The sequence below is a fragment of the Aphelocoma coerulescens genome, assembly GCF_041296385.1.
Source record: "Aphelocoma coerulescens isolate FSJ_1873_10779 chromosome Z unlocalized genomic scaffold, UR_Acoe_1.0 ChrZ, whole genome shotgun sequence".
Taxonomy (NCBI): Eukaryota; Metazoa; Chordata; class Aves; order Passeriformes; family Corvidae; genus Aphelocoma; species Aphelocoma coerulescens.
The window spans coordinates 68,477,881-68,620,776 of record NW_027184085.1 but is presented as its reverse complement, the minus strand read 5'-3'; the positions used below and the strand labels follow the sequence as shown (position 1 = coordinate 68,620,776).

General features: G+C 42.6%; 4 protein-coding genes across 8 annotated transcripts in view; 2 read left to right on the top strand and 2 right to left on the bottom strand.

Moving 5' to 3' along the window:
• The first annotated feature begins 9,403 nt into the window (after positions 1–9,403).
• Positions 9,404–19,133, top strand: CZH5orf63 (chromosome Z C5orf63 homolog). Of its 2 annotated transcripts, XM_069001774.1 has the most exons (5): positions 9,409–9,463; positions 11,129–11,259; positions 13,925–14,045; positions 16,734–16,790; positions 17,561–19,133. In XM_069001774.1, exons 3-5 carry the CDS (start codon positions 13,926–13,928, stop codon positions 17,738–17,740), a joined length of 357 nt encoding a protein of 118 aa, XP_068857875.1. In that variant the 5' UTR covers positions 9,409–9,463; positions 11,129–11,259; position 13,925; the 3' UTR covers positions 17,741–19,133. The 2 variants fall into 2 exon arrangements, with proteins under 2 accessions (XP_068857874.1, XP_068857875.1); XM_069001773.1 differs by lacking the exon at positions 11,129–11,259 and having other exon boundaries at positions 9,404–9,463; positions 17,561–19,132.
• Positions 19,134–23,252: 4,119 nt separating this feature from the next.
• On the top strand, positions 23,253–81,792 carry MARCHF3 (membrane associated ring-CH-type finger 3). 3 transcript variants are annotated; one of them, XM_069001192.1, is made up of 6 exons: positions 23,253–23,410; positions 24,644–24,787; positions 60,860–61,073; positions 62,106–62,313; positions 74,317–74,526; positions 78,115–81,792. In XM_069001192.1, exons 3-6 carry the CDS (start codon positions 60,883–60,885, stop codon positions 78,271–78,273), a joined length of 768 nt encoding a protein of 255 aa, XP_068857293.1. In that variant the 5' UTR covers positions 23,253–23,410; positions 24,644–24,787; positions 60,860–60,882; the 3' UTR covers positions 78,274–81,792. The 3 variants fall into 3 exon arrangements, with proteins under 3 accessions (XP_068857293.1, XP_068857294.1, XP_068857292.1); XM_069001193.1 differs by lacking the exons at positions 23,253–23,410; positions 24,644–24,787 and adding an exon at positions 56,342–56,360; XM_069001191.1 differs by lacking the exons at positions 23,253–23,410; positions 24,644–24,787 and having other exon boundaries at positions 60,845–61,073.
• Positions 81,793–84,774: 2,982 nt separating this feature from the next.
• LMNB1 (lamin B1) lies at positions 84,775–106,770 on the bottom strand. Of its 2 annotated transcripts, none has more exons than XM_069001664.1 (11): positions 106,305–106,770; positions 97,457–97,613; positions 96,512–96,637; positions 95,340–95,510; positions 93,864–93,989; positions 91,136–91,356; positions 89,683–89,908; positions 87,673–87,777; positions 87,159–87,278; positions 86,339–86,452; positions 84,775–85,505 (listed from the first exon to the last, which is right to left on the bottom strand). In XM_069001664.1, exons 1-11 carry the CDS (start codon positions 106,646–106,648, stop codon positions 85,464–85,466), a joined length of 1,752 nt encoding a protein of 583 aa, XP_068857765.1. In that variant the 5' UTR covers positions 106,649–106,770; the 3' UTR covers positions 84,775–85,463. The 2 variants fall into 2 exon arrangements, with proteins under 2 accessions (XP_068857765.1, XP_068857766.1); XM_069001665.1 differs by lacking the exon at positions 106,305–106,770 and adding an exon at positions 98,580–99,274.
• Positions 106,771–134,718: 27,948 nt separating this feature from the next.
• Positions 134,719–142,896, bottom strand: part of PHAX (phosphorylated adaptor for RNA export) — a 10,873-nt gene continuing 2,695 nt past the window's right edge. The window contains exons 2-5 of the mRNA XM_069001731.1: positions 142,421–142,896; positions 141,016–141,136; positions 139,160–139,243; positions 134,719–138,089 (exon numbers count right to left, since the gene is read on the bottom strand). The exon at positions 142,421–142,896 is cut by the window's right edge and continues 144 nt beyond it. Of these exons, the coding sequence (XP_068857832.1) occupies positions 137,820–138,089; positions 139,160–139,243; positions 141,016–141,136; positions 142,421–142,896 (951 nt within the window). The 3' untranslated portion in view covers positions 134,719–137,819. The remainder of the gene's footprint in view (positions 138,090–139,159; positions 139,244–141,015; positions 141,137–142,420) is intronic.

The window sequence follows — 142,896 nt, the reverse complement described above, 5'->3', positions numbered from 1 at the left end:
GTTCTGGTGTTATGCACAGACTTCTTAATTTAAATTCTGCCTCATTCCTGAGCTGCAAATGCCTTCTGGCAGCCTTGTCCTTCTGTACCTGGGGCGAATATGAGGTTAAGTAGTAAATGGCTCTTCCCAGTGTTGCTTCAAGAAAAACTGGTCTGCACTGATTGAGTAATTCCATACTGGAATGGCCTTGGCAGAGATTAGCTCTCCTTGATCAATACAAATGATTTATTTAATTCCTTTTTAACCAAAGCTGCAAGTACCTTGTTAAGGAAATTTTAATGCTTTGCACTTGCTTCTTGTAGTAACCCCAAAGTGATGAAGTGCTTCCTCATCTGTATACTGATTTTGTAATAGCTTGCAGTGATAATTTTCAAGAATAACAGGTTCTCCTAGTTTTTAATAGCTACCTCACTGAGGAGAATGTAATTACTTTTCCATAAACTGCTGTAAAAACATGAGAAATAGAAGGCTGACCTACTTCAGCTCACCACAGTACCTAAAATTTTTGGACTTATTAATTTCTGTTTACACTTCTCATCTCAGTTCTTGGCTAAGAACTGGAACCTACCTCCCATACCTCTTACTGATGTTCTAAAATAGGAATGGAAACCAGTCCTCAAGGCAATTAGGCTAAATAAAAATAATTTTAAAAAACCATTTTAAGTAACTTTACTATGGGTAGAATGCTGCTGTATTTACTTCCAATATAACTGCTAGGAAGAAGTCACAGATTGCAACAGAGTGAGACTAGCTGGGCTAAAATATACCAAAACTACCTAGGTAGTATTTGGTATTAAAAACTTAAGGGGGGGGTGTGGGTGGGAAACACTAGAATAAGAATTGAAGCATGAACAGATAAAGTTATTTTAATCTTGCACTTACTCTTATATAAATATGTAATTATCTTCTTTATAAACCTTCCACTTATCTGCGCAATTAATCATAAATATCATTAAGAGGGATTGTATTTGGTTGTGTTCAGTAACAATCAGTATTTCTAGTATCATTCCATGAAGTTCTGCAGAATTACCCACCCCTGCAAAACTATTAGGCAGATGTTAGAGCACAACTACTAAAAATAATGAAAGTAACAATAACAAGTCATTATAGATTCCAGGGGTACCCCAAATACCATATGTCTCTCACTTCAGTTTAATTTTGTTCTTCACTTTAAGGAAAGACATTACTACAGAATTACTAACACTGCACTTTGTCATCATCAGCATCAATCCAGATTTGTTACCTCATCTGCTGTTTCATTTATTTGAACAGTAATGTTGTACTGACCAAGTACTTAGGCACTATCCTTAGCACCCAACTCTGAAATAAAAATCTGTAAAGCAGCATGAACTTTTCCTGTCCACACTAAGCACTGTTTTCTCAAAATGCCAGTTTTCTACTGGTTAGCAGGAAGACAGTAAAAAATAGGACTGTAGTTCTCCACCTTTTGCCCAAAACTGCACCCAAAGTAATAAGTTCTGCATGTCTGAGAGATGAACAAATTGCATAAATCAGGGAAAGAAAATAGTTTTATACAAGGAATCCTTAGTGAAGCTCCTTTTCCATGTAGGCTGACTCACCAAATTCCTGTTTACACAGCCCCACTGAAGCCAAATTAAGAGTTCTGCGTTTTCTTTTACACCTTCCTCCTTGTACTGCTCAGATAAAAGTTAGCTCGTCCTTTGCATGGCAGTACTAACCCAGAGTTCACTAATTATTCTTGTCTACTAAGGTATCTTTTTACCTTGTTCAGAACAACAGTTTCAATATCTCTCTGTTTCTCTCACCAAAAAAATAAATACATGCATCACACAATACTGACACAAAACGTCGAAACATAACGGCAAAAAGCCTCTGCAGGTGTTCTCAAAAATCAATTTTGTTGAATATCTACTGTGTTATTTAGATGCCTGGGCACCATGCAGTCACATTCCAGATATGCTTCATGAACAAGAGCTTTTCTTGAAGCTGCCTGACAGCAGGATCCTTTTCTTTACTCGAATATGAAACAACAGTGGGAGTAGGAGAAAACTGCAGAAAATCAGGTCAGTATATATAGTAAAGAGTAAAGGCACCAGCTGAATACCTGTTACATGTCCCATTAGTTTCTGAAATACTGAAAATACCTGTCTCCAACACAATTAGAAAGTAGTTGAAAGTCTTTCTAATGAGCTGAAGCATTGCAGACAAGAATCTTAAATGCGCAAATAAATAGTAAAAAAAAAATTTATTTATTTATGAATAAATAAGTAAATAAATAACATAAATAAATGCTTTGGAGATGTTGTATGACAAGATCTAGGTAGATCAGTGAAAGAGAGGTATGAGTTTAAGGGTTTGCCCAGTTATCAGCCTGACAAGACACACTGTGATGATATTCCACAGTGACAGAATAAAGCAAGAGGGAGAGCCCAGAGGGAGGCAAATGATGTGTTAGTCCTGCAGAAGTGAAAACTAAACAAGCTGGAGAAAAAAAGAGAAGAAGAAGAAGAAAAAAGTGCTTAACTAGCTACATTTTTATTTGGGCAGTAGAGATGCCTAGAATAAAGAATTTTCAGCTTGCGCCAGTAGCGGAACCTGTGTTGAGGATTCATTCACTAACAGAGAAAATGCTGAGAAAAAAAGAGGTGAATATTGTGGAACCCTCCTTCCTTTACCTGTTTTCAATCCAGTAATCCACAGACACCTGCACAAACAGAGGGCTGATCAGGAGATGGAGGAGTCATTAGAAAAACAATAATTTTTTTCTCCTTTATGCCTACTGAAAGCCACACAGTCTTGTTAAATGCTACTTCTGGATTAAAAATTGACTTTTGGATAGAAGGAACAAAATGAGTGCCTGCTGTTTTTTTAAATTGTGGGCGCTCCCATGTAACCTTTCCAGTTAAGTATTGAATCTCCAGTGAAGTACTGAATGAAGACACAGAAATACGCTGAAATTAAGACAAACAGGAAGAACAGAGGGGGTGAGTAGGATGATCTAGGTGCATTGATTAGGAATAAAATGAAGGGTTCATATTTTACAGCACCTGTGCACAAGTTGCAACGGAATTGCTTGAATTGGAAACGCTGCTGAAATAAAATTGACACCCCTTTCTGGCTATTTATTTTATGTAGCTTTCAGAGCAGTCGATAAAGTCTGATGAGACACTTCCTATCATTGTTCTCTTGTGACTTTTCTGCCATGGGATCATAATTATAGCAACACCCAAGGCAGGAGTTACCTCCACACATTTTTGGTAACACAAGGTTTTACACAGAAAGTCAGAGCTCTCATCTGTGGAAAAAAAATCATGGTAACATCATATTGTGCTAGTTCACATTTTGGGCAGAAAAACAACCCAGGTAAAGGCCTAGCAACAAATGATGAAGACGTTTTTCCTTGAGTTTAGGTACTAGTTATTTAAGAAAAGAACAGTAAATCCACAAGGAAGTAGTTCCCCATGCTTTGGAAAAGTTTCCTTCAGGGGAGAGATTCTGTATGAATTTCGAGGCTGCACCCATTTGCCTTTGTTCATCTTCCGTCTTACTGATAAAAGAAAGATTTTATCATAAAAACCACTTGTCACATCCCTAGACCTGGCATCCCCTTCTGCAGCTGAACCACCGTGAGCGTTTTGCTGTATCAGGGTTAAATGCACCTTTCAGTTGTAACTTTGAAATAATTTTATAATGGATTTTAAATCAACACAAAACACAGCACTGCTGCCGTTATAAACTTAACAGAGCACAAAACACTTACCAAAAAAAGTCCATGGCATTAAAGGCAATGTGTTATAACATACATTATGCTTGTAGTCAGTCAGTTGTTTACTGGGGAGCAAATGGGGAAACAGCAGAAAGAAACAAAATATCCCAGAAAAAAAAGTCGTGTGAATAGAATTTGTGTACCATAGGGTGATTTTAATCAGGTAGTTAGGTTTAAAACAGTTGTAACTTCAAATGTAAACGCACAGGTTTTTTATCCTGGTGGATTTCAAAATACATAGTTTTGACACTCTAACACTTCTTATTAGCTTTTTTAACAAAGGGGCAGAACATGACTTGTGTTTCACCATAAAGTAATCAATTGGGAATGACAGCAGAAATCAACTTTTGCATGATAGTAACAATATTTTGCATTAATTTGAAAGAAGTGTTAAGAGCGTAAGGTATTAGAAGATCCATTTCCTCTAGAAACAAATATTATGGAGAGAAAATAAAAGAAACACATTTTATATTAGTTATAAATATAAATATAAATATAAATATTTAAATATATATATAAATATAAATATATAAATATAAATATAAGTTATAAATAAGTTACTTCATTACTTAACGCATTGCAGAGTACATCATTAGCCTGAAAAAGAAATTACTTGTTCGTTATTTGAAGGCCATAGCAGAGCCTCACACTCAAGGTTTTCCATCATTTTCTTTCAAACTGCAAATGTTTTTTCAAGTGATGAAACTTGCAAAATGTTACAAGGAGAGGCTCTTTTTGCCTTGAGAGACAAAGCCATGTAAAGCACAGGGAGATATTTCTAAGTACAAGGTATGAACGTACAGGAGTAAAATGAAATTTCTGCTGTTTATGTTATAATGCCAAACAAATGCTGTTTGTTCACGTGTCACTTATGTGCAGTCCAAGACACAGTAAGAACATGATGGGAAAATTTTGGTTAACAAAGTGACTGCTGCCACCCTCACATAATTTACAAGGACCAAAATTATACACATTATTTCACTGTCCCGTTATTCTTCGGCTATATAATCTCAAAGATGAGGGGAGTAGGGCATTTGCTGACGCCATCTACCAGACCAGCCTTAATTTGCTTGAAAATAAGTGCATATCCTAGATCCCATAAAAGCTTCCATCTCCCTCAAGTACTCTCCACTGAGCTGAAATTTATATAATGTAAATTTGATTCTTAACAAAGCTGCTAAACACAACTCTTTCTTGGCACTCAGAGCAAACATACCAGGAATGGCCTGACCCAAAGGTTTTTAAAGGGAAGAGAAAGAATAGCAGTGATTTCCAATGGGCTCTGGCTTAGCCTGGAGCCCAGTGCTCTCTTGGTGCTCAGTAAATTAATGTTTGGACACCATGTGTCACCACGGCAATGTTGCAATAGAAAAGATGAGATACAAAAATAAATTCAGAGTGCTGCCCAAATCGCTGTTACACAATGTGTCATTTATGTGTCACCATGTTTCATGTTCAGATGATCCTTGGGCTAGCAGACAGTGGAAGTTCATGGGCAGGCAGTCCCTTCCCTTCTGTAGCTCCTTCAGGCAAATGAAAATGCTCTTCCACTGGCATTCATCATTTAAGGAGCATATTGTGGTCTTTTTTAAAGCATATTCCTCAAGGTGCTTTTCCTCAGGCTAAGATCTCTAAAAGCTGTTTTTTGCACAGCAAAAATTTGGTCTCATGTTAGAATCAAATTCTCTAATATATTTTTCTGACATTCCTCCACTCTTTATTGAAGTTACTGAGTATGTGATGCTGTGATTTTTTTTTTTTGATTTGTCACCTTTTCTGTACTCAAGTCACTTGAGCAATAAGAATTTCACTTTTCACCCATACAAAATGATTACTTTCCCCAGGCAGCCTGTTCCAAAGCTTGATCATCCTTTCAGTGAAGAGTTTTTTCCTAATATCCAAACCTAATGCCCTAAACCTCCCCTGGCCCAGCCTGAGGCCGTTCCCTCTCCTCCTGTCCCTGTTCCCTGGGAGCAGAGCCCGACCCCCCCGGCTGCCCCCTCCTGTCAGGGACTTGTGCAGAGCCACAAGGTCCCCCCTGAGCCTCCTTTGCTCCAGCCTCAGCCCCTTTCCCAGCTCCCTCAGCCGCTCCTGGGGCTCCAGACCCTTCCCCAGCTCCGTTCCCTTCTCTGGACTTGCTCCAGCTCCTCAGTGTTCTCCTTGGAGTGAGGTGCTCAAAACTGGCCCCAGGATTTGAGGTGTGGAATAACTTTAAGCTAAAAAAGGGTAGATTTAAAGCAGTTATTAGGAAGAACTGTTCCCTGTGAGGGTGGGGAGGCCCTGGCACAGGGTGCCCAGAGAAGCTGTGGCTGCCCCTGGACCCCTGGAAGTGTCCAAGGCCAGGTTGGACAGGGTTCAGCCTGGGATAGTGGAAGGTGTCCCTGCCCATGGCAGGGGGTGGCACTGGATGATCTTGGATAACCCTTCCAACCCAAACAATCCTATGATTTGGTGATTCTAAGTCAAAATAATATAGGAAAATAAAACAGAAGTGTGGAGGAGAACCTAATTAAATGTAATCCATCAGAGCACAAGGTTTTCTTAGTTCAGATTTTGAAACAATGTCCACACTTTATTTAAGAAATATATTAAAAAAAAAAAAAGAAGACTTGTGCATTGTAGTGTGGCACCTATGCAGCAAATTTAACCATTGAGTCATAAATGCCCTTGAAATTTCAAGAAATGCTATGTGCCATAATGAAAATTAGTGTGGAGTTGCACTTCTTTCAGATCTCAGAACACATTTTTAAATATCAAACTTCACAGCAATCCATGTCATTCCTAAGCACAGCAATAGTGAAACATGCTCCAAGTAGTAATTCTGTGTGCATCTGTCACTATGAAGATTAAGAAGATTCTTGTCATAAATACTGGATTAAAACCAAAGCTAATTTTGTGCTGAGATATCTACAGTAGTGTATCAAAAACCTGCCAAAACAAAACTGGTTAATTGCAAAGCAGATGTTTGTATCATAAAGAAACCTCTTTCTTTTTTTCCTTCTTTTTCAACTTTTTTTTCTTTACGTACATATACCACATTATAAACAACCTGACCTGAGGGGGAAACCAGTTCACACCAGGTACACCTGGATGCACAACAAATAAACACGTGTGGCAGTGCAAGTAAATTCTGAATTGCCAGGCCCAGTCAGTGATTTGGCTAATTGAACTGTGTTAGGCAACATGACAATCCTACTGAACAGGGAAGGAACACAGCTGGATCACTTCTTGACTTTCAGCAGCAATTCTGTTTAAATAAACTGATCAGTCTGAGGAGCTGTGTGCCTGTCTCCTCCAGGTTCCTCTGGGAATTTCAGACACATGTCCCAGAAAAGGCTAGACTTGCTTTGGGAGTGAGAGGGATAAAGTTAATCTGAGATGTCAAGAGCATGCTGATCTCTTCACTTAAGCCTGCTTCCCAAGCTGCCTCTGCCCTCTCTCTGAATGTCTTCCTCCCACCCTCTCTCAGAAAGTAAAAGCCAGGTGAGAGCCAGCTCAGCAATTCCCTTGTGTGAGGCTTGTCAGGGCTGTCCTGTACCAGTGCCAAACGCCAAAGCCTGACACTGGATTTTCTGATGTTGGGCAAACGTGAGCAGCCAGGGTCAGCCTGCCAGCATTACATCTCTGTTCCAGGGATCAAGACAATGGCTGAAAAGGAGCCACTAGGATCCAGGGCTGACTGTCCCTGATGTTAATTTAAATGCTAGTTAATTACAAGTGTCACACTAGTGGGGTAGGATTGCTCTCCTGGAGAGCCTTCCCCCTACGTGCTGTTGTGCTTCTCAAAGCACAGATGAAGAAGGAAAGCTGACTTGAGCATGTACCCAAAATACTTGTCTCCCACTCTCGGCCTAGGGACAAGTACTACAGGAAAACCAAAATCCTGACAGAAATACAGCCACTAAAAGAACATAAGCCTGCAGCTTTGGTTGCCCAGCAGCGAGCACTTGCTATTTTTTGTTTAAAACTTCTCTGGAGAAAGGAAAATGAACACACCTAACAGCTGAAACACCTCAGAGTAGTCAAACGGAGCACCAAGAGCATCCTCTTGGCCTTGGAGACATTTATATGCACCAGTAAGATCCCATCTCAGTCATCTCTAGACTGAACAAGCCCAGCTCTTTCCCTGTGTGCTTTCATTGTTGTGACCCTTTTGTGCTCTCATGATACCCTCCAAAAAGGTTGATTTTTCCCATTATCTCTAGAGGTATTCCTTCGTCCACCTGAGTGCATGCCCGAAATCCATGTTGAAGGAGGATGGAGGAGAAGATTTTGAGGCTGCTGCCCACTTTCTGGTACATAATGGAGGGCATGGAGTGAGGGAAGTGGGGTAGCTGCCAGCCAGCCAGGATTGTGCTCTGGTGGGGAAACTGGAGCAATGCTGCTGCTGGCTATGGGAAGCCTGAGGGGAAAAGCAAGATGTGAGAATGGAAAAGGGGCCATATGGAGGCGAAGGCAGCACCTTTCGGGGACAAACATCCTTGTTCTACAACACAACAAAGAAAAGACAGCATCAGCACAGGAGTGGGTGTGAAGAGATCAGCCAAAGGTTGATCTGCAGGGGATATGAGACCACCAAGACTCTGGAAGTCCCCAGTATCCTGGCCATCCCATCAGCTGGACTGACTCTTTCCCTCCCTCCCTTTCTTTCTCCCTCCCTCTTACTTTTTCTTTCTTTTGTTTTCTCTCTTCTTCCTTTGTATTCCTTCCTTCCTTCCTTCCTTCCTTCCTTCCTTCCTTCCTTCCTTCCTTCCTTCCTTCCTTCCTTCCTTCCTTCCTTCCTTCCTTCCTTCCTTCCTTCCTTCCTTCCTTCCTTCCTTCCTTCCTTCCTTCCTTCCTTCCTTCCTTCCTTCCTTCCTATTCCTTCCTTCCTTCCTTCCTTCCTTCCTTCCTTCCTTCCTTCCTTCCTTCCTTCCTTCCTTCCTTCCTTCCTTCCTTCCTTCCTTCCTTCCTATTCCTTCCTTCCTTCCTTCCTTCCTATTCCTTCCTTCCTTCCTTCCTTCCTTCCTTCCTTCCTTCCTTCCTTCCTTCCTTCCTTCCTTCCTTCCTTCCTTCCTTCCTTCCTTCCTTCCTTCCTATTCCTTCCTTCCTTCCTTCCTTCCTATTCCTTCCTTCCTTCCTTCCTTCCTTCCTTCCTTCCTTCCTTCCTTCCTTCCTTCCCTCCTTCCTTCCTTCCCTCCTTCCTTCCTTCCTTCCTTCCTTCCTTCCTTCCTTCCTTCCTTCCTTCCTTCCTTCCTTCCTTCCTTCCTTCCTTCCTTCCTTCCTTCCTTCCTTCCTTCCCTCCCTCCCTTTTTTCTCCCCATCTTTAATCTCCCTTTTTTTTTCCTCTCTCCCCTTTCACCCTCCCCCTTCATCCAAACCCCACCTCCATACACTCCTAGCATGAGGTGGTAGCTCAGGGTCTAACACACCGAGTACCGAGCCGAGTCTGTCATTTACTAATAAAACTTTGTGTTGATATTATTGTTATTATTGTTGGGTTGTTTTGTGATTGATAATAGTAATAGTAGTAATAATAATAATAATAATAATAATAGTAACAATAACAACAATAATAATAATTTTACTGTCTCTTGCGGACCTTGGCCGCCCCCTTCGCCCCCGGGAGCGCTTCCCGAGCCCGTGTCGCTTCCTTCCCGTGCCCGTCACGTCACAGCCGGCGCTGCCGGGCGCGGCCCCGCCCGCGGACCGCGCGTTCCGGCGGAGCTCCCGCAGGTGGGTGCGGGACCGGGACCCCGACACCGAGCGGCTGCCCGGGGCTGCGGCTCCTCGGGGTTTGACTCCTCGGGATGCTGCTCCCCCGGGATGCGGCTCCCCCCGGGATGCGGCTCCCCAGGGATGCGGCTCCCCCCGGGATGCGGCTCCGCGGCCGCTCCGGAGCGCGGTACCCGGGCTCCTTAATCCTGCGGAGGGTGTTGTTACAGGTTGGGAAGTATCGGCAGCAGCGGGGGATAATGAGGAGGCCTCTGGATACACTGTACCCTGTTGGGCTCGCCGGAGGTGCTTGGGTCATTTAGCTCAAAAGTTTCCGGGTGGAAGTGTTTATAACTCTTATTAAACTATTGTATTATATCTATTATATATTGTTATATATTTATATGTATTTTTAATATATATACACACATATAAATATTTTATACGTACATATTATTATTTTTTATATATATGTATAACCTATATTATTATATATTTTATATATAATTATACGTATATGTAGGTATATATGTATAATATATACAGACATATATGTATATATATGTGTATGTGTATATATATGTGCATGCATATGTGTGCGTATATATAATGTACATATATAATATATATAAATAATCTATGTTTATATATTAATATGTTAATATATGTTAATTTATGTGTATATGTGTATGTATGAGTATATATATATATATTTGTACAGGTGTGTACATATGAATACACCTGTATATATATATATATATATGTATGTAGATACATAAAATATTCACATGTATATGTATAATAATATATAATACTAATATAAAATAGGCATGTTACACATATACATAATATATGTGCATAATATAACAATGCACAGTATCATATACATAATATATAAAACATGGTATGCAGTATCATTAATATAATTACCAATACAATGCAGCAAAGCAATACGACATATTAATGATGTATTGATACCACCTTCTATTGGTTCTATTTAAATATTAAAATTAATGATGCCAGAAATGTTGTAATATTTTAATATTATTGGTATATTTGTAATATGATGTTTTATGATGTAATGTGTAACATCTAAGATACTAATATAATTTTGTGATATATATGATTACATATAAAATATTACATGCTGTGTTATATAATATATATGACATATATATTATACTCTATCATGCTATTATTAGTATTATCTTTTAAACTCCATTACAAACTTCACCTTATGGTAGCAGTCTGTTGTTCTGTGCAAGTTCTGTATAGTTATTCAGAGCAGGCCATCCATATAGTACACAGAATAGGCCATTGCAGCAACCTGTTGGATGTAATTTAAATTATCTGAAATTTGGAGTGTGGCCCTGGAGCAGAATCTGGGATGCAGACACTCCTGGACGGATTACTGAACAAAATGTGTTGCTCATTGGGATGAAGTGATTCTTCCATCCTTGCTGGGGTGGAATGCAGTGTGCTTGTGCCTTTTGTCCCGGGTTGCTGTATTTTTGGAGGAGGAAATGAATGGAAATGTGCACTGATGGATGCATAACATCACCCCACAGATGCAGCTGGTATTGCTGATGATATCTTTGAATTTTGAGTTGTTGCAAGAACCTGATTCTCCCTGGAGGACTTCTAGAGTTGCGTGCATGGGCAAAAAGATTTTCTTGTATTTTGCAGACCTCTTCTGAACGTCTGGTGGGGTAAAAGCTCTGGGGGGGTCTCCACAGCTGCAGGATTTGCTGTCCCCACTCACGTGGGCTCCTTGGTCCGTGGCTGTGGCACCTATTTTCCCATTCAGCATTTCCTTGGTAGGTAATAAAAGCAGACTGCCAGAAAATTTAGTTTCCTTGATGGCCATAGCTGGTTCTGAGTGAAGAGCAACAGGAGACTGGTGTTTTAAATGCCATCAACGTGCATTCTGATATTTGCACCTACTTGCTCCCCCCATTCTCTTTCACCTGTTACTTAAAAGGTAAATACTTGGAAAAAAACCCACCATCCACGCTTGTCTTTCCTTGATTGATGCAGAGATTAAGTTTATACAGATAATTATCTAAATAATGGATGGTTTTAGTGTCACAGCTTGCTTTTCCAGCAGATCAGGATTTATTGGGTGATGGAAATTCTATTAACAGGAATTGAGTCCAACTTGGCTTTGCAAAAGAGAGCTTGGGCCACGTCCAGACTCAAAAGAATCGTTTGTTAAACCTGTAGCATTGTGGTGTAGAGAAGGTAAATTCTCAAGTTTGCAAGCATCCTTCTTTGCATTTATGTGTTCATAATTTTCCTCAAGCAAATCTTTATAATTGGGGGTAGTCTAGAGAGATCCAGAATAATCGTAAGGGAAGTTTTATGTATTTTAGTGTCTTTGGCATTGTTATACTTAGGTGAATAAATAGACAGGACTCTGTTTTCTTTAGGTTATTTGTAAAAGCATCCAGCCTGTCTTATTGCTAGCCCTAGAAACAGCAGATTCTTTCTTCAGTAGCGTGCTGGTCAGTGAAGATTTGCTGCAGAATTCCAAAGGTAGAATTGCTTCTAATTATGTAAAACTGGCAAGGAAGTTAAGGCACTGCTGACTGATTTCTTTTTGTGGGGTTTCAAAGCTTAGGTACAGATATTGTTTTATTCATTCCCCTTCAGCTGATGTTTTGGTAATTGTCCTCAGGAGAGAAGAGCATGGAGGGCTAAAAGAGGGGTTATATAGCACTGAACTGGTGCTGTTTTATGCACATATGTGTGTGAAGGGAGAATGTGAATTATGGAAAGCTGGGCTTTTTTCATTCTGCTATCCACAAAACAATTTGAGAGCATCTTCCTCATTTGGAAGGCTTGCTAGGCTGGCAACAAAAGCATTCCTAAAAAACTTGTCAGAAAGCAGACATTTTTGTTTGATCCCATTTTTATCTTGCGTGTGAACAGGCCGACATGCTGCAAATACTTCATGCCAAAACTGCATCCGTTCTGGACTTCTATTTATTGCGGATTTAAAAATTTCCCCCATCTGACTGAGGCTCTTCCTGCCATCCAGATCTGCATTTTTCCAAAAGGATCAAGCTTGTTCTTACATATAACATGTGAAATCCCAGACAGTTCCATTTCCACCTGGCTAAGTGAAACGAATGCAGCAGCTGCCAAGGACTGTGACCTTTGGCACTGTGTGCTGTGCCAGTCACTGCTCAGTGACAGGAAGTTTATTGCTCTGCCCCTGCAGCTGACTCTTACTAATAACTGCTGTCTTTTGGCTGTGCAGGAAGATTGGTGGAGCAGTGCCCTGTCACCCATTTTATTTTTTCTTGTTTTCTTGGCTGAGAAATACAGCATTAGAGTCCACTGCAGTGTTCTTCCGTAGTGGTTTTGCTGGACAAACTGTCCTCTTTAAAATAAGCTTTGTGATATTAGTACTGAGAGATCCAGTGAAGCAAAAGAGCACTGGGATCTTTTTTACTGAACATCCTAAACTGTGCTTAGAGGTTGCAGCGTGGTCCTGCTCACCTCTTAAGCTGTTTGAAACTGTGACATCACATTGTGTGTTTAGCTTTAGATAATAGAGCTACAGGTAAGTCAGGCCTGGAACTGGGCAGAAGCAGTTTGGCTTTGGGTAAAAAGGGATTCAGTTTTGTTTGATTTTGCCAGTGTAAATTCTGATATCAAGTGTCATGTCTGCTGAGAATCACCATGCAGACTCCCTTTGGCTTCTGGGTATTTTTTGGCCGTCAGTCCTAAAATGCCTTGTAAAGGTCACATTAAGACAAAAGTTTGGAGGAGGCAGTGTTGTTAGGAATGTTATTATGAACAGGTGACTTCAAGGCTCTAACATGGCACCCTTCAATAACACTTAACTTATTTAAACTCTCTCAAAGGAATCACAAATCCTTCAATCAATCTGCTGCTGCAGGAAGGACTCAGGGCAGTGTGAATGCTTTTAATATTACCAAGTTAAACTGTCTTGGCTGGAGCTTTGTACTCACTGCAGAACGCATTATATTAACATTCTGATTAGGTACAGATTAGTTTTTTGATGGAATAATTTGGGTAAGTAGACTACGTCAAACACAGCAGCAAGATTACAGAGGTTCAAAGCACAGCACTTTGCATTTTTAAGTATGTAATTCCAGCTGGCATCTGTGGAGCTGGAACAGCGTAATGCACTTCTGTCAGCATTTGTGTTGGGGAATTTAAAAGAGGCATTTCAACAAGAAAACATAGGTGTTTTGTTGTTTTTTGGTGTTGTTTGTTTTTTTTTTTAATGGAACTGCTGGTTTTTGAGCTGCACAGTGTTTCTGGCCTGCCACATAGTAAACCATCGCCCTGATGAATGTGTTGATACCGTGAGCATAAAAACCCTGGGAGAATGTTTTGATTGTGCGTATTTTAGAGCCGCGACAGAAGCATCGCATTTACCCTGACATTAAATTTCATGAGCTATAACTTGGCACAGAGCAACTCAGCGTTTTATTCTTGCCTGAACAGGATGATGGTGCTCTGTTTCCTGAGCAGAGCCCTGCCACGAGCCAGGCATTCACCCAGCCCTCTGGGGAGACAGCTCTGCTCAGCCGGCGCAAATAAGCCAGTGTTGACTTTATTCACCAAGGTAAGAACTGTTTACACAATAAAGCTGGGCAAGGCTGTGTGTTTATCAGCTTTGATACACAGGAATCACAGATTAAATGGCTTGTCCTTGCCTTTTTTTCCCCCCATTCAAAGTAGTATTGGGTGTTTTACTTCGTGGCTTTCTGCACACCAGGCTTTGCAGCACAGTCCTGCTCTCATTGTAGCAAGCAAGAGTTAGCAACCAACAAAGATTTCAGAACCCTTTTGCCTCAGTGGCTCTATGGTTCATTTACTGGTTGAAGATTTGGTCCAGCTGCCAGTGTTTCACCCTGAAAATGGAGAAAAGAGATGAATTGTTATACATAATCTGCCAAGCACAAGCATCAGCAGTCAAAGCAAGCTCTTCAAAGTGCCTATGTTTAATTTCAGCACTACCTGTGAGACTGTAAAACGTATCCAAGTAGTGTTGGGAGCACGTGAGGGAAGAGTAGATTTTGTTTTACCCTCTTCTTGCTTTATTGGCGACAGACAAAAGCGCAGGAAGGATTCCTAGGCATATTCAGAAAACAGAGGAGATGAGCAGGAAGGGTCACTTACGGACTGCCACATTCCATGAATTGTTTTCGATTATTACCTGCCTAGTTCTGCAGTTTTATAGAGGGTGGTACAAGGTGGGTTGTGCTGCATTTATGTGGTTGCTGCAGCCCTCAAGAGGAGAGTAACTACAAATACAAAGCACTGAGAGTGCTGACATCTGTGTGGTGGTTTTAAATAAAATTAAAATAATTTCCTCCTGCTGCCCTGAATGAATGTTTGTTCATTCCATCACTAACCCTACAGGAGTGTTTAAACTGTGTGAAAAATGAATAGGTTAAAAATAATAGGTCAACATCCATTTAATGGTCATAACTATAAAGTTGCAGCTTTCTCTCCCCCTGCCCAGTTCAGCCTCAACTCATTCATAATTCAAATGCAGTAAGGTAGGGAATAATGCTCTTACCTTTGGGTTAATAATCGGAAAAAAAAGCTTTTTGTGTCCTAAAATTCCTAGCTAGTAAGGCACTGTGTGAAATAAAATTTTCTAATGGCAGATTTCCAGCAGTTCTCTAACATGGCCTTTTGTTGAAGGTGGCTTTAGCTCTGAATGTTTACTGTTAACTTTAAATGTTCACTGGCAATTGCAAAGCAAAGTGCAAACTATAAAAAAAGCTTAATCCACACTGTTAGCTTATGCTAATTAACCCTTTTTTTGCTTCCCCCTTATTTTTAATGAAGAGAAAAGAGGAGGAAAAAGCAGAAGGGAGCTATGACTTCTGCAGCACACTGATAGAAACTATCAAACAGGTTTCCCCTTGCAGTCCCCTTTTATGACTACCCCAGCATTTGTGCAACAACCACTTATATAAATGTACTTTTGAAAAAGATTTCACTGTTAAAATAATTCACTTTTGGTTTTAGACCAGTACCATCTAGTGCCTGAGCTTGCCATGAGAGTAAAAACATATTTTTTTTCCTAAAAGTTAGCCTACTTTGTCAAAAGCATTTATGTGACTGGTTTGTTAGAAAGCTGTCCACAGGCCTAGGGGAACCAAGTGTGTCCTCTTTTGACTGGCAGGAGCCTGGTGTGTTACAAAGCTGATGTGCAGGATTCTGGCTCATTCCTTTCAGTCACCACTATACCCTCCAAAAGCAACCAGAACCATTAAGAACACAGAATTTTAGTATCCTGCATAGGTTTTCAGAGCACAAGGACTTGTCTGTGCCGCGGGAAAGGCAATTTAGATGAGATCTGAATAAAAGTGGGGTGTTTAATCCTAAGTAATCCAATGCAGCAAATAAAAAGTAGCTGTTTCATGTTAGCTTCACGTTTAAACAAGCCCTAGGAAGACTTTTCCGTGGGAGAAAGAGGAGAAGGTCTTTTCCAGCTGTGGGCAGAGGGACAGAGCCATCATGTTCACCTCCATGTATGTGAATTATAGCCAAATTCTGCTGTTGCAAACACTGGAGCAGCATGCCTTCGTGAGTGTTGCTTCTTCAGTTACAGACTGAATGATCAGCAGAACTCAGATGTTCAACTGCAGTGGAAAATGAGGGAGTTTTCAAAAGTGTGAGGGTTTTTTTGACCCTGTCACGGGTCAAAACACTGCAGCTGTTTGCCAGTTCTCCCTGCTGGAGGTTACTCTCCTTCCAGCTCTGCAGTTTGGAGGATCCTGCCTAATTTCTTCCAGGTGAAGCCACACGGGTTTATCTTAAATTGCCTTCTTTTCCCCTTTGAACTGAGCCAAGTGTCTTGATCTGAGACAGGCTGGAAGTTACTTGTGTGACTCTCTCATTCCTCCTCTGGCTGCAATGGTACCTGAAGATGTCTTCATTTGGTGACAACAGTGCTTTGAATATTCGTGGCTGACCAAAGCAAGGGGTCTCTGCAGGACCCTTCAGATCATTCCCTTGGATCAGCTTTTAGAAGACTGTTCATTTCCTCCGTGGGAAATGGGATAGCGAATGAAAAATAATTAAATTCAGTGGCTGGGTAGTTTGTTTTGTTTTTTTCACCCACACTGCACTGATAAGTAAAGGTTCAGAAAGCCCTAGGACAGGGTGCTTGGTACAGGGGAGGGAACCTGGATTTGCAGTAATGGGTGCTCCTGTCTGTGTGTATTATTTTACAGTACATACAGCTTCTGTGGTTTACTGCATGCTTTAACCTACTGTGAACGTTTTCCTTTAGAAACCGTGCCCTCTGTGTGATGAAGCAAAAGAAGTTCTTGAGCCATACAAAAGAAGGGTAATGTATGGCAATTCTGTATATGTTTTCTATATGGAAAAAAAAAGTTAATCAGGATTCTTGCTTTGTAAAAAGAAAATTGCTTGGGTGTATTTGCATCTGTTATTCTTTCATGGGTGACCTCTTCAAGATGATTTCAGCACTGATTTACATAAAACTCATTATCCAAAAGCATTTTGTGACAATGCTACTCAAATAAGTATTGGCAAACTAAACCAATATACAACATGTTGCAGTAGTTCTTGGAAACTCTCCTTTCATAAATACTGTTGCCTTGTCTGAAGGAGGAGTTTGCAACTCTCACGAGGCAAGTAATGATAGAATTTGAGAAGGATGTTACGAAGTGGGGCTTCAAGTATTTGAACCATGTGTGACTGCAATTTTTGCCGTTCTTCAACCAGATCTCTCCGTTGAAGGATGAAACTTTTAATGGAAGCATTAAGAGCTGTTGCACTCTGCTGCCTGACAGGCAGCTGTTTTGTTCCCAGCTGCATGTTTGTTGAGATTGCTGCTCACAGGAGAGTGGTTCCGCACAGTGGAACAAGAATATCCTGGGCTAGGGAGAGATTCCTTTGTGGAGAGGCAGCCAAGAGTTGTGGCTACATGTATTTTGTACTCAAAAAAACAGGCACTTATGTACAACACAAAGAATAAACCCAAAAGCTTCAAGAAAACAGCCTTGCATTTCTGAGGAAAACACTGATCAGAAGACAAGCAGGTATTGCTTTTCAGTGTCCAGCAGGAACTGACATATTTCTTTTCTGTCACAGTTTATTCTGCAGGAGGTGGATATTACCCTTCCAGAGAACTCAGCGTGGTATGAAAAATACAAATATGACATACCTGTTTTTCACTTAAATGGGAAGTTCCTCATGAAGCATCGAGTCGACACTCAGAAGTTTGAGGACCGACTTGGGAAGGTGGAGCTGCAAAGTGATGGAAACCAGTGAAGAAAATGCAGCTGCTCTGGTGCAGATCTGAAAGGTGAAAAGAACCATATTCATGATCTGGCCTTAAATTTCTTAGATCATATGGTATCAGAGTCCGAAAAACTTGAGTGACTTGTGTTCTGCTTTGTAATAATCACCCAGCCCAGCTGCAGCAGGAGCCACCTTTTCTGTACCACTCATTTCCTGCTCTCGTGGGCTGTTTTTTCATTGACAGAATAAAAGCTGCTCCATAACAGCAGACAAAGTAAATTCTGTTTGTATGCAGTTGGGCATGGCCAGGTTTTGGAAGTGGGGGGTGGTACAGGGCTGGTTCCTGTGAGAAGATTCTGGAAGCTTCCCTGGTGTCCAGCAGAGCCAATGCTGCCGACTCCAGGATGGACCCTCTGGCCACATCCGAGCCCATCAGTGATGCTGGTGGTGCCTCTGGGATAACAGATTGAAGGAGATGGGCAAAAAACCTGCAGAACACCACTGCAGCCGAAGAGAAGAGTGAGAATATGTGAACTAAACAGCTCTGCAGACACCAACGCCAGAAAAGGAGCAGGAGGAGCTGCTCCAGCTGCTGGAGCTGAGGTTCCCCTGCAGCCTGTGGGAAACCCCTGGCGAGGCAGCTATGCCCCTGCAACCCTTGGAAGTTAACAGGGCAGCAGAGATCCCCCTGCAGCACTTGCAGGACCCCATGACAGAGCAGGTGGATGTGCCTGAAAGAGGCTCTGACCTGGTGGGAAGCTTGCACTGGAGCAGGTTGCCTGGCAGGACCTGTGACCCTGTGGGGCACCCATGCTGGAACAGCTTGCTCCTGAAGGACTGCTCCCTGTGGAGAGGGACCCAAGCTTGTGAAGAACTGCAGCCTGTGAGAAGGACTCTGGAGAAGTTAGTGGAGGACTTTCTCCCACGGGAGGGACCCCACGCTGCAGCGGGGGAAGAGCACAAGGAGGACAGAGAGAATGTTTAATAAAATGACCACAAAGCCCACTCTCCATCTCCCTGAACCACAGAGCAGAAGGAGGAGGAGAAAACTGAGGGCGAAGTTAAGCCTGGGAAGAGGGGATGGGTGGGACATAGGTCTTTTTAAGATTTCATTTCCTTTCTCCTTATCCTACTCTGATTTCCTTGGTAATAAACTAATTTCCCTAAGTCAAGTTCTGTTTTGCCTGTGCCAGTGATCAGTGAGTGATCTCTCTCTGTTCTCATCTCAACCAATGAGCCTTTTGTTGTATTTTCTCTCCCCTGCACAGCTGGTGAGGGTGACTGATAGAGTGACTTTGGTGGGTGTGTGGCATCCTGCCAGGATCAGTGTTTAAAAGATGATTAGCACGTGTAGACTGTAGGTATGAATGAGACTTCCTTGAAGAAGTCTAGGAGTCTATCCTAAATGATAATTTGTAATGGAAAATAGGGCATTTACTGTTAAGGACACTTGATTAAAGACCACACACTCTCACTGGAGTTGTATCTATAGAATGATCATCACAGTTTGATCCAGTTATTGCTAACACCTAACACTGAAAAGTTCATTTTTCACATTTCAGTTCTGTCTGCAGCACAGCTGCAAATCTGTTTATCATGTGGCAAGAATGCCATTTTATCAAGGATTACTGCAGTTGCATTAGAGCAATGTAGGCATGTGAAGGGGACAAAATGGCCAAGTTAGACATATTTTCAGGAAGAAGAGAATGACAGATTTAGGAAAAGTCAACTATTTTAACTTAAATAATCTGTAATAGACTGGAGAAAGTTGGTGGTGTTTTTGATCTACTTAACAGATTCTTTAACAAAGAAACAAATCCCTGCTGCATTTCTGTTCTTACCATGGTGATATTCAGTCTTTTCTAATCAGTAGGGCTTTAAGCAGGTTCACTTCACAGATGTGGCTTCACAGAGGAAAGAATCCAGACACAATGCCCAGCTGGAACAGCAAACTGAAATACAGTAGGATTCGTTACAGACTCTAAGTTTTGGAGTATAATTTTAATGAGAAGTCAGCTGATCTGCTGTGGTGAAAATGGGCTGTTCCTTCATGGCCTCATCTGCAGTGTCTTTAGCACTTGACACATCATTTGCAATACAGTTTTGTTGTATTCCCCAAGATGAAAAATTTCTGGGGAGCGGGGAGTAAGACATTAAAACTTTTTTCCAGCTTGGTAGCTTAAATCAACTCGGCTTGGGGTCTGAAACTATCCAAGATTTCCCGGGAGGGAGACCTGTGCCGTTTTTATTGCAGAGAACTTGAGGTAAGTTCAGCCAGATCATCGATCCACAGTGTTTTTCATCACCATTAGCAGAAGAACAGGGCTCTAGAGACCAAAACTTCTGTACTTTCTGCAGTTCACACTGCTACAGCCAAACTTCTAACTGTGCCACAGGTTACTGTTAAATAAAAGGTCTGAACTACCTCTGTATCAGCAAGTGCCACTCGCTTTTCTTCTGTGATTTGAGATGGTTTCAGAGGGCCCAGGTTTTTCCCTCACTGAGGTTTTGCAATAAGAGAGCTGCATAGTGTACTTGTCAACCATAGCTCAAGTGCTCTTCTAAAATGTAACAGCATTATCTCAAAGATAGGGAGAACAGAGGTCATGTGGATTCACCCTGTTTCCCAAAATACAGAGCTGGCAGAGACTGGCAGAGCTGTCAGAGCATTTTGCCTTTGTTTTATTTTAGTAAGGCCTGTTTTGGGAAGAAAAAAAAAAAAAAAAAGGAAGCTAAAACCAAACTTCTTAATCATTTTAGAGTTGATGAATCTCTTGTTCCTTTTTCTGTCAGACCGTGGAGGTTTTCTTCTGTAACCAGTGCCAGATAAGTTTTTTCCCCATTTATTTTGTAAAGTGAATGATAACACGATTTCCATAATAGCTTTTGTCTATTGCATGGCTTTTGTGATTGAGATGGAGCTTTTCCATCAGGGCTGTGCTGCCAAAACCTTCCAGTGGCTTTGCTGTTTTACGCTTTTAAGGGAGGGGAAGCTCTCTCTTCATCAGTTTGGACACAGGGATAGGAGGTGGGAATGTGTCAGTAGGGAGTGTTGGTGGCACAGGCTCTCCTTCATCTTCCAAAAGCAAGAAAGGATGCATCATATATAAATTAGAGGAGGGTTTTTTCTTCTTTTTGAATATAAGAAATGCAGCAGTCTCCCAGCACATGCATCTCTCTAATCAAATGTGCTAAAGTACAGCACAGATATTAAAATGAGAAGGCATATGTCCCTGCTGAATATATATATTTATGGAGCAATATGCAACTTCGTGAAAACTGGCAATTTACTCTTTTGACAGTGGGTATTGGCAGGAGTGCAAAACCTTGTAATGCACTATCCCTGTAATGTAAAAAAATCTTGAATACAAGATGGGTTTATTTCCTATTTCTGGCCAATTAAAAAGCACGTACACAATGTCCCATCTTCTTCCAGTAACCATAAAAAACAAGTACCCGCCAGGCTTACTTGCTTATATGTTCTGCTTCTCTGACTCTTTCTTTGTGTTGTCAAACTGTACACAAGACACACAAGAAAATGTCTCATTTCTTTAAGAACAGCACTCCAGGCACAGCAGTGTCTTCCTGCCCAAACTGGCCTGCAATACACAATCTCAGATTCAGCTGTAATCACATGGCCATCTGGATTAACCAGACATGGAAGTAAACAAAGCCCCATGTGCAAGTGTTTACAAGATCATATTTGGTTTGGTTTTTTGTTTGTTTTTTTTTTTTTTAATTTCAGTGGCAGTGTCACTTTCTAGGCAGTTTTGCTTTATACTCTACCAATATCTCTTATATCTACCAATACCAATCTCTCTTCCATCATGCCCTGCTGGCAAGAAAGCTCCATCCCATTCTTGTGAAGCTGCTTTGCCTTGTATATCCAAACCTGAGTTTTTGAAAGTCAGGGCTGGAGCTGTGAGAACAGAACAGTTTCCATGTGGGGAACCCCACCTGAATGATGATTTGAGCTGCTTTGGCAAAAAAAAAAAAAAAAAAAAAAAAAAATCCTGGTAAGGACAACAAAACTATTCTCTGCCCTCTATCCTCAACTCTTGTAGCATTTGAGATCAAGTCAGAACTTGGTTTGGATCTTCCAGAGATAAACTGCACATGATCAGGCTGTCCAAAGGCTAAAATGAGTTCCCACAGGAGACAAATACTCTCAGCTGTCTGTCTTGTCCATGGAATGAACTGCAGGGACTGAGGGCACTCCAGACCTTCCTCATTTTCCCTCAGTGCTGCCTTCTGGGACACATATGGTTGATTGCAAGAACAAAAACTAAATTCCTCCCAGTCATACACAGACCTCACTGAAATCAGACACAACTGCACACACTCACTTCCTTTCTCCCATTCCTGAGTCCTTCCCAGGGATATTTAACCCAGGGTCCAGTTCAACAAGGTGATCTGGCTGCATTTTTTTCTTGTTGGTTTTGCTTTTGGTGTTTTTGTTGTTGTTGTATTTTGTTTTGATTTGGGTTTTTTCCTTAGCTATGACATTCCCTGAACATTCCCTGAAGATCTGCTCCCAGAAAGGTGGCACCTATCTCTCCATACAGTGGAGAAAAGCATAGTGAATCAAACCACATTGATACACATTGGTTTGATTTATACACTAGACACTGGTTTAAGCTTCTTCTCCAGGAGGTGAGACACCCATTCCAACAAGATCTCCAAGGTGCCCAGGAGCTGTGGCTGCAGATCTGTTTGCAAGGCTGGGACCCAAGTGACTTCATTGATGTTCCCACTGCAGTGAACACTACATTTCTCCTTAATTTACCTCACCTGCCTCCTGCTAAGGTGTGCTGGGTGACTTGGACAACCCCTGCCGGGCTGTCCCTTTTAATTTTAGTTGCAGGTAGCTCCTGTGTGCTGTTTTCATTTCCACCTGGAAGTGCAGCTGTGTCACCAGGGGTGAACCTCCAGGTGCACATACAGGTGGGCTTTTTTTTGCTTCACTGGCAGGAAAGCAAACCAAGGACAACCCCTCCCTGTTCCTGTGGGCTGCAAGTAAAATTTTAGTACATCCCAGTGATTTAAGTGCGGTTGTATTCAGGGAACGCAGCAATTTCACGAAATCCCATCCCAGCCCTGCAGCATTCCTTATTTTCGAACAAAGCAAGCACGACAGAGGCAGTGAAACGGAGAACTGTGGCTAGGCAAGGAAAAATACTAGCCCTCAGGTTTATCTATCGCTATCTTTGGAACTTGGAGCTGTCATTTTCCATGCAGCTCCAGCTGACTCTCAGCAACTCGGACGTTTTCATTGGCATCAGCACGGGAGCTCCGGAGGTGCAGCTTTCCCCCCGCCGTCTCGGACTATCGAGAAAGGGCTGCTTAGAGGTTTTTTAACTCCCGTGTGACCAGAAAATGATGAATCCCTTGGTTTCTCGCAGCGCTCCGGCCGCCGGGGCTCGCAGGGAGCTGTCGCTACCCGGGCGCTCCTTTGTGTCGCTGCTGCTCCGCGGGTACCGCCAGGGGAGGAGGAGGAGGAGGAGGAGGAGGAGGAGGAGGAGGAGGAGGTGGAGAAGAAGGAGGGGTTGATGGCAGCGAGGTCCTGTGGCGACAGCCGAACCGAAGGCACGGTTCGTGTGTCGCTCGGGGTCTTGGCGGCTGCTGCTCGTGGGCTCTTGGCTGTTTGAGGCTGCTTCGTCCGCGTTTTTGGAAGGACGGCTGAGGGTCCAGGTGGAGGCAGTAAGTGTAACTGGACACATGGAAATGAAAATGCGTGACTCTGGGGGGGAGGGAGGCTTGCGTTTTCTGTACGGGAATAAATTCCCGCTTCTTTCTTCTTGTTATTCTTCTTCTTCCTGATATTGTTGTCTTCGTCGTTTTCCAGTAGCACAGGTGAGGGTTGGATTTAACTCTTTCCTTAGAGAAAATGACGTGAAGCCATTTAAAGAGTAATAATGTCCAGCGAGAAGCGATCTAGCTGAAGGCTCTTTCAGGCAGAATTACCTTCGGGACTTTGGAATCGGGGAGGAAAGAAATACAGCCTCTTTCTGTTCCAGAGGCTGTGACAAACTAGCCATTTCTGGGATTCAGCCTAGGAATTCTGTATCCTTTAGCCTTTTAAAAAAAAAAAAAAAATCTTTTTCCTTTTAATTTCCGGGGGTCATATGGCTCTTTGCAGATGTAAAGGTTTATGAAACTACTCAGTAATGTACTTGCACATGTCAGAGGAGTTTAACTTTCAATGCAAAGCAATTGTTTAAACTTAAATATAACCCTGTGTTGCACCCTCTTGGGCTGCTGATGGTTCATGCAGGATGTTTACCAAGTAGTATCTCAACCCTAGACCGTACAGGGCAATCCAGCCATTCCGAAGTCATCAAACCAGTGAAAGCAGGGTATATTCATCCATTAGAGATGACTTGTTTTGGCAAGGGTGCTTACAGCCCGTCCAAGGTCCGTTGAAATAAACAGGAAAACTCTCACAATGACTCATGTCCGTGGGCTTTGGACCAGTGCACGGTGTTGGAAAGGTGCTTTGCCAAGTGGGACTCTGTAGGTAACCCTCCTGCAGCCCCCTTGGCTTGTAAAGGGAGTGGGATGAGGTGGAGAGTGGTGTCAGACAACAACTTGTGGGTCTGTGGTTTGCTTTACCTAAATACATTTGCTAACTGTGTGTGTGTTCCTTAGGGTTTTACATGTCATTGATCTTTAATTAATTGCTAATGGCTTAGTCTGGTGCTGTTTGCAAGGCTGATGAGGCAAACTGCAGCCTGTCTCTCTGCAATAATTATTATTGTGATGGCATCTCGGGCTGTGCAGTGTCTGCTCTGAAACTTCCAGGGGGTAGGGTGCTTGTGTGTGAGGGTTACAGGCACCAGACTCACCTGGGAACACACAGATCAGCTGGCTGCCAGGTCTCCCGGTCAGAAGGGACCTTGTCTAATATTTGTTCTGATCTCTCGCTCATCACAGGCCACAGGATTTCACAAATTCTGCATCAAGCCCACGACTTCTGTGAGGTCTCCACTTGCCCTTATGGACAGGCTCCATCCATGGCAGGGGTTCAAGCATATTTGAGCCACTGCCTAGTGGCTCGCAGGCCTGAGCTCTAAGAGGGTGAGTAATATCTTCCATTTAAAATGCCTGTAATTAGGCTGAGAGCTGTTTGGATCTATCAAAATATGGTTTTGCAAATAATGCCTATTAAAACAAATCAAGATAATTGTAGCTGTTGTGGCATTTGTGTTAGCAGAGCCACTTTCTCTTTGCATGAATTAGTAGAGACTCTTCTTCTCTGCAGTAGATACAAAGTCCTTCAGGGATGTCTGATGTCTGTAGTAGCAGAAACTTAACCTACATTTGCAAACACATCTGCCTAGTGTGTTCTTTGCAATTCTCCAGGGTCTCTTGATGCAAATTTTAGGGGGGCTGTTTCTGAAAGTTGTTCTGAGTGGATTCATCCTCAGATCAGCATTGATCAAATATTACCCTAAAGATGACTCTAGCTAGCTGGAGCAGGCCCAGAAGAGCCATTGTGGGCCTCCTTCCCTTAAAATAAAACAGGTTATAGACCAATGAAAAGTACCTGAGAGCATCACAAAAGTGGGCACAGCAGATTTCTGCTGCCAGGAGGGTGTCCTGCTTTCCTTATGGAAGCTGGCAGGAAGAAATGCTGCTGCTGCTTAGACCCTCAGTCTGAAAGGGAGGGAAATTATTTGTGACACAGTGCAGGAGGGCCTGTCACAAAATCCAAGTGCTGAAAACCACCAAAGTGATAATAAGAATGCTTATCAAGGAGTTCTTGCTTTGCTCCCGTGTCATCCTCGCTGTGTCAGTCCCCTTGGCGCTGTGCTGTAGATATTTTTTGGTATCCTTACTATGATACATCCCTCCACACAGCACAGAATCTCGTATCTTTCTTTCCTGTGATTGCTGAGCCTGTTTTCACAGCAATACAAAGCAACAGGAAGGGAAAAAGAGTGTCTGGTATCTCTCTCACTCTGCTCTCAGTTAAGCTTTGTGCAAGGCAATGTAGACCAGAATTAATTACTAAATCTAATTATACTTTGTGTCTTGGAGATATTGATGATATTTTCAATTTCAAATTTATGCATCTGCAGCTTCTTTTTTTTCCTTTTCCTTCACTGCAGCAACAAAGCCAGCAAAGCTCTTAAACACGTGCCTATTTTAAGCCTGCCAGCAGTCCCTTTGACTTAATTCGGCTGAGTGGCCCAGGGCAATTGTTTAATATAAAATTCTCTCTGTCCTGATGGCAGTCAAAGTCATTGTGGTTTTGTCAGGGTTTAGAGGGAAGAGGAGGGAGGCAAAAGAGAAGAAGTTGTTTATTTCTGAAGCCTGGCATGACTTGGCCAAGCTCTTTTAGGTAAACTCTCAAAATGGGGATTCTTGTATGTTAAAAATACTGGTGTCTCAGTACTTGCTTTCACCCTGAAAAAACTCCCTTTTTTATGTGATATTCATTCCAAACAGTGTTAGAAGGCCTTGTTCATTCCCACAACACTTAATTACAATGAAACCACTGTTAGATCTGCCTCAGACATGCCTGTTTGTAACCTGGAATATGTCCACACCCGGGCACTTTAGCATCCTTCCAGACTTCCTTATCTTAACCTTTTTTCCTTCCTTAAGCTCTTGCACTTTGCTGGTTTTTTACCCATTTTGCCAGTATTTACCTCACATTTTTTCCTTCCTTGATAGCCTTCCCCTGCTAAAATGTAGCTGGCAGAACCAATGTATTTGCCAACTTCATCACTCTGCTTTTGTGTTTTCCTCTTCTCTCTTCAGTGTCAGCCTGAACACTCTGAGCAGCTTGGGACAAGGATTTTGGCCACCCTTTTTTGTTTGTCCCCATGCTTGGACATCAGCATGCACTGCTGTAGTGATCACAGTGATACTTCTCTGATTGTGTCTCAGAGAGATGTGCCAGTGGAAAACTCCTTGTTTGGTCTCCACGAGGACCAGTTTGGGGGATAATTCAGCACCCAAAGCTGGACCACTGTGAGTGACCAGTGGAAAGGAGGGAACAAGGATCAGCACCATGGTTAAAGGGAATGTAGCCCTGACACTGATGAAATTTGACTAATATGGGGCAACCATGGCCCATTTGGCTTGCTGAATATCACCTCATAAATTCCTGATCCTGGGACCTTCCTCGGCTCTTGAACTGAAATCTGCACCTTCCCATCCTTATTTTTTTTAGTATATGGATGTTGTAATGAATTCCCATCTAGCAACAGTGCATTTGTTATGCTCTGTTCTGAAAAATTATGATTACTAGCATGTTTATTTCCTAACAACCAGCTTCCTCTTGTAGCTGTCACTCAGTTTGATTTGCTTATACCACAGATTAGCAATGTCAGACTTATTCCTGCTGGTGAAACCCAGTGCTTGACATCCTGGTATCTCAAAATACACAGAAAGGATGAGGGGGCTATTTATAAAGCAGCTTGTAGCCAAAAAAGCTCGTACCCAGTGTGAACTGACAAAGAAAACAAGGCATACTTGAAAGAAGTGATGGCAAAAGAGTCCACCTGTCTTTAAATTCAGTATTAAATTGAAATTATGAACGAATCTGTCCCTGATATTACCATGTGGTAATATGCATGAATATCTGTTAGTCCTTTGTCTCATTTGAAATGCTCTTCTGTTTTTTCATAAATTAATATTTGGTCCCCAGCACTGAAGCTGCTGGCTTAAGGAATCTGCATTAAATTTTAAGATTGCTTCCATCAATTTTAGCAATCTCCCCTTATTTAATGTATTATGTGAACAGTTTTAAAATGCCATTGCCTAAGAATTTCTGAAATACCCTTGAGCAGGTGTATTGCAAGCTGATTTCGCCTCATTTTGGAGGTTTGGGAGAGCGGGGTTTTGGGCAGCAGGGGCAGGGGAGGTGCAGAGTTGTTACTCATTTGCAGAGAAATAGTCCTTTCTCAGCTCACTCACAGGTCAAAGCTAGCAAAAAACACCAGAGAATTTCAGTGGGCTTTGCTAGATGAATAATCAGTATAACTCCAGCCAGTCTTCAGAAAGTAGATTTTCATTCCACCAGGTGTTTAAAAGAAGGAGGGAGATTTCTAAATTTGAATACCTGTGATTTAAAAGTATTCACGTTTAACACAGTATTTTAGTCCTAGTGATTATTCAAAATGAAGTTTTATATTTTCCTTTTGCTTTCTGGAGCTGTAAGTGAGTTTTACCTTGTATTTCTGCCCCTTTTTGGATTGAATTCTGCTGTCTGCACCTCAGTGACTGTGTAAGGAAATTTTCTCTCATGCAGACACGACCAATGTAAACTCTAAGAGCAATTTCTGGACAGTTTTGAACACTATGCCCATAATACTTTTTATCAGAAACACATAAGAATTGCAATTCTGCTATCTCTGTGAGGATAATATTAGCAGAGTTCTCATCATCTTTGCACTGTCCTTATTGGAGCTTTAGCTTTGTGTTAAGAGCTCTTCTGGAGGCATTCCATAAAATTAAATGGAGATTAAAACTAATTGGTTTCCATGTAAGCCACTGTAAAAAACTTGAATAATAAGTTGAGGAAATTGTCTTTTTGAAAGGATTTTTTTTTCTCCCATTGAAACATTTTATCACAAAGGAGTTATTTTCCTCTCCCACCCTATATAACTTTTACTAGTGGCAAAGAATCATTCACTGTAAGTTTCAAAAGAAAACTGTAAACAATGGAAATAAGAATCAAAGTAGTTATTGAGCATCATTTATATCCCCAAAGTTTCAGTGATGCAAAAGCCAATTACAGGAGCACTTCCAGTATCTAATTTATTATATTTTGGTGATATTAGTCATGGTGAGTTTCTGGCTAGAAGGATGAAAAATGCAGTTTTCATATGTGATATCTGATATTTAAGCTTTGAAAATCCCACAAAAAAAATTGAGTGAGGAGGTGATTCAGTGGTGTAACATGGGACAGGAAATCTCACAGCTTTTAGAAGCCAAACCAGTGCATTTTGTGACCTTGGCCATTGTCCATTGGTGCTTATCTGAAAGCCTGTCTGGGCTGGATTCCTCTGCTTAGGAACAACCTTAGGAAGAACTTTTTCTTTAGTCATTCCCCTTTGTCTGCAGAGAGATTATTTCCATAGTGAGGAAAATTAGGAGTGCTGTAGGTTTTTCTGCTGCTGACCAAGTCTTTGCAGCAAGGTCTTCACTGGGCCTTCACTGGTTTTTGAGTCTTCTCATCTCCACCTCTGCTTCCTTGTGGAGTATCTGAGTCTTAGTATTCTTATCTGAAAATGCATTTGGAAGGGATTAGCTGAGGCATGGGAGTCAAGGCACTTTTGAAATGCATAGCATTATAATCTGAAATAATTCAGTGCCCCTGTTAGGAATGGTTTTTAATTTAATCTACTCGTAATGAACAGTGAGAAATATGATGCCAAGGGGAAAAATACTTACATGTCATCAGGTAAAACTTAGGTAGCTACTTAAATTCCTAGGCTTCCGGACATTTTATTTTACTTGGTTGATCTTAACTGTTAGGTGTCTGTTGCCCAGTCCAAATATTTGTCTTGTGTTTAAATTGAGCCTGATTACTTTTAAGTAATTTGCCGGTGCTCTGTTTCCTCACTGTTTAATCAGTGAATCTGATGACTATTCAGATTTTTTTTCTCTAAGATATATGAATGTTTTAAATGGAAATCCTTGCTGGAAGGTGTTTGTATATTTAATATCAATAAAGGATTACAAACTGGCCTGTGAGCCAGAAGGGGAGAGGCAGAGATGCTTTCTCAGATCTGTGAGATCCTCAACATTCTGTAGGACAACCTTCAAGATCTTTTAGGAAGAGGAAAAAGAAGCAGGCTCAATTCATTCTTGAAAATTGCAGTTATCAAAGAAGAAAAAAAGAGGAAAAAATAAACCTGATATTAATTAAAGCAGAACTTCGAAGGAAAACAATAATCTTTTCTGCATCCCAGCTGCTTACAGGAGTACATTTGCTAGTGCCAGACTGGTTACAGATAGGAACCATCCTCTCATGCTAATTTAGGTGGTTGAATAGCTGCCCAAAAGCCTGGGGTTATTTAGATAAAAGTAGGTAGAGTTATGCAGCGATGACTGAATTTGAATCTGTTCTGAGAGAGACTCATCCTTCACTCACTGAATGTCCTGAGCAGAAATAACCCAAGCTTACAAATACAGGGTACACCATGCAGGTGACTGCTGCAGCAACCTTCAGGAACTACTGGGCTCATGTTTTCACATAGAATTCTCTGGGTTAAACACTTTTAACTTTGAGCAATACACTTTAAACCAGTCTCTCAAGCCCTTTGGAAAAGAGCATTCAGGGGGACATTTTTCTTCTCAGGGATCTTCCAGTGCCATGCAGGGCTTTAGTAAAGTTTCAGATCCATAATCTTCACTGTGTTATAGATCTGATCATGGGGTCTGTAGGCATGACCTGGAATCCCCTCCCTTTCCAAGCTACAATTTGTGTTCTGACTGTTGGAGGGAGTTTGAGGTCTGACTCTACAGTGTTCAAAATCATCCTGAGAGAGGCTGCTGTAAACACACCTGTGGCTGGCCAACCAGCCTTGCCTATTTGCGCTGGGTCTGGCTGGAGTGGAGGTGATTTCCTTTAGTGTAGAAGCCCATAAGTTGCTGAGGTTTTGTTTTGTGGCTGGACTGGTGTTGTTGAGGTTTTTGCTCTCTGTGCCTCCCCTGCCTCCTGCCCCCACAGTGAGTAGGTTGTAGGTTTTTGGGGGATGACCTGTGCTGGCCAAAGGGTTTTCCACAGCACATGGTGTCATGCCCAGCAATAAAACCTTGGGTAGGGGAAGGGGGAGAGTGGGTGTTGTCCTACAACTGGCATAAAGCTTTCATTGACTGTGATATTTATTAGGAACAGTAAACACAAATAAATATATACTGTTGTGAAGCTGTTACAGCCCAGGCAGTCTGAAGCTTTTTAGAATTGGTAATTTATAGAAAGCTAGTACAGGAGAAGAGTTGTACCATATTTCACTCCTGCACTGGGATTTTATCCTGCATTTTAACTTTTACCCAGTGGTCAGGTTATGGCACCATGTGGTGGCTGCCAGTCTCCACTGGGACCATCTCCATCACTCCTTTTACTTCTCTCTGAAGCCCCTGTTCCAGATTAGCTTCATGTTTCACCTGTTAAACTGGTGAGTCCTGTCCACACGGCTGAGGATCACCCTGGAACATGGGGACAAAACAAATCCTTGTTTTTCTTTGCTGTGACTGCCGCCACTAAACACAAACTGAAACCTGTTTTTGTTCTCTTAAGCGAGGTAATGGGTAGTAAGCAGTGAATTTGAATGCTGCCCTACAAGCAATTGACTGTAGATTGCTCTAACCTTGTTTTTCCCACTGGGCACAGCAGTCCTTGACACTGATTTGCCACCTTCTCTTTGGATGCCTCCATGGAACCGAATTTAAATCCTCTTCAAAGTCCCACATAACTTTGCCTGCTTGATGCCTCTCTTCTGCAGTGTGTTGTATCCACTTGTATCATCTCTCTGACCATTCAGGCCTGTCTCATTCCATCCTTTGACCGAGTCTCTCGTAATCATCTCTGTTTTCATTTGTTTTGCCAAATGTGGGAAGCTGTTCATTACATTGTCCTCAGAAAGTTTTTGCTGGTGCAGTGGAGAGGGACAGGATGACCTTTGCAGGTCCTTTCCAACCTCAGCCTTGCTGTGATTCCACTTGGAAGAGCTATCCTCGACCCCTTGTTCAGTAGTTTTCAGCATTAGCTGTGCATAATTAGAGCTGACTGTCCATTTTAGTTAAGCACCAGTCCCACCTCATCGATAATTACTCTAGCACTATAGAAGGCGAATTATCTCGTTGTGAGCACCATTTGCCTAAATGAGTTGTCATATTTCCCTCTAATTTACACCCTGTTGCTTTATTGTATTGGATCATAAATGCCCCTAGGCTGAGGAGTTAACTTATTATTCCTATCTGGAAAATATTTCATATATTAGCACAACCATTAAGAAACAAGAAGCAGATCATCTCTGGCTCTCATGCCACTATCACCACGTAGCTGTGGCCTTCCAGAGGAGTATTGCTGCAAGTTTGCAACACGTGGTGTCCATGTGTTCACGTGCTGGCAGATTCTGGAAAGCCAAAATGAAAGCTCAGCCCTAATCGAGGCTGAAGGGCTGCACCTGCACTGTCCCCCATCCTCTTGTCACCCAACAAACTGCCTCAGACCACGGGGGCATTTTGAGACTCTGACTTCATGTGTTGCCAAGAGGATTTCCAGAGCTATCAAAGGCTGATATGCACTTTTGCAGGTGGTGGTTCCCTCTTGCTCTCTGGATATTGGAAAAAATTTTGAGGTAACGGAGGACATGGTTTGGGAAGTGTGTCTTCATATGAAGGTGTGTGTCCTACTTTAAAGTTTTGGATAGTAAAAATGGCGGGGTCTCATTTAACCTGAAAAGAAAGAGGAATTATTTATTTATCTCTGAACTGCTGATTAGTCCTTGTAATACTCAAGATGTTTAAGCAGCAACACAGAACAATAGAAGCATAACAGTGCTTAGAAATACAGAATTCAAAGCTGTGCTGTTGACTCCCCAGGAGCCTGTGTTCAATATCTGTACTTCAGAAGGATGAGGATACTTGAAGTTTGTTCACTGAGGGGGTTTATAAACTCGTGGTGTCTACAAGTGATCAGTTGTAATGTGAATATTCTCTATTCTGTGTGTATTCTGTAGAATATATATAGTAACCTGTAAATGTGAACACAGCTTTTCTTTTAAAATCTATTTTCCTTCCTTTCTGAATGTAACAAGTAATATTAAAACCAATTCTGCCCTGGTGCTGCTTGTGACTAAATTAATTTTTTAAGGGAATCCTTATGAATAAAATCTTAGTACTGGTGTTAGGACTGAACACATTTCTTAGTCGCAGGCATAACGCTAAAGAAAACTTGAATTATCCTTGGCTCCAGTTTGAGCAATGAATCCCAGACAACTTCTAGAGCTTCGCCTTTACCAGAGTGCAATCAGTGTTGCCAAGGAGAGTTCAAGGGTTCTCTGGGCATTTGTAAATAGGGCAGAGGAGAGAACTCTTTCGTCTTACCTGGGCAGTGTGCAGTGGAGACATATGTGAGAAATCTGCAAGAATTTCAGCAAAAAACCCCTTTCAGCAGCATCCTTGCATCTGTGTAAGGAACAGTTTAAGCCCGGAGTTACAGATACGTTGGATTTACAGACACAGCAGCCACAAGCTGCAATGCAAACAGACCTGTGTGTCCTACCTCATTAGAAAACAGCAGTTCTGTGTGTTGTGTGGGCCAGTTGGTCTATTAAGCAAAAGCTGAAACCCCTCCCTTTTCTCATCTTTTAGTTTCTCTGCTTCATGCTGGAGCAGCCAGCAGAGAGTCTACCACCAGAGAAAACGTGGGGGTTCAAAGCAGGAGACAAAAATCTTGAACAGAAATAGTCTTCCAGAAAATGGTAAATTAGTGCAGAAAGAGATCCTGTGAACAAACTGCCCTCTTCTTTAAGCAAAAGTTAAATTCTGCCTCGCTCTGATCTTCCCCACGATGTGTTGTGGCTGTATAAATATTTTGTGGGAATCAACAGAAGGTTGGTGTTTCTCCCCTGGATCGTGTTAAATATTTACATTCTCAACCTCTCTCCTCGCTCAGCAAGGACAAACAAATTTAGCAGGACTGAATGTAAGTCTTTGCAAATCTCTTTCTACTACACAGAGATATTTTTCCTTTCCTATCCTCTCTCAGTTCTGAAACTGCAGCTTCCTTGTAGAAAAGAGCTTTGGGTAGTTTCTGATGTTTTCTGGCGTTTTTAATGTCTGAATGAATCTGGGTGTCCATGGGGTCACATTGCCCTTCTCAGAATGAAAATCTGTCAGTTTTCAGGTGAAACCAACAGTTTCATTCCAAAAGGAATTTTAGGGAGCATGTATGGACAGACTGGAATGGGAAGTGGAGTTTAAGCTTAGCAGCAGTGAACATGAACTGTGCTCAGTGCAAGCTCAGCTTGAAAACAAGGCTCTGTCCAGAGATGCTTTGGATTGTGAGACATTTGTTTCACAACCGACCTTAATGTGCTCACTTTTGGTTAAGTTGCTCAGGGCACAGCTCAGGGTATGTGATGCTCTGAAAAAGTGAGGAAAAATTGTCCTACAGAGCCCTGCTATTCCATAAACTAACTAAATTTTACACTTCATTTGTACTGAATATTGCTGCTGTGGCAGCGTGGCCTCTGGAGAGAGCAAATTCAGCCTAGCAGTTAAAAAGGGAAATTTGCCAGCCTATTCCAGCCACTGAAAGTGGGAGAAAGCCAGGCAGTACTTCCTTCCACCTCTGTTTTATTGTCTGTAGAATGAATATGACTACCTGAAAGTGATAGTTTGATATTTTAATACTGGTACACCTTGCTAGAAAGATGTAGAAAGCTTTGCATGCTGCCCATAACTTCAGTAAACTGACAGAAGCAGAATTGTTTATCTGTGATGGTCGAAGGACCAGATTCCTTCAGGATATCTTCTGAAGCAGTACCAGGTATGCTGTCTTACTTCAGGTAGCCTGCCTGACATCTGTTTGTAGATTATTACCCCTTTCAGCAGTGGTGATCAATCACTGGGTTTTCCTTAATGGTAGGGAATGAGTGATAGCCAGAGGCAACAGTGATTTGTCTTTCCTTTGCTTTGCATTTCACTTCCCTGTGCTGAAGAAGTCGCACAGCTCATTCTGCTTCAAGGTTGGCTCAGTCTTCTAGACAAAATGATTGTGACCAAAGCTTCACTTCAGAAAGGGCTTTGAAGAGGTCATTAAAAAGGACAGAATAGCATTCCTTGATTTTTAAACTTTGCCAATCCTCAGTTAATTTTTGTGGTTTTACAAATGTATTCCCCCTTCCAGAAAAAGCTTTGAATTTTGTTTTTTGGTTGGGGTTTCTTTTCGCCTGAATTTTGTTTCGTATTTTGAAATTGATGAGTTACTGCTGGCTGATTACAATTTCCCTCTGCCTTGATTTGTTACCTTTCTCTACTTCATCCCCTTGCCTCATCCTTCTCTCTTATCCTTGGGGGTCTCTCCACCCACACCCCTCAGGGCTTTTTGGCAATAGCAGCTACCAGCAGCTCTCAGTTCTAACTCCTGTAATTCATTTTGGTTACCCACGTTCTAGGACAAAAGGCCCTTTGCATTGCACTTTTCATGCTGACAATGACGTTTTTCAGGTGATCATGGCACTCACCCATAAAGTCAACAGAAAGTATGGAAAGTAACAAGAGGCAGAAGCTGTGTAGCAGCACACAAGGGCTGTTAAATGATACAAGGAAGAAAAAACACATAATGGAGGAACTTATCATTTATCTCAGTGGATTAGCTGAAGTGAGACAAAGTCTTTGAAGGCTGAGGGAATTCTGGCAGTGAATATCCCAGGTGGCTGAGGCTGAAGGTCTATCCCTTTAGGAAGTCAAGGTGCTCACAAAAGGTGTTGCTGTGTCTTGTGGGTTTGACGTGCACACTCTGTGAGGACAGACTGGCAAGGTGGAAACCTCATCTGGGACATTTCAAGGCTTTCTGACCAAACATTTTTTGCAGTATATGCTAGTGCCTCATCCTATCAGAAACAGTGCTGTAAGCAGAATCTATTTCATTACCCACTGGGGGAAATAATTGCCTTCTATAGCTGTCTGCCTCTGATAAAATCCAGTTATTGGACCTGTGAACCTTTCCAGACGGAGCAGTAGGAAGATGAAACACAACATCTGATGTGGTCCTGGAACTGGGCTACCAGTCCCCTGAGACTGGTATTCCATGTGTAAAACTCCAGCCACCTGCAGCAGGTCTGCTCTATTAAATCCACTACCCCACTGCACAGAGCAAATGGTTTATTATTTAGAATGTTTTCAGGGGCGGTATTTTCCCACTGTCTTTTGGACACAGATCAGTAGAAAGATGACTTTTTAGCAGTGAACCGAATCCTGGATTTCAGTCTTTATGTGCCCTTTGTCTTGTGTCACTGTGGTGATGCAAACTCCAGTACAGAGGGCACGAGGGCAGAGTCCTCTGCTCTCACAGTCTCCTGCCCAAGCAGGTGTGACCAGAAGAATTTTGGCTCCTACTTTCCTCTGATGCAGCTTGGCTTATGGTCACTCAGCACAAATTGTTGGAGTATTTTGCTGACTCCCCAAAGGGAGCTTAGAATACTCTTGTGTCTCGAATTGCTGAAAGTTGTTCTCAGGAACAAGAGTAATATCCACAAATCCTATGCTTTAGGATAACCAGGAGCATGTATGGGGTGGTGGTTGCTTACACCTGATTGTGGATCTGTGCCTGGAAGTTTAATCCTGTTATTTTTGAAAGACATTTTTATATCACAATAAAGATTCTCGGAGTGTTGTGCAACAGTATAGGGGTGTTTAAAAGTGTGCATGAGGACGTTGCGCTGTTGCCAACAGCATTTCCTGGGCAAGAATAACTTTTTTCTTCCCCAGTGTGTTATGCTTTATAGCTTGGTTCACTTTATAAGGGCTCCTGGCAGGTCTTTAAACTCTGGGATCTATCCAGAAGAAGCAGCCAAAGTAAAGCTGTGCCAAACCACAGCTACTGTGCTGTTGATTTGTTCATTTTTATTACAGGCACAAATTGCAGTATTTAGCAAGCAGTCATTCCCTGACATTTGCAGCAGTGGCTGAGTTTCTCAATGCCTATTATTAAATAAAAATAATAATAGCAATAAATAGTCATAAAAAAGTAATGAAAAGCATAAAGCAAGTCTTGGAACTTTGTACGATAAATAACTTAGATGTGATCTGAAGCAGAATCTACTCTGAATTTAGGGTTTTTTTCTGCTTTTGTAGAGAAAGAGAATTTCGATTTGTTTTTAATTTTTTTTTTTTTTTTACTGGTCTCCTTTCAAAACCTCGTATGTCTTGTGTTTGGGAAGAATCAGTAGCCCAGTTTCCTCCCAGTATTCTAGGACCACACCAGAAACTGTGAATGTACACATATATATACACACACAAATATTTATATTTAAGCCAGACATTAAAATACTTTAAGCCGATTTACAGGATGTCTCCAGAGTATTGAAAAAGCATGGGAATATTCATGATTTCCCATGATGACATGATTCTTATTCAGCTTTCTCTGGGGATAGGGGGGAGGGGGTGGGGGAAGCAGCTGGATGGGAGACAGCAGCAGCTTTTTAATACATGCTACCAAAAAAAAAATGTAGGATTCTCATTGCATGGAGACACAATGCTTAAAGGAGAAAAAGAAATGCATTTTGTGTCTCCTCAGGTTCCCTGATTGTAAATATTTTGACTAGACCTTTGGGGTGTGGATGTGGTACTTCTTTTCAACCTCCTCTTGTGTTTTTTCTTCTCACTTGAGGGTTCATTGAAATATACAAAAATTGGAGTAAGAAATTGGTCAGGCTCTGCTTGCAAGAACAGGGAAGAGTCTTTTATAGAGCTCTCTGTGCCCTTTATTTCTTATTAGAAGCTAGTCAGATTTAACAAACCCACACCCAGTGTTTTAAATCTTTCATCACTTACTTGTTTCATCTCTTGCTTTCAAATATTACAGTCAAAATAGAGGGGGTTTTTTAGTGTGATGAGGTTTCCTGCTTCAGAATCAGAGAAGTCAAATCTCTTATATTTCTAAAAGCAGAGAGAAATCCTTTCAGGGTGATAAAGCTGGGTCGTTATGTGAAAAGGGAGACTGAGTGCACCAACACATATCCCTGTCATTTGTGCATCTTTTTAATGGGCAAAAATCCATATTGGCAGCCTTGTGCGTCAGCCCTAAGCCTGTGTAATTTCAATCTTGCCTAAACTCTGCTTTCCTTGGAAGAATTACCATTTGTCATCACTCTGAAAAGGGACAGAATCTTCCAGTCTTGTTAAAGCTCGTTTGACTTTCCCAAGTAGTTTTTGGAACAGGAAAGCAGAGGCTGTGTGTGTGTGTGTGTCTGTGCAGGGGTGTAACTCAACTTTCTGACGCACAAATATTTGTCAGAATGCTCTCTGTGTTTGCAGAGGCTGCTCTTCTTGTGTGAGAAGGTCAGGCAGCCTCTGAGCCCAGCTCGTCCCTCCCCAACACCTCTGTAAGGCATTAACTCTGCAAGAATGAGTGAAGAACTAATTCAGGAGAATAAATGACGATTTAGAGGAGCTGCAGGTTGGCTGGGAACACCAAATGGCACCATCAGCCTGACAAGAGGCCAGTCCTTCTCCTGCCTATCTCTCCAGCTAATTGTGCCCTCCCAGGACAAGGGCAGCGTGGAGCTACCACCAAGATGAAACAAGATCAGCAGAAGATGCAGAAACTGCAAGTTTCTGTCTGGTTTTTAATCTTTCATGAGGAAAATTGTTAAAAGCAGCCTGGAAAAGGGCAGCGTGGTGGGGACCTGTCCTCCCCCTTCTGTGGCAACCAGAGGGTTGAAATGATCTCTCTTGCAATTGTCACAACATCAGAGGTTTAGTTTTTCCTAGGAAGTGTTTCTTCCTAGCTGGAGGCTTATGTGAAAGAGATTTCTACAGAATAAAGCATGGATACAGTGAAAATCCAATGTCTTGCTCTTTTCCCAGAGGGTGAGAAAGAGACTTAGCTTTACAAACATTTGCAAATCTCTGTTTTCTCATTAGTTGAGTCAATTGAGCCACTGATTTCAGGCCTTCTGTGTATGTCTTGTACAGGAGGAGAGAGGAGCTGGGTGAAGAGGGGAAGAGAAGTTTCCCATAAAAAGAGAATTATAGCAAAGGGAAACAAAGCTTGAGCCTGAGATGCAGGAGTCGAAGGGAAAAGAGAGTACAAAAGCTGTGTATATCTGAAAGGAAAAGATTAAACACACTGAATTCCACCGAGGAAAAGGCACTGAAAACTCAAACAAAATTTGAAGGAAAAAAAAAAAAAAGCCAGGAGAAGGAGTAAGAAATTCTAAGGTCACAGTATAAATTGCTTATCTCTTTCTGATTTCAAGCAATAAGTGATTTCATCCACATGCTTCCAAAGAAGCCTCTAAACCTGAAATTCTTTCGCAGATTTTTGCCTGTTAAATGAAGAGCAGGGAAGATGCTGGCAGGAATGGCAGCAGGGACTATTCCAGCTGCCTCTGAGCTAATTTTGCAAGCACACTGGAACAGGAGTCGTGGGTCCACAAGTCACTCATTAGCCCCAGTGCCTGCTAGTCCTGAGTATTTTATTGTTGACAACGCTTGTGGTTGGTTTTAAGTCCTTTCCCCTTACCAGTTGCTGGTCTGTCAAAATCAGGGAAGAAAAAGCTGTGCCTGCTTGGCACACCCAAAAATAAAACCACAAATCTTTTTTTAACTTTACAGCTAGGACTTTTCTCTCCTTTTTAGAGAAGGGGGAAGAAAAGAGTGACACAGATGAGGATTATAGCTTGTATTATGGAGCAATCTTCTCATAAGCATGTATAACATCCAGTTCACTTGTCATCTGAACATTTTTTTTTGATTAAATACCCATCTCAGAGAAAGTCATTGCTACTTGCTGATGAGTAGCTTTTGCAATGCTTGGCATCAGGTAGGAAATTGCTAAGTGTGCTGTACCTGCTGTAGTCCTCAAGACAGGCTATGGCAAGTAAAAATTTCTGTCTAAATTACAAATTAAAAATAATATGGAAATTAAAAACCTACTCCTAGGAAAAAATTTTGTCCAACAGCAGTAACCACTCACTGTTTTGTGGGGTTTGTTTGGGTTTGTTTTGTTAAGTGACCTGGCAAAGTGTGTTTTTCTGGTTAAATTCCCTCACCATTCACCACATCCTGTGTGTTTAAAAACATGATTCTCTGCTATTGGGGGATATGCTGAGATGCAACTACAGGCGAGTTCCATGCACCAGGAAGTCTCTCTGTCTCTCTGTTCGCTGGAATGCATCTTATGTGCCCTCAGTTAGAATAATAATATTAATAAAAATGATAATAACAAGAACAACAACTAAATAACTTTAAATTTCTTTTAGTTTTGTAGCTTGGAGCTGACATGCAGCCCATTGTGTGACATGCACAGTTCTTGGCATGAGAGATCCCTTGCTTGTAACAGGCTGTGAGGCTTTCGGGGTGAATTATGGACAAGGAATAAACAGAAAGCAGAGAGGACCAGCTGTCATTTGCTCTTGGACTGTCTAGCATGGCTTGTTCTGTTGGGATGGTGTGACATGAGCAGCTTGGGTGTCATCATTTGGGTATGGTGTGAACTTGTCCAAAATACCCAGTGGTAGAAGGGCTTTTTTTTTTTTCTTCATTATTCTCTTTCTTATTAGGAAGAAAATAACCCAGTTCTGCAGACAGTGCTGTCAAAGATGCACTTATTCTCCAGGACAGAGGATGCTGCATTTGTCTTTGGCCTTTTTATAGCACTCTTTCTGGCCATGCAGTTTTCTTAATGGAGTCGCGTGTCTGATCCTTTTAGCTGAGAGAAACATTTCAGCATTAGTGACTAAGGAGGAGATGAGGCTCTGTGTGTGCCAGTGAGGACCTTAGGAATGCTGTGGGAGGCAGCTGTAAATTCTCAGGTGGTTGTGGCTCTGCTGAAAGGATGAGAAGTCTGTAGGGATGAAAAAGGAAAACAAAATTTTAAAGCGTTTAATGAAATAGAGCAAGGTTGCAGCCAACCTGTGCTCCTTTTGCCATATATGTGGGTTCTTATTTGAATTATTTATTTTTAAGTGAAAACACAAAATAAGCATCGAAAAAAGAGTATAGAAGAACTCAGTTCCATCAGTTCTGTCCTTCTGTGGTCACCTTTTAACCATTTTTAGCTGTCAACACATCTGTGAGCTAGAAGTGGTAGAAAAAGATTATATAGCGGTCAGGTCTTTCAAAACCCTGAGTTATTTAGAAGAGTGATGCATTTCACAATGAGTTAGTTTCTCTCCAGTTGAATACCCAGGTGGGAATAAGTTTGGGTGTTGCACAGCTTGTGTGCAAAATTAGGCATTGCAGAGGTTTCAGGGGTACATTTCCCTAAGTTTTTAAAGTGTTTGTTACACAAAGCAGTGTGGAGAAATTAAAAATAATTTTAAAAAAAGTTAGCAGGGAACATGTTTGCTTTGGAACTGCTATCCAAAGGTGCAGAGGGAGCTAGGAGCACAGGAATTGTCTTTCTAGGTTTGGAGGAAAGGAAGGAAAATATATCCAGGGTGAAGCCTGCCTCTTCATTTTGTACACAGGATTTGTATTTTTGCTCTTTTACATCTTCCCTATATGAAAGAAAATTACTTTCACACAGTCTACCAAGATATGTGGGAGAGAACAGGAATATGTTTCTGGGAGTGGAAAACGCTCCTTTTTTTGGGCACGCTAAGCTTTGAAATCTCCTTGTGAAGTTTTCACGCTAGATGTGACAAAATAATGTGAAAGTAAACATAGTAGCTTGAAAAGGCAGAAATCACAGTTACTGATAACTGCAACATTTGAAATGTGATTTTGAAACTGGAAGTTGAAGACCAGAGACACAAATAATAGTGATGGATGAGCTGAAGTGTATTTGGCTACATATATATCATCTAATTATTGTGTTTTAAGGGTTCCTGAAGCTTCTATCCCAGAAGAAAATTGTTCCTCTAGTAGGAGAATCTGGGTCTGAATTTTGTATGTGTTCATGACATGACTAGAACTCTTTATTTGGCCCTATAATCTCAAGGAAACAGGACTGAGGGCGTGTGGGGTGTCTTCAGAGCAATAGAAAACTAAATGAAGGAGGGTTTTGTGCAGCGTGACTGTGAATGAATGGCTAAAGATACAAACTCAATGCTTCTGAATATGTTTGGGATGGTCAGAAAAGTCTCCCAAATGCATTGTACTCAGTTTTGTTAAATAATTAAACACACGTTGCGGGACTGAACCACTAAAAGCTCTCAGTGAGTGCCTGGAATTCAGTAAGCGGGAGAAGAACCCCCTGGAAGACAGCCCTGGTCCACAGAGATTTCTCAAGCAGCTTGGCTGTGTTCAGCCAACAGGATCTCCCTCCTGTTTTGTCAGGAGGGCTGAACAAATAATCTTTCGATTTTGCTGCCATGAGTTTAGAGAATCTGCTTGTCAGGGGTAGGAATAATCAAAAGGGTCGTGAGTACTTTGTGTTTTCTTTTTCATCACGCCACTGAATGCCCTTCTGCTTCTCAGAATTGATGTCTGGTAAAGCAAAGAATTCATAGAGAGAGGCACTGAAAAGTTTAAGCCATCTCTGCCTTTTTACCTAAGCTGTGGTTCAAAAAAGCGTCCTGCCCATAAATTCCATAAGTTCTGGAACTGCATTATAATTCCCAGCAAAAAAACCCAGTTACAATGAAGCTGCATGCCAGCTTTTCTTGCATTAAAGCTTTAATAGAAAAAGGCTGGCCAGCTGAGCCAAAGATCTGCCCCCATGGCTTTATGGATAAGTCACTTTGAGCTTGCCAGGGTAATGCATCTCGTGGAAGCCCGTTTTCCCTCTGCAGGTCTAATGATACATTAAAGCTATAACAAAAAGTTAATTCCCAGAGCCTTGAAATCTTGTCCCTTGTGTCTGTTGGCATCGTGATTGACTGGATGAATTTTGGAGCAGTGAGCAGTTACATTTGTGGATGGTTTATGTGACTGAATGATGGGCTAAATATTCTCTGCATCAAGTCTCTGTCCTGCTGTAGTTCTCTGGCAACAAATCTGCGATGCAAAAACAGCATAACTTTAATTTTCACATCCTGTGGCCTCACCTGAACCATTAGAAACTGAGCTATAGTCTGCCTCAGGGCTGGTATGAGGCATTTCTGGCTGATTTGGGTTTTGTAATGTTTGGTATGCTGAAAGCAAAATTAGCCACCAAGTATTTGACACAAAATAGCTGAACATCAAGCGAAGAATCAGAGAGAAATAACTTAATAACAATTTTGTCAGCTGGCAACAAAGGAACTGAGCCTAATTGCTGCAAATTCTGTTTCTTAGAATGATGAGCACTTCTAATTGGCAGTTTTGTGAACTGGGTTTCCAAGCCTGTTCTGTAAACATGCAGAATAACTGGTCTTGCCAAGAGCCTGCTGAGATGGACCTTTTTTAAAGCAGTAAGGTGATGATGGCCAACACAACAGCAAGGAAATCTTGACCCCACTGAATTCAGTGGCAAACTTCTCCTAAAAGTCAATTAATTCAGAAGTCATTTTAGGTGCTGGATCAGAGCTCCTGAAAGTTGCTGGAAGTAGATGGAAGGCTCCTGGTGGAATCTATGCTGAGAAAGACACCAGGACAGGATGGGTTTCTTTGCTTCTTTGCTCTGCTTATGCTGCATTATTGGATTTGCATCTGTCTAAATTCCCTCAGGCTGAGCTTGCCTCACTGTCTGCTGCTGTGCTTTGTTCCTGTCACAAACTTTACAAAAATCTGGTGTTTTTTTCTCAGTCTGGAGCTTTAAAAAACATCTGTCTTTGTTTTTCAAAACCATGAGTCTGATGCTGCTCCTGGGTCAGCCCAAGAGAACGTGACAGGACCAAGCTGCTGGGTCCCATTAGGGGCCAAATAAATTTTGGAAGAAAGCAGCCCTCTTGTTCTGTATCCCATTTTATTCTATGGTGCCTGGGGATGCAATTACTTAAAAATTTAAAGCCTAAAATTAAAAACAGCATTCTTTTTGTTAACTTCAACCCTTGCAGAAAATTAGTAAATACTTACATATGCAATCGGGTCAAATGTTCTTCCTGAGCATAGATTTTTCATTGAAGAGAATAAAATACAGTAAAATACATTATAAATTTGTGCTTGGCAGAAGGACAGAGGCGTTGGATTACACCAGACACAGGTTTAAGAATAAAATACTGGTAGATACTGTGAAAATATTGAATTTAGTATTACAGTATTAATATTAATATTTCGTGTACAGCACCCAGACTTTGCCCACAGGCAATTTACATTTTACTCTCAACACACCCTAAAAACACTAAACTTCTTGTACACATTGCAAACCTCCCAAAATAGGAGGAAGTAAACTCCCTGAAAATATATAATTCTTCTTAATAAGGTGACCACTAAGTTGCAATTCTTACCACTGGTGGAATAAGGCCTACTGCTCCTCGTCAGATATACAAGGAAAATATGTGATCAGTTGTAGCCCAAGTTAACTGCTTTGTCTGCTTTTTGAGCATGCAGACAGGCATGCAAACCCACAATTCTTTATGGTTTCATAAAACTTAGTGTGAAGTGATTCCAGGAAAGTCTTCTAAAATGGAAATTAATTAGAAACTTGGTGCAACAGCCACATCTCCAGCTCTCTGGATTATTCCAAATTTTCCAGAAAAGCCTGTCTTCTAAAAAAAATTTGCATCAATATAGGCATCACTTTAAAGTAACCAAAAGTCATCGTTTTTCATCATGTTTTTCCTCACCATTTAACTGTGCTTTTAAATAAGTACTGAAAGAGAAGCATGAAACTCAATTTAGCTTGAGAAAACTGCCTTTCTGGTTGAAACACAACGTTAATTTTCCAGCAAGTGAGATGTCAGGCAGTGAAGGTGACTGTGTTGTAAGGAGAGGTTCAGGGGGTCAGTGAGAAAATCCCCCTGGATGTGGTGAAGCCCTACCTGCAGGTCACTGCACACAGCAGCCCTAAACAGTGGGATAATCAGCACAGACAGCTTGGACAATGCATGCTGATCCCCAGACTCACACGTGGAATGAGTAAAAGATTGTGTCAGTGGATGAGCAAATGTTAAATTTTGTGGGAGGCACCCAGCCTTTTTCCCCTGTAAATGTTTCTCTGTGGTTACCTGGCCAGGGAGCTCCGTGGAGAGTGGGTGAGATGCTCTCTCAGTCTTGCTCAGGGCAGAGTTCTCTTCACAGCACTGTGATTAAAAGAAGCCCCACAATATAGAGAATAAGAAGTTTCATGGATCTGGGATTTATCCTTTGGAGTAATTAACAGCTCACTGAACTGAGGATTCCATCGTCCGTTCTTTGTGGAAAAATAATAAAATTGGTAACAGTTGCCATTCATTTTTATTTAATGGAGGGGTGAGGCTTTTCTTTTTTGTTAGCAGAATAAGGGAATTAACAATCTTGTTAATGTGTTCTGCTCTAAGCTGTTGGTTGTCATTGCAATGCTTCTCTGCCAAGGACAAAGGAATAGAAAATAACTTTGGATAATGTAGTCTATAAATTACTTTCACCTGAAGAGTTAGTGTATTCCTGTGCTGAGCAGATCCTGGAAAAATGAATGTTAATTAACAGACTGGTAGACATTTGTTTCAAAGGAAAAAAATTAGGAGTAAAAAAAAAATGTTATTAAGAGAGAACAGAGATATCGTCTACTTTTAATTATTCAACAGTATTTTGTAGGGATGAATCATTACTGGCACTGCTAAAGCAGAGACAAAATATTTAGTCTAACACTTTGTTGAAAAAAAAGCATTAAATGCTCAAGACAGATCTTGGATCCATTTTCTTTGATTCATGCAGATCTTTACTGAGTTTTATTTTGTGGAATCACACAGAACCACAGAATCAATTAGGTTGGAAAAGAGCTCTGAGTCCAACCTCTCACCCAGACCAGAGCACTTGGTGCCATGTCCAGCTGCTCCTTGGACACCTCCAGGGATGGGGATTCCACCACCTCCCTGAGCATCTCCTTCCAGTGAGCAATCACCCTTTCTGTGAAGAAATTCCTCCTCACGTCCCACCTAAACCTCTCCTGGCGCAGTTTGGACTAAGCTGTGGAAGTGGATTGAGCAGGTTTTTTTTAAACTTGTTTTAATTTTTTCGTTTTCTTTTGATTTTGTGTTTTGGTTTTTTTTTTTTTGTTTTTTTTTTGTTTTTTTTTTTTTTTTTTTTTTTAACATTGAATGAGTCTGGTGCTACTTGTAACACAAATCTGCTGAGTTTTGAGGACCAAATTTCCTTTTCTGACTATCACACCTATGTGTGGAGAAGCACACTGGCTTGGATAGAGCACTCTGACAGGCTCTTTTACTTCCATTCAGTTTTACTGATTTTTTAATGTTGGCTGCTCTGTGGGAGATGTGGAGACATACCATGCCCTGGGGACAATCTCTGCAAGACTGGGGATTGCTAGAACATGGGGAAATAGTCAAAGCCATGAAATAAATCTGTGGTTCATGAAGCTTGCCAGAGGACCTTGATAAACTGCTGCTCAAATGCTGGGTGTCTTTTCAGACGGAATAATTTTAAAAGGTAGAAGCCATGCTTTTCTTCCTGGTGTAAGGCAGCAGTAGAGATTGCCACTGGAATTGTAGAGAAGAACTCTGCTAGATAGAGCTGACCAAAGCTTCTTTTTTTTTTTATTATTGTTCTGTCACATTTACGTTAGGCTGTCTAAACTTTACAGCAAGTGTTGCAAGAGTGCTAAGCAAGTATTAAAAAATTAACACATAAAATATGCAAATGTGTCTCTGAAGAAAAAACAACCTAGCAAAAGAAATCTCCTTTTCTTTCTGGCTTGATGACGACAGTTGTGATGGGTAGGCAAATTTTGCAGAAGGTTAACCAAAGGATACAGGAAACTGGCACAAAGCTTTCATTGACTGTGATATTTATTAGGATGTGGCAGTAAACACACACGAATAAATACTGTAGTGAAGCTGTTACAGCCCAGGCAGTCTGAAGCTTTTTAGAATTGGTAATTTATAAAAAGCTAGTGTAGAAAGATATTGACCATATTTCACTCCTGCACTGGGATTTTATCCTGCATTTTAACTTTTACCCAGTCGTCAGGTTATGGCACCGTGTGGTGGCTGCCAGTCTCCACTGGGACCATCTCCATCACTCCTTTTACTTCTCTCTGAAGCCCCTGTTCCAGATTAGCTTCGCATCACCTGTTAAACTGGTGAGTCCTGTCCACACGGCTGAGGATTACCCTGGTCACTTCTGGGGAGGCAGAGCCTGGAGATAAGCTCAGGAGGTTGATGCTGCTGCAGAGCTGCAGCTGGTCAGCTCTTTCAGCATTTCATCATTTTAGTAGACCTGGGATTCCCACAGGCTGATGTGTAATGCAGAGAGGTGACACCTAACAAGAGTTTAGAGCTGCACCCTCAGGATGGTGACTGCTGCTTTGGGGTGCTCAGTGTGAGGTGCTGACCCATAGCATGGTGCTCCTTTACTGGTGCTTAACCCTTCCATTAAGCCACCATCAGTGACACAAAGGAAGAGGAAATAGTCCAAGATGTCTAGATTGCAGGTGAAGTGCAAGAGATCTTCCTTTTTTTTTTTTTTCTTTCTTTTTTTTTTTTATTGCTGTTGTTGCTGTTGTTGTCGTTGTCATCAAGTCTGGGCTCTGCTGTCCCAGTTCTGAATCTAGCTGATCCTTGCTTTGCCTCAAGGAGCCTGAAATCAAGAGAGCATGAGAAGCATGAGGCAGGGTCAGAGCCACGATAGTCTGCAATCCTTTCTCATCCATGTGGTTCTTCCTACCTCTGTGTGAGCTGGGTGCTTTACAAGCCTCACTGGGCTGAGTGCTGGGGAGATTAGTTTTTCTCCAAACTAGCTTATGGTTTAGGTAATTGGTTTTCCAAGGGCTTAAAAAATAAAAATTGTAAATCTGACGTGAGGTCAGTGTTGGTTCTTCGCTTATCTGCTCTAGGCTGTTTATGAGAAGCATCAAATGCATTTATCTCTAAAATGCTTGGAAATAAAACCGTGTAGCATTTCACGGCTGTAGCTGGAATTAGTAAATATAAAGGCCTTGTTTAAGCCCTCAGTTTCTTCACATGAGGACAGGTTTACACCTTCATCTTTTGGGCTGTTTGAACCCCCAATTTAGTCTTTAAGGTCTCAGTGAAACAGAATGAAATACCTTCTGTGGATGCCACTGGAGACCTTGTGAACTTTATGTTACAGAGATCCTCAGCCTGCTCCTTCCTAAGGTGAACTGTGCCAAGCCGTGTCTGTGGGTGGAATTATTATTTCAGTGTCAATGGGAGTATTAATAACACAGAGAATAAGCTTTGTTTTCTAGGAGCATCCCCCAAAGATGATCAGATCTCCAGAAGCTGGAAATTGAATCCCACCTCTGTCTTTGCTCCTCCCAACAAACCACAGATCCACTTTTCCACAGCTGCTGAAGTTGTAGTTTCTCTGACTCACTGCGTGCATCTGTGACAAGACAGGCAGGAAGATGACTGTGGTAGCAAATCTCCCTGTTCCTGCCCTCCTTCTACTGGTGCCTGTAACCTTCCAATCCACGCAGCTCAATTGCAGCAAGAGAGGGCCGTTCCCCTCGCAGCAGCTTATTTTAAGTTTAGACATGTTCTGAAACCCAGGAGATCAAAGTATTTTCAACAGCACAAGAGGAACTCATCCATAATAGAGCCTGTAAAGCCAGCTTCTTTCCTGTAAGCTGATTTCATTGTGCAGCAATGGTTGGCCTCTCACTCCCTCTGACTATGGGGTTCTGTGACAGCCCTGCTTCTAGGGACACGTCTGGGACTGGAAGTAGATGGAGGGGTAGATGGAGTCTGGTGTGGGCTTTCAGCTGTGACACTAAACACAGAGTTAATTTCTAGCTGCCTGCTATTCAGTAGGGTGCTGCTTGGCTGCCAATATGAACAGCCAGGGGTTTATACAGACTAAACAAAAACAGTGGAGAAGAACAACTGGAAGTAGTTCACTGGGCATTACTGCTGCAATCAGCCTCTGCTGATGCCACTAAGGTTTAGAAATTAGAGACAACTTTCTCAGTTCCTGGAAATGCTTTATACTTTGAAATTTTTTCTGTGTACATACACATTGCTCGTGTTTGCTGGCTCTCAACCCATTTGTTCATTTTCTTTCTGCTTTTAACAGATTCCAGACAAATTTTTATTTAAATGCTTCTATTAACTAGATCAAATTAAACAATGAAATATCAAATTGAATGATGAAAAATGAGAGTGACTATGGCTCAATTTCCCCCATGTTTTGTATAAATCTGTGTTAAAGCCAGGGGACACAAGGGTACCTCCATCCCAGCTCACTTGGGTTGTGGCTGCCAGACCTTCACACTGTGTATGTTCACACTTTGTTAGGAGTACAACCTGTTCAGGAGCATGTGCAAGTCTGTCTTATTTTTTTCTTCTTCCTGAAGACTCAAATGGCAACGAGTCAGTTGCCACCTCCCATTTGCACACATAAAAATACACCCTCAAAATCCGGGTGAAATTTGTTACCACCTGGACTCCCTCACCTCCTCCAGTGCCGGCCTGTTGCAATTAATTGCCTTTGTTGATCATTAGGCTTCTGTTGTTTTGCTCCTGACAAAAGACAAGTGTGCTCTGGCCTGGGCAGAGGTTGTTCAGTAATTTGGGGCTGAGACAGTGAATTTCCTGTCTCTGTTTTGCTTATTTCAGTCCTGCTTGGCAGTTGAGAGCCGATGGCTCTATGCAATGAGACAGATAGTCCGAGTTTCTGGGAACGCTTGGTCACAAATTCCTATCCCTAATTAATTCATCCTCTGCCTGTATCAGCAGCCAGGAATGTAATGTGCTTGAAACAGGTACTGACTGTCAGAAAGGACAGATCTCACAAATATTGGAAGCAACTCTGTGGTTTAATTATTGCAGTTATCGTATGGGATTGTTCAGCTTTGGAGATGAGCTGCACTGGGGAGGGGTTTGAACAAGGCTTTGCCTTGCTTTAAACTAATTTTTGTCAGTCTTTTAACTCCCTGTTCTTCATTAAGGCTACAAATACGTTGTGTGCTTGGAGGAGGCTACATAGACAAGGATGCCAAGAGCATTAAGATATATTTTATACAATGATGGGATATCAGGGATTCATCCTCCTTCCACAGCTGTGGTAGGAGATAAACCAGGAGCTAGAAAGGAAGGAGAGCTGCTGGAGGAGGTCAGCTTCCTTAGGAAAATGGGATTCATTTGATGGAAAAATTGAACCAGTTTAAGGACAAGTGTGACAAGGTGAGAACAATGCCCAGGTGATGTGGGAAATGTAATTAACCTTTGGCAATGCAACAGTGTCAAAGTGATGATGCAAAAATTCACTAAATTCAGTAGTTTATTAGGGTGTTTGTGCATTAACTGATCAGTTTTTCAACTTCGGTATCACAGTTGTTATAAAATATTTATGGAAGTATTTTAATACTTTTTAATTAAAGACCCAGAAACACCCACTTAAAATCACACTAGTCTACGGCAAGGGAGGCAAAAGTGATGGAGATGGCCTAACACAAAACAAAAAATGATTGAATCTTACTTATCCAATTTATGGGGTGAAAAATGATGTTTCCAGCAACAGGCAAAAGCTAGGAGAATTGGTACTTAATGAGGAAATTTGTTTCAGTGCTTTTCTCTAACAAGGTGTAATTTCTTTCTGACCTGACAGGCTGCTAAACCTTGGGATGCCATTAAACTGGTAATGAAGTGCCATGCTAAAAATAGCCTTTCTGCTTTCTTTCTGGTTGCCAGAACCAGCAGAATGATCTGTATACTCAATTTACCCCTGAGTTTGAGGCATCTCTGCATGGAAGCCTCCAGGGAGGAGAAGTGTCATCTTTTCTCTGTCACACAGAGCAGAGTTCCGTGCTCATCATGTGTTAAACAGGCAGATAGATTTGGGAGCTAGGCGTTTGATCCTGAGTGTTTGCTCACCAGGTTTGGATCACCATGAAGTGTCCTTTGAAAGCTCAGTCCTGAGCATTAACTGAACCAAGGGGAGTGATATTTGTGGAAAGTGTGGTGTGCTGGTTTATCCTATTAAATGGCGGAGTGCCTTTGAAGCCAGGATCCTCAAACTTTACATTTCCTGGGCTGTGTAAATATAAATTGCTCTTGACTAAGTGATGGAGCTGGAGTACATTGCTAGGGCTGTTTTTCAGGACTGTAAAGATTTCCATTTTTTGGCTTCCTTGGTAATTGTTCCTAACTAAACTCTCCTCAACTGCAGTTGCAGCCACTGCACCTTAAGTGTCAAAACAGAAGGTGAGTGAATAGATTCCAGAAATTTCCACTGTCCTACAGCAAGGTAAGGCTGGCTGACCCTAAACTCTGGTGTTTAGAGTAGTGGAGGGGACAGAGACCCACAAAACCCTGCATTGTGGAAGATAGAAATCAGTCAAGAGTTTGTGGAAAACCTACATCCCAAACTTCCATCGGGGTGCTCCTTTTTACCTGCCTCAGCAGCAGGCAATGGCAGGAGGGCAAGTCTTGGAGGAGAATCCTTTAATTGCTTGTTTACCAAGAAAGAATTAATTTATTGGAGGATGAAGCAGGCTGGTAAAACACATTGCTGAAAGCGAATAAGTATTTTATCTTACTTTTTACTTCCGGCTGTTCACAGCATCTCCAGAAACCCCAGAATTTTGCAGCCCCCGAGGTAGAACTTGGAGCTCTTTAGTTATTTTGCCCTTTGGCAACAGCTAACTTCACACAGATTCTTCTGCAACAGAGCCAACGTGCTCAGCCAAGTTTTAGAATTTCCATGCTTCTGGATGATTTTTGTGCCATCAGTGATGTGTTACGATGTGCAAAGTGGTACAAATATGTGCAAATGTTTTGATGAGGCATAAGTGAATCTTTAATAAGATTCTGCTTTGAAATGGGAATTGGAGGAATATCACAATCATCATATTCTCAGACCTAGTGGGACTTGGCCCTGGTGTTTGGGGCAACCCCAGGTATCAGTCTGGAGAAGGGAAGGTTTCAGGGTGACCTAAATGTGACCTTTTGATGCAGATGGGAGGCTACAGGAAAGATGGAGAGAGATTATTTACAAGGGCTTGGAGTGACAGCACGAGGGGAAATGGCTTCACACTGACAGACAGTAGGTTTAGGTCAGATATTAGGAAAAAATTCTTCCCTGAGAGGATGGTGAGGACCTGGCACAGGGTGCCCAGAGCAGCTGTGGCTGCCCCTGGATCCCTGGCAGTGCCCAAGGCCAGGTTGGACAGGGCTTGGAGCAGCCTGGGACAGTGGAAGCTGTCCCTGCCCATGGCAGGGGTGGCACTGGATGAGATTTAAGGTCCCTTCCAGCCCAAACCATCCTCTGATTCTGATACACAAAGCTCCACCAAGCAGCAATCATATTGTGGCTCACGGATGTGGTGTCCAGTTTCTGGATTACACACACTCAGCTTCTAAAAGAGGATTAGCAATTCTCTGGTAGTGAAAACAAATAACAGAGCTTGCTCAGTGGCACTCTAAAAATCTATGAAATCTCTTGCCGGTCCAATTACACGATACTATGACTTTTTTACCATTAGTCTGGCTCACTGCTGTTCTGCAAAGCTCTAATAATCCTGGACCAAGCTTGTCTTGGGTATGCAAGGAAATCTGCATGTCAGGGGGTTGATTTCAGTGCAGAAGTCACAATAACACACGGAGATAAATCCCAGCTGAGATCAGCACCCACTCCAGATTTCCACCACCTTTATTTCTTATAGAACTAAAGCTAATACCTAGTTCACTTCTAACTCTTGCTACTTTTCTTGTTGGCATTTCTCTGGGATTTGGATAAGGAGAATAATGTTGTCCAGTCAAATTTTACCTCTGCTATTTTGATTTAGTTCTGTCTTATAGTTTTGATTTGCTACTGCAGCATTTCAGTAATTTGCTTGAACATTACTGAAAAGAAATTGAATTTTATAGGCTTTATTTTGCAGCAATAATTTTTCACTTCCAGGTCTGCATGTCAGATCTGATTTGTTTGATCAATGCCAACTTCATGTGGCAATGACTAAAAGCATTCTTGGTGTGCTTGTTACTGGAAAAGAAATGGGACTGTTCAGTCCCCACAGCATATAGTTTTACATAACACATGACATACCCATGTAAAACTAGTTAGTGTAGGGGATTATCAGTGATTTTAATTAACTCACAATATTCCCATGTGTTTGTCTCATTCTGGACTAGAGTGAGAGTCTTGGAGTTTGATGAAAGACTCTTTCCCCCCCCCAAAAAAAATTCAAGCTCAGAGGGAAGTCTTTATGTAAATATTATAGAAACCCATGGAGTTCACACTTTGCTCCTGCTGAGAGAAATAGACTGATATGGGAACAGGAAGGTTTTATCTTCCCATGTGAAGAAAAATGCAGCAAGAATATTTTTAGCTGCTTTTGGCTGAAGGGTAAAAAAAGGGAGAGGAATAGACCTGCATTTGGGGGCATTTTGCTTTTTAAAGTGCTTTCCTCTTTTTCAAACAAGATATTTGGAAGACTAATTCCCATATCATTAAACATCAAAAACTCAGCTGCTGCCAACTGAAACACAGCAAGATAAAATAATGCAAAGTAAATTCTCTTCAGGGAAGGAAAGCAGCTTGTTAGATGGCACCTTCAGAAAGACCTGGGGTGGTCCCAGACTCTTAGAACAAGCGACAGCACATATTCCACATGTGAATATATTAGTTTGGGACATGCTTTGCAAAGCGTCACACACAAGCCAAGTTTTGTATAGCTGCAAACAATCATCAGCTGATTCATTGCTGAATAAAACATGAGAATTGAATCTTCCCCATGGGGTTTTCAGTCCTGTTGTAGAACTGACAAGCACCGTACCCGGGGAAGAAGAGCTCTTCTGATTGTACTTGGCTCACGTAGGCTTCAATGCAGAGCACCAGACAACAATTTTAGTAATGCAGGTACCTTGCAGACAGCAAGACATCTGGGGTGCACCATGTGGAAAGGAGAGAAGTCCTCTGTGCAGGAACTAAATGTTAATATTAAATTTTTATGCAGACGAAGATTAAGGAAGAGGAAAAGTTAATATGAAGGTACCTGAACGATTTCAGGTTAAATTACAATGCATCAAAGCAGAGGTATGTAGGGTATGATAATAATCTTTGTTTCAAAACTGGAGTCCTAAAGAGAAGCTATGCTCATTGAGCTTCTAATGACGCTTTTATCAAATGCAAGACTGATGTAGCCAATATTGCCAAACTCTAGAATTAAAACATAAAGGCATTAAAAAAGAGAAATGTTTTCAATATTCTACTTACTTTAATTTGAAAGTGGGTTTAGTATCTTTTCTAAGTTTCATGCATTGAGCTGTTTTCCCATCAGTAGTGAGAAACAAAATGCAATAATTGTAATAGGATCATATTTGTGTGCAGTATCGACTGCAGGAGCTGGAAGAATCAAATGTACTAAAAGCGGGCAAATAATTGACTTAGCAACGATGAACAGAAGAATTAGCATTTTTGTTAGGCTGTCTGCAGAAAAGCCATGACCACATTGCTCCAAGTAGCCCCCATTAGTAATTGGAAACATTTTGCTTTCTGCTGGCTCTTTTTTTGCCCTGCAGTTTCCAGGCCCTTGTTTCCATCACCTGCCAGCACTCCCTGTGCTCTCTGTTGCTCAGACTCTTGTGCAGACACATTGCTTGGTCACAGCCTCAGATATCTGTGTGGATTTGGCCACTGTGAGCCAGGTAGAACCACAGGTTAAAAACTGGTCCTGTTTTCAAGGAATTAATTCACACAAGATTTACATGAGCAAGAGTTCATTACTAAACCCCAGGCATGAAGTTAAGCCTCAGGTATTAAGTATTTACACCATTTTCAGTTGAGGTAAGTCATTTTCAGCTTGGCCTTACCTAGCCAGGAGGAATCAGTTGGATTCAGCTGATGTTTGTCTGTGTGAATACAAAAAGAAGCCAAATTAGGGATTTATTGCATGAGGCAGGGCAATGATTTGTGTGGTGTTGGCAGCCCTCCTTTCAGCCTTGTAGTGGAAATGAGGAGAGCTATTTTTGAATGTGAAAACGTGGCCTTGGGAGTACATAAATATTTAACTTTGAGCATTTTCCCCTGAGCTCCATCCTACAACGGTGGCACAGTAACTTTGAGTCCAGCCTAAATGTGAGGGAGGTCAATAGTAACAGTTCCATCAAGTGCAGCACTTTTGGATCAGATCTGACTGAACTCGTCCTCCTAAGACCTTGTATTTAAGAAAGACTTCAGGAATTTGTGTTTGACTGAAACGCTGGTCCTCAAGCTGCCTCGATTCTCCCCATCTGCTGAAAAAATAGTTGAAAGCATCAAGGTGTAGTAGGTGTAACTTCTGTTCCATTTCTTTGGTGCACTTTGCTGTGTGTGGGTGTGGTGTGAGTCTCAGAGGGTGGAGTGAGCATCCTGCCCTCCCAGATTTTGCTTTTTCTGACAAAACAAGTGCCAGGAATGAAGCACCTAAATTGAGCAGAGGTCAGAGTCCAGTGGCACAGACGGATGAGGTTAAAACTGCTGCTGCTGGAAATAGCAAAAGGCAGGTTTTCTGATGAAATCCGAGGTGCTTGCAGAGAATGGGACTGCTGAAAGTTTTACAGTTCCTGTGCTGAAGGAAGTACTTAGTCAGTAAAACATATTGTGCAAAAAAATACTGTTGCCCTCCAGAACAAAGTGCTTGGTGATTTTTAGAGATGACTCCTGGCTTTAAGGACTGACACGGAGTTCTTTGTCCTAGACTCTCGCTGAGAGTAAATTAAATTCTCATCTTACAGGTTTTAAGCCAAAAAATGATTGTCTCATCTGTATAAAGTGACTTAATTTAGAAGATGAAAGAGAATTTAGAACTTTCTAGAGCGAAAAAACCAAACTTGTGAGCCTCTTAATTTGCAAGCTTTGAGTATATAAGCAGATACTAATTCTTTCACTGCATTTTGGTGCCTAAGTGTGAAAACAATTGTGGTTTAAGCCATGCCCTGGGGCCAGAATAAGCAGGAAATGTGTGGACAGGAGCAGGGAAATAAGGGAGTGGGGGTCTGAAGGGGGCGTGGGAATGAAAAAAATAAATTTAGGAACTTGTTAAGGTAGGTGCCTTCCTAACCTGTGAGGAAAGTCATATCTGCTAGAAAAAATACAATACAAGAAAATGAAATATATATATTTCCTTATTCTTTGAAAAAAAACCCCAAACCCATTTCTGTTACAGTTGTAAACAGTATTTGTATCTTCTTGGTTTTTTTTTTTTATTATTAATGCAAGGCTAAAATGCCACCTCCACCACAAGTGCTTATGGTATTTATTATCATGTGGAAACTTTCATTTCAACAGCCAACAAAAGGATACAAATCTAAGCAAATGACCCAAGTTAGTGGCTGTGCAAAATTGCTTTGTATAAAGCAATTTAGTAGAGTCACAGTGCCAAAAAGGGAGTCTATTGCTCTCATGGAAAATGGTTCAAGGTTCAGTACACAACAAAATAACAATGATTTATGGGTGGGCAGTGAAGTTTTAAATGCATGGCCAGACTCTTAAGGACTATTTATGCTGGACTGCTTTGTGCTGCTGCCTCAGACTAGCAGTCAGCTTTTTGATGTGCTTGTTTATAAAATTGCACTTTGCATGCAGCCTATTGCGTGGCAGTTTTTAAAAGCCCCTGGAGCTCTCTGCAGTCAGACCAGATGAATGGAAAATGCTGTTCACAGCATGAAAAATTAGTAATGTGTGGGCTGAAACAGAGTAAAATTGCCTAATGTCATCCGGGTTTGATATCGTGCTACTTTCTGTGTGTGGAAATGCTTTAATGTGAAGTCTGTCCTCCTCAGCTGGTGAACAGTTACCACATCTTCCTCTTGCACTTTCCAGTGGTCTCTCATAGCTCCTTGGGTGGTGGTCGTGGTGTTATATTGCCAACTGGATGCTGTTGACCAAAAAAAATTTTCTCCAGCCTTCTTCTCCTGTCATCGTGTCCCAGAACTGCCGTGTCCTCGTGCTGCCTCTCTCACTGATGGCCTTAGAGCTCCATAATGAACAGGTCAGGCAGCATCTTTTATCTCTCCTTGTGGTGAGGCACGTGTCATTAACAAATACAGGAATTAGTCTTCTCAATTTAGAGAAACTGATTTTTTACTCTGGAGGGCTTGAGGGTCTTTTGGTGCTGCAGCATCCAGGGCTTCTGCTGGAACTGCCAGTTACTCCATGAGTTTCTTTACTCAGTGTTTGTGTGCTTGAAACCAGGAGGGCATCCATGAAGCTCTTTGAGGTGGATTGTGGAGGGAAGAGCCAAGAAACATTTCAAACAATTCCAGATGCGAGTGTCTGAGAAAGGATGTGCGTAAAACTCGATGTTTCCACTAAAATAGGATTTTCAGGTGCCCCAGAGGTTCTTACTTTTTTTGAAGTGTTCTGTCCATTCTACCTTCACAGTACCCAGCATGATTTCATAATAGGTAAAAAGCTAAGAGGTTTCACAGTGCTTTGGAGCTGAGAATTTTGGTTCTTCTGCACTTTTTTGGTGGAAAGGGCACAGCACACAGCAGCTGTGTGATCCAGTGACTGCAGTGGCTGCTTTGGTCTCTGGAGCATCTTAAAGGGTGGCACAAAATTGTTGTCTGAACCTCAGAGATGGAAGGATGAGTTCCTGTTCTCCATTTCTAGAAACAAAGGTAATCTTGTAACACTTGAGCCAGTGGAGAACACCTTTTTCACAGAGCCTCTGATGACTGCATTGTTGGCAGCTTTTGAAAACAATAATTTATTACTTAGAATGCAACAATTTGCATTCTGAGTAACCAGCCAGGGTTGGTAGTAGAAAAGAAGATGGGTGATGCTTCTCCATGATTTGCACCATTCTTCCAGCTTGCACTAAGACAGAGAATTCAATCTGTGCTCCAAATCTGCTGACCTGTCTGAAGTGAAAGCTGCCCACCAGTCACTGGGGTCCAAAATTCTGGAGTACACTCATCAAAAATATGTCAAAATATAAAAATAGGGAAAAAAAGTACATTTCTGAAACTTCTGAAAACTGAAGGGTGTTTATTTTGTTTTTCATTTGGATTTTTTTTCTTTTTTTTTGTGTGTGTATGTATTTGCGATTTTTTTGCTGGTGTGGGGGCTTTTTTGTTTTTGGTTTGGTCTGTTATTGTTATTATTATTTGTAGTAGTATTGGTATTATTATTTCGGCTGCCTTTTTTAAAATAATGCAGTATTTCTGGGGAAAATGTCTCCATGTGGGATGTTAGTGGTTTTTCATGCATATTTTTAAATCTCGAAGCTGATTGATGCAAGTTCACATTGCGTTTCTTGAAAGTAATAGGGTCACTAGTGGGAACGTGGAATAAGAAAGGTGAATGGGTTTCCAAGTTGGAAACCATGACTGAGAGGTTAAATAAGTGCTTTTCTTGGCAGAGATGCTGAAAGAGAAGGAAAAGGGAGCAACTCCACGAGTGTCTGTTCAAGATTTGCAACCCACTGCTTGAAGTGTAAAGATCATTTTGTCTCGTGCAAATCTCAGCCACCCACAGCTTCAGCAGGAAAACACTGCTGCTCTAAACAAACTCTGCTGTGGTAATTTAACTCATCACCCTGATGATGCTTTGTGGGTCTGAGAACTGAGGTGAATTCATGCAGTCAGAAAGAGCATGACAAGGATTCCAGTGGCATTCCAGTTCTGCAGATGGCTTTGTCTTTAAATTTAATTTCAGGGCAGTAATGCTGGTTTTTAGCATCTTATTTGAGTGCAATTTGATGGGAGTGGCAGTGTCTTGCTCACTGGCATTTGTTGAGCCTTGTGGGGTTTTTCTGATACAGAAGTCATAAATCTATGAAATAGGAATAAAGGAATGTAGGAATATAGGAATATAAAATCCTATAAATTATTATGGGGCAAAGGATGTGTTTTGCACTTGAATCTTCTGCCTAACTTCAACATGGCCTCAGATAATTTGCTTGAGTGTGTTGGTTGGTTTGTCATTGTTCTTACATTTATTGCATGAAGAAAATACCTGGAATACCTTTACTTTTATTCTGTTACCCATAAACCCATACATATATATATATATATGTAAATGAAAAATTAAGACTACTGAAAACACAGAAAAGAAAGAAAGAAGAGCTAAATACTAAGATGCATTCATCATGCCAAATTCAGCCACTTTTCTCAGAATTTTCTGACGTCTGGAATGAATATTGGTATTTTGCTTTCCCCAAATTAATAATGCTGGATTTCATAAATGCCATCTAAACGCATCTTCCTGTTTTTGTTCTGTATTTTCTCTTTTATTGAGGCATTTTTAACAGATTTCCACCTGTTTCAGGTGAAAATCTTTTTGACATCATACATGCATATAGGTAAATATTGACTTTGGAGGTTTGTGGCTGGTAAGATTTACAATTCCTTAATGTCGGCTTTGGCTTCAGGTTTGCTAAGGATCTCTGTGCTTCTCAGGACAGCTAACCTTCATTATTTACCATGGGGTTCATTATTAAAGCACATATAACTTAATTCTGTAATTGCATTACTTTTCAGGCACAGGCACTGATTTTGCGTGAAAGTGGCTCTTCTGAATTCGGAAAAATGTGTTGTAACTTTCAACCTCCTTTTACAAAAAGAATGAGGTAGAAAGGGATTACGTTTATCTGCTCTGCCAAAGTGGGATATCAATGCAGTGCTGTAGACAGAAATTTGAATTAACGTTGCTGAGATATAGCCAGATTATTTCCTGCGTGCTTTAAAGCTTTGCATTTAGTTGCATCTTCTGATGCTCCAGCAAGTGCTCCAAACTCATCAAGTTACTGATGGATGTGTTTGTAAAGGCCTGGATGGTCACTTTATACGAAATTATAAACCCACTGTTGTACTTAATGAGGTCAGTGAAGCAATCAGGAAAGAAATATATAATTCTGCTGCGTGGGTCTGTAAGCATGATACATCTTAGGCTTTTTAAGTTTAATGAAGCAGCTACTCAGCAGCTGAGCATTCTTGTTAAAGAGTCTCAGCATGGATTTTAAAGCTAAAATGTTGCTGAACACCGTGGTCTCCTTGGAGAGTCTGTGGCTCTTATTCTCTTGAAATGTCTGCATCTTTTATATGTTAATGGTTTTGACAAGAGCCATTTGCTTCATTTTCATTGTAAATTAAGCCCAGAGTCCATTCCCCATTCTCTGAACACTCTATCCCCTGTAAGCTGTCTCATCAGTCTCCAGCTCGCTCCCTGGGGTATGTGTGGTCTGAGAATAGCTGAAGTAATCCTGCAAAACAAACGCTTTGCCAAAGCATTTTCCTATTTTAGAAGCCTTTCTAAGAATACAAGTCCCTGTGTGAAAACTTGCATGGTGCAAGTGGTCCAGCATCCTCATTAGTCCTCGCGTGCTACAAAATCCTACTGCCAAATACATCCCTTCAGGGGGCTTCCCAAGGTTAATGCTGCTATTACTCAAATCCAACAGAGGCAAATCACAAGGTTTCTTCTAAATCCTTGGAGAAACACCCCTGTTTAAAGGGTTTTATTAACGTTTAGTTTTTAAAGATTCTTCTCAGCTGCAGTGCTGACACCACACAGCCGTGGAGTGCAACACAGAACACTTTTTTTGAGGGGGAAACTCCTGATTTTAACATGGGAATGTCATCACTGCAACCTGCAAGGTTTACATGTGGCTGCAGCCAAGCGTCCCAAGGCATGCTAGGGAATCTTTCCCCCTTTTGCAGAGGGATTAATCCACCCTGAGTGTGTGTTTTTGGTGCCTGACCTGAAGGGGAAGAGGGCAGGGACACATCCTGGTAGAGCCACGCAGCCTCCCCTCCACGACAAACCCACCCAGCCAGGAGCATCCCACCAAAATATCAGGAATTTACATGCCCAGGCTCCTTGTTCCCAGCATAACCCTTCCTTCCCAATTACCATTGAAAGCACCATGCATAACACATCACCAGGGATGCAAGAAGGAGCAAAGCAGAGAAGAGAGATGCGGGCAGGCTATGATTTCTGCCTCGCCTTGTGGCATAAATTACTGCTGCACACAGGCTGCTATTAAGCAGGTTTGTGTGACTAAAGCCCTGTACAGGATTAATTGCCAGGTCTGTTCTCTGCTGCAGGCGGGTGATAGGAGACACCGAGCAGCAGTGAAATGTTTTCAAAGGGGACTTGAAGCTGATCAGCCATTTTCTCCTCCAGTACATAACTTTCCCCGCTGGCGGGCAGTGGCAGAACCTTTAAATTTAAAAGTGCACAGGGTGAAGATTGTATATTCCTCTGAAATATTTGGAGGGGGAGCAGCAAAAGATTCAGCCTCTCTGTTTATCACTCGTGACTTCAGGAGTCTGCAGAGAGGAAGAAGCAGGGTTGTTGGCCTGCTGCTTGTGGGATGTGCAGACTGTTTTCCTACAACACCTAACCTTGCGAACTTGCTCTCCCTGCCTAGTGGGCTTCGGAAATCTGGGGTGGGGAGTGAGGGATGCTCTTTCTCACGCCTGGTGCTGGTCAGACAGGGACAGATGTGTCCCACACCACCTCCCTGTCCTTCCTCCTGCCTAGATGGGGACCCGCGGCCCAGCGCCATGAGGACGAGCCGCTGCAGCCACCTGCCGGGAGTCCCTCCAGAGTGCCCGCGCCCACCAGCCCCTGATGGCAAGAGCCTGGCCAGCAGCAGCGGGGGCCTGGCCAGCAGCTGTCCCCAGTATGTCATGCAGGTGTCCTCCAAGGATGGGCAGCTGCTCTCGTCCGTCGTGCGGACCCTCGCCGTGCAGAGGTAGGTGAGGGACAGCGCGAGGGACAGGCCCCTTCCCGTCTGGTTGGACCCCCATCCCAGCTTCATCGTGGCCATGCTACAGAATGCACCACATTTCCTAAATGCTTCCCCAGCCAGCGTGCTGAGCAGCCAGACAAGCTGTTTCTAGCACCGGTGCTGCAGCTTCAGTCGTTGCCCAAGTGAACGGACAGCTCTTTCTGCTGCTGGTTTAGAGAAGCAGATTAGTGGTGAAATATATGTTTAATTTATGCCTTTGAAGCCTGCTTCAGGCTGGCTTTGTTCTCATTAGAAGAAAGAAAGAGAATTCTGAAGGCTTTGGCCTTATCTAGGCTTGATGCTTGGGTCAAAATTAAATTTGTCTTCGCTGGTGGAGTGCTGGAAAAACTTCATGGATCTTAAAGCAGTGCAGAAGAAATACCCACAGGCAGCCACACAGCAGGGATGTGTTTGGTACAGTCCTTTTCAGGTCTGTTTGTATCACTCCTTGACCTCCCTGTATGGTGTCCCAAAGAGAGGGAAACTCTTTCCAGGGACAAGAGCTTTCTGCCTGCATGTGTTTTCCTGAAGATGTGGCCCTGCCTTCACTGTACTCCAGGGCACGGTGCTGCTCTTTCAGCAGCTCTTTGCTGTTGGCCGGTGAAAATAATGTTTAGGTCAGAGGATCACCACTACAACAAGAAGTGTCCAGCTGAGGCAGATTGAAAACCTCCCTGATTGACTTTGGGATTTCTTGAGGTGGCTACACCACTGGTCTGTGAGGAGTTGGGAAATAAAAAAGTACAGAAGCACTTGCTCTTCTGCCTCTCATCTGCCACTCTGATGTCTTTCACTGTGCACTTTCCCCCCCTTAACAGAAGAGCTATCTTAAGCAAGAATGCCAAAATGCCTTAAACCATTAGCCCAGCAGCTTGGATTACTAATTACAGAGCAAAGTACTCTTAAATATTTCGCATACCGTTAGTTCGTGACACAGAAAAAGGCTATGCCACAGCCTTGTGCACTGACCAGCAGTTTTCTCTCCCTCTCCTGCAGCAGCCCCTTCAATGACCGTCCCATCTGTAGGATCTGCCATGAGGGCAGCAGCCACGAGGAGCTGCTGTCCCCCTGCGAGTGCACGGGGACCCTGGGGACCATTCACCGCAGCTGCCTGGAGCACTGGCTCTCGTCCTCCAACACCAGCTACTGTGAGCTCTGCCACTTCAGGTTTGCAGTGGAGCGCAAGCCCAGGCCTCTGGTGGAGGTCAGTGCGTGGGGCACGACCCCGAAGTCTTAGTTTTGCTGACAAAACCTTGTCTGCTTTTATACGGGCATCACAAAGTCTCTGCGGATCCACGGGAGCCAAAGTGAATTTTGGTGTTTGGAGACACGAGGGCAGGGGCTCAGGGAAAGGGCAGGGAATAACAAAACTCCTCGTTTTGGGCCGAATCAAAACAAGTGATAAGAATGGGATCGATGGGTTTGCTTGACTCTGAACCTGAGTGAAGATTTAGGAAACAGTGTGCAGGGAACTCCTAGAATGCCAGCCGGCCTGGTTGAGGGTGGAAGAGAGGTAAGGAGCAGTTTCTGTGGAATGTGAGACAACTGTCTGGACTCAGAATATTTAATATAGGTAAGGAATTTTATTTTCTTCTTGCTTTTGAGAGAGAGGTAACAAACTTAGGAGCTTTAGAAACCCAGTTTCCATGTCAAAGCCCTCAAGAAGGAATTGTTCTTGTTCAGTATCTGGCATGTTTATACATTTGTGAGTGACCTTTTGGCCTCTTCTTGCCTATGTGCCAGACTCAACAGTGAATTGGAAAATTGTTCTTCCCTTATCAATGAAAATTCAGTTTTTGCCAACTATAGATACCAGCTTCATTAAGTTTTCCGGGTTTTAGGGTATGTTTGGCCCTCAGGAAAAGAACAGAAACTGAAGCAAGTTCAGTCTCTTGACACTGTTAATGACCTTTTTTCTCCCTCATTTTATTTTGGAAAAAGATGAAGCAAAGTTAGGGTTTCTTTGGGAATTAAAAGTGAAATACAAATAACATTTGGCAACATGAAGGAGAAGTATCATTTTGTACCAGCTGGTGACACAGGCACCTACATGCAGAGCTTGGGTTCAGGACAAAATATCTTTCCTGTGCATCTTAATTGTTCCTGTAAACTGTGTCAAAGCTGGTGGAAGGAGTTACAGTATTAAAAATGATGATGGAAGGAGCTGAAAGCAAAGCTGACCCTACACAGGTTGGGGCACTGTGGTTGTTTGATTCTTCCCTGATGAAGTGAGGCTTCTTTTTGGCAAAAGCAGTAATAAATAGTAGAAACAACAACAATGATATTTAGAGTAATAACAGTAAACCTGTCATTTATTTCTCAGCTGAGGACAAATGAAAACCATGAACAAGAACATTTCTGAAACACAGTGAAATGTTTTTATCTTTACTGCTCAATATTTTCTGCCTTCTCAGCTAGTTACACCCACAGTGTTTTAGTGCAGAAATCAACAGCTTGATGCAGTTGCAGGAAAGATTATAAAACCCCCCAATCCTTTGTGATCTTATAAAAAGGATATGTTTACTGTTTAGAAGGGAACTGAAGATGTACTTCTAAAGTTGAGAGCAGCAGAGACAAAGAGTAACTAAAGTGAGCTGTATGCCAGGGGGAAAATTAAGCAGGAAGGTAATCAAACTTCTTGATTTCTGTCAGTGTAATTCAAGTTTGTCCTGGAAGTTTCTACTTATTTATTACACGGTGCTTTGAAATGCAAAGACCTCCCTACACAAATAATTGCAGCAAATCTGAGAGTTCCCAAAGCAGGACTAAAGCAGGTGCCAGGTTGCCAGATTCCCTCATCCTCTGTGTCCTAAAAGCACTTTCGTGCCTGTCTCTCTGTGTTACTTTGAGTGTGAGGACAGGCAAGGAGGTTTATCAGGTGCAGTGGGACCATTTCTCACAAAAACCCTGCTGTAATATTTGGGCAAGTCACAAGCCAAAGTGGCCACCTGCTTTTAGCACCACAGTGTGTGTAGGTTTGGAGTGTGGTGTCTAAGTTCTCTTCATTTATTGAGATAATTATTTCTCCAAAGTTTCCCCTGACCTAGATAATGGAAAGAGTAAATGGTCCTCCTTTCACTGGAGGTGAATGGTGAGTCTTACCAATGCATTTACTAGGTCAAGAGGGACTATTGTACTCATAAAGTGATTTATAGAGCACAGACTCTACAAAGCTATCCAGTAACTCCTCAAAAGGCCCTATCTCACAGAGAGAATACATCCCATTCAGGGGTCAGTGACAGGTAGTGAAGAAATGCTCAAAGCAATCAGTCATCATATTGATCTTTTCTCCAAGAGATCTTCCACCAGGAAAGAAAAAAAAAAAGGTGTTTCTGACTATTCCAAGACATATTATACTCTTTTTTAAAGCCCCCCCCCCAAAACAAAGAAAAGAAAACAGCATGCTATTATATGTTCTCTTCATCCCTTCACTGGATTGATCACTGCTTCCTAGTGGCTTAGACATGGGCCTGGAATAAATCTGTTTCAGTGGAAACAAATTGAGACACTTTACTTGTTTTATCTATAAATGTCATATGTGAATTTATTCCTGCTGTTAGCAGGAGAGGCTGCAGCAACAGTGAGCTTGAAATGGAATCAGTGGCATGGCTGATGGTTCAGACATATTCCCTCCTCCCTGTCTCCATCATTATGGAAGCAGCAGAGGAGTTTCTGTGCTTCTCCTTTGTTTCTGCCACAGGTTGTATATTTTTGTCTAAAGGAGAATCTTCTCACCAGAAATGTGCAATGTGCTGGCTGTTTGATGCCCAAAACCCAACCAGAGCAGCAGGCAATGGTAGTGCAGTCTATCAGGCAGATCCATTCTCTCAACAATAAATTTGTGAAGCTTCTTGGTTTGTTTCTTTTTTTAAACTCATATTATTCTCCCCAGAACTGTGTTTCCACACTGGGAACATGAATCAGGCACTATGGTGGTGATTAAACCCCTCCTTCAGCATTCACAGTACTGCAAAATTCAGTTCGAGGAGACAGGGTCTGAACCCACCCCTTCCACTCTGTGCCAAAGGAAAGAGAAATCTATAATATGGTGGTTGATATGCATAGATTTGATATTCCTTGTGACAAGCCAGCCAAGGACCTCAAAACCAGCTCAGTGAAATCTCAAACTGAAGTAATTCCATTACTGACTTTTATGGACCTTCCAGTTTTATACATGCTTCCTTTTTAATGCAGCCAGTCCACAGGAAGAAATCTGCACCAGGAATGTGTGGTATTATCCACGTAGCTGCTTTTCCTATGTTTCAGCATAAAGATTAGTCAAGCTTTATGTAAGTGTTATGTATCATCTCCATTTCAATATCCATATTGTGCCTGTGTTGCTTCCACTTGGCTCAGTACAGAAGCAGGCACAAAACGTGGCAGTACAAATATATTTATTTGCAATAAAATGTTAGGGGACAACCAGCTAAGGCATAAAAATGGTATAAGAGTATTATGTGATCGTGTAAGTCAGGCTTGTATTGGTTCTAAGTCTAAAACAACCAGGATTTGGTACCTGTTGGTTTTTTGTTTTTCTGCTTTTTTGTTTTTTTTTTTTTTTTTTTCAAACAAATAGAATTTTATTTTTTAATACTTAATTAACAATACAAAGCCCATAAGCAAAACAGCATGACTAGGAGAAAAAATAAAGTCAGGATAATCACAGCAATATTGGGCTGAAATTAACTTCAGTTTTTCCCACTGTGTTGCTGTCTATAAAGCTTATCTTAATAAGGTAAAATAAATTTAAAACCCTTCTAAAATGTACACCTATGCATGAAGTAGTTAAGATGAGCTTACATTGTAAATTAAAACTTCCCCAAGCCTTACATTGAAATATGAATTTATTCCCTCTGCAAGACTTCGAGTCACAATGTTTTTATCTGCTGGGATTATTTTTACTTATTTTTCCTCTCCACTGTTCAGTGAAGCAAGTCATTAGCATTAAATTACTGTAATGAAGAGACACCAGATTTGCTGCAGGTAGTTTATAAAAGGATGATGCCTCAAGCCAGAAGGAAAAATAAATGGTTCCTCAGTATAGTAACCAACCAGGAAAACTTTCATAAATCAAAGTTTGGAGGAAATGCAGCTGTCCATACAGCATATGAGGGCTGGGAGCAGATAATTAAGGTGTGTCCATCCTCCTTCCTTTCTTGTCCCTAAAAGGGCAAGGTGACGGAGACACATTTTGTACCTAGTTGTCTTCAGCTGTGAAAATAATCCCCCTGAGACCAAGACACAGGGAGAATTTGAAGTAGCCGTGTATATTTCCAGCAGAAGTATGTCTGAGTTTAAAAAAGTACTAAAAAAAATAAGTAATAAACTCCCCAGCACAGTTTTAAAACCATAAACTCTCCAAGATGCATTTTTTTTTTGATCTATTTATTCCTAATGGAGTGAAAACCAGAGACCAAACCAGAATGTACTTTCTCCTTTAAAGAGAAATTAAGTAGTTGTTTTATGTTCCTTGCAACAAGGATTTGCTACAGTGCACAAATCTTTCTTATAGTACTGGCAGCAGGAGTGCAAACAAGAGCAACCCACTCCCCATTAAAAAAAAAAAAATTAAAATTACTTGTCAAGGAACAGACTAGTTCAAACCATCACATCTGTAACTGCTCATTCCTAAATTTATAACAATCAAGGGCAAAAACACTCGAGGAAATTTTCCAGGAGAAATAAATGAACAATCAGAGATACTTCAAGAATGAGCAAGATGGGGGAAGGTGATTGCAGTTTTCAAAGATAAAAAAATAGAAGTGCTAAGATTTATTGCACTTGTCTTTTTGTAGACCTATCAAGCATTTATTATCTAGCATGTCTTTCATTCCCATATATTTGAGCTTGTAGATCAGGACATTTAGTGTGTGGAAGTATGTGTTGCCAACAGTGAATCTCTGCTTTGCTTTTGTTTTAAAATGCAAAATGTGATTTTTGTTGATTTTCTTGAACGCATATATTTGTCTGCCTAACTGGGAAGACAGTCACCCAAAACAGAATGAGAGCATTGAAAAAATATACAGATAGACAGAAACAGAGCTTTTCCCACAGTTCCACAAAATCTTTTTTTCTTGAATCATCCTGAAATCTTCTAACTGACACAAGCATCTCCAGAAATATAAAGTAAAAGTGGCTAGTAGGAAAACAGAGCAGCAGTGAGCCAGACTAATGGTAAAAAAGTCATAGTATCGTGTAATTGGACCGGCAAGAGATTTCATAGATTTTTAGAGTGCCACTGAGCAAGCTCTGTTATTTGTTTTCACTACCAGAGAATTGCTAATCCTCTTTTAGAAGCTGAGTGTGTGTAATCCAGAAACTGGACACCACATCCATGAGCCACAATATGATTGCTGCTTGGTGGAGCTTTGTGTATCAGAATCAGAGGATGGTTTGGGCTGGAAGGGACCTTAAATCTCATCCAGTGCCACCCCTGCCATGGGCAGGTGATGCCTTTTCCTGGTGTTAAAATCAAGAGTCAAACACGGTTAGAAGGGGAAAAGGGATTTTGCCTTGGTATTTGTTTTAAGGATCCTTAGGTGCACATGTCCAGGTCATATGCATCGAGATGCACCCCGCCGAGACTCTCTGTGTCCCCCTCTCCCCCAACATTGGGTATAACATTATAGGTTTTACTAATTAGCATAACTATCAAAGATTCCCCAGTGAGAGGCTCAAGTGAGCCCCCCTCCCCAAGGAACCTTCCCCTGTTTGGTTCTATCTTGCTTTACAGAATGTGTTCTGGAGAGGACCTTGGGCTCTGGGGCACACTGATCCCTAGCTACGAAGCTTCTAAAATGTTCAGTCTCTCAGCTTGACAAACAAGTCCAAGAATGTAGGCAAAAAGCACTAGGAATACAGAAGTTGTAAAAAGGTATAAAAGGGGTATAAAAGAAAAGGCAAAAATCTTCACGGCATCACAGGGACACCTTCCCCTATCCCTGGTTGCTCCAAGCCCCATCCAGCCTGGCCTGGAACACTTCCAACAGTCCATCCCTCAAATCCACCTCTCCCCAGTTCTGGCAGAAGGTTGTTCTGTCAAAGGCTTTGCAGAAGTCCAGGTAAGTGATGCCCGCAGTCCTTCCCTTGTCCGCTGGTGTGGTCCCCCCATCCGAGAAGGCCTCTGGGTTGGTCAGGCAGGACTTGTCCCTGGTGAGGCCGTGCTGGCTGTCCCCAGCCACGTCCCTGTGCTCCGTGAGCCTCAGCAGAGCTTCCAGAGGCTCTGTCCCACGAGCTCCCCAGGCACAGAGGGGAGGCTGACAGGTGGGTGCTCCCAGGGTCTTCCTTTCCACGTGTTTTGAAGGTAGCTGCAACATTTCCCTTTTTTCAGTCTCCTGGGATCTCACTGACTGCCAGCACTTCTCCAGTGTCACAGAGAGTGGCTTGGCAACTCCACCAGCCAATTCCCTCAGGGCTTTGGGTGCATCCCTGCAGGTCCCCCAGACCTGTGCCCGTCCAGGTTCCTCAGCTGGCCCTGAACAGGAGCTTTCCTTTCCCCCAGTGCCCACCCTGCTCTCCATCCCCTCGGGAGGGTGGGAGGAGAGGCTGCCACTGGAGACTGAGACAAAAAGGCTGTTGGGTGCCTCAGCCTTCTCCCCATCCCCTGTCACCAGTTTGCCAGGGTTGTTTGTCGTGGGGCAAAACACCAGCTGTCTGTGCTGTGGTTTATCCTTTCTAGAAAACAAAACAGAGCAAAACTTTAAAGTTTTATCATACACCATCCTTACAATGGAAAACGTAATTCTTCCCCTTTCAGAAACACGCAAACATAGTAAAATTCCTTTGCTATTTCAAAAAGAGGCCTTGGTTCATAGAGACATCCACAATTAAAATATTCCCTGGAATTTGAGTTAAAATAGGGGTTAAAATTAAGAAAGAGAGCAGAATCATTTACAAAGAGGCCGCAATATTGGCACAATAACATTATAGAGATGAAATAATTTTGATTCCAACTCTCAAATACACAGGCCTCTGTCTTTGAGACCAAAGAAACATCTCTGTGAGCTGTCACCATGGCCTTTCTAAAATCATCTACTAAAGACAATATCACTGTGCCAGCAACTGAATGTTTGATATAAGGAGGAAACCTAAGAACTGAAGCATAAATATTTTTTTCAGCCAAAAGGTAACTGTCAAATGTTTGTTTTCCTTGGCAAAACATTAATCCAGGAAAGCTTCAAATCACCCAAAATGTTTCATGGCACTGAAAACAAGCATACATTCCATTCTAGTCTGGGAGATTTTTTTTTTGAGTTACAGGTCATTAAGCCAAGTTTCAAAACGTTTCACTGAAAAGCATTAAAATGGACATGCCGAGTAAAAATAGGGACAGGGAAAAAATTGTTTCAGATGCAATTTTTTGGGGAGAGGCAATAAATGCTGCTCCTTAAAAATGTTCTTCATTCCAGAGAAACATTCTAAAAAACCCAAGCAATATCAGGCTTTCTGTGCTTAAAGCCCAGGGCAAAATGCTCCCACTGGTCGCTGCTGGCACGAAACCAGAAACCACAGTAATTTCCAGCACTTCAGCTTGTGTACAGCCTGCTTCCACCAGGACTCCCTGCTGAGCCATCAGCGTGAAAACGACAAAATGAACTGATAAGTTTTGATGTGCAGTGAGCTATTTTTAGCTCAAAGGAAAATGCGTTTAGGGGAGATAATTCCTTCCTGTCCTCTCCTCCCCCCTGCTTCGTGGTGTAACTCCAGCAACGTTTAAAATCATTTCTCAAAAAAAATTGTACAGAACTAGAGGGTGCTCTGCAGCAGAAACAGATTGTAGCCTTGGGATCTGGTCAGGAAAACCACTGTGCACACACTTTACTTTTACATTTGTGAGTCATCTAATTGAAGTTAGACCTGTGGAGATGAGCACTTCCAGGATTTGGCCTTTGGCAGTGGTGAGGCAGCTCAGAATTGTGGAGGTGTTTTACAGCAGTGTTCTGCTGGCAGCTCATTTAGGTTAGGACAGATAAATTCAGAGTCTGAGCCTCTCCAGGGTGTTCTGGTCCTTGGCTGCTGCTTGTTCCAATGATTTCCTTCTCCAATTTCAGCTCTGCTTTGTGAAGTGACTGCAGCAAATCTTTCTCTGTGTGTTACGTGTGTGGGGTGAAGGAGCCCCAGGTGTGTTCACAGTGTTTTGTCAAGTCGAATGCGGTACATCAAAAAATCTCTCTCAGAATGTAAGCAAGGTCCTTCTCAAAACTGTGTCAGCTTTTAGGGTTTAGGCCTAACCTGCTCTTCTTGGGAGGCTGTTCCAGAGCTGGATCCTCTGAAGGATGGGCATTTTTTTCCTAATTCTCATCCTAAATTTATTTCTGGACAACTATTATCCATTTTTTCTTAAGGCAGCCTTGTCCCTCAGCTTAAGCAGCACTTTTAATTCACTGATGTCCCCCTTCAGTTCTTCCATCTGGCTTTCCCCAAGATGAATTTAGGGAATGACTTTGCTGAGATAAATGTGGACCCCCATCCCTCTGAGGTGCTGGATTCTCAAATGGTCTCTTTGCTTGTCCAGTAATGAGCCAAGACTGGGTTTTGCATCAGGTGCTGTGCTTAAAGTACTTGAATTCTTTTTTGCTGCCATTGCTGAACTCGTTTCATGTCTTGTTACTCCAGCTCTCTACCTGTGGATCAGGAACAGGGAATGCTGGTCACTTTAAGATTGTACTTCACAAAATGCAGGCCAGCATTTTACTTTAAACATGACCCTTTTTATAACCTCTTTTTTTTTCTTTTTCCCTCCCCCAAATGGAAATTATCACTCTGAGAGTCTCCATTTATTGCAGAAATAATTGGGCACATTGACACATTTTAATAGGTCAGATTTCAGAGTGTCACAGTGCAGATCTGACAGCTTCATCTGGCCTTACATCTCATTCCTGGCCAGCAGGGTAGTCCATACCATACTGCCACAGTAATTAATTAGCTCAGGGCTTTGTTAGGATCCCTGTGTGGCTATGAGTTGCACAAAAGGATTTGTTGACTTGGCTTTTTAGCTATAAAGTTAACTTGACAGCGCCCATTCCATTCCCAAAACAAATGGCTGAAACCTAGAAACAGATGCAGATTTAGAAGCAGGTGTGCACTACTTCAGGAGAAAAGTAAGTGCTGTGACTGAAACCTGTACAACCACTGAAATTGCTTAATCTTTGCTTTTGACTTATACTTCAGAGCTAGCTGATGAAATCCTTCTGGCTTTTTGAGGTTAGACTGTAGATTGGTGGTGGCTTTATTTATTATTTAATACTACTCTTACCTGTCACAGCCTCATCTAATATTTGAATTGCTAGGATTTGACTCTTTGTTCATGTGCCACAAGGCATAAGGAGCAGGGACCCATCAGCCTGTGAAGCAGTTTCACACCATTTTAATCTGCTCAAACTTTCAATCAAGTTTGATGGCACAGAGAAAAATGGTGTGTTAATTCAGGTGCACTGCACTGTGTCCAGTGACAATTGTAATGTGGGGATAATAACACATGCTTTGACAGGTATGCTGCCTCCCCTGCAGTCCTGGTCTTCTTCCTCCTTGCTCAGAACTAGGAACCATTTCTTGCACTCCCTGAGCTGCATGGGTGCCAAAATTTTGAAGTCTGTCCTGGGAAAGTGGTGAACACCTGCAATTCCTGTTGGGCTCAAGGAGAAGCATACAAGTGCTTGGCATTTCTCTTCCAGGTTTCTCCTCGCCTTCCAAACAAGTGCTTTCCACAAAACCTTTTTGCAAAGTCTTTAAAACCCTTAAAAGCACAACCTCTACGGGCAGGTGCTTTCAGTTCCTCTCGTTTTCTTGGTGGTTTCACATTGCAGGGACTCATGGAAATGGAACAAGGGGAAGGCTGTAATCAGACCTGTTCAGAAGCAAACAGATACAACCCAGAACGGCTGTGCACAAACCCTTGGGGGTGTTTCTAAGTAAAGGGATTGAAAGCTCCAAGGAAAGTAGTGTGAGACTTTCACTCACTTTTCAGCACTCTCTTTAAAGCTACAGTAAAATAAAGAGATGCTCAAATGTAGATGTATGTCTCCTCACTTTGCACAAGTTCTGCTGAGGAAAACTCAGCTTGCAGCCCCTTGCTGTTCTCCCCCTCATACTGATGGGGTGGAGGGGTGAGAAAATGGCTGTATGGGGGCTTAGCTGCTTGTTGAAGTGAACTCTCCACAGCTGGTTTTTATCTTTCCTGGTTAAGGAAAGGAAAAAGTCAGTATTGAACCCCCCTCTTTAACTGGCACCTTCCCTTACAACTTCTTACTTACAGTAATACATAGCTAGTTTAAAGCACTTTGCACTTCCTTAGCATTTCAGAAGTATTCAAGCAAGTTAAAAGCCTACATCCTTCAAAAAACATTTATTAACATATTTTTCGTGTTCTAAATTCCTGAGTTGTACATGAGGATGGATCTTTGGCTCCTGAGCCATTCTGTTGCAGTTAAGCCTCATGAAAAAAAAAAAAAAGTAGATTGTTTATTATTTCCACCTGAGATGGTGAGGCTGAAGCAAAGTTGTCTACTGATTTGTGTCTTTTTTGCTAGTGCCAGAGTAGTTCCTGGCTGCACTCAGTTTCTTGACTGTTTTTCACAAACATGGAAAGATAAGTGCTGCATTTGTTTTCATGGTGTGGATAAATTGGGAAAAGATGAAGCAGAGGTTGAAAATAATAAAGGAGTGGGATACCTAGATGAGAAATATTCCTTACCTGGCACACTGTCCTCGACAAAACTCCTGAGTCCTGCTGCTCCTCCAAGTCAGTGCTGCAGCACTGTAACAGGGAGGAACAAAAAAACCCAAACCAAACCCAAAAACCAACCAACCAACCAAAAAAAAAGCCCCCAAAACCAAAAAAAACCCAAGGAGATGGCTGGAAATTAGGGCACTAAGTGGTGAAGAGCTGAAATTGCCTCCTCAGCCTCAGTTTCTGGAGCTAAAGGGACAGGACTTCTACTGCCACATTTAACATTCTTGGAGAAACAAGAGGACCAAAGAGTTTAAGGATGCATGAGCCTCATCTGGTTCTGCTGGCCCCAAAAACCCATAAAAGGATGCTGCAAAGCAGGTCTGACCAAACCCTACAGCTCACGTTGGCAAAAATTAAAGGGCTGGGTAGTTTTCCTGTTCAAATATTGACTTGTGTGACGAGGTTTTGGGTTTTTTTTTAATTAAAAGGCCTCAATGTACTGTTGTAGGAACTTCTTTCACCTCTGCTCTCTCAAATCCTGTTTATAGAAATGTGGGCGTGTGGGCTTGATAGCTGTTCAATCCTAACCTTTGCTTCAGCAGCTGACTTTCAGGCACTCTGTTTCACAAGATTAATATCCTCTTAATAAAAATAACCTTGTGTGCCTCGAACTCTGCTTAAATGTGGGTATCTGCAAACAAGTTGAAAATGGCTTTGCGAATATTATGAGATGAATGCAAAACAAAAATCCTAAAATAGCGTGCAAAATGTTAAAACATTTTCTGCACACTGCACATAAAGAGGGAGTTTTTCAAAGAAGCCAGTGGGCAAATGCCAGGAGCTGCACTACACTAAACACATCCCATTCTCAAGGCAGCCCTTACCACAGCTGAACAAATGATGTGGTGGGTACAGAGAGAGGTAGACACCAGCAGGAAGCAAGGGGGAGAAAGTCAGGTCTCCAGTGTTGCCTAAAAACAAAGGAAAATCCCTGCAAACAGTGTTAAGAGTGGTAAAGTAAAAAGCAGTTCTTTAATGGAAGCTTTCAGGTGCACAAAGTGTAGGTATGCACATGCCTGATACTGGATTTTTATAAGGTAAATTAATGAGTATATCTAGCAGGTACATCCAGTAAGAGACCAGTTACCCCAGGGTCAGGGGAGCTGGTCCAGGGGGCTGCTTGCCCTATACCTTGTTACATCTCTCAAATTCTGGTGAAAAACAAGGTATCCTTGTTAGAAGCTGTCTCCTTGAGAGTACAACTAAACAGAATATGAAGAACCCGTTACAAAGGGTTAGCTTATTATTCTGAAATGTGAGAGAGTCCAGGCAAAGCACTAGAAACTATACAGCTACATATTAAAAATCTACAATTTAGCATGAAAAAGCTAAAAACCTTTAGATGTCACCAGGGACACAGCCACATCCTGCGTGTGGTCCATGTTCAACCCTCAAAGGGGTGGGTCTGTGCTTTGCAAACGACAAAAGAACATCCTCCCTGTGCTGACACTTGCTTTGTCTGCATTCTGCCTGCAGTGGCTGAGGAACCCGGGCCCCCAGCACGAGAAGAGGACTCTCTTTGGGGACATGGTGTGCTTTTTGTTCATCACCCCGCTGGCGACCGTCTCCGGCTGGCTGTGCCTGCGAGGAGCCGTGGACCACCTGCACTTTAGTAGTAGGCTAGAAGCTGTCGGCCTCATTGCACTCACTGTGGCACTCTTCACTATTTACCTCTTTTGGACCCTAGTAAGTATTGGGGATTTTGTTTAACTCACAGGAATAAGGGAAAGAGCAAACGGGAAAATTAACCGCACAGAGTGCTCTAGACCATTGCACGGAGCGCTGCTTGTCTTTGCCTCCTGTGCTGGTCAGTGTGAACTGCATCTGCAAAAAACCTCTTGTTTCCACACCATTCCAGTTCCCTGGAACACCAGAAAGTTTGCTTCAGGGTAAGGATTCTCAAATCCCAAACACCAGTGGGGACAGCAAGAGGGAGACAGGGAAGTAGCATGGAGGAGTTCAAGGCAGATGCTACAGGAGGGAGTTTCATCAAATATGATGTGCAAAGGGTGAAGGCACAGCATACAAGAAAAAAAGATTTAGGTGAACAACTTGGCTGCCACAGAGGAATCAGATTTTATTCTAATGCAGCATCTTGCCAATTTCACAATTCAAAAGTACAGGATGTGGGTGCTTCCTGTGCTTTTCCTCTAGTTCGTGGTGCTGGGGGAGGTCTGCAGCAGAACACGCATGTAAAAACAGAGCTGCTTTTGCAGTGCAGGTTAAATTCCATCCTGCATCCCAGCACGAGCCACCTGCATGCCATTCCATCCTTGTTCTGTGTCAAGTTGTTAAACTGAGATGATTTTCTGGCCCTAGCGCCCTGACAGGATGTTGGCCCAGCAGAAACGAGGGGAAAATAGGGGACAGCTGCCAGAATGGATGTTTATCAAGCCATGGCCTAGCAGTTCACTGAAAACCCCAAGTTCCTGCTTTGTTTGACATTTCACAGCTCTATGCATGGTGTGGGAAGGGGAAGAAGAGCAGGGTGGGTGCAGAGGGGGTGCAGAGAGGGAGCACTTGCATCAGTGCTCCTGTGGTGGTGCCAGGCTGTGTTGCTGGGGCAGGAAAAGCCCATCCTGCCCGTGGTGCTGGCATGGCCACATCCCACAGGGCCAAGCACACAGCTCTGGCCCTCACTGGCTGTGGTAATGCCGTACACAGACCCTTTCCAGCAGATTTGGATCTGTGTAAGCTACTGAGGAGCTGGCACCTTTAAAAATCTGCATTAGTAGATCTAGCCCACAGCAAGAAACCCCCTTCAGTGAGAGATGAGGAAAAGGGGGTGTGGGGGGAACACAAAAATCCCACACTTCCTCACAAGTATCTCCAAGAAAGCTACGAATGGGAACGTCTCATTCACACATTTGTGACAGTGAAACCCTGTCTACCCACAGAAGACTTCACCATCACCAAAATTGTTGGAAGTTGTAAAAGGCATTTTTTTTGTTGGATTTAATTAGCTATGACAAATGGACTTATCCAACCTTGCTTATTAAAACTACTGCAGCATCTCAGCTTTGGCCCCTATCCCTGGGTATTGCATTTGCAGAGTAGGAGGCAAAAATGCCTTCTATTCACTTTATAAATTTTACCCCTTCAAAAGCACACAGAGAAATGTGCTATTGGCTCTTGGAGAACATGACAGTGACAGTGAGCCTGATCTAAATGCACACCTTGCTTGATTTAATCAAAATTCAGGATCTTTGATGCCCACTTAGCTGTGGACAGCTGTAATTCCACTCTAACTTATTATTCGGGGCAGTAGGAGATGGATGGGCCAAGGAAGGCCTTTAGGGGACTGAATCACAAAACTGTTGAAGCTGGGAGGCAAAATAACCCTCCCTTCAGTGATGTAGGAAAGCTCCAGACTGGTTTTGCCTTGGGGAGGGCTCCAGGCTCCCCTTGTCATGCAGGACGGAATGGTCCCACACACAGACGAGTTAATTCCATCAAATTCTTCAGCAGCACATTCCTTGTCTCTTTTGGAAGTGGGAGAATCCTGTTACGTGGCTGTGGCTGTGCAGGGAATAGGTTGAGTGCTGCAGGGTAAATCACATACACGATGATACAATACTCCTTTAGGTCCTGGGAAAATTAAGAGAACTAAAAACTTCATTTTACTTCCAATAAATCAGCTTCCCTTCTCTGGAGGCAGAAGCTGGCATACCGATTATTTACACACCACAGTTATCCCACTGAGCACTGAACAGGAGGGATGTTATTTTTAGCATCTCAGAAGCTGTTTTTTCCCTCCCTCTAAAACAGAGAAGTTATCCATAAAACACTGTTGGTTTTTACTCTGTATTTTTTACACACGCCAAAAGAGGTGCCTGGTCCTCCCAAGAAGAGAGCTCCAGACACAAAAAAGGGGATTGGCATTTAAACAAAGAATTCAGGGCGACACCTGCTTTCTCTTGTTGTATACATGCCTGGTTTAACAAAGCAGCTGTTACTCAAAGAACTTCATGTTCTGCTGCTTGAAAACTCAACCTGAACTGCAGCTCACTCTCCTGAAGCCGTCACTGCATTCCACAGGGCACCCACCCTTGCAGATGTTGGGGTGTTTTTTTACCCTCCTCACCACACCAACTGATTCTGCTGCTCCTGCAGTGTCTTTTGAGAAGAGATTTCTCATATTCCTTCATACACAATGCTCCACAGGAGCAGAAGATGCAGGATGCTTTTGGAATAGAGGAGGTTGAAAGTTGAGGGAATCAGTCTGAAGATCTGTCTTTGCAAAACTGCTTAGTAAACCAAAGCTTTATAGGTTTCCCTCAGGCAGCTGTAAAAAGATCTTAAAAAAAAAAAGTTTTTTTAGCCCTTGTAGGGCATCATTGAAAGGTAAATTTAATCCATTAAAAGCAGCCTTTTTGCAATAAGGAAAGGACACAGTGTGTGGGTCAACTCCTGCCCATAGCTGAAGAACACAATAATCATCATGTGGCTCATTTCCCTCAAAATTCACAGTTTGTTGTTGATTTTTGTTGGGTTTTTGTTTGGGTTTTTTTTTTGGAACTGCACATATACACCCTCTTACACAGCTACAACTCCCACAACACTTGGTTGCCACTAAAACAAGTAGCAAACTACTTTTTTGAAAACATGGGGCTGAGCTATCTTGCATCTCCACAGCAGTCACACGTTTCTCTTCCACAGTAAGGCTGAAATTACCTGATAACAAAAAGAACAAAACAAACCAACAAACAAAAACAAACCCAAAAACCAACCAAAAAACCAAACAACCCCCCCAAAAAAACCAAAAAAACCCCCAAAAAACCTAAAATACAAAACAAAATAAATAAAAAAAAAAAATTCAGAGACAATCTAAATTGAGACACAAACACTGTCAGCTCATTGCCTCTGTGCAATCCCAACTTTGACACATTCAGCAGTAAAGTTGTACAAGGGAGAACACACAGCCCTGTCTTCAGCTGCCTGCAAGCCTCCACCATCCAAACAAGTACAGTTTGTCAACCTAGCAACCTGAAGCAAGAGAGGATATCCCAAATTCTCATTCCACGTGTGCCAACAGCTCTTGGGAGGGCAGAGGCAGGAGGTCTGACTTTTCAGGTTGTGAAAAAGGGGAATGAGAGGTAAATTAGGTACAGGCTGCTCTTCTCCTCTGCTGTGGCACCTCAGGGCACGAGCCATCCACATGGCAGGTCTCTTCACCACTTTTTGCCCGTTTTGCCCCACTGGAAGGCATTTTGAGCCCCAGCTGACTCCTTGCAGGATCACAGTGACTGAAGGCAGTGTACCTTCTGTCCCCAGGTGTCGTTCAGGTACCACTGTCGGCTGTACAACGAGTGGCGTCGGAACAATCAGCGGGTGATGCTCCTCATCCCAAAGTCTGCCAACGTCCCCTCCACCCAGCAGTCCCTGCTGGGCCTGCAGCCCCTCAAAAGGAGCTCAAAGGAGACAGTTGTGTGATTTGGGGCAGATCTGAGCAGGAGCCGTGCACTAAAGATGTTTTTTCTCAGACTCGTTGGGGTCAGGCAGCATCCAGCACCCAGGAACGTGCTATTTGAATTTACAGACTGACTGCAGAGGGATAAATCACTGCTCGAGTTCAAGTCATGGGTGCTGCAGTCATTTGTGACATTTGCTAAGCTGCCAAATGTGTTTAGTTAGCAGGGACCCTATGGATTCTGCAAATATGTTAATTGTTGCATCATCAAGCGATGCAAAGTTTTTTTATTGTTTAAAGTATCAAACTATGGTAATTAACAATGCAAAACAGGTTTAAAAAGTGCTTTGTTTTTATGATTTCTTGTTCCTACAGTACTAGTTCTTTAGGCAGCTGGACAGCAACCAGTATTTCTTTCTGCTTCCTAAGGCACAGCGATGGCATTTCCTCATTTGATTTTATCTGCAGGTCCATTATACCAATGTTTTCATTATTAAAATATGTGTGCAATGAGTTCTACAAATTGGCACATTATTTAAATGCTACGAAGCGATTAGGAAATTATCTTGCCCATTTCCTATTTGGCAGGGACGGTCTGAGAGGAAGATTCTTCCGTTATGAATCTAGCACGTGCAAGAGAAAAATTAGACAAATTGCAATAATCTTCCTATCAAAAGTATTACAATACATAGCACTCAGGAAAAAAAAAAAAAAAAAAGTACTTTTCCATGCAGAAGCAACAAATTAGGCACCACATTCTCCACTGAAGTGCACATTCTGCTGGTGTGAATTCAGACTTGGCCAATTTACCCTGCACTTAAACCAAGCTGAATTTAACTCCACAGCTTACTTTTGTATAGGGAAAGCTCTGCATACATAATGAATGAGATCATCAGATAAGTTTTAGGAAGCCTGGACTCGTCTTGCATGAAGAACAGCATTTAGAGCAGCAGAAACTCCAGCTTGACAGGTAGGATTTGGCAGAGCTTGTGCAAACCCTGACCTCTCATGGTTGCACTGAGGCACCTTTTAAAATATTTGACACACAGCCCTCTATGGTGACCAAATTGGAGTGTAGAGACCAGACCTTATTCCTGGGCGACCTTACCTACTTCCCCTTGGTTTTATGCCCAAATCATTCAGCAGTTCTTCACTCTCAGAAGAGACACACTTATGTAGACAGACTTACTTAAAATAACTACACAAAATCTCATTACCAAATGCTGCCAGAATGAGAAATTGATACAAAGCCCCTCTGAAAAGATGAATTTCTTAGAAATGTGCTTGGATGGCAATACCCACCAGGTGCTTTGTTTTCCCAACCCTGCAGGAACTGAAAATCAAAAGGAAGACATAGCAGGAAGGCTAATAATTTGTTACTCATAAAGGTGAAGGTATTATGGGTATTTACCATCAGACAAGAAGTTATTTGATGTTTTGTGTGTGCTCTGTGCAGGGGAAAAAAGCTTAGTACACAAAGCCAAATCTGTTAAGTTTCTTTATTCTGTCTGTGGACCAGTCTAGCTGTGAGCATGTTATTTAACAATGTTCTTTGTAGCTGCCAGTCATGGGGATAGGAGAATCATGGGGATATAAAGCAATAACAGCCTCATTCCAACAGAAAGCTGCTTACACAACAAGCCAAGGTGTAAGAAAATCATGAACCTGCAGATCTGCACTCATCAGTCTGACAACAAGGCTGGGGTTGGTGATGTGTGGCTGTGAATAACTGCTTCTCTTCCAGGGAAAATTACACAAGGCTCTGAAGGTATGGATATCACAAACTCCGTGATAGCCTAAAACCTGTAGTGCTTATTTATTTATTTTTTTTTTTTATACCTCTTCCCAAAGGTAAATAACTATTTAGATGGAAGACTGAACATGCACTTAAGCGGAGTTTCCAGGTAGGAAAAAATCTGCTGGCCAGGGGCCCAGAAGTAAAGCAAATCTGGGTGGGTCAGGATGCTGTCAGACAGTGTTTTAATGCCTACACACACACTTCAGGTAATCTTTCTTTCAACCTCTCTTACTGCTTCTCCTTCTTTGGGTGATACTCCAGAAAGAGTTGTTATTCTTAGTACTGCTGTTGGGTTTGTTTCATAAAACCAAAAATTAGGGCGATATGGAATTAAGGGGCACAACATTCAGGGAAACATTTATTCAAGCGAAGCTGCAAGGTCTTTGCACAGAGATCAGCACAGTGACTTAGCCCAGCTCACCTGTGTAATTTCAAGTTTTGGTTGTTTTTTTTTTTTTTGGTGCAAAGGTAGCTTTATTCATCTGAAGAAGGCATATTGAAGCAGACAGAGGGAACAAGTATGGTCCAGTTTAGCACATGCACGACTCATCCTGTTTCTGTGCTTGATGCAGCAGCACAGCAGAACTGTCTGGTGAAGTCACCAGCAGTAGTGTCCCATGGATTTTCTTGAGGAAAAAATAGTGGCAGGAAAGATCCAGTCAGACACCATTGCATTAAACCCATGGAAAAAAAGCATACTTACATTTTTCCTCGTTTTTCCTAAAACACAAGAACTGGGAGGTGAGAGATACTACTCCTTAATCCCAGTTCTGTTCTAAAGCTTTACAGACAGAAGGATTTGCCAGATGGGAGTTGATTTTTTTCCTTCCACAAGTTGACACTGTTGCTGCCACACCAAGCCCAAACTTCCATAAAAACTGGATCATTACAGCAAATATTCCACAACAGCAGCAATACCCATTTCTGTCTGAATAGAAGTAAAAGACAAAACTAACCACAGTAGAAGCCACGGCCAGCAGAGCTCCTGGCAGTACAATGACACCTTTGTTATGCTCTCCTTAAAAAACCAAAATTAATTAAAGAACATAATTAATGAAAGGATGAGTGACCACTTTTTTATTTTTTTTAAATGTCACTCAACTTCCCTCTTAGCAACTTTATGCTTTCTTCTCATGCAGCTGACCTTGTCATTTACATTCCTTTTCCAGATAAGAAGTTATACAGAAGGAACAGTACTCAACACTATTTGAGTCAGTATTTTAAGTTGCAAGTGATGAAAGCAGCCCATTCTGATTCAGTGTGAAGAGTGCAATGCAAAAAAAAGTGAGGAAGTTTTACTTTTTTTACATAGTCTTTCCCCTGCAGGATTTACCTATCACATTACATGAAGATTTAGAAACACCACAGCTTTCTGTTCAGCAGGAAGGAAGTCACAGCAGAAGCAGTTATTAAAGATACTTCAGTTTTTGGTATTGTTTTATTTATTAAACCCAACTTTGCACCAATACAAAGTCACACAGGGCAAAAGTGACAACTCTGCATAAAGGGACCTGGAGCCAATATATGCAACTGGCTTTTGATGCAATGGGCACCATCAGAAAGAGGTATGAGAATAGATATTGGGACAGACTCATGCACTAAGAGAGCTAAAGGAGCTCTCCCTTTGGAAAAAAAAAAAAAAAAAAGAACTGTTAATAATTAAATGTCTTTGCTTGTTACTTTTTGTGAGCCGGCGCTTCATTTAACACAGAATTGGTTGATTAAAGAAGCATTTTCCTTGCAAGCAGAACTGAGCATTGCCTCTTTACTGCCAAATATTGGGTATTCAAAAGTATCTTTAAAAACTACAACGCAAAACTCATAGAATCACAGAGTTGTTAAGGCTGGAAATGATCACTGAGTCCAACCACTGACCCAGCACCACCCCTGATGTTCACCACAAACCACACCCCCCCGTGCCACATCCACAGGTTTGCTTTTGAACACGTCCAGGGATGATGATTCCCTGGATTCCAGCTCATTCCAGTGCCTGACCACCCTCTCAAGGGAATAAGTTTTTCCTAATATTCAGTTTAAAACTTGCCTGGAGCTGCAGGGGGTTGTTGTGACCCAAGGGCAGGGCCCAGCAGTTCCCCTGGTTGTACCTCACCCCACTGGCCTCATCCCATGGATGCAGCGTGTCCAGGTCCCTCTGCAGAGCCCTCCTGCCCCACAGCAGATCCACGCTCCCACCCAATTTGGTGTTGTCTGCAAATTTACTGAGGGTGCCCTCAATCCTCTCATCCAGACCAATAAAGACAATAAACACACCTTGTCCCAACACCTCACTAATCCACTGTGTTATTCCACACTTCAAATTTAGTTTCATATGCATTTCTACAGGAGACAGCTTTTTCAAAAGTCAAGGGTTACATCTCTCAGTCCTTAAATAGTTTTCAGGTCTTAAATCTTTTGCTGACAGCCTCTCCACACCTGTTTGTGGCAAGGCTACAAAACATTTGTCCCTTCCTTTGGCGTTTTGAAACATTACAGAACTGATGGGAATTTTCTTTATTCTAAGTGTACCAAATGCTTTCCCAATAAAATGTCTCAAGAGAGAGTAAATGTTGATATTCCATGTACAACATGCCTTCAGAAGCAACAACAAAACACACCACCCTCAAAAACAAGATGCTGCAGTAGCAGGGGAAACCAACGTCAGAGCTTCATTCCATGGCTTCCATTACTATGCACAAAGCAAGACTTGCTTGCCAATAATAATATTTTTTTGTTCTGAAAGTGCAGAATAGCTACGAAAACTCACATCCAAGAGTTAAAGGTAGGAAAATTCTATCCCTCAATCAGCTTAAGCTGAAATGTGCCCTCCTTTATCGATTAACCCAAATGTAACTTCTTCAAGGTTAATCACACTGTGTTTTTATCACACAGAAGTGCTGTATTTATGCAAACCCACTAAAAAGAAACCAGGAGATCAGCAAAAGACTCTGAGCAATAAATGCACACCAAGCAAAACCTGAGATAAAATAGCTAACTTCTGCCATAATGCTGTGATGGAGCTAGTTGAATATTATAAATAATTAAGTGACCCAGCATTTCCTTGATGTTAGCCATCACATACCAGGAAAGGTTAAGTAAGAATTCACATCCATCACACACAGCCTCTATTCCCTTTCTAAAAATCACCAATTATTACCAGTTGTCCTCTTTGGAACAGGGGCTGTAAGGGCTTTTATTCTCCATCAGCTACTTGATTTCTTTGCCTGGAGAAAAATCCTTCATAGTTATCACGTGGGCCATTTCTGTAAAAGCAGTGGCATTTTCTTACCTTGAAATACAGATACTGCTTACAGTGCAGTAGGAATATAAAAGGCACTGTTTCACAGATAAAAACTAACATTTTCAACCCAGAAACCCTGAAATTAGTGTCAAAATGACACACTGGTAAGACAGACTTCCATGGAAAAAATTAAGACCAGTGTTTGAAACAGCATAATTTATAGAAGAAAATTAATAATTAGCATCTGTTGAACAGAATTTGCATGTTAATTTCTCTGTCCATATTTTGCTATCTGCTTGGGCAAATGTGATGTAGGTATGTGAATCAGGGACAAGGAAATCCAAAGCAAAACCCAACTTTCAGCACGAAACTTCTGTCAACACCACCATGAACTAATCTGCACCAATTTTGATTACTCTGGGGTTTTTATAATGAACGCTATTAAACAAAGAATGCAGTTCCCAGGTTTGCTGCACAGCTCAAACCACTTGTTTCCTAAATTCCTTACCTGTTTTTCACAGGAATGAGTGTGTTTGAGCAGAAACATTCCTGGTAAAGTGTGTTCATCCAGCTACAAGCAGTAAATTGCTAAAGAGTTTTCACCTGCAGGATGATTCAGTTTGTATCTTATGCCACTACCAATGATATTCAACTTATGGAACTTGCAGGGCAGTGCAGGAAGTGTTGGTTTGTTGCTGTACAAGTATTAAAAAAAAGACAAGCAAAACAAGACCTCCACCTTGTGGCAGGATGTTTCACAGTTGTGCTTCACAACAATACTTCTGCTAATTTATAGGAATTCTTGTCACAGCCAAAAAAACCCCACCAAAATTATTGTAAAATCCGTATTTCTCTCATTGTCATGGAAGAGGAGGCTCTAACAAAGGGTGTAACCAAGAATTTGATAATGCAGGAAGGTTCCTACCATGACCTAAAATTGTGCATCAACCCCACCCCTTTCTACCTCCTGCTGGCACATGTTGAAATGCCACCATGCTGGCACCAGAGCTTATCCAAGATGAAAGACATGTTAAGAAGTCTTAATTTTGCCATGAAAAAATAAAAAGTCCACTCAACTTTTTCTAAAAGAAAATTCCAATCAACTTCCAAAATTTTGGCCGTCCGTTTAAAAATACATTCAGGCTATGTCAAAGGTAACTATTTTACAGTATTTCTTAATTTCTCTTTATGTTATCATGCTTGCTTAAACTGCTCGGCCTGGTACTTCCAAGATGTGGTAAAAGCCAGTAAGAACAGACCCATGAGCGAAGATGAGCACAAATGCAACAGAGTGAGAATAAAGCTCTGAAGAATTAATTTTCCAAACGTGAAGTAATATTACTCATTTTATAGAAGAAATCTTTGCGTCTCAAATGCCACCGCTCCGTTTACACAGATGTTTCTTCAGCTTCAAAGGCCATCAATTTCAAGGATTCAACGCTCATTCAACTTTAAGTTCAGTTCAAGGACGAAACAAATTCCAAAGTCTTTACTCTGCAGCAGAGAGATACTTTATTAAAATGTTTTTCAGACATCAGAATAATGTGAAAAGGACAGAAAAACTTTCAACATTGGCAAAATTACAACTGTTTCCCATACAAATGTAGACTAGACCTCTAGAGACTTTGTTTTGTTACTAAAAATTGTAAACAAGTAAGGCAATTTATATTAAAACAGCCTCCTAATTTGTTAAGAAAAACCACATAAGAAAATTTAAGCTGGTAACACTATCTTAACAACACGACTACAAGGTGTAACATGAATCCTCTTCCAGAGTAAGAACTCTAAACGAATCCCCAACAGCACCTAAAATACAAAGAGGTCGTAGCAACTAGTCTAGAGTGGTATAATCTAAAAAAAATCGATCCCCAAAACACACTGGAATATTCCTACTCCAGCAAGGTTTCAATGAAAAGAGACTGGCATACAAATCTGAGAGAGACAGGAACATCAAATCTCAAACAGCTCCTTGAGGGGAGCCACCAGCTCACGTCCTGCGAGGAAGTCGAGATACTTGTCACAAACTTTCCTTTTTTTCAGTGGCAAAGGAAATTTAAGGCCATCAGACTCGCAGCTTCGAAAATTCACAGACAGGAAAATAACGTTGTGCTTCTCAGAAGGCTCTGTTCTGCAGGCAGGGATTACCACAGCTAGAGGAACCTGGAGTGTCTGCAATTTCACATGACCACGCAGCCTCTGTTAGACGCCCTTTGGTCTGCCTGTTGAGAAAAGAGAGAATCATTTAAAACAAAACAAAAAAATCCCGCAGCAAAATATTTTCCTACTCAAAAGAACCTACGGTGCGTTTTTAATATATTAAATTATTAGCACGGCGTGGTATAAACAAGAGTCAGCAAAGCTGTACAACCTGTTATACCCTGGAATTAAAAGAATGTTACATATCCTTTCCTATGAGGGGTAAAGGAGGACAAGTACCAGAAAAAACACAAATAACTGCCATATTTGCATCAGGGAGCATATACAATCACCTTGAGAGGGGTTTTATTTAAGAAATCTAACATCTCTGATTCCTAACAGTCTTTTTCTTTTTTTGTTTGTCTTCAGAATTTCATTTTTTTCAACATGCAAGGAACATTTTCTCTCAAAGAATTTTCAAATCTCAAATTTTCTCTATCAGGGAAAGTATGTGAACAGAAGTCACTAACATAATTTTCTGTATCAGAGATATAGAGAGATTTGAATTCTCAAAACTTTCAGTAAACTCACCTGCTTAAGCCGAACTTTGCTATAAACAACTGGCATGGGGGGGAATCTTACTAGGAATGGAATTTAAGGGAAAAAAAAAATCCCCATATCTTTAAACTTTGAAAAAAGTGTACTTCTCTGCAAGGGGATATATTAGACAGTATTTTTACCCTGGTTTCAGAAAGACAGCTCCATGCTTTCACTAATTACTGATTAAAAAAAGAAAAAAATTAACATCCACACTTGGTATTTTTTATGTTTTGGGGTTTGGTTTTTTTTAAGATTTCATGACTTCTATCTCCTTTTTTGCAACGTAAGCAACCTTGCTAACCCTAAAAGAAAATACCTGCTGACGGTAAATGTCTTCCTCATCCAGAGCTTCAGCTGCCTCTTCCTCAACTTCCTCATCTTCCCCTTTACGTGCTGTTGTTTTGAACACAGTGCTTCTCTGAGCAACCTCCTGCAAGACATTTTTAAGACTTGAACTCTTCAAAAAAAACCCAAACCAATCTCCTGCTGCTCACCTGCTTAAGACTTTGAGAAATGAAAGCTCCAGCTGCTGGGAAAACTACTTGTACTCATTTTGTCTGTATACTTTTCACGGATTGCTGAGCATAAACAGCTCAGTTTTAAATCTCTTAATGATTAAAAGGAGTCTTTCTAACAAAACACTCATCGGGTTCTTCCAAAATCTGCTTTTTTCATACATATTTAAACGTTTTCTTTAAATTGCAGCATGTCACAGTAGCTGTCCCACCCCAAGTTTTAAATCACACCTTACCTGAATTAACCCCTCGCTGCTTCACGTGAATTTCACTGTAACATTCCCCCCTCCTCACAAGCGCACAGGCGTAAGGAAAACTACTTCAGAAGACAAATCACTGAAGAGTTTACCAAAACTTTCTTCTCAAAGCTTGTTCTAAGGGCACTGCCCAGCTCCTGGCATGAGGGAGGTATCTGAACAAGTCATTTTTTTACTATTTAGACTTGATACAGGGAAAAAAACCCACAGGTTTCAAGTAGAGGCATTTCTGAACTGCAGCTAATTCTCCAAAAGAAGAGAACTTTACCAAACACTGCAGTGCACTCCTGTGTGAAGCCCTAACCTGCATCTTTGTAAGTGGTATCGCCACAGAAAAAGCTCACACAGATCTGAGGTGCTTTACCTCTCCCTGAGAATTTTTCAGTACAACTTTCACATCTTCACCGGTGCCCCAGGAATTCTGGTTCTTCCAGATGAGGTCAGTGGGAGGGCTTGCAGTAACTCCAGCATTTGCAGCCCAGATCTGTCAACAGAAGTCACACAGGAACATTGTTTGCCAGTTCTTACACATTTCTGAATTACTGACTCATTTCATGTCTTTCTGAATCTCTTCCAGTTAAGAAAACACAAGTATCTACAAAAACGTTTTGGGCAATAAAACACAGAGACTTTAGAATATGTAAGCACACCTGTACGTGGTGAAAATTACTGCATCATACAGAAAATAAAGTTCTGAAAACACCTTTCTGTGTTAATTGCCCCCGCAACTGACACGACTAATGTCCAACACAAACGCAGGTGATTATTTTCTGAACGTGTACACAGGAAGGACAAAACTAAAAACCTGATGTTTTTTTGACCCACACAAGCTGGCCTGGAGTCCATTTCAACTAAGCAGCTGAAACTTGACAACTTACTGTAACAGTCTGGCCTGCCTTTAGTACATATCTTGAGGTATATCTGTAACTTGCAGAAGTATCTCCTATTTTTCGGATCATCTCCCAGCCTCCCATAGGTTGATCCTAAGAAAAGGGAGAGGAAAAAAAATTATTCCCACCAGCATTCATTTTCTGTTATGCTTGTGGTGTGTTTTTTATCCTTAAGGTTGTGAGACACATAAAACTTTCAGTAAAAACGGTTTATTATCACTTGATCTTCAGCATGGAATTAGAATAATTTTTGGTAAATTTATCTTACCTCTCATTTGAAGTTAAAGCTTAATACATCCTGCTTTTGAGTTTTGATGTTAACTAATGTTTATGATTTGCATCAGTTTTGTTATCACTTGGTCCAGAAAAATACAAATTAGTAACATGTATTAAATATTAAAATCCCCTTACAAATATTTAATGTTTTTTGAAGCACAGAATGGCAAGCAGGCTTCCTAGAAAACAAAATACTGCTGTTAGTATTCTTGAAATATTTTTACATATGCACCACCTGCCACCACATACTCCCTTGTATGACCTGTATTATTTTTGTTCCTATCAACTACTTGAAAAGCATTAACAAATCATATACAAGTCATCCTTACAGAATGACTGCTTCAAAACAAGAGTAGGTATTTTTTATATTCCCCCACCAACAGTTTCTGATCATTCAACAGCTGCCACTGGACTCCAGACAGTTAAAATTACCTAAAATAAAAAAATCTTCGGTATCTTAATGGATGCTGACATTTAGTTTGACAAAAACATATCATACTTAAAGAGGATTTACTATGTTTTAACCTATTTATTTATACAAACTGTCAAACACCTGTGAAGGTTCCCCAAGTACAGTTTATTACAATGCACAGCAGGGAGTTGCTCAAATCTAGACTCCCTAGAAAAGTGCTAAAAACATGAACCACCCATGGTTACTGGGAACAAAACTGATGCTTCTCATTCCTTATGAAACAATGAATCTGTAGGCAAATTAAAAAAAAGGTGGGGGGAAAAATCTATGTGGTAAAAAAGTATGTGTGTGGCAGGGGGGAAGCTAAAAAAAAAAAACCAAAAAGCCAAAAAAAAAAGCAGGTTCTGACTCACTAGAAATAGTTTTTGACTTGGCTGAATTGAGTCATCTACACACTAAAGTGTCTAGACCAAGAGAAATGTCAAGGTTTCTTGAATTCACTAAACGAAGCCATCACTCCCCAGGTGTGGTAATTACAGGTAATTACAATCCACATTATCACAGTCTGGAGGAGCCTGTCCATATCCTCACTGATTAGAGGGGACTGGGACACTTGGAACCATCTTTGTCATCTAAATCATCACGATGAGCTGCCTTTTAGTGAAGATAAAGGAGGGAAATGTACTGTATATAACAGCATCATTTTGAGGGCAACATAAGGAAAAGTTGTGATTATTATTTATCAAAGGGTTCTTCATTTGGGTAGATATGTGTAAACTCCAATTTAAACTCCTACCTATCCACAGAATCAAATAACCTCAGTAGTCACTGTAACAGTGACTTTGGCATGGGAACTGAGGGCTCATAAAATTGCAGGTGCAGCCAAGGGAGAAAAACTATGATTTAGAAGAGCTCTATGAAGATACAAGGGACATTGGCAATTAATTTCATTCAGACATTTATTCTGCATCTGTATGTATTTCTCTTAGGGCTTTTTAAGGCAGAGAAAGTGCTAAAAAGGCTTCTAAAGCAGCCTGGCTATCTATCTGTAAAGTTTTAGAACTCTGCTCTGCAAGGCAGAACTCTGAAGCGCCAGGTAACAATTTGGTGGGTGGGATACCTTGCAGAAAAACAGAAGCACTAAGAATGGTTGGGAAAAAGTCACCATCAGTTCAGAACAGTGTGTGAAAGCTGTCTTTGAGACACACCAGTTCCTTAACGCCATAAGCTCAACACAAAGCCCAGGAGCTGAGAGGGCGCTGAGGACTCCCTTTGTGCCTCAGCTCGTGACACACGTGGCACTTTCAAACCTGTTCAGAGGTGTTCTTCAAGCGGATGAACTTCCCATCCACGTCTATCTCCTCGATAGACACGTTCCCCGTGGCAGAGGCTGAGTGAGAAATGGTCACACTGCTGCTGGCTTCGGACTCCTCCACGTCAATCCTCTTCCTCTTGCCGCCGGCCGTGCGGACGCTGCGGCTGGACGATGCCCGCGAGACGGTCACCCGGGAGGAGGGGCTGGGGGAGAGCTTCAGCCTGGGGTGGGGAAGGGAAAGAACACACACACAAGTCACATCAGGGGAAAGGAGGCTCAGGGAGGCACCTTCTTTCTCTCCACAGCTCCCTGGCAGGAGGGTGAAGCAAGGTGAGTGTCGGGCTCTGCTCGCAGGGAATGCAGGACAGGGTGGAAGGAAACGGCTTGAGCTGTGCCAGGGATGGTTTACACTGGATATCAGGAGGAATTTCAGGACTGAAAAGGCAGTCAGGCTTTGCCCAGGGAAGTGTTGGAAACACATGTGGATGTGGCACTTGGGGACACAGTTTTGTGCTGAACATGGCAGTGCTGGGTCAACAGCTGGACTCAAATCTTTTCCAACCTTAATGATTCCATGATTTGGCTTTAGTTTTTCCACCTGTTTTTTAAATAAACTTTCTTCCATCTCCTCTTCTTCCAATAGACTAATACACCCATATAGTAAACAAAGCATGTTACATGAAGAAGTGAACCTTTAAGTACTTAAGAGGTGAATAAAATGTGTCAAACAGCTGATTAATGTTCCTGGAGCACAGAATACTGATGGACTACTACATTAAGAGCATAAAGGCATTTCTGTGCATTTGTTAAAGACTGCAAAGAAACAGAAACCCTAGGGAGACTTAAGCCACTGTGGGAAATTTATGCAAAAACCCAGTGGCATAAAAGCTTTGGCTGTTTCATCCCCGCAGTTGAGAGGAACCAGCCTTGAGCAGCTCAGAACACAGTGAGGAATCAAACTACTTTAAATGACAGCTGTGACAGAGGTGAAAATTCTCAGTCTTGGAAGAACTGATTCATTTCCAGATGTGAAAAAAATGCAGCTGGCTGATGAGCTGGGCAATCAAAATGGTTATGACTTTATTAAAATTAGTCTATACTTAGAGAAATTTGGCTAACAATTAATTAACCCTGCAATTCATTTCGAAAAGGAATATTAACTATGAGATCAAACAGGCATACAAATGACAATTCATTACCTCTTCTGTGCTGGATTTTAACCAAAAAAAAAAAAAAAAAAGGTGTTTGCCACCTTGAGAGCCAGTCTGATACTCAGTGTGCTTGGTCTCATGGTGACTTAGAACTGTCTCAGACAGGAGGGGGCAAAAACAGTGCCTTGCAAAGCAGTGTAGCACCATTAAAAACTGCTTTTTACCAGAGAAAGAGGCAAGTGAAGGAAGCACAGAGATAACAGAGACACCACCACTTGTTGCTACGTCCTTTCCTACCTTTCCTCTTCACCCTCCAGCAATTTCCGGTATGCATTGATCTCCATGTCAAGTGCCAGTTTAACATCCAGGAGCTGCTCGTAGTCAGTCAGCTGCTCCTGCATCTGATTTCTTATCTCTGCAATTTCCTTCTCTTTCTCTGCCAGCGTTTTGCGGCAGTTTTCCTGTTCCTGGGCCAGGCTGCTCTCCAGCTCCTGTGCTCTGTCCTGCCACGCTCTAGACTGGGGGGACAAAAGCATTGAAAACATCAATCACGGTGCAAAGGAAAGCCCACCCAAGCCTCCATGTGCTCTGCTGTTCAGGCAACACGGAATTCAAAACACAGGAGTTGCACGCCCTCCTCTGCTTCTGAGTTCACACTCACCCGTATTCAACTTCCTGCTCTCCACTTCACCTACTACAAAAATAAACACCTCAAATTCCAGTGAAACTTGCAACATCTTTGGGAAAACAACTACTTGCTCCATTTTTCAGAGGTCTGAAAATATGCTACTGTACTTGAATTCACTCAGGAAGGAAAAATTGAGCTTAAGAGTTTAACTGTTTAAGAAGTGCCAGACATGACATAGTCTTAACCTGCACCAGGGGAGGTTCAGGCTGGATGTAAAGCTGAATTTCTTCACAGAAAGGGGTGGTTAGACTTCAGAATGGGCTGCCCAGGGAGGCAGGTGGTGTAGTCACCACCCCTGGAGGTGTTCAAGTGCTCTGTGGTTTCCAAATGTCTGCTTTGTGCTTCGGCTTGCTGCTGCTAATCCTGAATTCTGGGAGGCAGTTCCTCTAAAGGAACAGGGGTTGTTGTCAGTGAAAACCTGCCTGCCTATCATCAAAGCCTCCAAGGCTTGCTCAGAGTGTGGTGGTAAGCACTCCTTGAAGAAACCTAATTTGTCTCCTGCTTCAGAACTTCCATCAAGCCAGCAGATCTTAAAACTGTACACCCAGAATGGACTGCTTATCAAAGGAAGGCCAAGTGATGGCAGCTGTAAGGCTTTGCTTTCCGTAAGTGTGGTATCTTCTGTTTGATTGCCCCTTAAGATTTAATTTTTTTTTAATTAAAGGACAGACACAGGCACCAATGGCCCACAACCACAAAGTTTGCTATGCATGCACCCAGTTTAGGAAACCATCCCAGTCCAGAGACAGAGAGAGGAGAGGAGAGTCTACATGTCTGACACAGGGGACCAGTGTAACTGGTTGTCAATGTTAAGAGAGTCAGATAAGGAATTTAATAAATGGGGTTTTGTGTCACGTGGAAGATCACAGTGGAGTCTACTACAGAGCTCAGTACTGGCAACTCAAACCAGACCAGCACCAGGGATAAGAGTGCTCTTCCAAGAAAATAAAGCTTAACTTGGTGCTAGTAAAATGAAGAACAAAAGTGTGCTGCCTGACTTCACTAACGCTACCAAAAAAAAAACCCCAAAAACACAGCAAAATGGATCCATTGGTGGAAAATCAGTCAAAATGACAGAAGCTGATTTTCATAGCCCTGAAGTTAGCAACAAACACTTCTGCCACTTCAGAAGCAAGTTTTCTGAACCAAGCTGTCACTCCTGACGCAACAAAACAGAGGCAATTAACTTAAAAAAACCTGTTGATTGAACCCCCAAAAGATGATGTTAATCTAAAAGCAGAAATAAGATCTAAGTAGCCAAAACTTTCCATCCAATTCCTGTGTAACCTCATGCACATTCATTACATCACCTGATATTTTCCATTGACTAACTTGACTATATAAAAGGAAAACTAGTAAAAAACTCTTACAAGTATCTGCCAATTTATTTGGAAAATTAGGAAATAACAACCCCTGCATTAATATTTTTCACTTGAAATATACAGTACTTTGATGTCCTGCTGCACAGGAGGAATACAATCAAAATGTATCACAGAAAGGATGAAACAGTACTAGTATTTTATATTCCTAAAAAAATTTAAAAGTTTTGCTGCATTTTCAAGTGAGTTACAAAAGCTTACTGCAGGACCAACTCCTAACACTTCTCATTTTCACTCTGGATTTCCAACTGCAGTGCACACAACATTACAAACAGGCCAGTACTGAACACATCACTTGTCATTTGTTATGTCATACTTCTCTGGGTGTGATTTATGCCCTCTGGGATCTAGGAATAACCAATTTCTGCTCGAGATCCTGCCCTACAGATGCTCAAGTACAGTTATTTGATGTTTTTACTCAGTCTCATATTCCTAATCTGAGCAAGATCATGCCATTAGGTTGTTTTTTTTTTCAGATGTCTAGATGCAAATTGGATCTGGGATGAAAAGAGACACTGAACAGAGACTGCAAATTCCAGTTCTGGCTTTGAATGTTGCTTTGTGAAATCCTACACTAGGCTGTCCAGTCACTACTAAACTGCTCAGTGTCAAGAACTTTTAATACAGGTTCATCTAAAGTCACCTCACCTATCCACAAAAATCTTCACAAAAGCCAGTTAATGCTACCTGGTTTCAAACACTATCTCTGTAGCAGAATACTGCACAGAAATAAAAAATAAAAATCGAGGTTTGTCAAAAGGAGACACGAAGGAATTTGAAAAAGTACAGAACAGGTAGGAGAGAAGACAAACTCAAGTCGTGACGCTGAACATACTTGCAAGTTAAGGGAAAGACAGCCCTTTAATAGAAAAAACAACAACTGCAATGGAAAGAAAAGTCCTTCAATACAAAAACCAACAGCTGTAATTGGCAGGGCTGAGGAGGCACAGCTGGTTACCTCTTTCTGGAGGCTGGTGATGTGGGAGGACAGGCTGTCGATGCGGATGCGGCTCTCGTTCAGCTGCTCCCTGATGGTGTTGGCTGCAGAGCTGCTCATCTCCACGGACAGCCTGGCACTCTCCAGCTGCGGGGACACCAAAGTTAAGACATCAGTTTCAAAGTAACTTTCACTAGAAGGAAAAAAATGAATCACTAAAAACCCACACCCAACGCTAAGCCACCAAGTTCCTCTCTGCAGCTCCAAAGCAGTGAAACTTTTCTTTCTTTAAGGCCAAAATGTGGTGCCTCGGTGACCATGCTGGATTGCCCTGCCTGGAATTCCAGTTCTCTGGATACTTACTCTAGGATTAAGACTTTCCCTTGTAGACATTACTGAAGTTGAACTAGAGGGTTCAGTTTTTCATGCTCAACCGAGTTTATGCAAGATGCTTAAATTGAAGAAGCTAAACTGAAATTACCAATTCCCTAAAAAGAAGCAAACTTGTTAACCTCCAGGCAATATAAGCAACTTGGTATCAGTATCAGCACCCTAAGTCACTACTGCTTCATTCTATCACTTCAATCTTGAATAGTTTTACTTTTACAAAGTAACTAAATCCTTCTGGCTGAACACCACCACACACACTTGGTCTGCAGCACAGACTTACGGAACTTGTTGATAATAACGCCAAAGAATCTAATATTTTTAAAAAATAAGATTCAAAAAAAACCAGAAACAGTATACCTGGCAAGAGAGATCAAGAAAGCAATGAGAGGTCGCCTTTTTGGTTAGATCTTACTTTAAATAATCTTTTCCAAGCCAGACTGAAGGCCTGGAGATAAGCAGGCTGAAAAGACCAAAACCAATGCAAATAAATTCAGTCTGTATGAACTTTTCTGCTCTAACATCCCACCTTGCTTTTAAAAAATACTAACTGCAACAAGTACAGCCACAGAAACAAGGCTCAGTTGAGACATCAGGGTGTCTCCTGACATAAATGCTGAGTAACAGCAGAGGAAGGAAATGATGAAGCATAACTGATTTCAGCTTTCTGTCCAGATGAGTGAAAAACAGAAGTTTACTGGGCATTGTAAAACTTCCCCATGTTTTGTACAGGGTCAGAGGACTCTATCTTCTGTCTTCTCAGCAAGCCCCATTATGAATTTTTACACAAAATATGGGACACTTTGTTGATCATCGTTCAGTACCATACTTAACAACACATGAACTTTCCTCAAATTCACAGTAATCCCAGCACTAATCACTTTTCCCCCCAGATCACCTTCACACAGTGCTTCCTTCCTTTCTGTTTTTGTACTTGATGAGGATTAAACCTGCTCCCAAAGTGAGTTGTGAAAATGCAAATTCACACTCAAACGCATGCTAATTTCAAACCGAGCTACCTAATAAACTCCTCTGAGCTGCCAGTAATTATGGTATTAAGCAAAACAAAAACAAAGCACATCAAACAGCTGTGTGAAAACATGTCCTCACTTTGGAATGGTAAGTCTCCTCAAGCTCTTCTTTGTACAGCTTCACTTGTGCATCGTGCTGCTCTCTGATCTCATGGAGGGCTTGGGCCAGTTTGTGCTCATACTCAATCTGACGCCCAGAATCAACCTCAACTAGGCGAGTTTCATGCTTCCTTCTTGTCTCATTGATCTCCTATGAAAACCAGAAAAACGTGGTAACATTCAGTAAATGCAGGACAAAAATGTTTAGAAGACTACCCTGCTGAGTGGAGAGTAGTGCAGGTTGTAGCATTAGATTATTTTGACATGGAAGTTTTAGTAGAAACAGTCTCCCCAGTGTTATTTTGCAATAGCCTGTCAGTAAAATAAGAGCTAGGATACCACCAGCATTTTTTTCTGAGAGTTGTCTGAACTTTCAGCAAATACAACTCAGCATCACTAGACTTTAGAAATATATCCCCCCTTTCTTGAGGTACCTTCTCTGCTTGCACAAAATCAAACTACTGGGAAATGGAAGAATCACTTCCACTAATCAGCACTTTCCCAATTTGCTCATGTGCTTGCCTGTGCTTTCCCTGGAAAGAAAGAGATTCCAACAACATGAAACAAAGCTGAAAATACTACCAGTAAAAAAAAGTACACATGGAACAAAAGACAGTACAGTCAAGTACATTTGTTACTGCCCTAAACTTTCTCCTGGAAAGCCTCAAGTGCTACAGGTGAAAGGGAGAGTGTCAAGAAAAAGTTCTAAAAGACAACTATTCATCCACTTTTCTTTCCTTTCTTCAAAAGCATCCTATTATAAAGCCTTGAAATCAAAAACACTGTGGGTCCACAGCACCTGTTGGAGTGTCCCTCTCCACTTTATTTCTCATAATGGGATTATGTGGGAAATTACTAACCTACTTTCTCATTACTAGGAAAAGACATGTGCACCGCATACCATGATCAGAATTTAAGATGAAACATGATACACAGTTATTTTCCCACAAGAATTCAGAGTTAAAATCATTTTTCCTAGAAAAAGAAAGTTAGAAACCACTCTACAACAGAGGTAAACCCTACTACTCTGAGCAAGGGTTCAGACAACTTGCAGAGGTACCTCCCAACCTAAATTACTTTCCTGTTCTAGAATCACCTCCCAGTCATCTTCTTCCCTTTAAAAGTGTTGATTCTCGAGACAAAAGCATTTACCTCCTCATACATATTTTTACGGAATTCCAGGTCCTCAATGAGGCTCTGACAACGGTTTTCGAGGTCCACCTTCTGCAAGGTTTCATTTATAAGTTGGTCCTTGGCAGCAGCTAAAGAAGCTTCAAGCTTTAAGGAACAAAAGAATCAACACTGCAGTTATACAGCAGAATGCACAAAATGACTACAGCCTCACAGAACTACAGCTAACTACATATTAAGGTTTAACTTCACAACCAAATCCCAGTATTTACCCCAGTGATATTACATATCACACACACACACTTTTGCAGTTGCCTATACAAGTGAGCTCTATATATTTCACATTGGTAACTGGCACTAAAATTGCTACTTAACTGATTTTCCTTACAAATCAATTTTTAATACATGGCAAATACCAATTTCCTAGCCTCCACAACTCATTCTCTTGGGGTGGCGTTGCTCAAGATTACAAATCAAAAGGCTAACACAACTAGGACAAGAGGTTTCTTTCCTTGTTGTTCCATCAGAACATGGAGAACCACAGGCAGAACCAAAAGGAGGCCAGAGAGAATCACAAATTGTTACTTGTCAGTTATTATCTGCTCTTGTGAAGTCAATCTGCCCCCCAGAACACTTCTGAAATGTGTCAAGTGTACTTTGAGTCCTGACCTGCTTTCTTCCCCATAAGTAACATCCCTTGCAATTTCAGCACTTGCAATTTTAAGAGCTCTCCCCTCCACCACTCACATTATTAATACAACTCCACAGTAATGGACTCAGAAACCCACTCAACACTGCTGCTAGTGTTGAAAGTGAACCACAATTTGTTCTAGCTGTGACTAGATGACAAGTTTTCATCCTTCTTTTTGGTTACAAAGCTGTATTTTATCACAACGGCTGCTCATAGTATAGAAAACCACCTCACTTGCTAACAGAACCTGATGGTTAAAGGTTTCTTCTTCTCACCTCTCTAATTTGATCTTTCAAATCTTCAATTTCTCCCTCCAGACTTTTCTTATCACCAAGGGCTGTGGCCAGTGCAGCTTCTTTAGAATTCAGGGCTGCTTCAAACTCACGAAGTTTGACTTGGGCTCCATTGAGGTCAGATTCCTTTTTTGCATAGCTGGAACAAACCAGAGAAAGTGGTCAAGAAAATCTAGAAATACCCCCAAAGTCGACTGTTGACTAATAAAGCAATCTGAATCTCAAACTTGAGAAACACCTGGCAAAAACATTTTGCCTTAGCTAAATTTATTGTGCTTTACAGCACCCTTCTGATCATATGTAATGGCAAAGTTCCACAGACCTGAGGAAACAGACCCAAATCCTGTCTATACAATACCTGCTATGATAGGAATTGCACTGGTGCAGAGGTGATTTGATTTCTTTAGGAAGACAAGCGCACAAGTTTTTCAAATACCTTCAAATTTAGTTTTTGTGTCTACACAAGCAGTCAAGTAGTTTCTAGGTGTTTATTTCCTAAACCAGCACATTCAAACAGGGAAATCCAACAGGAAAAAACTAAAGTAATGTCACATAAACACAAGTTTATTATCCACAAATAATGCTATCACAGGCTACTACCAAAAATAGGAGAAAGGAAAACCATACTCATGAATCAAAATGTTTCTTGTCCTTAGATGGCACAAGCAACCATTAAATGTGTAACAATTTCGTCCCCCTTGGAGTTCATTCTTTTTCTCCCTGGGATATCCACATTTGTCTATCAAGGGCGGTAGCATGCAGAAGTTCTAGATGGTTTTAATCGAACTACAAACTTTTTAATGGAATAGACTGATTTAGGCTCAATAATACCACAGCTGGCACATCCTTCTTCAGTTCTCACACTTTTCCTTCCAGTAAAATTTAAAAAAAAAAAAAAAAAAGGAAAATTAACAACAAAATGCTGAGAAGACTTAAAATTGGATAAAGATTGATTCACAATACATCCACTGCTCTTTTTAACCACTGTCCATCTTATAAGACACAACAGCAATGCTTCTCGACAAAACGAGACCTAACACAAAATCAAAACAATTTTAAAAGGAGAGACCCTCAGATTTAAAAGATGCCTTTTTCCTAAGATTACCTGCACTTATCATGCTCAGGAGAGGTGCGTGCCCACAGAGGGATGCAGGGATGGAATCTGTGTCTGGAGGTTTCAGCACCACAGCCACACCACATGGCAGGCTTTACGCAACAGACTTAGCGCCGGCTAATCCCGATCCCGTGGGATTAGCGCCTGCTCCCCCGTGGCACCCAAGGGGCAGGCTGGGAGCCCCTGAGACACACAAAAACACGCTCTTCTGCATCAGATGCTTCTTGCTGCTCAACACTACCCAGTCCCTTCGCGGCATTTCACTCCTCAGACCCACAGCTGGATCCACAGCTCAGACAAAAGCACAGCATTTCGGGTTTGGACACACGGGCTCCTGCTTCCAACTCTCTGCTTTTTTCACTGGAGATTGTCCTGACCTTCCTTCTCCCACCCAGGCCTGTAGAAACTTCAGCACCAAAGGAAGGTGTGCAGCAGAAGAGGAAAAAGAAGGAAGGGAAGGTGTCTTGCTCTAGTACATCTATAAAAAAGCCAATCTCTCCATCCCCTCTCAGGACGTAGGAGGGCCCACAGCAGACATCTGTTGTTTGGTCACTGCTGGAAAAAGCTTTAATCAAAACATGAAGAAACTGCTTCTCTCATGCTGAAACCAAGCCTACCAAGTCAGACCCGAAAATGAGAATGCTGCAGAGCCACAGACAGTGTGCTGCTCCCCCATCTGCCCCAAATTATCCTGGACTCTGAAACAGGGAGACTCCCCAACATACACCACCATCCAAAGTGCGTGAATATCTTAAAAGTTTTTGTATTTTAATTTCTTTTAATGTAAATACCTTTTTAATGCATTTACAGACTGGAAGGCAGCTGGGAAGAGCATTCTTGCCATGCATCAGCAGAGAAAAAAAGGGTATATAAAATGGACTAGCCACAACAACACGATTAAAACCCAGTGTAGCACCTGTACCACAAAAAGTAAGTATTACCAGTTAGATCAGCCCTTTCTGGCTTGTTTGCAACAAGACTGTCTCTGAAGCCACACTATAATTTAATGCAACAAAAGCCACAGCAGGGGGGGTGGTGGGTGGGTGGAGAATTAAAATTAATCACTATTAGTTTTCAGCGTCATGAGTTGTCTAACTATGAGACAGCTCATCTGAACACATTCTCAGAGAGAAAACAGAAACTGGAGCTCAACACTTCAAACGCTAAGAGCCAGATGAAATCTCAGCAACTCAGCAGTGCCATCCCAGCCCTAAAGGGAATACAGGAAAGGCGGGAAAGATCAGAAAAGCCTCTGTGATTTATAAAAACAAACACTAATGTATACAACACATACTTCACCCTTACACCCACTAATTTTCACCAGGAAGAGCTTCAGCCTCTTGACAATAGCTGGCTTCTTCCTCCCCAGCAAAGCCAAAGCTACATCTGAATACAGCAAATGAAAAAACCTCAAACACCTTCCTGTTACAGTGCTCAGAAATTAGCTAGAACTGTACTCCTTTTCAAATAGTTTGACTCATGAAAGGAAAATAAAAGCAAAGAAATAATTGCCGACTTGCATCTTCTTCAAAGCAGCAGCTTGGTTTTTCTCCCTTTTGGCTTCAAAGCGTGTGGATCTCCTTATCCGTGGAATTGTTAACAACAACCTAGAACTTCCCATAATCTCCTTAAACTTCTTGCTAAGTTAATAGAAAAGCCATGCAGGAAAAAAAAAAAAAATTCTAGCAGTTTAATAGGTTGAGCTGACCATCTGGAGCCAGACAAGCCACACACCTAATGCAAAGGCAAGCAGTCAGCAGCCAGATCTGGGGAGGTGTAACTCAAAAGCTCCTCTGAAACTGACCAAGCGCAGGATGCCACCACCCTACAGCAGATTCTTCTCACCTCCCACACCCCACCCACTCTTTTCTGCCACTACTTAAGAGTCTGATCACAAAGCTAAGCATTACCAACATTAATCAAACCCTCCTCGAAAAGCATTGGCTTTCAGCCAAGTCATGACATAGATACACACGTGTTGTAATTCCTGATAATGCAGCCTATATTTAGATCCATATAAAATTACATTTACTGCACACTGGGCTGGTTTTCCACTACAGTTGTAGAGAAACATGAAAATAATAAAAAACACCCCAACTAGAGTCATTAATAATTTATGTTTTTATTTAGCTAGCAGTCGGACTCCCACATTTTTCCCCTATGGCAGACAAAACACTAAGGCTGCATTTTGCAAGGAAGTGACTTAAAATAATTTAAGAAGGGCCTGTCTAAGAGCACTCAAATTTTTGTACAGAGATCAACATGAAAATAAGAGTAACTGGACAAGTTTGGCTTTCCTGTAAATAAATATATGTAATGTGGTTTCAACTTGTCTCATGTCACTCATTTTATTTAATTGTAGTGCTTGAAACCAACAATAACACACCATCTCTGACTGCTCAGTGGTGACCTTTCTTGAAGTCACAAACCCAACCTGAAGTTCATGGTCACCTATGTGAATCCCATGGCTATAACCCTATTTCTAAGCAGAACCTACACACACAAACACCTATCAAGCCACTACCCACTACCCTGTCATCATTACCTGTCCACGTATTTGAGACCAAATATTTATGTCCTGCACTGCACAGAAGACAGGCTAACTTGAGAATATAAATTCTTACACTTCAGTGGCTTAAATTATTTTGCAACAAGTTAACCACCCCACTCCTTCCCCCTCTGGGTGCTCTATGGTACACATCAAAACAGCAAGAGATTTCAGATTAAAGCTCTGAAGCTCCCCAGACTCCAATCTCTGCCTCACTTTTCAAGATCATCTACAATAATAAGCTTCAAAAATTTTGAAGTCAGCTTCCTTTCCACGGTTCCTCCTTACAGCATATATGCATCCTGGAAAACCCTGGAACAGGTGTCACATCTTTGGCTGCACCAACACCACATGGTTCTGTGTAGTTGCTCAGGGTACCAGCTGCAGAGTGCCACACACTTGCACAGTAATTCAAGCCACAGGCTGATGGGAAGCTGTTCTTGATATTTATTTTATTGCCTAATCTCAATGCAGAAATGTACTTCAGAATCTAAATGGGAAGGAAGGACAACTGGAGATAAAAGGCAAGACAGACAGATAAATAATCTCTTTGATATTTAAAATGAAAGTTTAGTTCCTCGCCACAATTACATCTGCTGTTAATGCTTGCACTCTACAAAACACCTGAAGATAATAAAGGAAGATTAAATCCTTTGCCAACATCTTCAATAAAACACACAATTTCCTTCGAAGTTACTTTAACCACATTGTCTCCTCCTCCAGGAGAGCAGATGTCCCTCAGCACTGGAAAACTGCCACACTGAAACCTCAGCCTGCCAAAGACAAATGTAAACAATGGGTTTCCTAAATGAACTAGTGTTAACACCAGCTTATGCTCCCTGAAGGACACAGTTTCCTCACACGACCAGTCACAACATGGAAAAGTCCAGCCAGGGATTTGTGACCTGCCATACACTTAAATTAAGTCCCCACCACAAAATTTCTTTGAAATAAATTTTCCTATCTCGGAAACCATCTCCACCAATGGAAAACTGTGCTGAAACCTGACCCATCAGCAGAGCCACATAACACAGCAGCCAGCCTGGCTTTCTGAACGGCCCTTGTTCAACACGTCTTGGTGACACAGCTGTGCCGAACTTCACAATGTGCATCCTTGTTAAGTTAATTGCTCAAGCAACACACGAGACTTTTTCCCTCCACCACCCCGGCTCTGCAGTTGTCCCTGGTGTGCCGTTGTGGCAAATGATGAACCTATAACACGTTACCCCTCAAAAGCAGAAGCTTTATCTGGTCTGTAGGATGTGATGGAGCAATTGGGACCTGCTGCTTAAATGATGACATTATGATTTGCCCACGGATCACATTTTTCACTGCTTTGTATGCCTTGTCTATTTAACCCTTTTCTCAAGAAATATGAAATTTGCAGCAATCTGAACTCTCAGCCAAGGTAAGGCTGCTCTGTTGTAGGAAGTGCACTCTATCTAAAAATATCAGCAGTTATTACCCTAAAATAATTTGTTGCTAATTGTATCATCACACTTTTTGAGACTTTATGATACAGCTATCTGCAGGCAACTACCTGCTTTCACCTCCACTGTTCATGAGCAAGTCCAGCAGCTGGAAATCCATATGAACAGACATTTTTTTTCTGTGGAGCCACTGCTGGTGTCTTCCACAGCCCTTGATTGCAAAACTGTAGCAGTCACAATTAACTACACTATTTATTTAAAGGAAGGAAGTAGAAGGATATCTCTACAACATCTATCACCAACGGCAAAGCTTAGAGTGAAGTCTTGCCTCATCAACACTGAGAAAATAAACCGGAATATAGTGTGAAATTGGTATGGTCCCTCAATTCTTTCTCAAACTATGGAAGAGCCCTCCACAGTTTCTCCTCTTCTCCACCTCCCAAGAGCTATACAAGAGTTCTACACACCTAAAATCAAATTACCTAGGTTTTTGTTCCCCCCGAGTCTTGAGATACAGAGATTTATTTTCCCTTATCTCCATTCTGCCCATCAAAAGCTTCCTACTTACACAACTATGAGTATCATTTTCCCATCCCCTCCCCAGAACAGAAATAAGGAGGCTGGTTTTTTTTTAATCCCACTTCCCCCCCCACCCTCCAGTTCTTTAAAGATTTGAAGTATCAAAGGAAACCTTCATATTTAGCTACAGCAGAACCCACTGCATGGCAGGCACTCTAGAAGAAGAGCATGCAACAAGTCTGCTATATATAGCAGTGTCAGCTATAGAAACAAATGCAGTTTTTCTTGAGGGATTTAAAGCACAGAGCAAGCTTTTGGTGCATCACACCACAGAGGTGGCACTGAAGTCAGCAAATCCAACAAATAGGTGACTGGATCTTTAATTTTTATAAAGAAAGAATAAGAGAAGTCCTCCAGCACTTTTGAGAGTAGCTAGGAGCTTGAGTTTGATGCACTAATTCGAAGAGTGGCTGAAAGACAACTGGAATAAAATAGATCAAGCAATTAAGAAGGATGCCATGCTAACCAGAAAAAGCAGAATTGTACAAGAATAACACCTGCAAAAATATTCAAACAGCACAGGAAGCCCAGCTAGACCATGAATAACATTGCCCACCTTCAGGTAACTAAGTGGCAAATCATCTTTGCTCCCCCCACAGACCCAGAACACCTTGAGAGCTATTTCTCTTCACATTTATCTCCACTGGCTCTGCAGGGAACCAAAGTCATCACTAATTTGAGTGTTATGACATGGCTACCAGAATACCTAAACCACACGAACCAAACCTGCCAGGAAAGTCTTTTTTTTTTTTTTTCTCCCCCAAGTGGTGCTCTTAGATCCAAACTACCACATACTCACATTTAAACTAAAGGCAGCACAGACATCAAACTACAGTTCAGCTTTCAGAGAGGGCAAGGAAAATTCTGTTGAGAGCACACATTCTCATCTTACCTTGCAAACCTTTACAGTACTCCTATGCACACTTGTGCAAAGTGTTTTCAAGAGCATTTTTTGTCAGGTTATAATGTGACTTAACAGCTTTAAGAAGCCATGAGGGAGCATGCTCCAGTTCAAGTGAAAAAAACCTTTGCTCCTTTTTAAGACTTTGCAAATAGAATTACAGATAAGCTTAGATATCCAACACTCAAAGACAAGAAACTGCTTGCCCGTCGTAAGATCTGCCACCAAACAATACCAAAGAGCCACAGGCAAGTGGAATACGGGAGCCTCAAACAGCATTAAGTGATTGTTTTACTACACTACCCAGGAGTTCTTGTCCAGATCTATCACCTGTATTCTCTGGGGTACAAAAATGACCAGTTTGAGACATGGATTGACTACCAGGCAGTGAGACCACTCTCCAGAAAGGTTGTGACTGCAGTGCAGGAGCAGTCAATCCCCTGCCCCCACCAAATAGTCAGTTTTTTGCCAAGTATCCCACCACAGGCAAACGCAAGACAGAATATGAAAATGTCCACGTCCACATTATTAATGCCTTGGTTCCAGCCACAAAAAGGGAATCCACTACAGACTGCATTTAGAGCCCAATCCCGCACATGCAGTCCTGTGAGAAGCCAGCAGAGGAGTGTGTCTTTCTCAATAAAATCACTAAGAGATGGAAATTCCTGGCTTGACCTTGGAGTCAAGTAATGTTGATGTCCGTCTGCAGCTACACCTGGCTCTCCCTATCACTGTCAATGACCACTTTAAGACCTTCCTAAGGCATCAAGAGATAAGCTCCAGAACAACCAGTCTCACTAGTTAGAAGCCCACGGTTTTAATATTTTAAATAACAAAGAGGACAAAAGATATCAGGGCTGTCTGCAGACGCACGAAAACATCAATAGGCTGGTTACACATGAAATATCTTTTTCATAATGAAATAGCAGGGCTGAGAGTGCGTTAAAGAAAACTAACAGGTTACACAGTAGCAGAGGAAGATTAAGAACTCTGCAGGTTTCTTCCCCCCCCCCCCCCCCCCCAATATTGACACACCTTGTGATTCCAAGACTAAATCCCGAACGCCTAAAACTGCAGCAAGTCACAGAAATCAAACTGAAGGTGAACACAACCACGGAACCAAACAAACAACTGAATCAAGTCGAACGCGTAAGAAGCACAATCTAGTGTCACAAAATCAGTTTGCTGCAAGAGCGGGGGGAACTTGGCACTGTGCCGTAAAGCCGTCAATCTGGAGGATGTGTGGACACAAATTCTACCTACTCTACCTTAACATCCCGGAAGGCGCACAGAAGTTACACTTCTCTTTGGTTTTAAGTATGCCCCACGTATTACCTAGTGAGCATTTTCACACTAAGAAGTCAATGTGTCCCAGAGAAGTTCCATTTCTCATTCCGAAGCAGCTCGAGCCTTAAAGAAAGCCCCTGTCTGTACAGGGAGCAGTGAATATTTATGGAACCATAGAACGTTAGGGGACTGGAATGGACTCTAAAGCCCATCTAGTCCCAAGTCCCCAGCTAGGGGCAGGGGTGCCACTCACTAGAGCAGCTTCAGAGCTCCATCAAGCCTGGCCTGGAACACTTCCAGGGATGGGGCACCCACAGCATCCTTGGGCAACCTGTGCCAGGGCCTCACCACCCTCACAGCCAAGAATTTCTTCCCAATATCTCATCTAAACCTGCCCTTTTTCAGTTTAAAGCCATTCCCACCCCGCCCTATCCCTCCAAGCCCTTGTCAAAAGCCTCTCTCCAGCCTCCTTTAGTTACAGGAAGGTGCTCTAAGGTCTCCCTTATTGCGGGTGGCAACCAGAGCACTTTACCTCATCTTTTAAGAGCCAACCTCCCTGTGGAACCTGTTCTAGCGCCTCACCACCGGCACAAGGATCCTCTGCCTAATATCTACACCCCATCTAATCAAAACTTCCCGCTGTTGTCGGCACCGGTTGGAGCCATCCCGACGGGCACCCGAGCGCCGGACCGGCCGCGGATGCTGCGGGGACCGGGGCACTCGCAGCTGGCAGGGGCGGCGCTCGGGGCCGGCGCTTCCCCGCCGGGGCGGAGCGGCGGCAGCGCTGCCCGTGCCTCATTCATTCCCTTCATTCATTCCCGGCCGCGCAGCCCCCGCCGGAGCGGGCAAGGGACGGGCGGCCGGGAGCGCAGCGCTCGCACCGCGGGTGTCCCCGCCACCGCTCCGCCCGCACCCCCGCCTCCGTTCCCCCCACCTCACGGGCGCTTCCCGGCCCTTTCCCCGCTGCCCACCTGCCCAGCAGCTGCTCGTGCTCGGCGCGCAGCTTGCCCAGCTCGATCTGCAGCTTGGCACGCTCCCGCGCCGTGTCGTCCAGCGCCCGCCGCGCGTCCGCCAGCTCCGCCTCGTAGATCGCCTTGAGCCCGGTGACCTCGCGGCCCCGCACCTCCTCCCGCTGGGTCACCTGCAGCTGCAGCGCGCTGTTCTCCGTCTCCAAGCTCCGCACCTTGTCGATGTACACGGCCAGGCGGTCGTTCAGCTGCCGCAGCTCCTCCTTCTCCTGCAGGCGGGAGATGCGCGTCGGGCTCTGCGGCATCGCGGCGGCTGGGCCGCGGGTCCGCGGCGTGGTTTCGGCCATGGAGCACGGGCGCGGAGGACACCGGCGGGGCGGGGACCGACGGACGTGCGGGCGGACCAACGGACGGACCAACGGACGGACCAACCGCCACCTCCTCCGCCGGCTCCGCACCGATCCAATATGGCCGCACGCCCGCCCCGCCGTACCGGACCGCGCTCGCGGCCCTCCCGCCCACGTGACCGCGCGCCAGCCAATGGCGAGCAGCCTTCTGCCGCGGGCTAAATTCAAAACCCTCCAACGGCCGGCGGGCGCGCCGCGGAGGCCACGCCCCTCAGGGCCGCGCCCACGCCCCGCGCGCGCTCCCGCCCCTCATTCCCGCCCCTCGATCCCGCCCACGGCCCCGGACAAAGGGAGCGGACCCCGCTCCCCTCCCGCCGCCGCGCCCGGGCTCCCCTCACGGCCTCCCCGCAGCGCCCCTCGCCGAGCCGGGGGGGGGGGATGCACTCGTTGGGCGGTGTGGCTGTGAATTACAGAATCACGGAATAAATCGGGCTGGGGCGATCGAGCCCAACCTGTGACCGGACACCACCCTGTCAACAAGACCGTGGCTCTGAGCGCCGTGTTCAGGCTTTCCTTAGGCACCTCCTGGAATGGTAACTCCAGCACGTCCCTGGACAGCCCGTTCTAGCCCCTGGCCACCCTTTCTACGGAGAAATTCCTCCTGATGTCCAACCTAACTCTCCCTCGTCTCAGCTTGGGGCCATTTCCTCCTGTCCCTGTTCCCTGGGAGCAGAGCCCGACCCCCCCGGCTGCCCCCTCCTGTCAGGGACTTGTGCAGAGCCACAAGGTCCCCCCTGAGCCTCCTTTGCTCCAGCCTGAGCCCCTTTCCCAGCTCCCTCAGCCGCTCCTGGTGCTCCAGCCCCTTCCCAGCTCCGTTCCCTTCTCTGAACATGCTCAAATTTTTGTCGTGAGGGGCCCAGAAGTGGGCACAGCACTCGAGGTGTGGCCTCAGCAGTGCCCAGCACAGGGACAGTCACTGCCCTGCTCCTGCTGCCACACCACAGCTGGGACCAGCTCAGGGGCCATTGGCCTTCTTGGCCACCTGGGCACCCCTGGGCTTGTGTTCATGTGCAGCTATAAACCCCGCATAAATAAGGGATTTTGCTGTGCCAGGTGTTTCCTATCCCGAATTTACTTCTCCCTCACCCACAGGCTGCTCGCTGTGGTTTAAAAACAGCGTTGATTTCTGGTGCTACCTGAGCACCCAGTCTGGGGCTGCTTTGAAGGAGTTTGATACACAGGGTGACCAGCAACAGGATGAGAGGGCAGCCTTAAGCTGCGTCTGGGGAGATTCAGGTCGGGCATTAGGAGGAATTTATTCACAGAAAGGTTGATCAGACATTGGAATGGGCTGCCCAGGGAGGTGGTGGAGTCACTGTCCCTGGAGGTGTTTAAGGAAAGAGTGGAAGTGGCACTCAGTGCCACGGTCTGGGTGACGAGGTGGTGTTCGGTCACAGGCTGGACTTGATGACCCCAGAGCTCATTTTCAGCCTAACAGATCTCATGATTCTGTGAGTTTGCTCATTTCAGTACTCAGAGTACAGCTCCTCAGGTTGAGTTAGCTGAGCTTTGGGGTGTGCATTTTCATATTCCTTGGCTGATGTCTGTCTGGTTCCTGAAAGTTTGCTGCCAGTGAGAGGCACTCACTTTCAGGTTGCATAATGATTCTTCAGAAAAAGCAGGAATCCTTTGCAAATTTCCACTGCTATGTCACAGCCCCTCAAAGGGAAAAAAAATATATTCCAATCACAGGGGTGTATTTAACTAAAGTAATTTAGTCATAGTGGGGAGCTCCTGGGTTTCCCACATGGTACCTTTGCTGACAGAAATCATTTTGTCTTTCTGGTTTTCCCCTTCACTGCCAGTTATTAGAATTTGCTCCTTTTCCACTGGAAAAATAGAAAAGCTGGGTAACAAGAGTGATGGCAGCTGGGAAAAAAATTCTACAGCACCTGCTGGAACATAAAATTGTCAGCACAGTAGGATTATAACCCAGGGTAGTTTTACACTGCAGCTGGCACTGGTGTGAAAGGGTCTGTGTTCACAGGCAGTACAAGAGACAAAGTTTGGGAGGTTTTATTGTTGGACAAACTGAGCCCTCTGCAGGTGTTTAGTGCTGGCTTTGATTTTGTCTGCTTCCAGAATTTAGCTTGGTGCTTGGTTTTAAATCACAGAGTTTTCATATAGTTATAAAAATGCATGCTATTATCCCTTCCCATCCCCCAGTATTTGTCTTGCAGTTGACGTGTGCCTGAAGCAAAGCACTTTTCTTTCCCAACAGAGGTATGGGTGTGATGTGTTCCATTTCACCTCCCAAATCAAAATAATGTATTTAAAGTCGAAACTATTTGTAAGGAGGCCTTCCTTTCCTCCTCAGAAGCCTCAAGATTTAACTTTTAGCTTTGCATTTTAGGTTCCCGGTCTACCACATGAGATTAAACTAAATGGTGCTTATTTAGCAGACAAGGTTGGCTCATACTATAAAAATTAAATGGAAATTAATATTGTAGTAGAAGCAGCTGGCCAGATCAGCCTGCTTATTGTAATTACCCAGTGAAAAAACTAAATGTTGATCTTGCCAATTCCATGCTTATTTTTTACCAGTCTGCGTTTTCAGGTTGCTGCTTACACCTCATTAAAAAAAAAATTAAATGTTGATGCAGCATTTCCTATACACATAAAAAATTATAATAGTTGAAGCTATTAATATCTCGTTAAAAAATATACATGTCTGTTGGTTTCAACAGCAAGACTGGCTTCCATAAAGAAACAGGTAAACATTGCTGCTGCCAGATTTCCCTGCCATTTTCTTATGTCTGAGATTTCTTTCTGCTGCTTGTGTGATTGAATTCTTCCTGCTGGATTAGGCTGAAAAAGGAAGTGAGTAAAGGATGGGTCTTCAAACTGCGCCCGGGCTGATGTCAGGCTTATGAAACTGAATATCAACGTTGTTCCTCTTTACTCAGGGCAGCTCTGGCCGGATGCAGGGCATTTCAGTAACTGAGACATTTTGAAACAAAAGCCTTCCAACTTGTACCACTTAATGGCAAAGATTTTCTCTGTACACTTGGTTTAAGTAAAATTCTAGAATCTGGAAAAGCTTGTGGGAAATTTGCATAGATCCTGTAATTCTTAGTAAATGAGCCATTTATTTTTGCTGTTGCCAACTTTGTATTGCTAAAATAGATTTTATGTATGCATATAATAATTTGTATTTATATCGTATTTACTTTTGAAGTGGACAGAAATCACTGTGAATAACATTCTGTGTATGTGTCCATACTCTGAGGGTTACCTCAGTGGTTCAGATATTGTTCTCCTAAAGAAAAAATGAACAAATATTTAACTTTATGCTACCTGACTTGTGTATTTATGAGAAAATACTGTCTGTTTGTTTCCACCTGGGGAATGTCTCCTGAAGAAGACTCAAAGAGTGCTTCAGTCTGTGCTTTTAACAAACAAAATAAAACCACAACAAAATGAATAGAAATGTTTTCCTGTAACAGCCATGGCAGGAGGAGAGAGCATGGGGGTGTCTGCAGCTGTTTACAAAGAGAGCAAAATCTGGAGAATCCTCACATGAGCACATGGAGTAATAGTCATACTCCTCCCTTGTTTTTGGCATCAGTGATGTGAAAATGTGAGTGCTGCATGGCCCATGTGCTAATTCTAATTGCTGCTCTGTATAGCAATAACTCAAGTATGACTACATTGCACTTTATAGGTTCCCTCATGCAGAACTTGAAGCCTTCCTAAAAAAAAAATACTTTAAAAATACTAATTTAGCACTGTGTCTTACCAGGATTCAAACAGAGCTATCAATATTGTTTGAGATAAACGAGTATATGAAATGAAAATGAACAAATTAATTTATTTTTTTTAAATCTGCAATTTTTTTTAACTGCTGTTTCAGGTAGAATGGAAAGTCTGTTTTCCATTCCTGCTGAATCTTTCACACCGAAAACTTTCTTAGAAGACTGTGTTTAGTGTTCTGCGGGATCTCTTTCTCCAGGAGAAGCCAAAATAGGATGAATAAACACATTTGGGACGTGGACACACACAGCATGTGCCTGTGACAGGCTGGAAGATCAAGGAGTGCAGGGGAAGCAGAGCAGGAAGAACAGAAGCGAAGAGAACCATCACAAGAACTGCACTGCACTAACCTTTGTCATCTAAGTCATCATCTAAACCACCACTCTTCAGCTTGCCTTGCTTAGGCAGACCCTGAGCCACGCAGGGATATGGGTTTGAAGGGATAAACACATGGGGCTGGTGTTTGGTTTTGGCTGCAAACAGCCCAGGGAATTGTCTACCCGCACTGCAGAGCTACCCACAGGGGAGAAACAGTGATATGGCTGTTAGCTGTGGTTGAAATCACTTCCCACAGTGATTGCAAAACACCAAAAGAGAGAGGGAGAGGCTGTGGAAGGTAAAGGAGAAGGAGGAACTCATAATTACACAGTTCCAATAAAGGTCAGATTAGGCTCACTTTAAAACAGACTGTGCAAAACTGGAAAAGTTGCATTTCTGAAGAACAGGCTACAAACCAAACTATAAATACAGGATCTTCTGGCTAAAGGACCCAGTTGTTAGCACAGATGGCTTATGCTTATACAGAAGTACTAGTTTTTGGTAAAAAAAAACGTTTTGCTGGGAAATTACAGAGGTATTAACCCCACCAGTACATGAGAGTACATGCTTTGCTGTGGCTGGTCCTGTGACAGGACAACTTTGATTTACTTTGTAAGTGCATGGTTAGAGAATACAACAATTATTGCCAACTTCTGAGACTTTAAAGGCTAATTACGTGAATTTTTCAGATTAATCACAACTCAAAGTCTTAGTTAACAGGTCCTTGTCCCCTTAAAGGCAGGGGAGAAAAGCAAACCTGTTGTGCGAGTCAGTGCAAAATTGAACATCTTAAAAAAATTTAAACACTTGCCCTAAGTCTGATCTGGCATCGGACAGGTAACAGCAGGCACGGTGAGTTTCCCAGATTCTCCAAGTTAAGGTGAGGGCCTGTGTAGCTGTTGTGCTCCATGTCTCGGGAGAAGCACAGAACTTCAGAAAACCAGATTTTTACAGTCTGCTTGTCTCTCACATATGCTGCTCTCTTGCCAGTCAGAGATCCTCTCTTCTGTTTTTATAGAGATCTGGAGAGTTTGGGGCTCTGGAGGGGTTTTAACTTCCAGAGCTGCTCCTCTAGAAAATAATTTCTTGCTTTTTCTGGGGTGAAAGTGTCTCACGTCCACTCACCCACATCTGGAAGATTGTCATTATCAACTATTAAATAATTATTCAGCACAACTCTTTTTGTTCCATTAGTACCCCAAAAAATAGCAGTTGGGGTGGAAATCCAACCTTCTCCAGCAGGCCTTGGAAAGGGGATGGCTATGGGGTGGGCCCAGAGGATTTAGGAAACCCTAAATTTTACACACACACCTCACCCCACCCTGGTGCCTGCAAGGGCCCACTGGACATGGGGCTGCCCCTCTCCTCCCTCTGCTGCAGCGTCGCCTGTGCCACCCCCACGGAGGGACTCCCACCCACCACAATGCAAAAGGGGCAGGGCTGTCCCTGGAGGGTGTGTTCCTGCTGTCCCTGAGCAAGGGACACTGGTGTCCCAGCACAGCTCCAGTCCTGCCCGCCAGCGAGCCCTGAGTCTCTGAAGGGCCAGCGCCCTGCGCCCACGAGCTCAGCCTGTCTCCCTCCCAAGCCCAGGTGCACCCGAAACCACCTTAATGCAGCAGAGAGGGATGGGAAGGGCAGCTGAGGACGAGGCTGCACTCCAGTGACAGCACCACCCTCACCTCTGCCCCTCCAGGTGCCATAAATTCCAAACTGCAGCCAAGAAAACTTGGAGCACACCAACGCAGTGTCAGCTGTGGAAAGCCGGGTTGCCCTGCCTGTCATGCTGGCTCACAAGTACCCTGGGAAACTGGCCCACAGCGTGTTGACCTTTGTGGCACCACATAAGAGGTGGCCCCAATAGCCCTGAGGGCTTGTTCCCTCTGGGCAGAGGGATCCTAAGACTCTCTGGCTGCCAGACCAGAGGAATGCTGCTGGACATCCCCTTTCAGGGACACCCTCAGACTGTGGGAGATGTTCTCCATGCCCCAGACTCTGGAGAAGGTTTTGAAGGAGCTGCACATCCAGCTCTGGCACAAAGAGCTCATCCACACAAAGGAGGAGGACATCTGCCTCATCATCTTGGCTGTGAGTCAGCAGGAGAAGCCCTGGTGCCCCTGCCCTCAGCTACGGCTGGGGACCAGGAGCTGCACAGTGCGGGCAGCCCTGCTGGCTCTGCCGGGAGCTCGCTGCTGGGTTCCTTTCACCTGCTGGCCCCTGGCAATGTGAAAGAGGAACTCACTCAGCTGTACAAAGCCTTGAGGTTCCTGACGTATCCAAGCAGTGGTCTGCTCTCCCTGCTGCTCAGGGGCCTCACGACGCTGTCGGACAGAGCCCAGGTGGTGAGCAGTGCAGCGTCAGGGCGGCCGTGTTGGCAGCGGGCTCTAGGGCCATGGGGAGGGCGCTGGCTTGGCCTGAGCTGGGAGCCAGGAGGTGGGGTGACCTCTCCAAACCCCCTCCCTGCCTGGTGCCTGTCTGGGAAGCTGTGCTGGCTTGGACCTTCTCACAGAATGGGAGCTGTGTGTTTCATGCAGGCAAGAAAGACGCGGGTCCTCCTGCCAGACTTGTTAGAGCTCCTGTGCCCTCACTGCACGTCCCTCGGGAAGGAGGCCCTGGTGGTGCTCCAGCACCTGGAGAAGACAGAGGCCAGCACCATCGCTGTGCAGCTGGTGCAGAAACTCTGTCCCCACTTAGACAGGGTAAGACTGGTGTGGGAGCCTGAGCCCCACAGAAGGGCACTAGGCAATGTCAGCTGCCCTTCAGCCCAGCCCTGTGAGCAGCACTTGGACCAGGCCCCACTCCCCTGGGCATTTCCAGGACAGATTCCAGCAGCCTAGCAGTGCTCCTTCTGCAGTCTGACCCCAGAACATCTCCCCTCACCACTGCCACCATCACGCCCCTCCTGAGGGAGCACTGTATCAGAAGCTCACCTTTTCTCCTTTCTACCTGTGTAGAATAAAACCCGTGTGTGACAGCACTGCACTCACTTCTTTGGAGGGCTGCTGGGGCCCACAGTGGGCAGTGACAAGGAAGAGATGAACAAGTACACATGGAGCGCACTGGTCACCCTCCTCTTTGGCCTGAGCAACCAGGCCCACAGCGTGGCCAGAGTATGAATTTCAAGGCTGTGCATGGACATGGGGGCATGGGGGGGAGGGTCAGGAGAGGGGACTGATGACTCCGGGAGTTCCCGGGTGTCAGGGCAAGGGCTGCTGGCAGTGCTCCCCCAGCCCTCAGTGATAGTTCATGTGAAGGCCCTGGGGAAGGAGAAAACTAAGAAGGGATCCTAGACCCAAAAACCCAGGAGGGCACCAGGGTGGTTCTGGGCTTGGGCTGACTGAGGCATCCCAGGCTCCAGATAGATGTTGGTTCAGGGGTTCCTGAGAAGGAACTTTAGATTTGAAGTGTCTGAGTTTAACCAGGGAGGGAGCAGGTTTCTCTGCGACAGTCCCCCAGGGAACCACAGGCTGGGGAAAAAGGTTCCCAGGTCCATTGAGTCTTGTGGACAGGGGTGTTCAGGGAGACTTGGGAGGTCGAAAATTCAAATATGATATTTGAAAGGGGTTCCGGGTGAAATAAAGAGTTCTTTTGGTGTGGTGTTATTTTGGTGGAGCGAATGAGAGAGAATTAATTTAAGACTGGCACATGGGTGGAATTGGATGTGTGACTATAATATGTGCGTTGTGATTTGAAAGTGAGTGGTGGCCACTGGATTGTGTGTGAAGGAAGTGTGTCAGTAAAGATAATGTGTTGTTTTAGGAGGTGCTATTTCTGGTGGGTCTGGGATTTTTGGTTTGTGTTTTGGTTAGCAGTGGTGAGAGTGGTGGCAAATTGGGGTATTGGCTGGGTTTCCTGGGGTACAGGGTGGGTCTGGCTCGGTCTCTTGATCTGTGGTGACAAGAGCACTATTATGTATTACTGTCTCTGTCCGGCTCTGTGGCTCACATGTATGCATGCACAAACATTGGTCTCAAAGAGATGGGAAGGGCCTTTGCATAAATTCCAGCAGGAGCATTTATTGCTTCTACATTGCCGAAGATTCAGGGGCAAAGACTAGAACAATGGTGAGCTCAGAGTTTTTCCCAGGGCCGGGGAAAAGGTGGGATTAGGGAATGGGACCAATGGCGGAGCTCAGGGGTAGGGACAAGAGGTAGAGGCTGACAGCCAATCGGGGAAGCCAAACTGGGATAGATTAACATAACAAAACAATGCATCCTGGGAGAAGCCTTTCTGGTCACCCTAACCTAAAGTGGTTCTTTTGGTACTAGTGGCTTGTCTTACTGAGAATTCTCTGTCCCTTGTAACTCAGGTTCACTGGCCACCACAACTTTGTTCAGTTTTTGTCAGGGGAGTTCTTTGGTGATTATGTGATAAGGAGAGCATAAGCAACATTGGTGAAGGGAGATGTTGTCCAGAGTCCAGGTTCGTCTGGGTGGACATCTAAATCCCTAGTCCAGAGCTTGCCCAGTGTTAGCTGGTTGTTTGATAATGGTTGTGGGAATAGGCCTTGCCTGTGGGTTGTGCGTCGTCTAGTCTCTTTTCTTTCCTTCTTTCTTTTGGTGTGATCCCATAGAGGACACCATCCAGGTGAGCACCGTTTTGTTTCGTGAGGGTGGAACGTCTCTCTCTGTGGGATGAAGGTACTTCCTAAGAGCATAAGAGGACTAAGACACTGGCAAAGTATAGGAAGGGATGGGATTAAGAAGAAGCAAGTTGAATCGAAGGGAAAGGAGGAGTAAAAGGGAGACTGTAGACATCCCTCCAGCCAGTCCTTTGGGAACCATGTTAGTTTATTGCAATATGGACCCCTGCACAAAGGAAAAGGACAAGACCAAGATGATTCAATATTGTATGTTGGAGTGGACTAAAAGAGAAATGAAGCATGACAGTGTATATTGGCCTAGGTATGGGTCTACTAAGAGATGGATTTGCCAAGCTTTAAAAGCCTTTGTAAACATGAAAGAACCCATAAATCTGGAGGAATGTGAGTATGCAGCCTGTTGGCTGGAGGAGACTAGAACAAGAATACTAAAAATATCAGAGACAAACGGAAGGAATGTAGAAAACCAAAGGAAAGAAAAGCAATGGGATCCTCTCGACGTAATACCTCCCCTATACACACCTACTCCAGGGTTAGGGTTATATCCAAGGGATATAAATGTCCCTGTGGCCCCTAGGCCCAATAATGCCAGCCTCTCCTTCTGCTGCACCTATTCCTATCAGCCTTGCCCATTGTGCTCAGTGTTCTTCTCCCGCTTCCTCCATCACCCCAACCGAGCCGAATGTTGAGTGTAAACCCCTCAAATTGCTAAACCCTTGCCCTGATAGTGAGAGACCATACTTGAACACGTGGGGAAGAAAGGCCCTCAAACCTAGGAATGGAATAGGAGACAGGAGTAATCAGGGAGTCAGCATGTGTCCCTTACGGGAAGTTCCAATGCGGGGAGTTCACGGAGGGACAGGTTATGTGAATGCTCCTCTAACCTCCATGGAGGTGAGGGGATTTAAGAAGGAAATAAAGGGACTCTTAGAGGACCCAGTAGGGTTGGCAGAACAGTTTGATCAATTATTAGGGCCCAACATCTATACTTGGGAAGAGCTCGATTCCATTATGCAAATTCTGGTTTTGCCTGAAGAACGGCAAATGATAAGAGTGGCCAGGATGTGACTCTGGGAAAATCACCAAGGCCCTCTGGGAGAGAACAAAATGCTGATAGCCTCCCCTCAGTGGCACCCAAATGATGAAAGAGAAAGAAGGGATATGAGTGACTACCGATATTTATTTATAAAAGGAATCAAAGAAGCTGTACCCCGAGGAAGCGGTATCAAACGAGTCTTTGAAGCTGGCCTTTGACCAAACAAGAGAAAGATGAAACACCCACTGAATAGTTAGGACGACTCCACTGTAACATGGTGCAATACTCCGGGATGAAACCTGATGGCTTTGCTGGACAAGCCTTATTAAAGATCCATTTTGTAACACAGGCATGACCAGACATTCGTAAAAAGCTGGAGAAGATCGAAGACTGGCAGGAGAAAGGTTTGAAAGGGTTACTGAGAGAGACCCAAAAGATATATGTTGGGAGGGATGAGGAAAAGATGAAACCTAAAGTGAAAATAATGATAGCCATGACTTGTGAAAATCAGTTCTCGCAGAGGCAGACTCTCCAACAAAAAAGAAAAGGAGGGGGTAAAGTCTCTGAATGGCCCAAACTAGAAAACCAGAGGAGAGGTATCTGCTTCTATTGCGGACAGGAGGGACATGCCAAGAGGGATTGTTGGCAATATGCCAAAAACATGAAAATCTATAAAGAGACTCAGTCTGAGAGTCCTGAGGATTAGGGGTGTCAGGGGCTCTACCTCAGGGGAAATTGTTATCCCAGTGAGCCCTTTGTAAACTTAAACTAAGACCCCAGGAGGAAGAATTTGAGTTCTTAGTGGATATGGGGGCGGAGTGTACTTGTGTAAGCAGAACGCCAAAATTAGTGGGGAAATAACAGAGGTGGTGGGAGCAAAGGGAGAGTATTTCATGGCTTTGGTCATCAAACGGGTAATGATTAAAGGAAATTCTAGAGTGGGAATAGGGGATGTTTTATTAATACCAGGGGCGGGATGTAATTTGTTGGGAAGGGACTTACAGATCCAGCTAAACACAGGAGTGATCCCAGAAGAATGGAAGATGGTGGCTCAAATGCTGCACCTGTGACAACAAGATGAACTTCAGATAAATGAAAAGGTTTGGCCTAAGCCTGGGAACCAGGGAAAAACGGACATCCCACCTGTAAGGATCACCACCATCAGGGAAAAATATCCTCCAGTTAGGGTGAAGCAAAATCCAATTTTGGTAGAAGGGAGGAGGGGGCTACACCATATTATAGTGTAGCTTCTCAAAGACGGGATACTAGAACCTTGTAAGTCTCTTCGTAACACCCCAGTCGTATCTATTAAAAAACCTGATGGGACTTTTAGATTGGTTCAGGACCTGCAAGAGGTTAGTAAACGTGCCTTAGCCCAATACCTGGTGGTACCTAACCCATACACTCTCCTGAGCAGGATCTCCCCAAGCCATCAATGGTACAGCATTATGGATCTCAAAGACGCCTTTTGGGCTTTCCCTTTAGCAAAAGAGAGTAGAGACGTCTTTGCCTTTGAGTGGGAGGACATAGACTAAGGGAGAAGACAGCAACTGTGGTGGACTCGACTCCCAAAAGGGTACACTGAGTCTCCTACACTTTCTGGCCAAGCTCTGGAGGAATTGTTACAATCCTTCTCCATCTTACCTGGAATACTGATGAACACAATATGTTGATGACTTATCAGTATCAGGAGAGAAGGAAGAACACGTCCGGGAAGTTACCACTGCATTGCTGAACTTTCTTGGAGAGAAAGTTCAGTTTGTTGAGAGGGAGGTAAGATATTTAGGGCATGTGATAGGGCAGGGAAGCCGATGGTTGAGCCCAGAGTGAGCAAAGGGTATTCTCTCTATTCCTCCCCCGAGGACCAAATGGGAAGTTAGGAAGTTGTTAGGACTGGTGAGATACTGTAGGATATGGGTGGAAAGTTACACTCATGCAGTGAAATTTTTATATGAGAAGTTAGTAGAGGAAGAACCACTGATCTGGACAAAGCAAGACGCCAAAAGACTGAGCGAATTAAAATCCAAATTAGCTTTGGCACCAGCCTTGAGTTTACCATCTTTGAACAAACCCTTTGACTTATATGTCAGTGTGGAAAGTGGCATTGTTCACGGTTTTCTAACTCAGGAGTGGGGAGGAGTTAGGAAGCCGGTAGCATTTCTGTTGAAGTTATTGGACCCAGTCACTAGGGGCTGGCCGACATGCATCCAGGCGGTGGCAGCGACATCAGTCCTAGTCGAACAAAGTATCAAAAGGACTTTTGGCGGAAGACTAAGAGTGCACACACCTCACGATGTGAGGAGTGTGCTGAGTTGAAGGGCCAACCAATGGCTCACAGAATCCCGCATGTTGAGGTATGAAACGGTGCTGACGCACTCCGATCATCTCACGTTACTGATGGACAGGAGCTGTAATCCAGCGATTACAAGAGTATTGTGGTGAGCCACAAGAGAATTTATTCCACGATTGTCTGGAGATTGTGAAATATCAGACCAAGGTGAGGGAGGATTTGACAGACCAGCCACTTGGGGAAGGAGAGAGTATTTTCATGGATGGTTCCTCCCAGTCTGTACAGGGAAAAAGGTGTTCAGGATATGCAACTGTGGATGGGAATAGTATGGAAGTAATCAAGAAGGGCAAGCTACTGCCTAGTTGGTCTGCTCAATGCTGTGAACTGTATGCCTTGAAGAGGGGCTTAGAATACTTAGATAAGAAGAAAGGGACCATCTATTCTGACTCTAGATATGCGTTTGGGAAAGGTTGGGAGGAAAAAGGATTACTGAATTCAAAAGGAACAGGTCTGATTCAGGAGGGACTCATATTAGAAGTCTTAGAGGCTTTAAAGAAACTGGAGGAGAATGCAGTAGTGCATGTGAAAGGGCACTGGTGGGGGATGGCTTTCTAAATGAAAGGAAATAACTTGGCGGATAGGGAAGCTGACGAAGCTGCAGAAAAGGGTAGTGCAAGAGCAGTGACAGTCATGCTCGAAAGGGAAGAAAGAGTGGAAATCCTGGTATTCGGGGAAGCAGAAGAAAGAGAACTGATAAGAATAGGAGGGAAGGAAGACGAGAATGGGAGATGGGAACTTCTGGATGTAGACAGTTACTGAGCAAAATCTTGACTAGGAGAATGTTTGAGAACATCCACGGGAAAACTTATTGGGGTGCCGAAGCTCTGTGTGACCCCTTTCTGAGATTTTATGGGTGTGTGGGAGTATATGGATTGGCTAAGAAAGTCACAGAGAGATGTATGATCTGTCAAAAAGCAAACAAGAAAACAATGAGGAAGACCATACATGGGGGCTTGACTTTAGCCACCAGACCATTCCAAAGCATGCAAATAGACTTCACTGAAATGCCTCAGATTCAGAGGTGGAAGTACTTGCTAGTGATGGTGGATCATCTTACCCATTGGGTGGAGGCCATTACAACCACTAAGGCCACAGCCAATGAGGTGAGTAAAATCCTTCTGGAATGCATTATCCCCAGGTATGGAATAATTAATCAAATTGATTCAGACTGTGGGACACATTTCACTTCAAAAGTATTGCAAAATTTGATCCAAATTTTGGGAATTGAATGGAAACTACATACTCCCTGGCACCCACAAAGCTCAGGAAGGGTGGAGTGGATAAACCAAACGTTAAAGAGAACATTGACCAAATTAATGCTTGAGACACAATTGTCCTGGATAAGGTGTCTGCCACTAGCCCTGTTGAGGGTCCGGACACAGCCCAGAACTGATCTGGGGGTATCTCCATATGAGATGATGTTTGGGTTACCCTTCCTGGTTACCCAATATGAAGCTGCCACACATGAGGGAGGAGAGGCTAGTGCAAACAAATATCTAAATACTATTGCAAAAAAATTTAGAGAACTTGAGGTCCCAGGGTTTGTTTCCCCAAACAACTCCCTTAGATTTCAAAATTCATAATATCGACCCTGGGGATTGGGTATTAGTTAAGAGCTGGAAGGAGAAATCTAACTCCACGTTGGGAAGGTCCATTTCAGGTCTTGCTGACCACAGAAGCGGCTGTTTGGACTGAGGAAAGAGGATGGACTCATGCCAGCTTTGTGAAGGGACCCATATGGCCACATGAAGACTGGGCTGTGACCTCCCACACCAGGTGAGACAAAGGTGACCATGAGGCGGAAAAGAACTGGTTGTATGAACAATTCAGACTCAGATACACAGGCTTGTAAGACCAGCTGAAGAATAACACTCGTGATCTAATTGGGTAATGACACTTGGCTTTTGGGGATATCTATCGGACTTTCTGCATCCTCACCTCCTGACAGTACTAAGGGTATTAACTCTCCCATAAGTTAGCTGGTCCAGGTTTCGAGAGCTCAGTTTGAGGCTGTGGAGGGTTGGAGAGTGTGATCTCAGCAAGAAGGGTCAAAAACAACAGCCATAAGAAAAGAAAGAGGGCAAGACCAGATAGATAGTTGTGCATCTGCCACGAAGAAGAACCCCACTGTAAGAAATAACCTTATAGGTATGGAGGGTGGGGGTGCACACTACACTGGACCTCTTACGTTACTCCTTTGTCTTGTGTCTTGTCATATGGAGTCAGTGCAGACTCCTGTAGTAAGTGCTATCAACTTGCCTACTTGGGAGATGTCCCGGCAGCTCTCATCTGGACCCACGTGTATCTGGACCTGGCCTGTTTTGATTCCTCTAAGCTGAAAACTTGTGAAGCTAATGGGAGAACATATTGGTTAGCTGAAAAGTTGGGTATGTATGAACAACGGTCCAGAGGTGAGTGTCCAGAAGGAGAAAGGTGGGTCTGTTTCGAGCGAAATCTGGGAGAGGGGATTATTGAAAATAGGATGTATCCCCCCAATATGATAAGAGAACAGGTTGTGATACAAGAAAAACCAACTACCAGTCCCAGACCAGTCTCAGATAATCTGATAACACCGGAGCTGGGTAAAAATTTGTTTGTGGAGCTGGTAGAAAAGATCAGTAAAGAGCTTAATGTAACTAATTGTTGGGTTTGTGGGGGAACACTCATGAGCAAAATGTGGCCCTGGTGAGGAAATAGTTTAGGTCCAGTCAAACTTTTGAGATGGGACAGGGACCGAGACAACCATGAGAAAAGACTCAAAACTGGAATTTGGGTATTGAGTGCACCTGTAACCGGGGAGAAGTGTCTCCAACAAGTGGGAAAAAGTTTAAGGATGAAGTTAGAAGTACTTCACATAAAAGGTATTTAGTAGCCAATGGGACCTGATGGGTGCCCAGTGAACCAGAGATATATTGGGCAAAATGGTACCGCAAAGGAAAAAAATCTGTCAGAAATCCAAGGGAAAACTTGTATCAATGCTATGAACTAGGGAAAAACCCCTTCTCTGAGACCCCTGAAGTATCCAGATTCTGGAGGAAACTGAAAAGCTGGGAATCTGGATTTTGGGAAGCTCCCAAGGGACGATTCTGGATATGTCACCAGAAAGCCTATCCCACACTACCCCGAGTTTGAGAGGCAGCTGTACTTTGGGAGTAATAGGACCTGGATTCTTTCTGTTACCAGAATGAGAGGGGGGTAATTTAGGAATACCTCTATATGACCCCTTATGGCGAGATAAAAGGAGTATGCTGGGGGGATCTCAAAGATGGGGAAATGAGGAATGGCCTCCCAAGAGGATTATTGAGACTTATGGACTGACAACATGGGTGCAGGATGGCAGCTGGGTTTATCAGACCTGGATCTATCTATTAAACTGCATCATTAGGCTCCAAGCAGTTCTCAAAATAATAACTAACCAAACTGCCTCCACCCTGGAGCTAATAACGCACCAACAGAGACAGGCGAGGGCAGCCATATATCAAAACCCGACCACCCTCGACTATTTATTAGCCGAGGAAAGAGGAGTCTGCAGTAAATTTAATACCTTGGACTGTTGTATCCAGATCGATGATACAGGGAAGGCAGTTTTGGATATTGCACAGAACATCAGAACAATCACCCATGTTCCAGTACAGAGATGGGAGTCCACTCTTAGATCAAATTGGTGGGACAATTTGTTGGGGGGCGGGTTGGTGGAAGAAATTAGGGTTTCTTTCTGATATGTTCAGTGACAAGTTTACTGTTTCGCCCCTGTCTAATCCCATGTTTTATTAAGGTTATTGTTAGTGTAGTTCAAGGAATGCAGATGACCATTGAGTTGGACTACTTCAAAACCTCCAAAGCCAGTAGAACAAAGAGGATGATGATACTGAAAGGAAAACAGACCACCACAGATATTTGTCAAGAGGCCAAGTTTTTATATGAAAGGCATGAACTAATCAGTAAAATCAAAAATGGATACGAAAGCCAAATGGTTTAATGAAAGAAGAAAACGAGGGTGTTGTTATAAACAGAAGTAGGGAATTGGCTTTCATATGTTAATGAGTTTATTAATTGTGCATTAGTGAGTTAGTCGGTTAATGAGTCATTGTATCGAGAGTAATCTGTTATGTGAAGTAATTGGTTGTACAAGTTGACAAATGTCTTTGTGTAAAATTTGTATTTATGGTTGAGAACTGGTCATAGAAGTTTCTGGGCATGAGGCAAAAGAGGGGCATGGGTGGCGACCACATTAACATAAGGGGAGAAGACAGAAGACCCCATTGGACAATTGCACACCAGTGAAGAAGATCCCTAGATGAGGACCAGCCAATCTGAATACCGTACAGAGGTGGGGTTACGGTGTTGTAAACAAGGCAGAGACTTTTTGGAAAGAAAAGTCAACTTGTTTATTTATTAACAACTGAGAGCGGGAACCCAGGATAAGCCCAGGCTCCTCATGACAAGCCAGAGTCAAACAACACACAAAAAAGAACAGTGTGACCCACTGGGTACTCCCTTGGGCACCAAGTTCCACAGGAGGACCCAGGATAAAGTCTCAAGACAGTTCTTATACCCTCTGTCAGTTCACAGTTGGTGGGTTTTGGAGCCTTCCTCTGATTGGCTCATTTCTAGGGCTTCTATTGGTCTTTATCAAGATGCATTTTTGTCCAATCATTTCCCGAGAGCGTTGAATGATTGGATGATTCTTTATCCAGCAGCAGTCCAAGTTGACATCACCTCCATGAGGTAATCTTCTGATCTATCACATCATCACATCCTCAATTACATCCCCACCCAGTGTTCACGCTTCGATATTACACCCGTACAGTTTCACAATATTCTCAATTAACACGTTAATCTATTAACTATCAACTCCCCTCTTTTTCTTCTCATTTGAACAGTAACAATTAACACCCCGAAACAAATTCATTTATTACAATGGGAGGAACTATGCCTAGCTCCAGAGTATAAAAAGTATCTCCCTGGCATAAGGGGTGTGCCTCTGGCCATGTTTGATTCTTGGCTGAGCACCCAGCGGTGCTTCCTTTGTTTTGTAGCTCAGCAGTTCACTAACTATGGTGTCTTACTGTCTCTAGCTTACACTTTTTAATAAAAATCCAATTAAATTTAATTGACTAGAGAGCTGGTTACACCCTGCCCCTCCGTCCCTCACAGCTGGGCTTGGCAGCCACTGAGGGTTTTTTTTTTGCTGGGAGCTAGCTGAAGGGGGCTTACCCCTCACGTGCCAACAAAAAGAAGCCTGGAGGTCAAAGCTACAATCCCTCTGGAAGGTGGCACTCCCTGCCAAGACACACAAAAAGGAAGGGGTAGAGCTCCTCACCTGAGGGAGTTATCTTCCTGTTGCTGGAACGAAGGCACGTAGGCGAAGGCAAAGAAGAAATAGAGAGGGGACTCTCTGTACGGTTTCCACATAGGCTTATTCCATGAAGCAAAAAGGGACAAAGGGCCAAAATTTTTACAGAGTCCAGGGATTTTCTAGTAGGCACGGAATAGGCAGGGAAAGGGATCTCAGCCAATGGGACAAGGGCAAGTAGGTGGGGTTAACAGTGAGGGAACCAATAGGAACAATATGTAGGAGTGTCTTAGGGAAGGAACCAATGGTGTGTCGAGTACCAAGGAACTTTCTAGAACTTGTACATATTAACAAAATGAAATGAATAAACATGGCCTTATACATAAAACAGGGAGGGGAAAGCATGAACCAATCTTGGGAAAACATGTAGATAACTGAAATGGGGGACTGTGGGCTCTCACCTTAACTAGGAGTGAGCTGCTTTAAACTTGGCTCCTTAACCACCACAGCCTCGTGTTGGTGTCTCCATCCAAAACCAAAGTGGTTGAAGCCACTTACACTGCTACAGGCCACCTCACCCAGTGTCACAGTGGGGTTGCTGGTGGTTGCTGGGGTCAGTCTGACTGAGGGGTGAAGGCAAGGCTGGGGAAGTTTATGGGCGTGTGCTGGAGAGCTGACGGTTCAGGCAGCACCTGAGGGGCCAGGGTGAGGAGAAGCTGGCTCCAAGCTTCAGCAGGGAGTGGGGAGCGAGGGCTGGGAGCAGCTGGGGTGTCTCTGCAGACACAGGGACTCATCTTGGCTCTGTTCATCATAGCCCTTCAGGCTCTGGAGGTAGACATCGCTCCCACCACTTCTTGCCTGGTATCTCAGACTGCTTTGATCCTCGGGAGCCCAAGGAAGCAGCAAAAACCGGGATGCTCCCTGCAAGCGCTGTGCTGCTGCCACTGAGCCAGCAGCCTGGGGCAGGCAGGGTGGGAGCTTCAGACAAGGTTTCACAGAAACCACAGAATTCTGCGTTGGAAGGGACCCAGAAGCATCGTCAGAGTCCAGCTCTTAAGTGAATGGCCCATACAGGGGTCGAAGCCACAACCTTGGTGTTATCAGCATCAGAAGATCCACCAGCAGTGTCAGGAGCGGCAAAAAGGACCTCCAGGCTTTCTGAAGTCCTTCTCAGAGAGGAGATCTAACCTCATCCCCAGGGCTGGTCAGCCGTTTATGTCTAAAGGATCACACAGGTGGTGTTGAGCCTCACAGGATTCAGGATGGCAAACCAACTCTATTTATAGAGATAAGACAAATTATTTATTTTTGCAGCCCAAAAAGCCAAACATCCATTGGGCTGATCCCCAGAGTGGGCAGCAGGGGCGTGGGGATTCTGCTCCTCTGCCCTGCTCAGGCGAGACCCCATCTGCAGAGCTATTCTCAGCACAGGAAGGATGTTGACCTGCTGGAATGAGTTGGGGTGGGGTAGGGTGCTTTTTGAGACCTTCAGTGAAAACATTAAAATCTTAGAATGTGGACATTCTGTCTGCTCCTACAGGTGTTGCTGTGGGTGACAGTGCAAATACAATAAATATGCAGCAGATTTCTGGTCCAGACATGCCTTTATATTTAGTTTTATACCAATAGCCTTTTTTATGTGGCTGCGAAGATAAGGAGTGTCCGAGTTTGTTCTAAGGGTGTTGCAGTCATTGGAAATACCAGTTCTCATACTTTGAGGACACAGGGGTGTATAAAAGCCTTATGGTTTTGTTTAATGAGTCAGCAAGGTACTAACTACAATTTTAAAGTTTGGCATCTGGGCTGTGTTCTTTAAAAGTCACATTCATGAAGAAGGCTTGTGAAAATAGTACTGTTTCAGAGTTAGGAACTGCTACTGCCCCAACACGTCAAGGGATTTGTGATACAGAGCACTGACATGAGGAAAGTCATGTAAGCCACAAAACAATTTCAATGCAATTAAGGTGAGTCTTCCTCCTAAGCCCAGAAAAAAACTTCATTTCTTAGCTGTGTAATACTGCCTTACAGTATCTCTCCAGTGGAAATTCAGTGTTTTTTATGCGTTTTCTGAAGATTCAGAATAAAGGATACTTGCTCAGCTCCTAGAGTTGATAGTTGAAACCTCTTCCATTTTTAAGTCTTGTTTTTGCTACATCTGTCAAACTCCCCGATCTTGCTTGGCAGAGGAAAAAAAATTGCAGTTTCTAAACTGTCATAGCAGTGTCTTTTCACAGCCCAGCTATCTGTGGCCCTAAGTTAAGTGGAACTATGGATCCCCAGAAAGCTATAGAAGCACTCAAGCAGCCATTTTAGAAAAAAAGGTCTTTGAGAACGCGATAAAAACTTGATAAGGAAGTTTCAATGTGTATTTAATAATAAGTTTCCAGTTCTGGGCTTTATGAATACAACATTGTAACCAGAAGTATAGGGGAATTTTAGCCTTGCAACTTTAAGAGGATTTAATTTCTAAATTATTTTTTATTTTGTTTTTTATTACTTTTTAACTATGGCTCTATTTAATTTTGGAATGCTGCTTCTTACTTCTTGAGAGAGAAATGCACGTTACTGGCAGGTTGTTACCTCTTAAATTACCAGTAACATCATTATAAACATTTCTCAGTGCACAGGTACGTGCAGGACTAATTATTCAGAAAGAAGGATTTATACCAGGGTGCAGAGCTTTATTGTACAGACCCTGAGTACTTCAGCAAAACTGATCTCACCCTATAATTGTCATTAATAACTGCCTTTCACAGAATAAATTAGCTCATAGAATAACTTCACTTCTTGAAGTTTCCCTGCATCCATTACAAATGGGGCAAGAGCACCCTGGAGTTAACTACAGAAAATTAAAAGTTGCTTATTTTCACTTGGCTTCAGTGATCAAAGTCATGTTTTGTGTTTGCCTCTAGTATTCAGCTGTTCTCTGAAAGTTCTGGCAAGTTCTCTGAAAAATCAGCTGTGTGTCCCAGCATGAATTAAGGTGAGATAAGCCAAGGTCCAACAGTACAAAATCTGATCTTTCAGCTCAGGGATCCCAATTCTTGCGGTGGGGATGGGAGCAGAAAACTTTACCAGTCCCCTCAGCTGCTAAATTAACAAAGCACTGACTAAAGATAAGATTATTTGTTCTGTAACAAGAGTCCTTTTGTTACTATTTATTTTGTAATTATTTTTTTTACCTGCAACTCTTTTCAGTGAGCCCTATATGTATACTCGTAGATTCATGCTCCTGTACTTTATTTCATTTTATTTTTCTATTAGATAAGGCTCCAAATCAAAGACTTTCCATGATCTGTGAGTATCACATTGCAAATTGTGACGTTAACTGTCACCAAAGTGATACCATTTGCACTAATTTCCCCAAATCAGCTTCATTTTTTCACTGAGTACACTGAGTGCACATGTGCTTCTTGGTCACTACAGTGCTTCTTGCTTAAACTACTAGAAACTACATTTAAAATCACAGCCTTTAGAAATTTCTCTAAGGAGGATGAGGAAAGAATTAGGATTGTTAAGTCACACCTTTGTACGTTTTAGGTCTTCTGTTAATTTTCTACTGGGCCATATTCTTTTACTTGCATCATTATAAAACTATTTTACAATAATACATAAAATTATTTTACACTGATAATTGTCTGCCTTGCACATGAAGAATTTTTGGAATCCTAAAGCTTAGCTCCTCATGGTTTAAGAGATTTAGGTATTAATTCCAAATGGCATCTCACAAAGGGCCAAATTCCATCCAGGGATAAATGACTGCTCATCCATGCCAACTTTAATGTGATCTGCTCTGCTCAGCAGAGGACAGGATTTCACAGAAGGCTCTTACTTGATTCCGTACCCATTTGCAAAAATGAATTCTTCATGCTTCTCTTGGGGACTATTGAAATGTCAAACAATGTTAAATGCTGCTAAGGGTGCCAAAAAGAACTTGAGCTAATATTCTTACTGATTTAAAAAAAACCATTTTGGAATTAGCAGACAGAAATCTTATCTCATGAATGAAAGGTGCTCTGCCTCGTAGTAGCCCATGAGTGGGAAAAACAACTTCTGATAACAAAGCTCTTTAAAGGATAATGCACTTCCTACATGTTCTTATAAAGAAACTAATGCAAATAGGGTAATAGCTAAGATATTGGTGTGCTGGCTACAGAAGAAAACTCCTGTGCTTTCTAGAACTCTGACAGTCAGCTCATCATCTTCCAAACTTCTCGAAGGCTCAGACAGCACTCTGCTGGTTCCGAAAGTTTAAAGACGACTGAATAATTATTTCAGGCCTCGTGCCAAAAGTTGCTTGAACGTCTTGCAGAGATGACTTAGTTCTGAAAATATGCATGCAGATAGGCAATAGTGGACCTGCAAGATATCCTCTGCAAAGTTCTGGGCTAGAGACCTGAAGCAGCAAAATGTGTTGCTTTCTTCCCTGCCTTTCTTTTCAGGATGCAGCTAATTTTCTTGCCTGTGATTTCCCCTAAATAGGCCCTGGCAAAATACCACTTCCTCTTGTGTGTACCAGTATGGGAGGATATTATGCTGGAGAAATATGGTGTATAGAAACAACAAAGAAGGAATAAGGAAGTAATTTAATTTTTATTCCGCCTGCATGATAAAATTCATGCTTTGCTGTGAATCAACTGCCAAGCCCAAGGAGAAAAGGACTATCCTACTCACAGATACCTGAAAAATCGAATGAATAGTTACTTTTATTCATCAATTGATTTATTTACTATAAACCTTTCAACTTGCAAGTAGTTTAGGACAGAAAACTCATTATTCCTTCCTCCTCCCCCGGTAATTTTTGCATAATTACCTGACTAAACTTTAAAGGGGAAAAATTATAGCTCTACAGACAAACATCATAAAACTGCCTTCAAAGAAGTGGCTTGGAGACACAAAGCAATGCTAACGTGTTATCTTTTTTATTATCATTATTCTTAAAAGTAAATACTGTGATAAGTGCATTCAAGCAGCACAAACAACCCCACAGCCAGCTCCTTTTGAGAAAAAGCTGTTTTCATGCCTGTCCTGCTCTAGAAAATGCTTGGGCAGGAGCGACACTCAGAGGAAGGCAGAGATGACACACTTTGTCAGCATTTTTTAAAATTAGTTTTGGATATAAGTAAGTAAGTAAATAAATAAATAAATAAATATATATATAAAAATAATTTTCCTGTCCATGCTGAGGCAAGGATATGGTGGGTACCTCTGTTTGGATTTCAGTGAGCCCCCAGCATCACTGTAGATGATGGGGCTTGCTGAGTTTGGCTCCAGGTCCCTGCTGATAACACCTCCTTAACTTCTCAAATATCAGACTGCTATTTCCTCCATTTATTCTTCCTCTGGGAGAGCTTGTCCTCCCAGCACACACCAGATCCAGATTTTCTCCTGGCTGCCTCACACTCCTGATTCACAGACGTTATCCAGCACCTGCAGAGGATTTCCTTCAGGGATGCAACTGCTCAGTTTGCTCTCATTCCCACATCTTCAGCTTGAAACACCAGCCACTGAACCTAACTCTTTCCCATGTATCTTTCAGTTTAACAAAAACCAGCCAATTTCTCTCAGGTTTCCTGAATGACCTCTGAAAAATTTTAAATACTCTCACCCCACAGACCCTTAATGTTTTTACTTTTTTCCAGCGATTGGGAGGAAACTCCCAGGTGAGGCCAAGTTCCACCTCCTGGAAGGTCTGACTTTCTCCAAAATACTGTACAATACACAGGGTAGAAACCATTGCTCTGATAGCTTTGAAACATTTAGGATAGCCCAGGGGTCTGCATGCTGCTGGTGAAGTCTGATCACCCTTAGAGACAACTGGGGCTTGTGTGAGGCAGAGGAATTATGGACAATCACAGTGCTAAATAGCAATATTTTGGAGAGAGTTGTGGGCACGCAGAAATTGCCATGCAAGGAGTAGGGAAATTACAGGAAACATTTTCTTACATGTTTGTTTCCTTTGCACGGATTGGTGGAAGGAGGAATGAACTGGAAGAGAGAAGGGTTCTGGAAGTTTGCTTTAACTTCTTGGTATTCCTTTTACTTTTAATTATGTTAGTAATAAATTTTCTTTATATTGCAGCTGTTTAAGTGTGGACCTGTTTTGGCTTGAAGTTTCTTCCATTTTCCTCAATAAATCTTTACTTCACCTTATGAAGTTTTAATTTCCCCTTCTCTGCTCAATTATAGCAGAGGCAAGTAAATAAATCATTTTTTCGTGGTGCTTGGTGCCTAACCAGTGTCGAACCACAACAGAGGGGAGGCCCTCTGCCCCTCCCCTAAGTAGTGATGAAATATCTCAAGGGAAATTACTCCTCCCATCAAGGATCAATGGGTTACGTTTCAATGGAAATGTTTTTCTCCGTTTTCTATCCAGTGCAAAGCAAAGACTTGTGAGGAAATGAAAGCTGTAGCACAGCCTTGTTTTCTGCAGTACAAACAACTCTGGACTCCAGTCTGTAGATAATTTTTAGGCTTTTGAAAGAGGCTCATTAAATCCTGCTGTGTGGTGTTCTCAATTTAGAGGCTAAAAGTTTTACGTATTGGGCTGTTAACATCTGCCTACTTCACCTTGAAGTATCAAGGCACTTGTATCTACTTCCAGTCATTTTTAGGAATTTCTGAACCACTGTGAAAGTGTGCCAGTTTGAAAATTGCAAGTAATTACATCTTCAGAGAAGAAAATTCTGCTTTTTCCTCATAAAAATAAAATAACCTTAATTATTTTATTACTTTATTACTCATATCAAGTAATGTCACAGAGGCGGTTTATTATCAGTTCGTGTTCCCTGGTGGAAGGCTTATGTTCCCCTACATGAAACTGGCAGCTCTTAAAAGCTCCAGAGAGGCCAAAGGAGCCTTGTGGGGTTTTCTGTGTGCAGTGCTGTGCACAGTTTAAGCAGAATATTGAGGTGCTTGAATGCATCCAGAGTCTCACGTCCCATGAAGAGCACCTGAGGACTTTGGGTTTGTCCAGTTTGGAGGGATGACCTCATGGTTCTCTACAGCTTCCTGAGGAGGGGATGTGGAGAGGGAGTTACTGATCTCCCTGGGATCCAGCGATAGGATGGGTGGGAATGGTTCAAAGCTGCTCCAGAAGAGGTTCAGGAACAGGGTTCCTACAGAGGTGATGGATACCCCATGCCTGATACCCTGCCTTAAAAAAATTATGTGGACAATGAGCTTAATAAAAGGTTCTAACTTTTGGTCAGCTCTGGAATGGTCAGGCAGTTGAACTAGATGATTTTCATAGGTCCCTTCCAAGAGGAACAGGAACTTCTCCTCTCCCTCCCCTCCCCTTCCTCTTTCCCCACCTTTAAGAGCTTACTGGAGGCTGTTGATTACACTCTTAGTTATCTCTTGGGCAGGGATTATAGTTTTGTAGATAGCAGCAGAGTGATAAATTAATTACATGAACAGCCTCTTTCATGCCTGCTTTTAATCTCATCTGTTTAACTCCTCGTGTAACTGCTGAGATTAGAAGTACTTTATGGCTTGTCTCACATGTGCACACCCCTCCGTTCTCTGCGGGGTTGCTGCACAGAGAAAATTGCAGCAGGTCTACACCTCCCTCCCTCTTTTCATTTGTGAAGAGAGTAGACAAGACTGCAGCAGGGAGGAAGGAAGGGGGAGAGGAAAGGAAGTGGTGTCCCGAGGGGCCAGGACCCTTGGCATGGAGTTTATCCCATAAATGCTTTGGGACCTATCCACAGGAAACTCCTGGAGCGGGGCACTGCCAGAGCTGGCTGCTGAGCAGAGCGTTCCTGAGAGCCCAGGCAGTCAGTCAGGGCAGGCAGAACACAGAAAAATATATCTTCAGGTTAGGGAATCCTAAAGCCCCTTCTTTTGTTTGGCAACCCTGATCGTTTCACTCCCTCATTCTTAAAACTGCAGATTATTGCACTTTACAGCTGTGGTGCTCGGGTATTCATCTGCTCAACACTCTTTTGGCTAAACTGGGGCATCCCAGCCTGCAAAAGGCTCCAGTCTGTGGAGAGGTACTGAGGATATTCCGGCACAGAAAATCACCTTGAATGCCTTTCATCTGGGTAAGGTAAGAAATTAAGCAGTTTGCAGAAAACAGCTCAGAGAAATAACATTACAAATAAACATCAAATAAAAGCAGACAGAAGGTGTTACCTGTTCCCAAAGCATGGAAATAGTATTAGCAGCAACTTCTGTAGAAAAGGTTATAGCAACCATAGATCTTATCCACTGTGACAGAAGTTCTTCATGGAGCAGCAACAAGGTGCAAGATATATTTTATATATTTTCCTAAGTAAATAAAAATGCAATTTTTTTTTAGATTTAAGGCTACTTAGGGAAAAAGAAGATTGGGCTGCTACATAGGTCCTGTACATATACACAGACACTCTGATTTTCCACCAAAAACCTTGAGTCCTAAATATTTTAGGTTGTCACATTCTTCACCAAGGAGAGCAAGTCCACTTTAAGGCAAATTGGTGGGGTTTTGAAATTATTTTTCTTTACAAAGAAAATAGTCCACACAACAGTTTGGTGCAGTTTTGTATGCCATTTAAACATTACATACTGTTCTGTTCCAGTTTGCTTTGTAAGAGGAAAAAGCAGCCACATGGAAAAGCAATCACAGCTGCCCAACACCTGGAAACAGGGAATGTGTGAGGGTATTAGCAACTAAAATTTCTCAGGGCTTTTTTTATTTTTTATTATTTTATTTTTGGAGGCTTTTGTTTCAGCTCCATGGCAAGGTCTCTCCTGGTGCTCCAAGACAGAATGGTCTTCTGGGATTTATTTCACCCAGTTCTGCATGTTGAATAAAGACATTTCAGTGGCTGAAAGGGTGTCAGTGCAAAGCTCATCAGTGGTAACTAAACAGCAAACGTAAAATAATTACTGTAAATAATTACAGTAATTTGCTGTATTTTTGTACAGTATAATTGATAGTACAATTATACTATCAACTGGTGAAAAAAAAACCAAACAAACCCCAAACACCAATAATCACCTGATGGAACAAATGAAAAATTCAGATGGCAACCTAAAAAAAGTGCAACTTCTGCAGAAAAACGACAGCACCTTTCAAAGGGATTATGTCTTAAAGAAGAATGCTGATATTCTGGATCACTAGTAAGTTTGCAATTAGTAAAACTATTATCTTGAAAATGTTTCCCCGGGTGGAATGAGGTGTTTTTTTCTGTACGTATTTAATGATACAAAACTGTTGTTTTGCTTTTTTAGTTTCTTTAAATAACCGAAAAATAAATCTCCCTGCTCAAGCAAAAAAAGAAGCAAGAACCCCAACAACCCAAAAGGTGTCTGTGCATAGTCTCCTGTTGCAACTTCAGATATACATTCCTCATTTTTGTCAGTATTTAGGCCCAGATGTTTGTGATTCTAGAAATGCATTTGGCTGGGCAATATTTAATGTACCACAGCTGAATGTTCCTCCCACAGCTCGGAAAAAGTGGCATCTATCACCACTGCAGATGGGCAAGACAAGAAACCTTCAAATATGTAATTTGTAAGTAAAGCTTTGTTCTCCAAGAACTTAGGTCTGGCAGGTCACTAAGATGGGATGCATTAGGTCCAAAATCACCAAGAGGCCACAGCTGCTGCAGAGGTGGCCACATGTTTTCCAGCTGCCTGCTGAATCCTAGAGGTGGTCCCAGGAAATTGCAGTCATTGCCCCTGCCACATTCCTGAACCCCTTAAGCAAACTATGATGCCTGTAGGAACCCAGAGTGCAGAGAATATTTCTCTGCCTGTTTTGAAGGGTTCCTACCCCCTGGACAACACTGGTTTTGACCTTTGTCCTTGGAGAAAAGTGCCTACCCTCTGGGAAGAATTAGAAACCACACTGGTGTGAACTAGGTGATAGAATATTATGTAAGATTGTCACAGGGTGAAAAACTTAGAGAGTATTTGGGTTTGTTAATGTAGTAAACAGATAAAGGCAAAAACCATCAAAATGGAGGAGTGGTGTTGTTCTCCAGACCTTCTTCTTCTTCTACTACTACTCCATATTCTGCAGTAAAAGTAGTTTGGGATGATTGGACAAAGAATTCCACAGTTCCTGTCTACGTGACAAGATGATTTATAATACATTGGTGGAAAAGTAAAAATAATGTACGCTTTTAGTGACCATTGGGTGATTTACCTTTAAAAGACTGTGTAAATCTTGATAATGGGGCATTCTCCTGCATTCTCTGCTCTGTGCTTTGTCTGGGTCACGTTAGGTGGCTCTATTTCTCTGGTAAGACTTTATAAACAACGATCTGAAAGCACAGAAGGCTGATAGCCCCATTCGTCTCACGAACTCCTGGCAAAGACTGTCAAATTCTCCCTCATCAGGGGAGGCACAATTATGGCATGGATAGTGTCAATGCTGAAGCTCTTCAGACTGGATACTCCCAGATCCACTGAAGCCCCACAGTGGTTCAGGAAAAGGCTTGGATCTCTGAGGTGCTGCTGACCAGTAAGAATTAGGAAGAGCACTGGGGCACCAAGTAAGCCTGTATTCACTGGAACCGTGAATTCTTCTCTGTACATTGATATGAACATTATTTTTTTTAAATATTGCCTCTGACAGAGTCCTTTTGAGTCAGAGGATGGTTTAAGTTAAGGGGATAAATAACGAGTGTTGTCATACTGAAGTTTTATGATTGCTAAAAACTCGGAATTAAAAAAAACTTCAAGAATTGTCTTTATTACTCACTCTACACCTTCACCTTTACTCTGAAAAAATACAAGGAATTCGTCTTCTCTGTAACAGAAAATGCCATAATTAATACAACCATCTCCTTTTCCCATCACCTTTATACCTTGAACTGCGTCATTCCATGCTTGCTTGAGAATTTTGGCAAACAGCAGTTAATGAGCCTGGAGGGCATAAGAACATCTTAATGAGATCATCTTTGTGGAAGGAGAAGGAGAATCTTTAAAGTTGCCATGATACTTCAAATGATGCTTTCAAGATCCACAGTAAAACTGAAGAGTTCATAATTTTTTCTGGTGGTACCAAAAATCACTGTTTTCCAATTTGAATTTCGGATGCAAGGTAGCAAAAGGTCTTTGGTTATGAATGAGCATTGTGTTTTCAGATGAAAGCACATTTCCCTCATTTTTTCACCATCTTCTTCAGGTATGACAAGGTGGCTCATTATGCTGCTATAGTTTATGGGATGGAGGGTGATGTTCTGTACCAGCAATATTCTTTATTTGCAGCAAAGATAATGCCTCAACCACACCTGCTCGTCAGAGAAACCCAAGAGCTCAAACCCCAGCCCTTGTGCTTGCATTTTCATCTGCAGAACACCAGCTACCAAAATCTAAAGATACAGATCTGTTCCCAGAGAAAACACAGCTCACACCTGACCACAGGGGTGCTCTCCCTGTGAGCACCAGCTGGGGAGAGACCAAAGTTGATTAAGTAGGAGCTGAGAGAGAAAACCTCTCACACAAAAACTGGTGCTGCTTAATGCAACCTGTTTGATATGGAAGGAAATTGCTGGTGGAGCAGGAGTGAAGACGTGGCTACTCATCATTTTGAACTGGCTCGCTTCTGAAAGAACTCCACTGAAAGCCAGGGAGAATAGAGAAAAAACACAAGGTAAGAAAGGTCTCTTAGACCTTGGGAGGAAACTGAACCATGGAATCTGCTGAGTTGGAAAGCACCATCCAGTCCGGCTCCTGGCCCTGCACAGACACTCCAACAATCCCACCCTGTGCCCGATCAGAGCATTGTCCAAACACTCCCTGAACTCTGTCAGGTTTGGTGTTGTTACCCCTGCCCTGGGGAGCCCATTCCGGTGCCCAACCACGCTCTGGGGGAAGAACCTTTTCCTATAATCCAACCTAAACCTAAAACCCCTGACCCAGCTTCAGGTCATTCCCTGGGGTCCTGTCACTGGTCACCAGAGGGAAGAGATCAGAGCTTTCCCTCCTCTTCCCCTCCTGAGGATTCTGAAGACCCCAGTGAGTCTCCCCTCAGTCTCCTCTTCTGCAGCTGAACAGAGCAAGTGCCCTCAGCCCCCAGGCTCCCCCTGCAGAGCCCTCCCCATCCTCACTGCCGTCTCCAATAGCTTAATGTCTGTATCACCCTTTTGTTAAAGACAACACTTCACACACCGTTTCAGTACCCTTGGCCCGGGAAATCAGCCTTAGAAATATTAACATTAAAAAAATACACAGTGCAAATTACATAACAATAAAAAAACTGCTTAAACCAATGTTACAATTTGCTGATTCTATCCAGAAAACAGTTAAGACATATCCCCAAGCAGTTCCCAAAACCAGGATCGAATGGTACAGTGCCAAAGCAATTGAACAGCACAAAATTCTGTTTCCCTTACAGAAGTCACCGGTTCACTCTGACCATCACTGGTTAGGAAAATTAATGAAAAAACAAGAAATTTTGTTATTTCAGCAAGAGCAAATACTACCAGCAAAGGCATGCTGCGCAGCTGATGAGTAACTTTTGAACAATCAGGAGCTCTGACACATGAACAGAAAGAAAGCAGAGAAGTCAAAACTCAGATTTAGTAAGGCAGGTAATGGAATGTGCTGTTATGTGTCAGAAGTGTTTCTTCAAATGCTGCAATCCTTTAAATGCCAGCTCTTGACAGCCCTGAATTGTTCAATCTCATAAACTGATTACGTGTTTTAGTGACACACTTTCCTTCTAAAACTCAAGGACTCAAAGGTGAACAAAATTTATGTGCAAAAGTTGGGTTGAATAGTGTCTAGTCACAAAAAAAAGCCACAACTAATTAGTGACAAAGTACTTGAGACCATACATACCAGTGTAGCACAAGTTCTTCAGCTATATTAAAAAGAACGTTCAACATAAAAATTGTTTTCAGCTGAACTAACCAACTACACGATAGTTTTCTGCATCAAATAAAAAAAAAAACCAAAAAAATATCCCCTGCAAGAGGCAGCACAGAAAATCTTCTGCAAGCTACACATTACCTCACCACACACAGGAGGAGGACAGAAACAAGAACTGAAGGGTAAAGGGTTTATATCTGCATGTACAGACTACAGACCCTTGAAGGGAACACAGCTCAGTAAAATCTCACTACTCTGAAAGCTTTCAGTTGTATGTGTCTTCAAACAAAAAGATCTGTGGAACTTAGGTGTGTGTCTAATCATGGGAAATGTTTAGAACAGGTAGGAAGCTCAAGTCACCACTGGAACAGAAAGGATAAAACTGCTGCAGAAATCTGAAACATACATCGCTCAATACTGCTTATTTACAGGGTTGTTATTCAAAAGTCACTGACCACTAAAGTTTATTTAATGAACCAATCTGTTCTTACAGGCCTTAATCCTATTAATACTGCTGTTTTTGTCAATACACTGCCACAGTAAGACTATATGATCTTTTATATCAAGACTAAATTTATAGTAAATTTAAATTCATCTGCAGTAAAGAGCATTGCTCACTTGATGACTTTGTGTGCTTCAGCAAATTAAATGAGAAGTATTTGGTTAAAATATAGCCTTAACTCCTAAACCTAACATGTGACTAAAAACACTTCCTAAGGAACATGGTGACGCAGGGCTGTTACCTAGAAAAATCTTAACAGTTTCTGAGGACTCAGCAAACAAGTAACAGGACAATTAAAAGACTTTCACGCTGTTAAATTTAGCTAAGAGTTACATCCTGTTCTTCAGCATCAAGTATTCCCCACGCTTCGAAAACAAGAAGCCATGGGATTACAAGAAAGGCTCATTCAACACGTTCCATAGAGGCTCTGTTATCAAGAATATTAGTGACTAAAATATCTCCAAATCATGGGCATTATCAATTTCAATGGTATCTTCATGTTCCATCTTTGCCTCGTGGTGCCCCTCCTGCAGGTCATCCAGGGAAGCCAGAGCCTCGTTTGTGTCACTGGCAAAAGTCTCACGGGAGGCATCGTCATATTCTTGCAGGTTAAGCCCCTTGATGGCCTTCTTCATCTTCTTCCCCAGAACTTGTATCCTCCTCTTCTTGGCAGCTTTTTTGTTTTCATACTCCTTCTGGTTTTCCAGATAGAATATTTCCTTGAAAGAAAACAAGTAAGCAGCAAAAAAAAAAAAAAAAAAAAAAAAAAAAAAAAAAATTTTGCATATTCATTTTACTGGTATTTCCTGAAGAAAATGTGAAGTGATTAAAAAAAAAATTACAAATACTGGTCAATATTTAACTAAAGTACTTGTTATTGAGAGCAGAAGAAGACTGAACTTAAGGAAGAGGTTAGAACAAAAAATTTCTTTTGTAATAGTATAATGTGATCAATCTTGCAACTTGTTAAATTTTTTGTGACCACTGTAAGCTATGAAAAGATGTTGGTCTTTTTTTTCCTGTTTCATTTTTCTCCAAAAATAAAACAAGAAATCACAATGTATGTTGATTTGGTTCTCAATTCCCAGTACCAGACCCCAGAAGGGTTTACAGAGTGACCTGTAGCCACCTACCAGCAAAATAAAATAGTTTTTTTTTTAACAAAAGCTCTACTAAGTAGCATATACCACAAAAAAGAAAAAAAAAGTTGGTTATTTTCTTCACTCAGTTAAAACATCTCAGAGAAATAATGTTTACAAGCTTACAAAACTGATTTAGAGAGCACCACACATGAGTCCAGTGAGCAATTCAGATTAAGTTTAGACCATCAACTGATGTAATGAGAAATTCTGCCTGGTGCCACAGTTGGAGCTGTACAGGACAGAAATATTCCATTAAGAGACCTGCATTCAATCCATGCACAATGACACAGAACTCCACAGGAAGAAACACAACATGGATGGATAACTTTGCTGTAAGGAACACAAATATACAAATTAAGGAAAATCTAAGGTTTACCCATTCAAAATCTACAATCTCGTCTTCATCAACAGTTTTTTTTGACTGGCAACATGCAAAAGGGAATTCTCTCTGCTCAGAGTTAATGGCAATTCAACAGTTTTTGGGTAGGTCTTTTATTTTTTGCCTGTATTTTGAATGTGAAAGGCTGGTCTCAATGGAACACATAGCTGAATTTGCTAGAAGTTAGGGAGTTTCAATCGTGACATTTCCAACAGGAAAAAAAACCCCACAAAACCAGAATGTACACTTGCACTCCTGACATTTTTACCTTGATTTGTTCTTCTTTGATGCTCGGTGTGTTCTTCAGCAGGTTTAAATAAACGCCCCCAGGTGTTCTTCTCCTGGTGCCATTCTTAATAGGGAGAGAGGAAATTAGGAACAGCAAGCTTAATGATGAGTGTTGACAAAAATTAGCTTCTAAGGCAACACTCAGTGTTGAGACAAAATAAAACCAATTTAAGTTCTGCGTGTGTCAAGTATCACATGAAAAAAGACCTGGCTATGTCTCATTTGTGAGTGAATTAGTCATACGAAGGTCAACAACCAGCCTGCTAAATCTGGACAGGAAAATTATGAAGTTACAAAAAAAATTTCCTCTAGAACATAATGTTAAGTAAAACCACACGCTAAACCTGATTTTGGTAGCGAAGAAACAAAATATGAATAATATTCTAACTACTCTCACAGCTATCTGCAACAAGTTTAAATACTCCAGCACTCCTAACACATAAGCCCAGTAAAATGTCTAAAATGAATTTAATAAAATTATGTTATCTCAGGGGTTTTTTTTATAATTGTGCTCAGAAATGCTACAACTTGTGTTACCTAGAGGATTTTGCAATTCTGCTGAAGCCATAGGAAACACAACCTGTACTTTAAACTCCCTCCCCACCACACATTAGACCCAGCAGTTTTCAGCACAGCAGCAGCAGTGCAATACTAAAGCACAGAATGGGCTCAGCTTTGAAACCTCTGTAAATTTTAAGTGCTAATTATCATACTATTATTCAATTAAAATTTGTAGTATGAAACACTACTTTTACTCCAGTAAAAACTGGGGTGACACCATGCAAAATGTGATACTTTCCTGCCAAATAACATACTATACAATCTAAAAAATTCCAAGAACAGGGAAGGTCAGGTTTTAAGTAGGTTCTTGAAACAGCACATGTGAACATCTTTTTATCACTTGCATTTCATGTGTCTTTTGTGATCTGCCTTTCAAAGAGTGTACTCTGATCTGCATCCAAAGCAACCTGTGCCACCAGGAGCTGTGTCTCTTCATCTCCTCTGTGAACACTTATTAAATTATCTTTCAAGACAACAGAAGGCTTCTAACACAATTGGCTGGCTGGAATTTGTTGCCTTCATTTTTTTTGAAGGAGGGAGGTGGTGGGTTTTTTTATTTATTTTGGTATTTTTTTTAGACTGTGTTCTCCTACTTGTTTTTCCCCTCCCCTCTGCTTCCGAGTGATGGACCTTAAAAGACGTAAATTGTAATCAAGTGAAAGTATTTCCTGGTTCTCACCCACTTTTTCCTCACCCACAGCTTTTCTCATCCACTGTGTTTTATGCACTGAGGCTCAGTATTTAACAAGAACAAAAACATGCCAAAAATTGATAATTTAACCATGGGGTATAGGGTTCTGACCATGATTAGCAACAGAAATCAGTGCTCAGTTTTGCTCTGCTAATACGCAAGCCCGTGGCTCCCTAATAAAGCCAAGAGCTTTCCTTTTGGGAGTTACTCTGCAAATGGAATACTGGAAATGCTGTTTTTTATTCAAGCTTGAGGATCTTTCAGTCCTGAGTCTGTGAGGGGAAAGATCCCGAAGAGAGCCACAGTAACAGACACAACATTATCGCTGCAAATCAGACACCAACCTCAGCACAAGAACCTGGGTCATTTCCAGGTTCATTCCACCTTACTGTTTGCTCAAATCCTGCTGGAAGCTTACGTGAGTGTTTATTGAGGGAGTCTCGTGGCAAGGGAAGGCCACAAAACTCCAGGAGAACACGCCCAGCACGAGAGACGTGCATCAGCACTGTGTGAATATTCTACAAGTAAAAAGTTGTGCTGCCCTCCCCGTCCCTGGCAAACCCACAGGATGGCATTTCCCTTACCACGATGAACAGTCCACCATTCTGTTCCACTTCAGCTGTTTCCATCAGCAGCTCGATGGCTTTTCTCTTCCCAATTATTTTCACTACTCGAGCAATTAAGTCTTTCTTTGGCTCACAAAGTCTGAACAGAGGGGAAAAGAAAAAGCAGCACATTTACTGTCAAGATAATTTCTCGAGTATAACTGACTGTGGAACTTCCACAATGAATAATTCATTTTGTGCTGAGGATTCTATGCATTCAAATGTATTTAAATGGTGTATTGAATCAGATTTCAAAATACTGAGCTTCTGAGGGACGTTTTTTCCCTAAAGCAGGCACTTTTAAAACTTGTTTCAATGAAAATGCCTTGAGTGGTTATTTTTCTTCTATTGATCTGTGAAATATCAAACCAAATATGAAACTGCAAAGATCTGCATAAACCTCTGAAATCAAAGTATAAAAGCTTCTTGTGCATTTAACAGTTAAAATTAACTTTTTACAGTTTAATCAGCAACTGGAGAAAATGGGAAGTGCAGAAGTTCCCCTGTATCACGTGCCATTTTTAGACAAACCTACGTAACAAAGAAGAAATCAATTTGTTGACTGATCTATGATAATCTAGAAAAAGCAAACAAACAAAAGAAAAAATTACACTACAATCAGAACCCTCTTGATACAGCTCAGTGCCACCACTACTACATTTAGAAAGAAGAGGCTTCTGTCCTATTTCAATGAAGCTGTATACAACAAAAAGGAGTTTATTGCAAGAGATATGCTCAAAGTTTTCAAAATAATAAATGAGAAACTACCCAGAACTGTTAACAGCATTAATAACTGTCGAATTGCTGTAGTATTGCCAGACTCTGAAGTAATGCCACATGTATAAAAACAACAATGACAAATTATCCCAGGTTTTATTCAAATGTCAAGCTAACTGTCAGTAAATTGTCTTGTTCCCTATTTAACATAATTTTCTTCCCTTGCACTCCTGAAAGAGGAGTGTGGCAGTTTGACTACATCCAAAACACTGCACTGCCCACGTTATCTCCAGTTTCAAAGGTTTAGAACTTAAAACAAGATTTTTGTGTGACCACAGCATGTGTGCATTGGTGTCCAACTCCAAACAACCATGGGGTATTTCCCCAAAAAAGCCACTACTAAACCTGTATACTGAATTTTTCCTTGCCACTGTTCTCAAATAACAAACCATCCTGGTGTCTCTTTAAATAAAAACACTAAAAATTCAAAGAAACAGGCAGTACAAGATCACCAGCCACAGTGATGCATTTTTATCCCAGGATTTTGGAAATGCTTTTCATGATCTGGTGTGACACTTTATTTAGCAGCAGGGGAGCTTTTCCCCCCTCTTCTTTCAACCAACCACCAGTACTTAGTGAAGTGAAAACATACCATTATTAAACTCACCTATAAGCAATTTCATCTGCCACTTTTTCCTCTGAATCTTCCTCTGTTATCTCATACCTTCCCTTGTATTTCATCTCTTGCCTTTTGCCCAGTCTATCTCTCACGGGCCGCTTCCGTTTGAGGAAGCCCTGCCCGTTTTCCTCCTCTGCTGGCAGCACCTTCTTGTCATCCTGCATGTACTCATCCAGCTCTTTATCTAAAGTCTCTGCCTCCTTCTGCTGGGCTTCCTTCATCAGCTTTTTAGCCAGCAGGTAGTTGTAAGTCTCAGACTGCCTGCTCCTGTCAATTGAGCCGTCCATGCCCAGAATCCCAAGCTCAGTGGCAACCGCGTCCTGGTTCTGCTCCTGGAGCACCGCGCCCCAGATGTTGTTGACCTTCTTGCCACGCAGAGCAGTCTGTTTCTGGTGGCTCTGGCTGAGCTGGAAGGGCTCAGGTTTGGCAGGGGAGAGGTTGAAGCACTTCTGCCTCTTTCGCTT

Coding starts and splice junctions, on each gene's coding strand:
- MARCHF3 (XM_069001192.1), top strand. CDS start 60,883: ATGAGGACGAGCCGCTGCAGCCACCTGCCGGGAGTCCCTCCAGAGTGC. Junction 62,314..74,316: donor AGCCCAGGCCTCTGGTGGAG/GTCAGTGCGTGG, acceptor TTCTGCCTGCAG/TGGCTGAGGAACCCGGGCCC. Junction 74,527..78,114: donor TTTACCTCTTTTGGACCCTA/GTAAGTATTGGG, acceptor TTCTGTCCCCAG/GTGTCGTTCAGGTACCACTG.
- CZH5orf63 (XM_069001774.1), top strand. CDS start 13,926: ATGATGGTGCTCTGTTTCCTGAGCAGAGCCCTGCCACGAGCCAGGCAT. Junction 14,046..16,733: donor TGTTGACTTTATTCACCAAG/GTAAGAACTGTT, acceptor GTTTTCCTTTAG/AAACCGTGCCCTCTGTGTGA. Junction 16,791..17,560: donor TTGAGCCATACAAAAGAAGG/GTAATGTATGGC, acceptor TTTCTGTCACAG/TTTATTCTGCAGGAGGTGGA.
- LMNB1 (XM_069001664.1), bottom strand. CDS start 106,648: ATGGCCGAAACCACGCCGCGGACCCGCGGCCCAGCCGCCGCGATGCCG. Junction 97,614..106,304: donor CACGAGCAGCTGCTGGGCAG/GTGGGCAGCGGG, acceptor GGTTTGTTCCAG/CTATGCAAAAAAGGAATCTG. Junction 96,638..97,456: donor TGAAAGATCAAATTAGAGAG/GTGAGAAGAAGA, acceptor TGTTCCTTAAAG/CTTGAAGCTTCTTTAGCTGC.